This window comes from Theropithecus gelada, chromosome 18 (genome assembly GCF_003255815.1).
Source record: "Theropithecus gelada isolate Dixy chromosome 18, Tgel_1.0, whole genome shotgun sequence".
Taxonomy (NCBI): Eukaryota; Metazoa; Chordata; class Mammalia; order Primates; family Cercopithecidae; genus Theropithecus; species Theropithecus gelada.
The window spans coordinates 33,193,777-33,337,955 of record NC_037686.1 but is presented as its reverse complement, the minus strand read 5'-3'; the positions used below and the strand labels follow the sequence as shown (position 1 = coordinate 33,337,955).

The 144,179-nt window shown below is 35.2% G+C and overlaps 1 non-coding gene across 1 annotated transcript; it reads right to left on the bottom strand.

Moving 5' to 3' along the window:
• Positions 1 to 5,968: 5,968 nt before the first annotated feature.
• LOC112611802 lies at positions 5,969 to 6,072 on the bottom strand. Its single transcript, XR_003116763.1, has one exon. It is a non-coding gene; the product is annotated as a U6 spliceosomal RNA (small nuclear RNA).
• Between the last annotated feature and the right edge of the window lie 138,107 nt (positions 6,073 to 144,179).

Genomic DNA, 144,179 nt, shown 5'->3' with positions numbered 1-144,179 from the left:
ATAGGTTACCAACAACTATTTTTGACAGAATTCCTAGTTCTCATATACTAAAATATGAAGAAATAAGGCTGTAGAAAATCCAACAGTTTTGGGGGAAGATAAATATTCATAAAAATTAAGCTCCAACAATATGATAGGAGATGTAGAATCTATTGATACGAATAGAAAGTCTGGGAGTTGGGGAAGAAAACTTTAACAATATCGGACTTATTTGGTGGATGGTAACCAAGCTCTCAAGAATGCAATTGACTTGCCTAGTGCTAGTGCTATTAGAGCCTTTGCTGTCTAGTTTTATTCCATTGTCTCATAAAAATTTCTTTATGTAAGATTTTTGCATCACCCACTTTTACTCAGTCCTCAGTATTTGGGCTAGCGATAGTAATAACTATTGCAATAAATCAAGAAGTGTTGCTGATTTGGCAGATGTGAGAAGGAAAAAAAGTGGAATTTTACTCCTTGGCTTAATTGAATAAATGCAAGATCAGGTCACAGTCCATATCATGTGAGCAATGTGAGTGCTGATGTCTTCAAATTGACATAAGAATCATTTACTGCCTATCCCCCATCTCACAGTAATTAAGCACATTGCCTCCATTGCTCAACACTATTTCAATTTTCCACCACAGGTATTTTTAATTGTCTTGAGTCTTAAACCAAAGGAGAAAAATGAAAATAAAAGAGCTAAGAGCTTGTTCCAGTGAATGACTGTTGAGAGAGAAAAAGAGAGAGGAAAAATGACACCTATATGCCATACTTTTCAATTCAAATTAGACTTAGAGAATTTTAGGTATGTATGTATGTATTTTTCTATTTTCTCTCATTCTTTTTTGGACAGGATCTCGTTCTGTTTTCCAGGCTGGAGTGTATTGGCACAATTGGCTCACAGCAGCTTCAACAGCCTGGGCTGAAGTGATCCTCACACCTCAGCCTCCCGAGCAGCTGGGACTACAGGGTCATGCCACGACAGCCCGCTAAATTATATATTTTTTGTAGAAATGGGGCTTTGCCATGTTGCTCAGGCTGGTCTTGAACTCCTGGGCTGCAGCAATCTGTCTGCCTCACCCTCCCAAACTGCTGGGACAACAAACGTGAGCCACTGTGACAGGCAGATTTAAATAATTTTAAAACTCTTGTGAGAGTTTCCCAGTCCCATCTAGTACAAAAACCTTCCTATGACCTTTCTCCAAATGGTATTTTAGACTTGGTTTGGATATATCTAATGTATGAATCTCATTCTTTCATTAGGAAGGTATTTTCCCCCTCATTTTTAGCAACTCCTACAGATAAAAATTGTCTGATTACAACTCACTTTCATGTTTCAAGTGTAGCTTCCTAGTTCTACCTTCTAGAGAGGCTGAGTTGGAGCCTGGGCCTTGGGGAACCCTCTGAACACTTTAAAATTAAAGTAATTTTTCTTTTATCATTTCACATGGAAGGACATGGAGAAAGGTAATTTCTATTTCTATATCCAAAACACATACGACAGTCCAGATTACCTAGGCTGGGACCTTGTAGCACTGTATGTATGCTCCCATGGAAACCTTGCTATAAATGCTGGCTTCACCTTTTGATGCTATTATGTTCTTATAATTAAGGTACATCATTGGCTAAATTGGCTTTTGTTGGTTGATCTAGGGACTGAATCATTACTAACAATGAAAGGTATTACATTATTTCCTGTACAAATGCATTCTGAGCTCTATATACGTGGTTAATCTGGGGGCTATCACAAATCCCTAAGAAGGAAACTGACTTGATTCCAGATTGGCCTGATCCCTGCACAAAGCAGAATTGTTATTTTTCAGGATTTAGTCATTGTATGCACATTTATTAATGCTACCTTAGGGTTTATCTGTGTTACACTTTAACCTATATTAAAGTAATGGTCTACTATGTATTCAGGATTTTTTTTTTTTTACATTTCTTGCCTCTAGCCTACTGGAGGCTTCCTTCAAATACAGAGTAACGGACTGGGCGTGGTGAGGTAGGAGGATTGCTTAAGGCCAGGAGCTGCAGACAAGCCTGGGCAACATGGCAAAACCTCATCTCTACCAGAAAACAACAACAACAACAAAAACAAAAACACAAAAATTATCCAAGTGTGGTGGTATGCACCTGTAGTCCCAGTTACTGAGGAGGCTGAGGTGGGAGGATCAATTGAGCGTGGAAGGTCAAGGCTGAAGTGAGCAGTGATCAAGCCACTGTACTCCAGCCTGGTGACACAGCAAGACCCTCTCTCAAAAAAAAAAAAAAAAAAAAAAAGTTAAAGAAAGAGCATTGACTAATCTGTTGGTCACAACTAACATACATAAAAATACTGATCAAATAAATTTTTCAACATTAAATAATAATAGGTAAAACTCGCTTTTCTACATTTGCTCTAAAGAACAGAAAAATCTTTTCCAGTGAATATCTCTTTCTTCTAAGTACATGATTCCACAAAATAATCTGATAATCTCATAAGGTTATAAATCGCTGAACAAACGAGGAAACAAATTTAAAAAGCTTTTTACCTCTGATTTTCAACATTTAAAAAAATGTTTCAAAGCTGAAAAGTATTTTCTCTTAAGCAGCATAGTATTTTCAAAGACACAGAAGAAATCTCACATCTGTTCATTTATTAATAAACATTCATCAAATGTTTATTGAGTGCCTACTATGTACCAATGCCTTGGGTTTGGCTATACAGCAGATAACTAAGCAGAATTCTTCCCTGTCTTCATGGACCTGCCTGACAAAAGAAATTCCATAAACAAGAACATTTGGATAGAACGACAGTGTGTATTGAATTGCAGAGTATTCTAAGAAAGGACTTCATGTAGCAGGAATCAGAAGTGTAAAAGTTTAAGCCATACACAGGCTTTATAAGAAAGGACGATTAAAGTGTTACCTCGGGTAAGTGCAGCAGAAACAGGCTGGAGATTAAATTCCAACCAATGACTAGGCAGCATATAGATAAGAGTTCCAATTAATGAGTTTTTAAATGTTCTTTTTTCAAAATCAGTTTTCCATGGTTTATATAAAGAATGTAGACATAAACTGTGCAGTAAATAGTCAGTCTTTACAGGCTTGTCTTGCTCTTTAAAAAGACCTACTTAGTGGCTAGCACCTGTCTGGGATCTGATAACTTAACTTTTAGAATATTTTTGTCATTGCTAACTGATGTCTGTCTTGTATGCATGAGGTAACAAGTCCTACCACATCACCTCGTCTAAACTCTTTTTGCAAACAATGTGATTTATGGTGAACACCTGCTTTCCTTCTGGGAGTGTAAATTTTGGTAATCATGACTGGTGACACAGGCAAAGAGGACCAATGGGATCAACTCCTAATAAAACCTCTGTACGCTAAAGAACACTGGGAAAAAGCACTGCACATGTGCTGCTGTATTTCATTGCTAGAGGGAGAGTACACTGTGTAACCACCCTTATCCCTTCTCCCCAACTCTGTGAGAGAGAACTTTGGAAGCCTGTGCCTGAATTCTGCCTGATGCATCTTTTCCTCTGCTGATCCTTCTGTGTACCCTATTGTTGTAATAAAACACAGTGATGACTGCAATTTCCTTGGGGTCTTGTGAGTCACCAAACATGTGGGTGGTCCTGGGGCTCCTTGAAACTACACTGAACAAAAACAGGCAAATAAACTCGAAATATATACAAAAGTATGACTAAGGAAAAAAGACCATAGAGTCAACCTGTCCACCGCTCAAGTTAATGTTATTATCAGGCTTCACTTGGGTATGCAGTCTGACTCAGATTTTTGGCAGCAAAAGCAATAACAAACATTTGATTATCTTGCTCACATTTTCAGAAAGGACAAAGCAACAAATTACTTGGGGTGTGACATGGTTTGTATGTGCGTCCCCTCAAATCCTGAGTTGAAATGTGATCCTCCATGTTGGAGGTGGGCCTGGTGGGAGGTGTTCGGGTCATGGGGCCAGATTCCTCATGAGTGGCTTGGTACCCTCCTAGCGACAACGCATTACTGCAAGATCTGGTTGTTGAAAAGAGTCTGGGACCTCCCACTTCCCTCTCCAACTCCCTCTCTCACCATGTGACACGTTGGCTCCCCTTCGCCTTCTGCCATTATTGTAAGCTTCCCAGGCCCCCCACCAAAAGCAAGTGCCAGAAATATGCTTCACGTACAGCCTGCAGAACCATAAGCTAAAATAAGTCTCTTTTCTTTATAAATTACCCAGCCTTAACTGATATATTATAGCAATGCAAAACAGACTAACACCAGGTGATAACTTCTTAGCAAGAGAACCCTAAAATAATTTTTTTCATGCAGAAATTGTTATAGGAAGTGTGTCCTATAACGCTTGTTTCTATCAGCTTCTGTAACAGTGATCTCTTAACTTGTCTCCTAACTCACTGGCAATGATGTTTCTCAGTTGTCTTCTCTGTGTTCTTTCTCTCTCCAAACACATTCCTAGAACACAGTTGTCCTGAAAATGGTACTAACTATAAACTTACCAAAAGATCAATAGAAAGAAACAGTTTATCATAGACAGCTAAGTTTATTAGACTTACTGCAGTCTAAGAGAAAACACTATCTTAGTAGTATCTCAAAATGGAAAAACTTAGGAAGTGGTCATAATAGGACCTTGACTGAGTGATTTGGGGAGTGATCTTGCAAGATGAACTGGCTAGAACTGGGCAGAGATGATGACATAATAGTTTTAGATTGGTGGGCCTAGTGAGGTGAGGATCTTCCAGTGAGCCCGCACAAGAAGCTGTTTCAGTTGGTTCATGACTTTATTTTCCAGGAGTAAGTACAGTCAATCCTCATTATTCACAGATTGATTATGGGTGGATTTGCCTAGTCACTAAAATTTATTTGTAAGTCCCAAATCAATGTCTATGGCACTTTCATGGACATTAGGGATCACATTCTAGACGTATCAGAGTGGGAAAAAATTGATTTGCTTAATGCACATGTTCCCAAATAAGATTGAACAAAGCAACACTCTGCCTCTTGTTTCAGTTCTTATACCGTAAGTACCTGTCCTCTGTGGTCTATTTAATGCCATGTTATTTTGTATTTTTGTGGTTTTTTTTTTTGTTAGTGATTTCTCTGTTTCAAATGGGCTCGAGGCATAGTGCTAAAATGCTTTCTAGTGTTCCCAAGCCCCAAAAGGCTGCGATGTGCCTTAGGGGGAAAAATATGTGTTACATAAACTTCCTTTAAGCATGAGTTATAGTGCTGTTGGCTATGAACTCACTGTTTTTATTATTATTATTATTATTATACTTTAAGTTCTAGGGTACATGTGCACAATGTGCAGGTTTGTTACATATGTATACATGTGCCATGTTGGTGTGCTGCGCCCATCAACTCGTCATTTACATCAGATGTAACTCCCAATGCCATCCCTCCTCTTCCCTCCTCCCCACAACAGGCCCCAGTGTGTGATGTTCCCCTTCCCGTGTCCAAGTGATCTCATTGTTCAATTCCCACCTATGAGTGAGAACATGTGGTGTTTGGTTTTCTGTTCTTGCGATAGTTTGCTGAGAATGATGGTTTCCAGCTGCATCCATGTCCCTACAAAGGACACAAACTCATCCTTTTTTATGGCTGCATAGTATTCCATGGTGTATATGTGCCACATTTTCTTAATCCAGTCTGTTACTGATGGACATTTGGGTTGATTCCAAGTCTTTGCTATTGTGAAAAGTGCTGCAATAAACATACGTGTGCATGTGTCTTTAAAGCAGCATGACTTATAATCCTTTGGGTATATACCCAGTAATGGGATGGTTGGGTCATATGATATTTCTAGTTCTAGATCCTTGAGGAATCGCCATACTGTTTTCCACAATGGTTGAACTAGTTTACAGTCCCACCAACAGTGTAAAAGTGTTCCTATTTCTCCACATCCTCTCCAGCACCTGTTGTTTCGTGACTTTTTAATGATTGCCATTCTAACTGGTGTGAGATGGTATCTCATTGTGATTTTGATTTGCATAAAAATATGGAATGCTTCATGAATTTGCATGTCACCCTTGTGCAGGGGCCATGCCAATCTCTGTATCGTTCCAATTTTAGTATATGGGCTGCCGAAGCGAGCACTGAACTCACTGTTAACGAATCACCAATGTGTGCGTGTGTGTTTGTGTATAGGCTTACAGGAACTAACCCTGCCTTTCTTCTAGGAGCAATGTGTTCAGTATTCACCTACTCAGTGTTTACAGTGACTTTATGTAACATAACCACTACAAATAATAATTAATTTATTTTTTGCCAAGTTTTCTTAGTGCCTTATCCCAGTATTTAACACAGGGACAATAAAAGCCGCTGCTTCCAGTTTTCAGTTACTTTTAAACCATGCCATTAATTCCCTTTGCCTATAAGTGCTATGCAGTGTATGGCTTGGCATGGTCTTTTGCTTGGTCATTTCTTGCAATGAATAACTCTTTTTTTTGGCTCCTAGGAAGGTGATTTCAATGGAGTAGAGCTCAGAATGTGTGTCCAGCCATCTCTCAGGCACTGGTTTTTGTGATTCACAGTGCATTGAGTACCACTAAAGATGTATTCTATCTCATGAGCCCTGCTTCAGTAGCAGCTACAGATTTCACTCCTGCTCTTTCAGAGGTGACCAAACCAGGTGCCAGGTGACTACTAATTCTGCAGATTGGAGCTTCACCCTTCTTTTGAAATTCTTTTTATGGCACAAGTCCAATTGTATTTAAAATTCATTCATATTTTGATGAAAAACATCAACACTACAATTTGCCAATGAGAAAAATAGTTCACAATGTTTAAATATAATTTCAAATCTTAAAATTGTTTCTATAGCTGTAAAAAATGATTTGACATTTTTATCTCCAATTGAATGAAGTTCCTCATCAAAGGTGACTATAAATAATTTGAAGACATCATCACTGAAAAGCAATCCCATGGAACAATTACAACCTCATATAAAAAGTTACATTCACAGAAGCTCAAACTTTTCAGTAAAAAGGTAAAAACATTTTACATGCAAGTTTTACACAAATTACATATTTAATATCTTTCTTGATACTTTGTATTTACTGTTTTAAATTTTAGTGGCTGTGCTCTTTCTCTTCTTAGAGACCCCCCACCTGCCCACCCTCCCGCCCACTGCCCTACTGCTGAGGCCGCTAGTCCCTTCCTATCTGACATGTTGCCTGCTGATGGCTCACAGCTGAGTCTGTCCTTAAAAACTGTCTTCTTCCGAAGGGAGCTGCCTTGGCCAAGCTTATATCCACTTCCCGGAGAGCACTTTATAGGCAATGACAAGTTGATGTGGGAGTTACAAAGGCTTGGCCCTCATGCCACAATTTAGAAAAACTCTGAACAGTCATCCCAGTTGCCAAGGCCTCTGTCACACCACATCCCAGTTCACCTCTGCCTCATTCTACATTTCTAACTTTCTAACAGGTAGTAATCCTGAGAGCACACCCCAGTAAATCTCCCACATACAAATCTTTGCCTCAAAATCTGTTTTCCAGGGAACTTGACTCTAACTACAAGAGTGAACTTAGTGTGGGTGTCCTTCCTGTTTGTTAGTTTTCAATTTTTGCAATCTACTCATCTGACAAAGGGCTAATATCCAGAACCTATAAAGAACTCAATCAAAATTACAAGAAAAAAACAAACAAGCCCATCAAAAAGTGGGCAAAGGATATGAACAGACATTTCTCAAAAGAAGACATTCATACAGCCAACAGACACATGAAAAAATGCTCGTCATCAATCGCCATCAGAGAAATGCAAATCAAAACCACAATGAGATACCATCTCACACCAGTTAGAATGGTGATCATTAAAAAGTCACGAAACAACAGGTGCTGGAGAGGATGTGGAGAAATAGGAACACTTTTACACTGTTGGTGGGACTGTAAACTAGTTCAAACTTTGTGGAAAACAGTGTGGCAATTCCTCAAGGATCTAGAACTAGAAATACCATTTGACCCCGCCATCCCATTACTGGGTATATACCCAAAGGATTATAAGTCATGCTGCTATAAAGACACATGTACACATATGTTTATTGCAGCACTTTTCACAATAGCAAAGACTTGGAATCAACCCAAATGTCCATCAGTGACAGACTGGATTAAGAAAATGTGGCACATATACACCATGGAATACTATGCAGCCATAAAAAAGGATGAGTTCGTGTCCTTTGTAGGGACATGGATGCAGCTGGAAACCATCATTCTCAGCAAACTATCGCAAGAACAGAAAACCAAATACCGCATGTTCTCACTCATGGGTGGGAACTGAACAATGAGATCACTTGGACACAGGAAGGGGAACATCACACACCAGGTCCTATTGTGGCGGGGGAGGGATAGCATTAGGAGATATACCTAATGTAAATAACCAGTTAATGGGTGCAGCACACCAACATGGCATATGTATACATATGTAACAAATCTGCACGTTGTGCACATGTACCCTAGAATTTAAAGTATAATAAATTAAAAAAAAAAATAAAAAAAAAAGAGTGAACTTAGTTTTCCCAAGCCCCATGCAGCCCAAATTCACCCAAACTTACCATAGTGTCCCCTTCAGATTTTATCTTTTTTCTATAGGTTGTCATTTTATACAAAAATTCAGGAAATTTTTTTTTAAAGGTTGACATAATACTTTAATATTTTTTAAAAGGGAGGCTCAATATCTGTGAAATCCCATTTCTGTAAACCAAAAGAGCTCTTTTTGCCCCCAAGAGGAAAGTGCTATATGCTGTCACGGTGTCTATATTATGAGGAGTCATATGCTTACACTAGTTCCCACACACAAGCTTTCATACTTGTGACATGCCAGAAAATCTTTGTAAGTGTCTAAGGAGTCAGCTTCTGGGTCTTCACCTCCAGAAGACTGGGGTACTTCTTCTTTCTAGTCGTACAGGTTGGGCAGAGCTTTTCACATAGCTGGCACCAAGAATTTCCACTGAGGTTCTTTTTGCCACCTGTCAGGTGGCATCTCTATATCCCAAGTAGGATTTGAGAGGATACACTAAGGAACTATGCTTTTAAAATGTATTTGAAATAATTTAATGTATCATGCTAATAAATATTTAACCCTGGAACTATTTTTTATACCAACAAATATCCTTATGGGCACATATTTCAGAAAAGTAGACACAAGCCAAGCCCACACCAGGTGTTAAGAATGGGCTCCAGTGGAGATATGCTTGGAGTGATGGACTCTGGCTCAGGATGTAGAGTAGCCCCTGGAGGTTCCCAGTTAGCTTAGGTGCAGTGTCAGTGGATGGTGGGGTTCTGAGAGCTCTCCACATCTGTGGTAGGGGCACTTGTTAAGGCTTGGTGATGAGGACAAAAACACTAAGGTGCAGGGTCTAGGCAGCATCTGTTAGTGCTCAGGTCGGCAGCTGTCTCTATAACAAAGCACTTTCAAAAGCAGTTACCATGTGTTTCACACATCAGCTATTAGATAACACCAATCCTCTGGTGACTTTATGGCAAGAAGACACTCAAGAAATGTTTTTCTAAACAAAGGAGAGCCAAATAAATCTTATTCATTCCTATGATATTTTAGTACTATCTACATGCTGCTGACTTCTAAATGACTAGATGTAGCTCAATTTTTCCTATGATTTCCAGTCTAGAGTTACTTATGTTTTTTGACATCTCCCTGTATATTTCTCATATGCTTTCTGGATGTGATATGTTCAAACTGGAACTTTTGATTCTCTTCCCAGGACTGGACACCCCACCAACTGCCTAGCCTACTAGTCTTTTTCACAAGAGCGAAAATCACCACCAGCAGCCATTTGCTAAAGCCAGAAATATGGAACCTAGGTCTCATTCCTCCCTTTCTTTTATGCCTTCCCTCACTAACCTATCAGTAGGCTTTGTCCATATAAAACAATAAATTTCCATCCTTCTATTTTCATTTGGTCACCACAGCTGTTACTAGGACTCTTAGAGCAACTTCCTCAATGGGCTCCCTTCTTCTGCTCATACTCTTCTGACGTTCCTCCATAAAGCAGCAAAGCTGATTTTAAATGGTCAATTCAGTTTGGCATGTTCCATGCTAAATATCTTAAATTAACTACTTTTGGCCTTGAGATAAAAATAGAAACCCTCCCAATGACCTATGAGTCACCCTTATCTGGCACCTGCCTACCTTTCCCACACTTCTCCTGCCACTCTACACTAGTCTTCTCCCATGAATACACTGAGCTCCTTTCCTTCTCCTAAGGTCTTTGCACATGCTTTTCTTTCTGTTTGATGGGCTTCTACCCTATGCCCAGCACATTCACGCTTAGTGAGTGAGTATCATCCTTGAGGCTCCATTCAGAATAAATGCCATTCCTTCTTCAGATGGCCTTCGTCCATCATCATCATCTCTAAAAGTATTCCTTATTCTTATTCATGTTGTCTCTCTTTTAGCCCATTTTCATTTTCCTTCATAGACTTCATCACAATTTGAAATGACTTCTTTTGTTTATTTGTGTATTGTCTCTCTGCTCTATTACAACGTAAGCTCCATAGGGAGGGGGTTTGTCTGATCATTTACAGCCATATTCCTAGTGCCCAATAAAAATCTTGGCACAGAACTGGCATTCAATAAATATAATTTGGATTAATGAAGTGAGGAATGCAGCTCATGCCTATGTGACATACTTAATCTGTAGATCCTGGTTTAACTGTCCTAACTTGTAAACTAATCAGGACAAGACAACTCATACCTTGAAAATGATGTTTCTTATATATAATCACACTAATTTGAAACTTTCTTTCAGCAAGAGGCACAAAAACCTTTACAGAAAAATATATTTCAAAATATAGAATTTAATAGCACTTCTGAGAAATCAACTGAACATGATGTTTTCTCATCGTTTAAACCTTGGTTGGGATTTGAATTTCAGAGAAGAGATTTAGTAAATAGCAGACATCAGCCAAGCAAGGAAAATATATCAGAATATTAAAGAAAAAATGGACTGATGAAGTACAGCTATAATTTCCAAGTCAACTGTGTCTTTTGACTACGATCAGCAAATAGCTATTTAAGTACGGTCAGTCGATCAACATTCTCTATGAATCACTACTATCTGCAAGTCATTGGGTAAATTACTGAAGATACCAACATGTAAGACAAAGGGTCTCACCTCCAGGAGCTCAAAGTTAAGTAGATGAAATACTCATAATCACTTTTAAGCCTCATCAGAGCTATTTAGAAAATTCTTCATCTGATCCGTAAAATCTGTTCAATCTAATAATAAGCCAGGATTAAGCCTTTCTACATGCAAGGAACTACATCCTCCTGACCTGGACCTGATTTAAATCACAAAATTATGAAATTTAAGCAGATGCTGTCATGAGATAAGACTCTTGGGGACTCTGTGAGGGTGTCAATGCATTTTGAATATGGGGAGACATGGAACACTAAGGGCCAGAAAGTAGCAGACACACTCTTAAGTGATTCCTGCCTCCTGGGGTTCAAGAGCTTGTGTAATCCCCTTGAGAGTGGACAGGATCTGTGATTTGCTTCTGGCAGAGCGATAGAATGGATGTGATTACATGTATGTGATTACCAGATTATGTTACATAAAATTATAGTGCCCATCTTGCTAGAGTATCTCTCCCTCTCTCCCTTGCTGGCTTGAGAAAGCAACTATGTTGGTGGCCCATTGACAAGGTATGAAAGGTACTGTCTAGGGTTAGAGAACATTGCCAACCATTGTCTGTTGGCAACGAGCAAGAAAGTGAAGCCCTCTGTCCTACAATAAGAAACCAAATTCTCCCAACAATCTCATGAGTGAGGATGTACATCCTTCCACAGTCAAGCCCAAGATGAAACTACAGAACTAGACAACACCTAGTGTGCAGCATGTGAAATCCTGAAGCAGAGAAACTAGGTAAACTGTCAAGACTCCTGAACCACACAAATTATATGTTTGGTTAAGTATGTGTGTATTAAGCTGCTTAGTTTGTGGAAATACAGTTCTGTAGTAATAGATGCCAACAGAGAATTGACCTACATTGTTTCTGGATTTTCCTTTATTTTCTCTGACTCCTGGGCCAGGTATATTTGTGTTCAGCTATATAACTAAAAGTTACCTACGTAACTAAAAGTTTCAGCAGGATACCCTCATCACCAAGGTCGTAGGAAGCAAGAGTAGTCACAATTTTCAGGAGTTTTGGTGGGTTCTAGCTATCTTCATAGGGTTCCAGGGCTGCTCATAATCTTCAGAATCCAGCATTAGACATTAGAACAGCTTTGTGAAGCCTGGTTACCCACAGGCTTCCTCTGACACTTTGAGAAGGCTGGTTACTTTTAGGCTTCCTCTGATACTTTGTATGGCGGAACCCCAACTAATAGAGTATGTGCTAGCATGGAGTTGGCATGGAGTTATGGGCTGGGGAATACAACATTGATGAAACATGGTTTCTCCCCTTGACAAATAGGCCGGAGGGAAATACAATTATACAAATTGAAAAAAAAAAAAAATCAACACAAGATGGTAAGTTGAAATGAATTGCAATATAAGTTGTTTTGTAGCTGTGATGGAGAAATGATCACAATGACATGGAAACTCAGAAAATGATGCTCTTAATTCCTATGGAAACACAATGAAAGACTGACAGAAGAGACATCGTTTGTGATCCATAAGTTTCATGAAGCTGATTTCTAGGGTTCTGGGGTTGTAGAAAAGTCACTTTGTGATGGATTATATAAGATCTTGTATGCTAAAACAAGGAGCATGGTATTTTCCTGCTAATCACAACAAACTATTGAAAGTGCTTCAGGAAGTTAACTCTATAAGAAATTTAGAAAAACAATTGGAGAGAATCGAAGTCTGATGGTAGAGAAAATTACAAGTATGTTACAATAGTCAAGGGAGAAAAAGATTACAGTTTCAAGTAAGAAAGAAGAATGAAGTTAGAAAGAAAGAGATGGAGACATTTCTCAGGTAGACTTTTAGAATTCAATTTCTAAAGTAGTGGCTATGGCAAAGATGAAGATTTTGATAATTATTTGGAAATTTATATATTATAAGATAACATGGATGTGATTCCATTAACTAAATCGTATAAGCACTTCTTTATCCTTCAGGCCAGAGAGTTTGGGAAAAGGGTCAGAATTTCCTCTGTTTTCTTCTCTTTTTACCTCCTTAGCACATTTATAGGGTAACAGGAAGGAAGGGTAAATGCCGGAGAGACTGGAATTAAGCAAGAGTTGGTATATTGGTATATTGGAAAGCAGGGTGATGAAAGATGAAATATCAGGTACAGATTGAGAAATATATTTTTTGGAAAACGATGGCAAATTTTTTGAAACTCGGATGTAAAGAGTTTAATAAGCTATAGAGAAATAAAAACATTCATACACTATTAATGGGGAAGAAAAATTGTGTAGCTACTCGGAAAAACATTTTGGCAGTTTCTCAAAAAATTAAACATAAAGTTTCCATATGACCCAGCAGTTCCACTCCTAGGAATATATCCAAGAAAATAAAAATATATGCTAGGCAATAACGTGTATGAATATTTTCATACCCATATTATTCATAATAGCCAAGAATAAAAACAACTCAAATGTCAAAAACATAATGTCACTCAAGTGACAAAAACATAATGAAAAAAAAGATAATGAAAAACGTGTCATTCCCTTGCAATAAATTACCATACAGCCATAAAAATAATTAAGTACTGATTCATGCCACGACATGGACAAATCTGAAAATCTTATTTTAAATGAAAGAAACTAGACACAAAAGACCATATGTTACATATATATATATATATATATATATGTATTTCAATGTATATAAAATGTCCAGATAGCAAATTCACAGAGACAGAAGGTAGACTAATGGTTGCCAGAGGCTGGGGGGAAAAGAGAATGAGGAATGACTGATAATGTGTACAAGCTTTCTTTTCTGAGATAGTGAAAAAATTCTGAAAATTATATAGTGCTGATGGTAGTATAACTCTGTGAATATATTAAAATAACTGCATGATATATTTTAAAATGGTAAATATTATAGTATTGTGAATTATTTCTTAATATAATATATATGTATATTTAAAAGAGAATATATGTTGAGAGGCCACCTACTTGATATCCTTCAGTTTCTCTGAAGAACTTGTAATGATAAAAATTCTAAGAATTTGTAGGAATTCTTGTCACTATATGTGCATTAAAGAAAAAAATAATACTTTCTCTCCATGATAAGTCTCAGTAAGTCAGAATTAAGTCATTGGAGGCTGCCTTTTCTAGTATTCACACTCTTTAGAATGTTGTATCACAAAGAATAATATAAGTATGTAGACAATCTTCTTGAGATCTGGAGGACCTGATTCAGTTGGGCTTCACGGTAAGCCCTGAATAATTCTTTGTTCATGTTTCTAATGTCAATAGGCTAGAATTATCTGTGTTTCAAATCCTGCTCATGTCTTTAGCATAGTCTACAGTATAAATTTTATACTAATGTATGCATAAGATAAATTTGACCCAAGAAACAGTGTTTTAAAACAATAAACAAAGGATCATTGGTCTCCAGGAGTGAATTTTGTTCTATTTTATATATGTTAGTTTTATTTACTTAATCTGTAAACTGGAATTCAGAAGAAGTCTCAAATTCAGTAATGAGTCTCTGACTCTTCCAATTTTGACACTTGTACGATACAAACAAAGCAACCAACAAAGAAAGGATTCAGAAATATGAAGAATGCAAATCCAGATTTCTTACCAGGGCCCTCAGATTTGACTTAAAATATCTTAGCAGAATCACTTTAGTTCATACTGATATGTAGATTCATTGCCAGATTTAAGACTTAGGAAGAAATAATAGCTAGGCCATGGGGAAGGATAAAAACTCACTGCCTTAATCAAGAGAGAGGGAAAGAAAAAAAAAATAAACTGATATTTTCTAAACACCAAGTAAAAATTTAAACAAACAACTTACCTTCTAAGGATACTCTGTTCAATATTCTTCCCTTGTGCTATTTTAATATTGCCGTTAAAATAACTGTGTACCTTGTTTTGTCACCCAGAGAACAACCTTCACGTGGCATTCTCTGGGTACAGAACAGTGTCATAATGAATCACTTCCTCCTCATTAATGTCTTTTACTAAATGTATAAAACATGATCCTTCTCATTAATGTCTTTCATTAAATTAAAAAACCCCGAATGTATATATTTCTATTAAAACCAACAGGATCCTAAATTCACAGAAACTTTTGCTAAGATGCATGCCACACATTTCTATCAGCACACCCTAATCATAGCAAGGCAGAAATAGTTTCCTTTTAGAACATCAAGACAAATCGTGCAAAGGGGGGAAAGCAGTTTGGGGAATGGGCTATGAGGACCCCCAAATCCTCTCCTGTATATCTTCTAGTAAGCAAAGGCCTGTTTCAAAAACACTACTGATGATAGGGAGTTTTTAAATTACTCCTTCACCAAGTTAAGTACTCCAGTCTGCTTTATTCCTTGTATTTCCAGACAGGAGGTACACTGACCCATCTTGCATTTGTCAGAGTTCACACCGTGTTCATCTCTTTTTGGCCCAGTTCACCTGGTACTTGCCTGCTCACCCTTTTCAAAAGCTGGCAGATAGGGATCTTAACAGCAACCTTAATTGTTCAGGATTTCAGCTAGCCTTAGATTGTGGCACCCTCTGCTTCTCTTGGACTGGAATGATTGCAATTATAATTATGTGTATGATATGTACATTATAGAGTAACATCCCAGAAGACAGGGCCAAATCTGGCTTGTTCAGCATTGTATCTGGTACATGGAGGCACTCAATATCTGTTGATAGACTGGCATGGACTAGAAGAGCAAACTGGGTAGCTTGTTGTCTTTGTGCATCATATCACCAAATTTCTGGCACTCGCCTCACTCCAGGATGGCCTAATTTCATGTTGCCAAGGAGTGGGAATGTTGTCAGATAATAAGATCAGAATTCCTAACCCTAAAGATGGATAGTGGCAACCACCTTCTACAGGGTAGAATACCAGTCACTACTAGATAAGAGATGTATGCTGTGTCCTTCTCACTCTTCCCTTTTCATTTTTGATAGTTGTTTTTATGATTTTGTTCCTCATCTAATTCAAGATTTGTCCTATATGGTTCCATGACAGCAAGACCTAACCAGAAGTTAATGAAGAAGCAAAGATGAATTTGATATCTGAGGTGGTGCATCCATGGTTTCTGACTATGATCATCCCTCAAATGCAATTTTGCATAAATAAACCAGGTTCTGGTAAATAATTGATCTCTGGGAGCTTGACTTCATTTTTCTCTTTCCTATAGACAGGACTTACCAATCCCAGGTTGATAAGCACCTAAAATAGGACAATGGCCCAATTTTTATAGACATGCTTTCTATCTTTAATGGGTGTTAGGATTTAACAGCACTATAACTTTCAGAACAGTTTTCTTCCTCACTTTTTACAAATTTTATCCTTAGAATTGAAAATCCTGCTGCATTTCAGTCCTTCTTATAGCTGCATTGATTAGTCTTCTAGGAAGCGCAGCTGTGGCAATAATCCTGTCTCTGCATCTTTGCAAGCAGGAGGGAAGGCAGGAGATAAGAGTTGCCACAGGGAGTCTATATTTAATCTACAACTGGCTTATCCAAGTGTCTTATTGCTCCCCGAGGGTCTCACCACATGCACTATTGTGAGAAAAAAATGACACAGATGGAAGGAAAGAAAAGTTCACCTAAGATTGGTCTTCAACTAATTAATTCAGTTCAGAATTGGCACAGAAGTTTTTGCTTTACTAGTAATGCAGACGGAAGGAACTAGATCTTCCTTACACCAGCACAGCTTACCTTTCTGGCTTGCCTGTGGCTGATGTGGGGGAATGGCTGGCCATTTTTTTGGCAACAATCACTAAAGCTACCGGGAGGCATCTATAAATGTTACCTCCAGTAGTTCCATCAGGGAAACCCCACTGATCCATACTGCAGATTTTGATGGACATTAACACAGCGGAACAAAGTAGGTATCTGAAACAATTAGAAAATCAATTATGAAAAAAGAGATACATAAATAATTAAAACATAAATAAATCTTCAGCCTCTAAGGGAGGCATAGAGAACAGCTACTCTTGTTTAAACACAACTTTTATTTTCATTCCATTGCTTACAAGAATACAGTGATTTTCTACCTTATCTACCTGAGATCAAACCAAAAATATGCCGCCTTTGCAACCTCTATCATCTGGTCTCACTTTAAATCTTCAGATACTCTAAACTGAATCCTCAGTCTTATGTCACTATCATGAAATAACACCACATTGTACCTACTTGAAAATCATTGTTCTATTACCTTCGCATTGAATGGCCTCCTTCCGCCTGTGTGGCCCTCTGAATTTCTTTTTTTTTTTTTTTTTTTTTGAGACTGAGTCTGGCTCTGTCGCCCAGGCTGGAGTGCAGTGGCCAGATCTCAGCTCACTGCAAGCTCTGCCTCCCGGGTTTACGCCATTCTCCTGCCTCAGCCTCCGGAGTAGCTGGGACCACAGGCGCCCGCCACCTCGCCCGGCTAGTTTTTTGTATTTTCTAGTAGAGATGGGGTTTCACCGTGTTAGCCAGGATGGTCTCGATCTCCTGACCTTGTGATCCGCCCGTCTCAGCCTCCCAAAGTGCTGGGATTACAGGCTTGAGCCACCGCGCCCGGCTGGCCCTCTGAATTTCTTAAGAATGAGCTAAAATATATCTTTTTCTAAAACTTGCATTTTTTTTTTATTACCACTTCCTTCTCTGAACACCTTTAGCATACCTTATTATTATTGTCATTCTATCACAGAATTGGAACGCAATGAACGGGGAGGTTGGGGACCAGGTAGAAATAGGCTAATATCAGCTAAGACTGTATAATTAATGTGTTCAGCCTAACCACTAGATGCTATCTACATTGTTTTTGAACAATGAAGGATTAAATGAGTAGTTCTCAGTTCTTTCATTTTACTAGGCAGTCACCACCATTTATGCACGACCAATTTTTCATGTTATATTTATATTTTATTCTCCTAGAGAAAAGGTAACACGTATTCAAAATCACTGAGTAAAACTTCCTTTAGAAACTAACATTCACCACCACCATTCCCACTCAGTCCTAGGAATGATCACAAACTAACGGAACAGATATAATAGAATTTTCTTTGGGGCCAGCAGAAGCTAAACAAAATGAACAGTTGACACCTGAATGTGTAAAATTTACAAAACACAGGAAGGGACTAAGATGATAGGCCTTGCCATTTTAGTCATATGAACTTCTATACTGATTATTTTGTAGGGAAGGCTGACGCATACCTGAAAAAGAGAGGGACAGATACCCTGCATGAAGCAAATCTTATAACACTGCTAGAAGAAAAGATTGCTAGAAGAGAAGGGTGAGAGAATGGTGCCTTTCTTCTTGGTGAAGTGTGAAAGGTTCACAAAGTCAGGCAAGAGATCAATACATTACACTTCTCCCCTTCCCCTCAGTTCAGATTTGGGGCAATTGTTTAAATTGTTAACTATTCAGGGCAGTGAGTTGGGAAATTTATCTGCAGAAGACCATCTAGTAGAACACAGCGGAAGCTGAATCCCTGACTTTCTTGTCTTTTTGTATCACAGAGATCCTATCTTTGGGTGCACAAGAAGAGATTATCTCCAGCTGTGTGAATACTAAACTGAAAATACAAATAAGTTATTTGTTCAATGCTATTTAAGCTGTAATTCCATAGAAATTCTCTTGCTGTAAAAACTAAAGCCAGATGTTCTCCCACCAAATTCAATATTAGCAGGTTTTATTAGTTTTCAAAAATGAGTCAGTTAATAGCAATTTTTCAAGATTCAATTTTTCTCCTATAAATCTTAGTTAAATATTTAATGTCTGTCATATTCATCTTAGTACCAAAAAGCAAGTAAATAAGTAAAATAAAATAATAAGACGCCAACATTGAAAACTGCTGATCCTACCAGTAGCTGATTTCTAATGTAATCTAATGAAAAAAATGTTATTTAAAATATATGCTTAAGTGTAATATACTCAGTTTCTGATTGGTAGTTCATAAGATTCAATGGTATTACCAAAAGAAATACCATGGACTTTGCCAGATAATCAAAGTTAAAAATTAATGCCCAGGATTTTATTAAGTATATATAATTTAGATGTTGCTATTATCTATGGATTATTTAGAAGTAGAAACCAAAATAGTTTGCATGTGTGTTTCTGTGTAGACAAAACCTGAGTTCATATCAGTCTCTCCTTTCTAACCACTATACTGTCAAAAACATTCTTTAACATCATAATTACCATCATTAACTAAAACATAAATTTGTTTGACCAAATACTATGTTTATGAAACAAAACAGCTAGTCTTTCTCTTTGATTGAGGTTCTCAAACTTCTATTTCACTTTTCTTTCAGTATAACTCACTTGAATGATGTTTTCTCCTCTCTTTCAGATGCCTCACCTGTAAATTGTTTCATTTGTTTCTTTAATAAATAGTGATGTATAAAGACAATACCTATTAAAATGTCTCTTCCAATTTTACCTAATCCTGTGATTTTGTGTAAAGAAAATATAGAACCAAACTGAAAAAAGAGGAAAGAGGCATGTGTGGGTGAGCATTATATGATGTTTTCTCTACATACACAATTGCACTTGTACTGATGTACCCTCCCTTACTGACTACTCTTCCCTTTGATTTCCATGAACTTAAACTTATTTGTTAACATATCTCTGCCTATTCTTAATTTTTGCTGGTATTTTTTTCTCTTCCGCCCAAATATGAGATACTGGAATTCCTTGATGCTTTCTCTAAGCCTTCTTCCTTCTCATTACACATTTTATTCTTAGAATATTAAATGCATTCTCATGAGTTGTATTATTACTTATTATATTAAAATACATTCACACATCTAGCCTCAGATCTTAAACTCACTGGTTTGTTCAACATTTAAATTTTTCTTCTCCCTTCATCAAGCATACCTTATTACAGTAAGTATTTTTTGATCGTGAGACTAGTGTAGGAGCTACCCATTATTCATTTACAAATATTCTCTAGTTTTTCTTTGTAATGATAAACACATTCATGATTATTTAATATTTAAAACAGAGTAAAATAATTAATAAGATTATTAACAGCCTTCTGCTTTCTCTTCTCAAAGTAAATTTCATTTTTGCTTGCCTACGTTTCTAAACTTGTTATCTGCTGTTTTTAAAAATGGATCAAGTGGAGAATTGGGGAAGTGGGTGAAGCAAGCTTGATTTATATTGTTGAGGGCAGACTTACTATTGAAAAGAAAAGAAAATTTGTTGTTATTGAGAGTGAGGGAGACATATTTCAAGGCAGACTGCTTGGTTGAAGATAGTTTGGGGAAAAGTTTGGAATGGGATGAAAGAGACATTGGTACATCTACTATAGATGGGAGCTACTGAGAAAATAAATAGGCTCAGCTTTCTTTAATTCTGAATTTACTTACTTGTTTAATGCCTTTCTTTTCTATTCAACAATAAGTCCCACAAATGGAGAAACAATGCCTATCCTCCTCAATACTATATTACTACTACCTATCAATAGTCCTAAATTATTGGATGTACTTAATCAACATTTTTTATTGATGGTTGAATTAGTTAAGGTTCTTCAGAGAGAGAGAGAAACGATGGGAGATAGATAAGTACATAGATAGATAGAAAGATGGATAGAGAGATAGATGACACAGTTATAGATAACAGGGGATTTACCAGGGGAATTGTCTTACAGAATTATGGAAGCTGAAAAGTCCCACAACAGGCTATCTGCAAGCTAGGGACCCTGGGATGCTTTGAGTGTGGCTCAGACCAAGTCTGGAAGCCTCAGACCCAGGGGAGTTGATGATGCAACTCTCAGTCCCAGGCCAGAGGCCCAAGAATCCAGAAGCTACTGGTGCGAGTCCTGGACTCCAAAGGCCAGAGGGCCTGGAGTTCTCATATCCACAATCAAGACAAGAAAGGTTTCACAACTTCAGAAGACAGAGAAACAGGAAGAATTCACCTTTCCTCTGTCTTTTTGTTCTATCTGGATCCAAAGCAGATTGGTTGGTGCCTGCTTTCATTTAGAGTAATCTTTTCCACTCCATCCATGTACTGACATACCAATCTCATTTGGAAACATTCTCACAGGCACACACAGAAATAATGCTTTACCAGCTCTCCAGGTATTCCTTAATCCAGTCAAGTTGACACCTAACATTAAGTAACACAATGGTTAACAATCTGTATGCATGTTTCTCAGCTACTTAATATGCTATAACCATGAGGTTCCGCATATACTATGAGACACAGATGAATGAGAGAAAGAGTTTTGACTTCTTGAGGTGAGGTTATACACATATAACCTTACTAGGTTTCAAATAAGATTTAGATTGAATGACACGATTTTTAAAACTTTAAGAAAAGTTCATTTGTGCGTGAGTAGTCAGAGAAGGCTTCTCAGAAAGAATAAGAGATGAATCTAGAAAGAACAAAAGTAGAATGAAAGAAACTCTTTTAAAACCCTTTTCTAGGGAGGAGATAAAATTTTATCTATTATTTCAGGAGTCTGCACTTAGAGTTCAACATTTCCACATTTGTTGTACATTGCACCAAAGTCCAAAGAGAATTATTTTGTCTTAAGTCATGGAGTACAGGAATTAATGAGAGAACTTTTAGTACATAGCAAAGTTGTAATTTTCTTCTAATGAAATAATCTTTCTAGGTTTCATTCATATTTTGTGGGAAGATTTTTCTGTAAAGGACCAGATACTAAATAAGCTATTTAGTAGAACAGTTTTCTAGGTTACATACTCTCTCTTGCAACTACTTAGCTACATACTCTCTCTTGCAACTACTTAGCTCTACAATTGTGATATGAAAGAAGTCACACACAATATGTAAACAATCGGTGTGGCTGTGATTCAGTAGAACTTTAAATACAAAAGCAGATGATGAATCAAATTTGGTTTATGGGCTGTCATTTGCAGATCTCTGGTGTATAACAATAAACATTTTATGTGATAGTTGTATGAAATAAATAATAAATAAAAACTGCTTAGCACAATGCCTGGCACATAGTATAAGGTGAATAAATTATAGCTATTATAGTCATTAGGCCAAATGTGTTTTATAAGATATTCATTTACTCATTAATTTAATTGTTCATCAATATTTACTTAGTCCTTATTGCATGTCATGTGCTCTATAAGTAGATATAGGCATGAAAGATAATTATAAAAAGGAAAGTCATCCATTTTAAATAAATCAGGAGGATAAAAATAGCACAAAGAAAATTCTGCTCTGACCATGAAAGAAGAACTGGGACTATAGTTGTCTTTCCACCTTAAGTAACTAGATAAGTAGATACAAAATATAAAATAACCATTTTCAGACACTAGACAACAGGCAGCATAGAACCATAAATTATTTTTTAAGAACTGGAACAAATAAGTTGAGTCATATCATTACCCTTTCTTTCTTCGTAGAGGCCCTTTTAAAACCTTGGTGCAAGAAGGGGAACCTCAAGAAAATAATAGCAGTCTTACTGAGTTGAATATACAAATGTCAGAGGGCTTGGAAGGTGGATTGGCTTGAATTTATAGGACAGAATATTATAAATGAAGGAGGTATGCAGAAAAAAGCTTCAGAAATCTGAAAAACGTTCCCTTGAGCTACTGAAATGAAGGTGTGTGTGTGTGTCTTTGTGTCTGTGTGTGTATGTACATCTCAACTTATGAGGTCACTACATGCCTAATACCAAATGCTTTGGATCATACTCATTTTTCTTTATTTCTTTTATTAATGATCAGAGTTGGAAAAGAAAATTACTATATCTCACCCTAGACTGCAACTATTAGTTTGCTGCAAAAGTAAATGTGGGTTTGTCATTAAAAGTAATGGTGAAAATGGCTATTACTTTTGCACCAATCTAATAGCATCTAGAGGCAGCCATGCTGCTATATCTTGATAACAAAGAATGTGCCTCTAACTGTAATAAGAGCTTATAGAGCACAAGAAAACTGTTGAGGAGTTCTAAGTGTGCTGATTAGTCATAAGAACATTGGGCTAACTTTACCATTGTTGAAATTATTATCTTAATAATAGCAAGTTAACATATTCTAATGCTACATCATAATGTTTGTTCAGGTAATCAGTTCAATTCATCCTCATAGTCTTAACAGATCCAAGATGAACACATTTGTTTTTTGACTCCTTTCTGTCCATAACACTGTGCTGCCTGAGCACTTTCAAGGAGAAAGTTTATTCTGCTTCGATTATTTTCCAGGTTATCCTAAAACATATGACATTTATATGTAACATATACAGTCTAATGTTATCAATATCCATACTCTTCCTCATAGAATTTTGATAGCTACTCCTAACATCATATTTTAATTGTAACTTTTTATCCTGCAACAATATTACTTTTATTATAGTTTTTCTGTATATTTTTCCCACACATTTTTCCTTTGTCCTTTATTTTTACTTACGTCTTAATTCAAGAAGAAAGTCTGAAGTACATCCTTCATTATTTCCTTTAATGAAGGCCTGTCAGTGGCCAGCTTCCTCTGTTTTTGTTTGTGTGTTTGTGTGAAAATGACATATGTTTCATTCTGATTTTTGGATGTTAATCTTAATGTATATACAATTTTAGAATATACGTATTTTTCAGTATATTGAAGATGTAACATTCTACTGTCTTCTTGCTTCCATAATTAGACAGAATGCAACTACCAGCACAACTGTAACTCCTTTAAGATAATCTGTCCTTTCTTTTAACTTGACAGCTTTAAATATCTTATTATATTTATTGTCCTATAGTTTCAGTAGGATTTGTACAGGCATAACTGTTTTTATTTATCCTGCTTGGAATTTATAGGACGTTTTAAACAGGATTTTTTAAAATCCTTAGATTCAATCTTCACAAATTCTGAAAAATTCATAGCTACTGTCTTCTCAAATGTCCCATTTCATTCATGATCTCTCTCTTCTTCTTGAGTATTAGATAAATGTTAGGCTTTCTCAATCTGTCTTCCATATCTGTTAAACCTTATTTCATATTTTATATCTGTTGGTCCTTCTGTGCTATATTATAAATGTTTTTCTTACAAATTAACTTCTATTTTGCTAATTCTCCTTTCATTTTTGTCTAATCTGCAGTTAAATCTTTCATAAAGTTTTTCATTTTAATTGTATTTTTATTTTCTAAGTTTTATTTTCCAATTTTTTTCATCTTCAGTATTCTTTATCTTTTTAAATGTTTAATGCCATATTTTATTTATATAAATATACATTTTAAAAAAATCTCTGGTAATTCTAATCTATATACTTCATGACCGTTGTTTCTCCTGGTCCTCACTTATGGTGTCTTATTTCCTTGAGCACAATAGCTCATTTCCTTTGGAAAATTTTGTGATCATTTAAGGTCTGACATGAAGATATGTGCCTCTAGAAAGCATTTTCATCTGTTTTTGCAAGCACATGTTGCAGCCATCCGCCTAAAATCACCTTAAACTAAATTTATGGCTTGAGCTTATTAGGATCACCCAGAATTCAGGAATTTATGCCCCAATTTTACCACTCCAAGTCGTGGTTATGAACTCTTAGAAATATAGTTTATATTTGATCTCAGATACAACGTATTGTCTTTTTCAAGGTATTCTCTCCTGTGCATATGTGCTGTGTGGAACTTGAGAATCATTTATTTCTGGTTTACCCCTAAATGGAAGGTAAAGTACTTTGGAGTCTAAGATATTTTTGAAGAAGTATGGTGCAATTAGATGCCCTGCTTTCAATAGGAATTAAGCTTTGGTTTCCGCTTTTTATAAAAATAAATTCACTTTTACAAAGACGCCTAGCTGTGAAGTCAGACTTACTGGCTTCAGATCCCAGTTCTGCTACTTACTAACCATGTGTCCTTGGGAAAATTACTGAACTTTTCTGTGTTTCAGTTACCTCAACTGTAAGACTGGTGAAATAGTAATATATCTTCTATAATTCTTGTATTAAATGAAATCACATGCGTGAAATATGTTTTAAAAATTTGAACGTATAATTATTCAATTAATTTTAGATGGATATAGTTTTTTACCCAAAGTGATTTCTATGCGACTCTAGTTGAAGTGTTGCATTTATTAAAATAATTTTAATAAATTTTTTTTATGTTCTGTAGGCAATAAGATAAAATTGTTATAACCAACACAGCATGGTACTAGCATAAAAACAGAAATATAGACCAACAGAACAGAATAGAAAATCCATAAATAAACCCACACACTTATAGTCAACTCATTTTTTACATAGAAACCAAGAATATATAATGGGGAAAAGACAGTCTCTTTCATAAATGATCTTGGTTGGATATCCATATGTAGAAGAATGAAATCAGATCCTATCTTTCACCATTAAAAATATCAACTCAAAATGGATTAAAGCCTTAAATGCAAGACATAAAACTTTGAAACTACTAGAAGAAAACACTGGGGAAATGCTATAAGACATTGATCTTGACAGAGATGTCAAAAGCACAGGCAACAGAAACAAAAATAGACACACAGAATTACATCAAGTGAAAAAGCTTCTGCACATCAAAGGAAACAATTAACAAAGTGAAAAAGACAACCTAGAAAATGGAAGTAATGTTCTTAAAGATGAATTGTCCATCCAAGTAGAAGTAAATAATCACAATATATAAACAATTCAAACAACTCAGTAGCAAACTATAAAAATAAAAAATAAAATAAAAAACCCTCAAGTAATTTGATTAAAAACTAGGCAAAAGTCCTGAATAGACATTTCTCAAGAGAAGACATGCAAATGGCCAAGAGGTATATGAAAAAATGTTCAACATCACTAATCATCAGGGAAATGCAATTCAAAACCCTATCACATTGAGGTATCATCTCGACTCAGAATGGCTATTATCAAAAAGAAAAATAATAACAAATGCTGGAGACAATCTGGAGAAAGGGGTCACATGTACACTGTTGGTGGGAATGTAAAGTTGTACAGCCATTATAAAAAGCAGTATGGAGGTTTCTCAAAAAAATGAAGAATAGAACTATCATGTGATCCAGCAATCCCACTGATGGGTATAGGAACCAAAGAAAAGAAATTACTATACTGGAGAGAGATCTGCTCCCCATATTTATTTCAGGACTTTTTGCAATAACCAAGATATACAATCAAGCTAAATTTCCATCAATAGATGAGTGAATATAAAAGATTTTGCATATAGAGATATATATGTGTACCATTAGATTATGCAAAATAAAATAGTCACAGAAAGGCAATTACGGCGTGTTCTCACTCATACATGGGAGCTAAAAAAAGTGGATCACATGGAGATAAAGAATAGAATGTTGGTTACCAGAGACTGGGAAAGGAAGGAGGTGAGGAAATGAAAATAATTTGGTTAATAGGTAGGTAAAATAAATGAGTTCAACTATTTGATAGTACAGTAGGGAAATTACAGTTTTCAATACCTTTTTGTATATTTCAATATAGCTAAAAGAGAAGAATGGTAATGTTCCAAGACAAAGAAAAGGCAAGTGTTTGGAACATTAGAGTGAAAGGAGGGCAGGAGAGAAAGAAAGAAAGAAAGAAAGAAAGAAAGAAAGAAAGAAAGAAAGAAAGAAAGAAAGAAAGAAAGAAAGAAAGAAAGAAAGAAAGAGAGAGAGAGAGAGAGGGAGGGAGGGAGGGAGGGAGGGAGGGAGGGAGGGAGGAAGGAAGGAAGGAAGGAGAAAGAAAGAAAGGAAGAAAAGGAAAGAAAGAAAGAAAGAAAGAAAGAGAGAAAGAAAGAAAACACAAGTGTTTGAAGCGATGGATGTCCTAACTGTCTTCATTTGATTATCACACATTGGATACATATATTAAGCTATCCTATGTATGCAAAAATGTGTACAATTATTATATACCAATTTTAAAATGTTTAAAAGAAGGGAAAATATTTTAACAAAAATACCTATAAACACTTACAGGAAAACAGTCCATCCATGCAGAAAATACATTTCTGGATATATTTTTCTGGATTAAAGTATTATAGAAACAAAACAGGTTAATGACCTGTCTTTTCCCTAACCCTATGTAACAAACCACATAAGCAAACAGGAGCAGCATAGATTCACAAACAGACCTTCACTCATATATATGCTTTAAATGATTATGTGGACATCTTGTTGTGGACTGGAGTTTGCTTATTCTTTTCTCTTTGCATCTGTGAAAGAATATATACATACACACACATATGTGTGTGTGTCTTTATATATAAACATATATATATATATACACACATTGATACATATGTATAAAGAATGATTTTGATGTCTTTCCCCAAACATGGAGAACATTTGAACCTTAAGCTATCAGAAATTATAGACATCTACCCTTCAATATGGGGATTAAGGAAGATTTTGTTTTATTTTATTGTGATTATTATTATTACTTTTGGTCCCAGCCTTGAAATCGCCAAGGGATAGTTCTAACACAGCTCTGGCCACAATGCCCTGGATGCCCTCCTCTAGCATCTGCCTTTAATCACAGACAATATGGTTTGTGTTTAGAATCGAATGACTGTCATCATCTAGCACTAATGTTCTCTGTCACAGGGACTTAACAACCCATTTGGGGAACGCTCTCAGAGACTTTCAAATTCAATATTCTCTCCAAACTCCTGGCTTTTCATTAACTGTGCCATGTGGGTTTCCAAGGCGTGATGCCCAATGGTATTATTTTTCCAAAGAGGTCATAGGAGAGAAGTGTTTTTTTTTTTTTTCAAGTGCATATTTTAGCACATCTAAACATGCAAACCCACTGTAGGCCCTCTGTAGAAGTCTGCATTCACAGAGAGCCAACATTCAGGACTCAACCTGATTTTACAATAGAAAGTGCACATGCTTTTGGATTGCATAATATGCAATTACCCAGCCCATGATTGAACTGAATTACAAACGGTTGTTGATTTTCTTCATGGAGCTTACTTAGCTCTTTGGTATGTATTTTCTCATTAGTTTTCCCCTGATTTATTCATGATATTTTTATTATATAAAGGGCAGATTGTTGAAGTTCACATTGCAATGCCAAATTAGCAGTTGAAAAATTCACAGTTATGATGTGCAAATGATTCTCTAATGTTCTGAAAGTATGCTCTAGTCCTTACTACAGTTGTGAAGCTGTCAATTCTATCTTTACAATATTTCTCGCATCTACCCTCTCTTTACCTTTCCCATGACCACCATTTCAGAACCTCATCATCACTTGCCTAAAAACTGTAATATTTTCTAATAATTTCCCCACATGTAGGTTGATCCCTTTGAAGCTTGCACTTCTTAGAGCTGCAAGACCGATCATCTCAAATCACTCTCCTGGTTATGTTACTACTATGTCCAAGAGGAAAGAGAGAAAGAAAACAAGATAAAGGAGAAAAGGAGGCTCAATGAGAAGGAAAGTAATACAGAGAAAGGTGACAAGAGGGCAAGAAACTTTCTATGGTGGGGGGAAAATAGGGAGTGCAAACAGAAAGGGAAAAGGTTACGGAAAGAAAGAAAAAGTAGGGAGAGGGAGATAACTGTACATGTGACCATGGGAAATTGGCAATGTTCTGTTCTGTTGGTTTCTGTCTCGTATTACCTTTTGTTAATAAGATCCAATTTTATGCAATTGGAATATAGGCAGATGATGGTTTCTGCAGTTACACAGTTCAGTGGCACATTTTTATTTAATCTTCCTAACTAGGTACTTCTTCCACCTGTGTATCGCTCTGCTCATCTAAATGAAAGGCTATTGTCCCTGCACCCAAGCACAAGACAATATAATTAGGCCAATTTCAAATATTTATGGGAAAAAGAAAGGCATTCTTCTTCCACCCCCTCTCTGCAGGAGCCATTATTGATTGGATGGTGATGAATTAGTGAGATGTGCCGTAAGGATTGGTAGGGGTACAGAGGACATACATTGTTAGTACCCGTTATGCCACATTCATTTTAAATCTAAGGTATTCAATGACAGAAGAATGCTGTTTAGCAGCTTTAATTTTCCCACAGTATAAGAAATTGTCTGGGTTAGGATATGGAAAAAAATAAAGAGATCACTCTACACATTGAAAGTGGATATGATGCGTCTTCTTTTATGATTCTAGAGGCCAAGTCACAAAGAAAAACCATATAGCAGCTTTAAAATTCTGAGTTATATGATAAAGATTTAGTGTCTCACAAAATCAAATTGGAATAGTAGAAACCTTAATAACTACTTTTAAGAAGTTAAGGAAAGAAAGAACTGAAAATGTTATAGGAATACAGTAATATTTATAGCAATAAAACATACAAAACAATAAAATGTTTGAAACAGGGTCAGCAAACAGTTTATTTTTTAAAAGCTATGAGCAGAGAAGTTTAGTGATGTGGCTTTACAAATCATTTCATCAAATTGTATTTCAAAGTAACATAAGCTGAAACTAAGGGTTAGAATATAGAGGGGAAAAGAGCATACTTCTTTAATTATAATAAATGTTGCTATTTTTGTCATCTCCTTTCTAATGACACAAATTTCTGAACATGGGATTGAAAATATGTTTATTCTTTTTTCAATATGTATTTATGATTATCTTATAGAAAAGAGTATAGCAGTTACTCAATTATTATTGTTTGCATTAATAAATGACAACTACATTTGTGAGTTGCATAGTGTCCTCACCATTCTTAGGGACCGATAAAATATGGGATGAAAAGTTTCTGTTATTTATAACAGTGATTAGCTTAAAATATCTGTTTAGGCCGGGCGCGGTGGCTCAAGCCTGTAATCCCAGCACTTTGGGAGGCCGAGACGGGCGGATCATGAGGTCAGGAGATCGACACCATCCTGGCTAATACGGTGAAACCCCGTCTCTACTAAAAAATACAAAAAACTAGCCGGGCGAAGTGGCGGGTGCCTGTAGCCCCAGCTACTCGGGAGGCTGAGGCAGGAGAATGGCGTGAACCGGAGAGGAGGAGCTTGCAGTGAGCTGAGATCCGGCCACTGCACTCCAGCCTGGGTGACAGAGCAAGACTCTGCAAAAAAAACAAAAAAACAAAAAAACAAAAAAACAAAAAAAACATCTGTTGAATTGTGTTTTTGTATCTAAAATACATGTGAAAATTAAAGAATGGGAAAGGTATTGCTCTTAAAGAGATTTTTTTTGTTAAGGAAGCACATCTTGGCATTAGTGTTGGAAAAGAGTACTTCTTAAAATATAAATGATCTGTTGGTTGTAACTTACAGTTAAAAGTGAGTCTACAGCAACCAAGATGTTTTTCAATAAGTGAATCGATAAACTTTGGTGTATCCATGCACTGGAATATTATTTAGCAATAATAAAAAATTAGTTATCAAGCCATGAAAAGACACAGAGGAACTTTAAATGTATATTGCAAAGTGAAAGAAGCCAATATTAAAAGGCTACATACTGTATTATTCCACCTACATGACATTCTGGAAAGTAAAAAACTATAGATAAAGTAAAAAGATCCATGGTTACCAGAGGTTGAGAAGGAGAGGGAAGAATAAATAGGTGGAGCACTAGGGATGTTTAGGGTAATGGAACCATTCTGTATGATACTGTAATGGTGGATACATGTTTTATGCATTTGTCTAAACCCTAGGACTGCACAACACCAAAGTAAATCCTAAGGTAAACTATAGACTTCAGCTAATAACAATGAATCAATGTTGGTTCATCAGCTGTAGCAAATGTACCATACTTATCCAAGACATGTGACAGAGGAAAGTGTGAGGGTGAGAGAGAGTTTATATGGGAGCTCCTCATACTTTCTACTCATTTTTTTTCTATAAATCCAAACCTCTTTTAAGTAAAAAGGCCTATTATTTTATTTTAAAGTAAAGTTACAAAGTAGATACGGCAGAATAACAGCCAAGGCTCTTCCTTAGTGAGCCTGCTCCACGAATGAGACCCAGGAACAAAAAACCATATAAAAAAATCAATAAAATTAAAAGTTAACTTTTCAGAAAGATAAACAAAATAAACAAACCTATAGCTGTAGTACTTAAGAGAGAAAAGAGTCAAGTAAATAAAATCAGAAATGAATAATGAAACATCACAACTGATACCACAGAAATACAAAGGATCATGCGACTGGTATAAACAACTCCACGTAACAACAGTAATAATAATATGACCTGGAAAATGGAGAAATTTCTAGAAACATATAACCTACCAAGACTTACTCACAAGAACATAGAAAATGTGAACAGAACAATGATGAGTAAAAAGATTAAATCGGTAGTAAAAAATCTCCCATTAAAGAAAGGCACAGGACCAGCAGGGCGCGGTGGCTCACACCTTTAATCCCAGTACTTTGGGAGGCCGCGGTGGGCGGATCACAAGGTCAGGAAATTGAGACCATCCCAGCTAACACGGTGAAACCCTGTCTCTACTAAAAAAAATACAAAACAATTAGCCGGGCATGGTGGCAGGTGCCTGTAGTCCCAGCTACTTGGGAGGCTGTGGCAGGAGAATGGCGTGAACCTGGGAGGTGGAGTTTGCAGTGAGCTGAGATCGTGCCACTGCACTCCTGCCTGGGTGACAGAGCGAGACTCCATCTCTAAATAAATAAATAAATAAAGTGGAAAAAAAAAAAAAAAAAAAAAAAGGCGGCACAGGACCCTGTGGCAGCAAACTGTTGTATTCTTCCAAACATTTAAAGAATAATTCATATAAATATTTCTCAAACTCGTTCTTTCCATTTTTGTATTATTTTTATATTTATTTATTTTTCTGAGCCGGAGTCTCACTCTGTCGTCCAAGCTGGAGTACAGTGGTGGGATCTCGGCTCACTGCAATCTCTAACTCCTGGGTTACCTCAGCCTCCCAAGTAGCTGGGATTGCAGGGGTGCACCATCACACCCAGTTAGTTTTTGTATTTTTAGTAGGGATGGGGTTTCGCCATGTTGGCCAGGCTGGTCTCAAACTCCTGACAAAAAGTGATCCTCCCACCTTTGCCTCCCAAAATGCTGGTATTAAAGGCATGAGCCACCACACCTGGCCTCACACTCTTTCAAAGAATTAAAGAGAAAGGAGTACTTCTAAGCTCATTTATGAGGCCATCATTAATCTAATACCAGAACTACAAAAGGACAATGAAAGGGAAAAAAAATGCAGACCAATAGGCTTGATGAATGTAGTTGAAAAAATCTAGAAGAAAATATTAGAAAACCAATTTCAATAGCACAGTAAAAGAATCATTCACCTAGATAAAGTGGGATTAATCCAAGAAATGAAAAGTTAGGGCAACAAATTCAAATCAATATATGTGATATACCACATTAACAGAATGAAAAACAAAAGCCAATTGATCATCCCAATAGATTATCCCAATAGATGAAGAAGAAGCATTTAACAAAATTTAACATATTTTCATGAAAAAAATTCTTTTAACCAATTATGTATAGAAGAAATGTACTTCAACACAATAAAGGCTGTGCATGACAAACCCACAGCTAACATCATACTCAACAGAGAAAAGTTGAAAGTTATCCTCCACAGTTAGGAGCAAGACAAGGATAACCACTCTCACCACTTGAATTCATCACAGCACTGAAAGTCCTGGCCAGAATAATTATGCAAGAGACAGAAATAAAAGACATTCAAATTGGACAGGAAGAAGTCAAGTGTCTATTTTTGTAGATAATATGGTCTTACATATAGAAAATCCTAAAGACTCCACCATACACCTTTTTTTTTTTTTTTTTTTTTGAGACGGAATCTTGCTCTGTCTCCCAGGCTGGAGTGCAGTGCCGCCATCTTGGTTCGTGGCAAGCTCCGCCTCCCAGGTTCACACCATTCTCCTGCCTCAGCCTCCCGAGTAGCTGGGGCTACAGGCGCCCGCCACCACACCCGGCTAATTTTTTGAATTTTTAGTAGAGATGGGGTTTCACCATGTTAGCCAGGATGGTGTCAATATCCTGACCTCGTGATCCACCCGCCTTGGCCCCCCCAAAGTGCTAGGATTACAGGCGTGAACCACCGCGCCCGGCCCCATATAACTCTTAGAACTGATAAATTTAGTAAAGTTACTGGACCAAGAGTCAACATACAAAAGCCAGGAGGATTTTTTTTTTTTTTTTTTTTTTTGTGATACGGAGTCTCGCTCTGTCGCCCAGGCTGGAGTGCAGTGGCCGGATCTCAGCTCACTGCAAGCTCCGCCTCCCAGGTTCACGCCATTCTCCGGCCTCAGCCTCCCGAGTAGCTGGGACTACAGGCGCCCGCCACCTCGCCCGGCTAGTTTTTTGTATTTCTTAATAGAGACGAGGTTTCACCGTGTTAGCCAGGATGGTCTCGATCTCCTGACCTCGTGATCCGCCCGTCTCGGCCTCCCAAAGTGCTGGGATTACAGGCTTGAGCCACCGCGCCCAGCCGCCAGGAGGATTTTTAATCACTAATAGCAAACCATCCAAAAAAGAAACCAAGAAAAAAAATCTAATTTATAATGATACAACTATAAAATACTTAGGGATAAATTTAACCAACAAGACAAAATACCTGAACACTGAAAACTAAAAAACACTGATGAAAGAAGTAGAAGATACAAATAAATGGAAAGATATCCCATGTTCATGAATTGGAATGACTAACATTGTTAAAATGTCCATACTTCTCAAAGCAATCTACAAATTCATAGCAGTCTCTAAAAATTCCAACGAGATTTTTCACAGAAATAGGAAAAAAAATCCTAAATTTTATGTGGAACCAAAAAGGACCCTAAATAGCAAAAGCAATCTTAAACAAAAAGAATAAAACTAAAGATATCACTCTGCGTTACTTCAAAATATGCTACACAGTTATATTAATTAAAACAGCATGTTTTGGGCATAAAAAGAAACTCATAGACCAATGGAACAGAATAGAGAGTCCCGAAATAAATCTACACATTTATGGCCAATTGATTTTTGACAAAGGCACTAGGAACACACAGTGAGGAATGAACATCTCTTTAATAAATGGTGCTGGAACAACTGAATATCTACACCCAAATGAATAATATTAGACCTATATCTCTCCCTATATAAAACATTAATGCAAAATGCACTAAAGGCATAAATGTTATACATGAAACTATATAATTACTATAAAAAAGCATAGGAAAAATGCTCCAGGACAATTGTCCGGACAAAGACTTTTTGGATATGATCTCAAAAGAAGCACAGAAAGCAAAAGAGAAACAGACGAGTGAGATTACATCAAACTAAAAAGCTTCTGCACAACAAATAAAAATATCAAAAGAGTGAAGAAGCAACCTATGAAATGGAAGAAAATATTTTCATATCAATTATATGATAATTCCTATTGAAAATATATAAGAAACTCAAACCCTTCAATAACCAAAAAAAAAAAAAAAAAAAAAGAAAGAAAAAAAAATTCAGAAATGGGCAAATAACCTGAATAGACTTTTATCAAAAACAGATGTACAAATGACAAACAGGTATATAAAAGATGGTCAACATCACTAATTATCATATAAAAATTAAAACAACAATGAGATATTACTGTACAGTTATTCAAATAGCTATTAAAGACAAAAGATAAGTATCAGTAAGGATGTAAAGAAAAGGCAATTCTTGTGCACAATTGGTAGGACTATAAATTAATGCAATCATTATTGAAAACAGTGTAGAGGTGCCTCAAAAAATTGAAAGTTCACTACCATATTATCATCACTCCCACTTTTGAGAATATATCCAAAGGAAATAAAATCTGTATGTCTAAGAGATATCTGGCCTCCCTTGTTTATTGCAGCACTATTCACAATAGCCAAGATATGGTATCAACTTAAGTATTTACTGACAAAGGAATAGACAAAGAAAATGTGGCATAAATACACAATGGAATACTGCCTTAAGAAAGAAGAAAATTCTGTCATTTTTGACAACGTGGATGCATCTACAAGACATTGTGTTAAGTGAAATAAACCAACTGCAGAAAAGCAAATACTATGTGATTGCCCGTATATGTGGAATCTAAATAAGTTGAACACATAGAAACAGAGAGTAGAATGGTGGTTAATAGAGGTTGGAGAGTGGGGAGAGGTCAGGGGGAGATGTTAGTTAAAAAATACCAAATTTCATTAGATAGGAGGAATGAGTTCAAGAAATTTATCTCTTTTTTTTTTAAATTGTACTTCAACATCCAGGATACATGTGCAGAACGTTCAGGTTTGTTACATAGGTATACGTGTGCCATGGTAGTTTGCTGCACCTATTGACCTGTCCACTAAGTTCCCTCCCTTCACCCCCTACTCCACAACAGGCCACAGTGTGTGTATTTCACCCCCCCCGTGTCCATGTGTTTTCATTGTTTAATTCTCATTTATGAGTGAGAACATGCTGTTCCTATGTTAGTTTGCTGAGGATGATGGCTTCCAGTTTCATCCATGTCTCTGCAAAGGACATAATCTCATTCCTTTTTATGGCTGTGTAGTATTCCATGGTATATATGTACTACATTTTCAGTATCCAGTCTATCATTGATGGGCATTTGGGTTGGTTCCATGACTTTGCTATTGTAAATAGTGCTGCAGTAAACATATGTGTGCATGTGTCTTTATAGTAGAATGATTTATATTCCTTTGGGTATATACCCAGTAATAGGATTGCTAGGTCAAATGAACATCTATTTCATAACATGGTGAATATAGTTAATAGCAATGTATTACTGAAAATTGCTAAGATAGTAGATTTTGAGTGTTCTCACCTTAAAAAATGAAAAGTTTGTGAAGTAATGCATATATTAATTAGCTCAATTTATTCTGCAATGTATATATATTTCAAAACATCGTGTTGTACATAATATATGCATTTCTACTTGTCAATTAAAAAATAAATTCAAAAATAAGACTGTTCATATGCTCTGAACCACTACTGCCACAAATTGGCAAATAAATATAAACATATGTGTTTGAAGTTAAAATGTGCAAGGAATACCAGTATCTTTTCCATGATTCCCAGCTTATATCAGCTTTTTCTATTATTTGACCAAGTACAGCTCTCAAATACATTGCATGGAAGAACAGCTACAATATTTTAGTATTTTATTTTTTATTTTCTAGGATTAAACCAAACAGAATTCCTTCAATATGTCTAGGAGAGAGGGTGAAGCATATGTTGAAGCATTTTTCAATATTCCGCCTTTTACTTCTGAAGAAAATAAAATACACAGATTATGTTCCATAACCAAAGGGATTACTGCTTTCTCAGTGATAGATACTAAAAGGGAAGGTAAATGACCTTCAATTTCCTTCTAGTAGGAAATGGCATCTATAATAGTTGCTTTCAAGAGTTGGTCAACAAAACTCCAGGAAATCTTTCAAGTTTTCTTGGGAATAGTAATGGTGACAAAAGAAGAAGACAGCGTATACAGGATGCTGAGCCTCTTACACCCACTTTAACAAAACATCTCACATTTGGTTGTTCTACATAGAGTTAAGCGCATGATTTTGTTCCAAAAATGCTTTCTTGCATAATAAAATACTAATTAGAAAACTACTGGTCTAGAGTTTACGCTTTGAAAATTCAATCTAATATGAAATGTCATATGTCACAAAATCAAATCTAGGAACAACCATTTAGAACAAAATTTAAACAAGTGAGATAATGCTAATACAAAAGGGATAAAGGTGAAAAATACTAAATTGATTTTGTAAATGTATGCTGAAGAAAAAATATTGCCGAAAAATAAGTCCCCTAACAAATGAGAACACTCATTGAAAAGCAATCATTTAAAATTTTGAGATATTAGGCTCACTTAAATCAATTTAATAATATAAAAGAAAATTAAATTTGGTTCACTGAAAGGAATGCAAAACACCTTTTAAAATGTATTTATTTACCTGTGGAAATTTATACCTGCAAAATTTGATATAACATCACTTTTAGTTAAACAATGAAATTTATTTGCATTTTTTAATGAATCATCTAAACTTCAATTAGATATTTGGGAACATAGAAGAAATCAAAGGATGCATTCCTCAAAAAATAGGTGTTGAAAGTCGCATTATTGTAGTAGGCAATTATTCTAACAGGCAATTAAATTATTCAAAGACAATCAAGGTTAGAGTGTAAGGGTAGTATATATATTCCCTCATTGTCTCTGGGATCCAGTTCACATTCCTTAGTCTAACATCTGATGCTTTTCATTAACTAACATAACATCCATTCTTTGCTCTTACTGGGAAATAGTTATTAAATATTCACTGTGTACATGGTCATACATGATATAATATATATTCCTTTTAAGCTTTTATTTATATTATTATCTTTCTTTACAAAAGACATCCCATTTTCTTTTGTCAATTAAAATTCTATTAATTCTCTAAAGCCTATGTCAGGTCTTGTTGCAGTTCTAGAGAACTGAGACCCAAAGATATTCCCTTTTCTTTCGAGTTCTTAAAACGTATTATGAATCTTAAAATATAAACATGTTTAAAATATGTATATAAATACATATATGCTTCATGTTATTTATGTCCTCTAGAACTTCATTTATTCTCTTATCTCCAACCCAGTTTTAAGTATTTGCTAAATGTTTAATGAACACATATTTGTTGAGTACTAAATGAATTATAATCCCTTGAGGTTAAGATCATTTTCTACTTTCTGCTGTTTCTTTCAAAACTACCATATAACCTGGCAGTAATATAGCATCAAGTAAATGTATGTTGATTTTCATTAAATAATTAATAGAGTGAAAGAGCTTTTTCAAGTTAAAAAAAAAATCTCTTGACATTATTTTTCCAAATAGTATTCCATCTTTAACTTCTAATGATTTAACCACTAGTAAAAGATGTTTGCTCCAGTAAAATATGATTTGTAATACTGATCTTTTTGTATACTGTTTATATTCTAGGACTATATGATCTTTCCTTTTTCATAAAGAGTATTGCACATAGTGAATTGTTGGTAAAGCTCTGGATGTTGAGTAATTATTATAAGGAAGACAGTGTGCAAACCCACTGTTACACTATACATTTTTTGAGAAGTATCACTTGAAGATGCCAACATAAATTGTTTTCATGATTATTTTATGATCATCACCATGTTTCACTCTATTTATTTAAAACTTTATACTTTTAAAATGACTTTCACAACTGTTATTTTAATGGCGTTATCACAAGAACCTTCATGGAACATATGTTAAGGGGTATTGCTTTTATTTGTTGTGTGGGGAGAATGAGTCTAAAATCACTCAATTCATGACTGTGAAGTAGTACCAGGTTCTCATGCCTAGTCCCATGATTTTAAGACTATGGAAAATAATTAAGGTTTAAACTCTGGAAAGCATATACATGTTCTTAAAAACATACCAAATAGTTTATTTTAAATTTTCTTTTAGAATCTTTCTAGAAAATTTCCTCTTGTTCTCAGCCACAGGTTAATACTCACTGTCAGTAAAATTAGTCCAAGAATACACATTAGTTAGTATAGAAGCCGAGATGTAACACAATTTTCTGACTTACCACTTTGAATCATCACTTATTCTGAAACATCGTGCTTCTTTAATGCCCTACTTGTCTTTAGATTTGAATTTAGTACTTTCTGTACATCTTCATTTTCTCTTTTGGGGTTCTAGCCTTCTTTATGACAGGGACTAATATACATTCCAATGTCCCTCACTGCCTCTAGACCCGTGACTTCAATGGGGCAAAATTTTAATACATGTCTGCTAAAAACAAAAAGTGTGTGTGTGTGTATAGAGGAACAGAGGAATAGTCAATGTCATAATCCAGCAAACTTTCAGGAGATTTGAGATGGGATTCGACGAATGTGCACAATTTGCATATTTCCAGAATGAGAAAAAGAGATGGAAGAAACAATATGAGCAAAAGTATGGAGACATGATTGAGAAGAACATTTTGGGGACAGACAGAAGAATTTGGCTGAATCATACCATTCGAATTAGGAAACTAAGTCATTCTTATTTGATGAACCATACTGTGGAAGAGCCCCTTTTCCTTTCTGGCTTATCATATTCAGCTATACCTCCTTCTGTTACATGTATGAATTATTCATTTTAATCACATCCTCCACCACACCTGAGCATTATTACCACCTACCTGTTGTTGTTGTGCTTTGGAAATCATAAATTCCAGTAAATGACTCTATAATTAAAACTTTCAACCTTTCTCATGGCCTCAAGTTATTTGCTGTCTTAGACTTTATAGAAACTTTTCTTCCCTTTATACCTGTATTCTCTAGTCTTCAAGCCTTCTTCTAGTATTCACACCTTAGATACCCTGTCTCCACTTTATAAGTAATCAGATGAATTACTTTCAACTGCTCTCTTGCTTCTCCATTGCATTGCAAAACTCAATTTAATGCCAATCCTGTATCTACATTTTGTTTCCACATACACTTCTGAACACTAATGGAGAATATATATAAACCATGTAAATTCATGTTTTTCTGAATTTATGATCATCCAGACTTCTCTTTAATACCACTTGAGAAGCTCTCTTTTCCAAATCTTAAAATGTGTATCCTTCTCAGTTTCTCACCATAACTTTCTGTCACGGAGATTTATGCATTTATCTACAGGCAAATCTATATCTTCTTCCTTCCTCTCCTCCTTCTTTCCTTCCTTTCTTTTTCTTTCTTTCTCTTTCTTTCTTATCTTCTTTCTCTTTTCCTTCCTTCCTTCCTTCCTTCCTTCCTTCCTTCCTTCCTTCCTTCCTTCCTTCCTTCCTTCCTTCGCTTTTCTTTCTTTCTTCCAGTTTAAGGCTTCCATAGGCTTAAAAGTCAACTTTCAACCTATGCTCTTTATCCCATCCATTTTCTTTCCTTTTAAAAATTATTCCAAAAATGACTCCCTCCTATATCGCCAACGTCTCCCTATTGACCTGTTTTTGGTCACTAGCTTAAGCCCTTCTACAGGATAGATTAAAACTAGAAAAACAAAATGTCATATTGGTCATCATCTTCCTCCACTTTCAGTTCCTTTTAATTCCTCAAGTTTAGTCCAAGTGTCTGGACAGCATAATCTAGGCTCTTTCTTTCTAACTCATCCCATTCCTACCTCAAAGAACAACAAATCCATTGTCATCCAGTTTACGTAAACTCCATGCCACTGAAGGTCTTGAGCAAATGTCAGTAGTGACTTCGTGTAACAAAGTCCAGCAGAAATTTCTCAAATATTTTCATATTTTCTTCTGGCTTTTACAATAACTATAATAATATTGACAATTATGTCTTTATCCTTGAAACTCTTTACATCTTTTGCTTCAGTGATCCATTTCATTTTTGTAGCTCAGCTGTTTTGGTTATAGCTACAACCAACACCTGAGCACCATTGTAGATGATGAGTATACTAAGATATAAAAAGAAAGACAAGGTTGTTTCCCACAAAGAACTCCTAGTCAAGTGGATGAAAAAAGACACAATCTAAATAAACAGACAAATTGGTAGATAACTCATAGTTATGGCAAATTCTAGGAAAGAGAAAGAAGAGGAATTAAAAGATAGATTTACAGGGGTGGACAAACTTAGATCCAGCAGTTATAGAAGTTCTCCGTGAGAAGTGTACGATGATTAAAAGAACACACTCTATTATGATTATGATGACCCCGCCCTGTGAAGTAAATGGAACTGAGCTTGTTTGTCAGGATATGACGTAGGTCAGGCCACTGAGGATGCACAAAAGAAGAATCCAGTCACTGGATGTGAGGAAGTAGACAAGATTTGGCATAAGATAAGGCTGGAAAGATAAAGAGGCCAGATTATGTAGGGCCTTGTGCATGTGAGAAGGTGAGTAGGTTTTACTGTAAAAGCAATGGGAAGTCTTGAAAATTGATAGGCAGAGGAATAAATTGATTGAGTGTCTGTTGTTTGGGGGTTACTCTGGCTGCTGAGGGAAGTACTGATAGGAAGGAGAAAACAGTGACTCTCCCCTGGCATCCCTCTATATTCTCTGGTAACATTTCCAGCTGTTTATTGATTTCTTCTACCTAACTCTTACATATGTGTTGCCTTATGCTTTATTTTCAAACCAATGTTGTTTTTCTCTCTTCATGCATTATCCCTTGAAAATCCCACCTGGTATCATGGTTTTAACACATACTGATAGCATAAAGATTTCTAAATCTAAATCTCTTAGACATCCTCTTGGCTTCTGTCATATACATCTGCTTTCTAACTGAACATATTCATTTGAATATCCATAGCAGCTAAACTTCAAATGCCCAGAATAGAATTAGTTTTTTCATCTTTCATAGACTGACTCTTTCTATTTATTTTTATCACAATTTCAGCAAACTGAAATAGGAATTGTCAGTCCAAACGCAAAACATGACATTCATTTGGAGTTTACTCCCCCACTATATCTAACAAATCATGAATTCTCACGTTTCTCATAAATTATCCTTGAGCCCTTCTGTTTTTCTTCAACTCTACTCTAACAGCTCAAATTCAGGCTCTCATTCTCCCTCTTTGGTCTTAACAGCATTGAGTTTCCATTCTTGTCCTTTGTATCTAGACTTGCCTTTCTCAATCATATTCTTCTCAAGCTTTCTGAGCTTTCAGCACTCAACTTTGAAGGCACAGATTAGGCTCAACAAAGCAACTGAAGATGCTGTAACAGGAGAGGAGGGGTATCCAGAGACAGCAGATTACCAGAGGCTCTCCTGAACATCGCTGATGAACCACCTTCTGTTTCTCCCTGGTGTTGCTGCCTTTGTGCAGACTTGGTTCTTCTCCCTCTGAGACTCTTGCTAGAGTCACCCAGTATACATCGTGGATCTGTTTCTCACATTTCCAATTCATTCTCTATGGCAGTCTTTATAACATACAAGTTTGATTAAATTAACCCTCAGTTTATCTTATTATTTGATGGCTTCTCATGTCATATGAGTTCAGGCTTACACACCTTAGCTTTTCTCGAATAAGCTTTATCTAATAGTCCTAATCTTGCATTCTGACTCTACTGTCTTCCATTTTTCTCTTCACTGAAACCACATCAGGACCTGGTATTATCTCAAGTCTTGTGCTGTTTTTTTCTTCTCTGAATTGAAATAAGTGCTATCATTCTATAATTGGAAGATTCACTACCATACCTCAACATCAACTAAAATGCAGTGTCCACTGTGGAATGTTTCCTTTCATCAGACAGGGTAGGCACAGACTGCCATCAAGTTATAAAGAAAGGAGCACCCAGCACTGCCCAGCAGCATGCACCCTGCTTTGCATTATAGAATTGTAATTATACTTTGGACTCCTTAAGGTCAAGAACCATGTTGTATCTTATTTGTACTTTTATTGCACATAGTGGTGTATATTTTATAATTTTAAAAGTGTATAACACACGTTTATAGAATGAATGAATAAATAAAGAAAAGAGTGGATGAATAAAGATGACTGTAATAATAGGATTATGAATAAATTTAAATAGTACTTGGGTAAGATGAATAGACAAAATAATGAGACTAGTAAAAATGAGATTCATTACTTGAGAAAATGCATATCAGTGGTAAAAATTGAGATGAAAATAAAAGCAAATAGGCCAGAAAGAACTTAATAGTTTTACCAGGTGAGATAAAACAAAGTGATAGGATAGAAATATCTAGTGGATCATATTTTAAAAAGTTATAACATGTGGTGTGTAGGCAGAAAGTAAAAAGATATCAGAGTCAAAAAATAAGATTAAAAAAAGAATGTGAAGAAAAATGCTGTTAGAGCCATGATGAAATTGCAAAGAAATACACAGGAAGAAATAGAAAAACACACACATACGAACCCACCATAAGCCTGTATTTTAAACTTTGTGAACACTTGAATCTGGGGTAAAAGAGGATACATACTACTGTTAGGAGAGGATACCAGAGTTAGACAAGTTTAAGTTGAGGCACGTTAAAAGGCAATAGAAACCAGTTTCTACTAGGATTTTTCAAAGAGTAATTTGTCCTCTGTCTTTACTGAGATGCAAACCCATTTCTAGCCTTGGTTGGCAGTCTCATTTCCAAGAAAGACTTCTGCAGAGTGAAAACTGCTTGACTTTAAAAAATTATTAATTTTTTTTTCCAAAAAAATAACAATTCATAGAAAAGCTTGAGTTGTGGTACCCAAAAAAAAAAAAAAAAAAAAAAAAAAAACAGTTTTCATTTTCCTAAACCTTTTGAGAGGAAGTTGCCAGCTGGATGGCTAATTTCTGCATAAGATTCTGGTGTATATTGCCTGTAGGTAAGCACCTCCTCCTGTATAGCCGAAACACAACATCTAAAATCATGAATTAGTGTTGATACATTTCTGCCATCTACTCCTTAGACACATTCAAATTTTTCCAATTGCCCCCATAATGTCTTGCCTGCCAAAATAATCCCTTCAGAATCACGAACTCTCTAGTTGTCATACCTCTTCAGGCTGCTTCAGTCCGGGAGAGTTCTTCAGTCTTTTCTTTTTGTTTTCTGTTTTAATTTTTAGAATGTTATTGTCTGTTAGAAGTATTTTAACTATTTTGTAAATTGGCCCTCAATTTAAGTTTGCATGAAGTTTCTTTATAATGGATTCAGGTTATGCTTCTTTAGCAGGAAAAATCTCATAAGTGTTGCCACCTCCTCACTTCGCCCTATCAAATGGTGCATAACATTTATTTTTTCCCATAACTGACAATGTTCATTTTTATCACTTGATTAAGGTGGTGTCAGCCAATCTTCTCCAAGTAATGTACTCTATTACCCTTTGTAAGTAAATATTTTGTGAGACTCTAATTTGTAACAATGTAAAGGTCTTATTTCTCATCAAATATTTGTATTTATTTTTATTTATATCTGTATGTGCTCATAGTTTAGTATTTTATTTAACGGGGTTATCAGCAGCAGCATAACCTAAGAACTTGTTAGACATTCAAATTACCAGGTCCTACATCTATATTTATCTATTCAGAAATTCTCTGGGTGAGACCCAAGTATGTGTGTTTTAACAATTGCTTCAGGTTGTTGTGATGTGTGCTAAAATACTCCAGAACCACTGGAGTACTGAATCTGTATGTTGGCTGTATATTAAAAGTCACCTGTAGGCAACCTTTAAAAACTACAGATTGTTGCATCTCATTGTCAGAGATTAACCACAAATTGCTCTAAAATGGGGTTCAGGTATCAATACTTCTTGTCTCTTAAAATGATTCTACTGTGTAACCAGCGATTAAAACCACCAGCAGATTTTATCTGAAGCAGTGGTTCCTGAAACTGGCTCCACGTCATCAACACCTAGCGAGTGTTGAAAACTACTGATGCCTGGGGCTTACCAATAGAGATTCTGATTTAATTAATGTGGAATGTAGCATGAACATTATAATTTAAAAATATTAGAAACACCTGGAGAATGTTTAAACCTATTGATGTTCAGTTCAAGCCATTCTTTCACACTAGTTATATCAGAAACTCTAGTTGTGAGATCTAGCATTTTAAAAACTCCCCAGGTGATTACAACATGCAGAAATTTGAGAGCCAGTGGTATGAGTCCTTTGATATCTCACAATGCACTTTTCCATAACAAGGATACTTGCTTACTGAGTGATAAAAATACTATCTTGTACTGAAGTCACAATGTGTGTTAGCATGGTACTAAGAACTTGGCATTTAAATGCAATTGTCACAATATCTCCCTGTATTTCAGGTATTTTCTCACCAAACCGATGAGGAAATTGAGACAGGACAAGGAATTACCTTGATCCATGTGACAAAACCAGGAAATGGAAAAGCAAACATTCTAACCTAGCCTCTGAGACTTCAGAAAATTTGTCCTTTGCAATTACACTCCATCTCTTCTCACTCCTTATGGGGGATGTTTATCTTATATGAGATCATTTATTTAATTTTAACAAACATGCCTGGATTATAATAGAAAGGATTCCATGTTTCAGATGTGCAGGAATCAAAAGAACAAAATAATGTGGACACAAATTTCAGATCTCCAAGGTGCATCTCTAAAGATGTAGTCCTGGGTTTGGTAGTATATAAAAAATTCTAACACTTCATGATGACTCAGCAAAGAATAATGGAGTAGGGTAAATAGCTCAGGTTTTGGAGTCATATAGAGGTTTGCTGAATCCTACTGAATGAAACGTACATTGGTTACATTTTGATGAGACATATGAAAGTTGGTGGTTAGGGTATAGGTGAGTTAGGGATGGTGAGATTGTGGAGAAAGTTTGGGAAGCTTTCAAATTATGAAATTTAAGTCTCAATTATGCACAATTCTCCTTCAAGTTAACCCTTAGCTAACATCTTTTTCACAGAATCTGGTTATGGATTTTAAATTCTTTTTGTTTTTATTATCAAGTTAATAAAGTTCCTACCAATTCTTTTTCTGATTATCCAATATTTTATGTTGACTGGTTGCTGAGGATTTTCCTTTAAAACTTTTGAAATAAAGTGGTATTTATTTTCTGGCTGAAATTGTGTTATTTCCTTCCAATAAGGAAATGAAGGGTTTGAGAAGAAAATGAACTAGTTAGGTGTTTGTATCTTCCTAAGGAGGAGATAGTTCAGTGGCAACAGAGTGTATACTGAAGTGAGGGTTGTATACCGTTGTTCGTCCATGTCATGTCCTTGTGATAGAATAGAAAACATCACCTGGTCCCAGGATAACTTAATAAACAAGGGAAATGGAATGGCAGGGATAATAAACTGACATTTTCTTTTTTGGTTAAGGTTGCTGTATGTCTATCAGCTACCTTGTACACTTCCAGGACAAAATCTACAGCATTCATAATTATGAAAGACCTAGCTTTATGCTTGAAGCTACTCAAAATTTTCATTGCTCTTATTCCATTTATATCCATTACATGGTGTGTTATTTTCTGTTTCTCTGAATGGCATTGAAGGTTGCTCTTTGTAAAATATTTGTGAGGGTGGGGATGGGAAGAAGGTTGTGGAAAAAAGAAAATGTCATCAAATAAGAACTGCAAAATAACACCATGAAAAGAATGGCATATTGTGAGAGGCACAGATATGGTAGATGGTCCTTATTCAATGAAGAGTGATTCTCGGCCTAACGACCAGATGGCAGAGCTGAACACAGAAATTCCATATGTGTGATGGCAGCGAGGGACGGCCATTGACATACTTGCTTTTCCAGCCAAATGCCTCGGCAGATGCAGAGTTTTACACTTTAACATTGCAATATGGCACTAAAACCCAGGAGAAGAGTTAGATGCAAGATTCAAAGCTGATTTAAAGTGGCAGAGTTTAAATCCAATCCTATCCTATTAGGGTGAAAGCTACGAACAGAAAGTGAGGGGAGATTGGTGCTCTCTAAGATTACATCTTGAATCTGCTGATTTTTTCATGTGTATAAAGAAAAACCAAACCTGGTCATATTAGTTATAAGTCCCTTCCTGTCCTGAAGTCTTTATAAAAATAAATAAATGAAAATCAAGTTTCAGAAATGAGCTATTAAAGGAAAGCAACATTAATATGTTCTTTCTCAATTATCTAAAAGCTCACAGTATGAGTTATTTTCCACTTTGAATAAACTGCGAGACATACTTGAAAATTGTATTTCTATTTAACTGCATTTTCTGTGCTAGGAGCTCTAGGCAGCCATTTTTGTGCAAGGGGGATCGTGGCTGTGCTGCACTGCCTACAAAGCCCTAAGAAGAATTTAGTAAATAAGTTAACATCACCCACAGACTCTTACTGTTTGAAATATGTGTATTTATGGGAATATTGGCAAGCAACAGAGTTTTCTGAAATTATTAAGCTGTGGACTGGAATGTCATTTGCAGCCTCTTTTCTTGGGTCTCAGTATTCTTCCACAAGGGATGACTGCCAAAGGCTGAGCTACAGCAAACGCATTTCCCCAAACACTTCCTCAGTTGAGCAGAGAAAGACATTCTTTCACACTTTTGCATTAAATTGGCCAGGTTCTTGGTGTTGATAAGTTGTTCAACGTTCACCGAAGGCAATGGTGTGAGTCCACTTTGGTCCTATCTTGGCATGCTCTTGCAATGAGTTCTAATGTTCTGTTGAGAAGAGAAAATGTCCTCTATGACAACTGCCTTCCCTTTTACTAATATTCCTCTATTTTTCTACATAAATTTAAAGATTCAGATATAAAAACTGTGATAAAAACAGCATATTCACTAAGCACGCCTGGTATATTTGGCATTTTCTTCATAGTGTTCCAATAATTGTTACCTCATTGTATGAGTTCGTTTTTATGCTGCTGATAAAGACACACCTGAGATTGGGAAGAAAGAGGTTTAATTGGATTTATAGTTCCACATGGCTGGGGAGGCCTCAGAATCATGGTGGGAGATGAAAGGCACTTCTTACATGGCAGTGGCAAAAGAAAATGAGGAAGAAGCAAAAGCAGAAACCCCTGATAATCCCATCAGATCTCGTGAGACTTATTCACTATCATGAGAATAGAATGGGAAAGATCAGCCCCCGTGATTAAATTACCTCCCCTGAGTCGCTTCCAAGACACATGGGAATCCTGGGAGATAAATTATAAGTTGAGATTTGGGTGGGATCACAACCAAACCATATAATTCCAGCCCTGACACCTCTAAATCCCATATCCTCACATTTCAGAACGAATCATGGCTTCCTAACAGTCCCCCAAAGTCTTATCTCATTTCAGCATTAACCTAAAAGTCCACAGTCCAAAGTCTCATCTGAGACAAGACAAGTCTCTTTCACCTGTGAGCCTGTAAAATCAAAAGCAAGTTAGTTACTTCCTAGTTACAGTGAAGGTACAGACCTTGGGTAAATACAACCATTCCAAATTGGAGAAATTGGCCAAAACAAAGGGCTACAGGGCCCATGCAAGTCTGAAATCCAGAGGGGCAGTCAAATTTTAAAGCTCCAAAATTATCTCCTTTGATTCCAGGTCTCACATACAGGTCATGCTGATACAAGAGGTGGGTTTCCAGGGTCTTGGGAAGCTCCATCCTTATGGTTTTCCAGGGTATAGCCTCCCTCCCAGCTGCTTTCATGGACTGGCATTGAGTGTGGCTTTTCCAGGCATACAGGGCAAGCTGTTGGTGGATCTACCATTCTGGGGTCTGGAGAAGAGTGGCCCTCTTCTTACAGCTCCATGAGGCAGTGCCCCAGTAGAGACTCTCTGTGGGGGCTCCCACTCCACATTTTCCTTCTGCACTGCTGCAGTAGAGGTTCTCCATGAGGGCCCCACCCCTGCAGCAAACTTTTGCCTGGGCATCCAGGCATTTCCATACATCCTCTGAAATCTAGGTGGAGGTTCCCAAACCTCAATTCTTGATTTCTGTGCACCTGCAGGCTCAACATCACATGGAAGCTGCCAAGGTTTGGGGCTTCCACCATCTGAAGCTACAGCCTGAGCTGTATGTTGGCCTCTTTCAGTCATGGCTGGAGTGGCTGGGACATAGGGCACCAAGTCCGTAGGCTGCTCACAGCATGGGGACCTGGGCTCAACCCATGAAACCACTTTTTTCTCCTGGACTTCTGGACCTGCGATGGGAGTGGCTGCTGTGAAGTTCGCTGACATGGCTTGGAGACATTTTCCCCATGGTCTTGGGGATTAACGTTAGGCACCTTGCTACTTATGCAAATTTCTGCAGCCAGCTTGAGTTTCTCCCCAGAAAATGAGTTTTTCTTTTCTATTACATAATCAGGCTACAAATGTTCCAACCTTTTATAAAACTGAATGCCTTTAGCAGTACCCAAGTCACCTGTTGATGCTTCCGCCAGATACCCTAAATCATCTCTCTCAAGTTCAAAGTTCCACAAATCTCTAGGGCAGGAGCAAAATGTCACCAGTATCTTTGCTAAAACATAGCAAGAGTCACCTTTACTACGGTTTCCCCAAAATTTGTCATCTCCATCTGAGACTACCTCAGCCTGGATTTTATTGTCCATATCACTATCAGCATTTTGGGCAAAGCCATTCAACAAATCTCTAGGAAGTTACAAATATTCCATTTTCCTGTCTTCTTGTGAGCCTTCCAAACAGTTCCAACCTCTGCCTGTCACCCAGTTCCAAAGTCTCTACCACATTTTTGGGTATCTTTTCAGCAATGCCTCACTCTACTGGTACCAATTTACTGTATTAGCCCATTTTCAAACTGGTGACAAAGACATACCCAAGACTAGGTGATTTACAAAAGAAAGAGGTTTAATTGTACTTACAGTTTCATGTGGCTGGTGAAGGTCACAATCATGGTGAAGGCAAGAAGGAGCAAGTCCCATCTTACATGGATGGAAGCAGGCAAACAGAGAATGAGGAAGAAACAAAAGTGGAAACCCCTAATAAACCTATCCGATCTTATCATACTTGTTCAACACCATGAGAACAATATGAGGGAATCCACTGCCATGATTTGATTATCTCCCACCAGGTCCCTCCCACAACACATGGGAGTTATAGGAGTACAGTTCAAGAAGAGATTTGGGTGCAAACACAGAGCCAAACCATATCAGGTGGTGAAGTAGAATTTGAAAGTACAGATCATTTCTGTCTCCCTGAAATAGACTTGATACCTGCTCTGTAGAAATGCTCCCATCATGTTCATCACATTTTGCCCCATTCTAACCCCCACCTCCTGCAAAAGCAGTCTCTGATCACACTAATTACCTACATTCTCTCTCCCTTTTATAAACTCCCAAAGTAAATGGTTTAAGATAATAAGCAATAGCAGTGAGTGTGCTCCTAGTAAAAATAGTAATAATTAATAATTATGAGCATCTACTACATTTCAGATACTGCATTAAGTATGCGTTATCTCATCTAATCTTCCCAACCATTCTATGGAGTAGTCATTATTATTTTCTTTACTTTTTAAAACAAAAAAAAGCTTAAAGAATATATTTTAAGGAGATTTTGTAACCTCTCCAAGATCACAGATCTACAAAATGGTAACACTAGGAATTTAAGGCTGTTATATTTAATTCTAGAACACAAACTTTCTTGCTATGTAATTGTATAAAAATGTTATCATTGTATTCTTAATTTGTGTTGAAATGTCTTTAAGCTAATATTCGCAATCTGTCTTAGTCTATTTTATCTAACATTTGAAGCTTTTCAAGTCACAAGAACACAATCAAACCCTCTATTTATTAACTCCAGAACATGGCCTTACTGCATATTTCAATGTGCATTTGTTTAGATCCTGTTTTCCCTACTTGAGATTTTCTTGCACACCTCACCCATTTAACTCACGTTTACCTGCTCCTCAAGATTTAACTCAGTTTTCATCTCCACATCAAAACTTCCTCTGAATTCTTAAGCCCAGAATGAACAGTTTATCAGAAGTAGCTTTAAATCTGTCCACCTGTGTTGATCTCCACAGCAACAGCCCAAGTCCATGTTGCCAACATTTCTTACGTAGACCACTATAAAACTCCTGAATTGGATACACTGCTCACACACTGTCTCCTCTCATTCCGGTATATCTATTTTTTTTTTTCCTGAAGTGATTTTTTCAAACTGTGTCACCAACCCTGCATCCATATTCTAATGGCCTTTCGGATAGAGATCTATGTCATTAACATAGGCTATATCCCTTGGCTCCTAATGGACTTACTGGGTTCAGTGGCCTAGGCTTAACCCCTCACATTTTGTGCTCTGACACACTGGCCTTCCTTCTTTGACTCTTCCCTGTCCTTCTCGCTCTTGTTTATCCCAAGACACTCAGCAGACCATTCCTTCTCCCTGTGGCTACTCCACCGCTGCCAGGTTTACTCTTGTGCGTCCTTCAAATTCAGAACTCATTGAATATAAAAATAAAGTCAACAACCTCCAAGTCATATACTAACTTTTGGCCAAATACTAAAGCCTGTGGTAGCACTGATTTTTTTTTCTAATGTGGGTTAATCATTACTTTGAGTAAACTTCTCAGTATTTAAGACAGAGAACTGAGTATTGGCAGCTGTCTTCCTCCCTGGATGGATTTAGAGACCACAGCTCTTAACATTTAAAGTACATTGCCCAATTCCCTATTGTCCATGCCTACACACCTAGGCCGTGTTGCCTACCACCATAAGACCATCGAATATGCTCTCTTACCTTGGGACCTTGACACTCCTCCCATTTGGTAGATCCATTTCATTGATCACAGGCAGAGTTAAGTGACTGCTTTGACCAGTTGAGTATGGTGGAAGTGAAAGTGATGTTCTGTGACATTAAATCAATCAAACATCTCTATTTATTAGCTTCAAAACACGGCCTTAGCACACAAGTAAATGACACACACTTTCATCTTGCTTTTAGGATGTTCACACTTGGAATCCAGTTGTCATTGCTATGAACAGGCCAATAAAAATGTTACATGGAGAGGCCACAATAGGAGTTCCAGCTTTCTGTCCAGCTTAGGTCCCTGCTAATAGTCAACATCAGCTGCCACATTTATAAGTAAGACTACTACCAAGTGATTCCAGTCTTGAGCCATTGAGTAACCTACCAACATAACGGGGCAGAGATAAGCAAATGAGCTCCGCCTGAATTTACGAGCATAATTAGATGGTGGCTTTACATCAGTCATTTTTGGACAGGTTTTTTATGTAACAATAGTAATGGGAGCAACACCTTAATTTTAATGGTGATCCTTGAGTACACTGCCCTCTTTCAAACAGACAAAATCCACAAGACTTCTAAGGAGCATATTATTGACCCAAAGAAATGTCCGCTTCCAGTAATGTACTCTCCTTTAAAATACACACACACACACATATATATACACATGTATATATATACATACACACACACACACACATATATATATAACATATATTCCTTTTTCTCATCTGTAGAGTATTTGCTATGTAGCTGCTATTAGTAGAGACCTAAGGCCAAGGTCCATTTTGAAAGCCCTGGCAGGCTCATGTTGGGGTCCAGGAAAGGGCAGCATGGATTTGGTATCTTAAGGAAGCTTAGATTTAGAGAGGAAAGCTAATTCTTTTGGGACATTTTCTTTCCTTGTCTTCCATTTACCATAAAATGATTTCTTTAAATTCAGCTTTTTGTTAGTTAAGTAACTACAGTCAGCCTGCTTAGAAGTTTCAGAGAGAATTATTAGCCAATATTCAGGCTAGGATTAGAATGTTTAGTTGTCTGGAATAGTGTTTCTTACATAAACTCCTCTGAAACCTGCAACCGAGATAGGCAGACGGACTTCACCTGATTAAGGATCCAGAGAATCTGTTTTCTGACTTTCTTCTTAAAGACATGTTTAAGATTATCCTGTTCCTTTTCTTTGCTTTTGCACACAGCTACCACCCTGGTTTAAGTCTTACTTATGCTTTCTCTCCAGGATACCAGAAACAAACAAACAAAAAACCAAACGGGTTCCAGGCTCTACCCACCTCATTCCATTCTGCCATATGATATAATTCAAAGCCATTAATAAAATAATTAAAAGATTAGGAGTAAGAATACCTGAGACAAAGTCCTGATTTTGCCCCTTATAAGGTAGATAACTTAGATTAATTCCTTAACTACACTGAGCCTAAGCTTTATTATTGTAATAAGAGGTTAAAATAGTACCAACCTATAGAGTTGTTGAGAGGATTGTATAAACCAATGCATGTAAATCACTTAGAAAATACCTGACATGCAGTAAGAAGGGACTAGTTATGTAATAAAACTAAGATGTGTGGAGGTCAAGCAAGGAGAATATAAGTGGGGCATTTGTAAAAGAGTAAGAATTAGGTCAATATACATAAAGCACCTGCTCTAATCCAGAAACTATGCTAGAAATATTTTTTAAAAAATGCATATTGCCCTATTCATTAAGGCTTGAAAGTTTCAACCCTAAGAGACAGAGTCAATGGTGGACATGCAGGAAAAGTTGCAGGGAAAGATGACTTTAGGTTTGAACATTTTGAGTTGAGGTCTGATTGATTCATCTACATAGAATTGTGAAGAATTGAACATTTCCTATTACTGATTGCTGGAATTTCGTGGCTTCTTGTCCCTGGAAAATTAACAATTTATTTAGCTACTAAATATACATTGCATTAATTAAAAAATTATATTGTTCTGTGCTAGATTCTTGTTTTGCTTTACAAACTAGATCGAGAATGCCTTGAGGACTATGCTTTCTTTGTTGCATCTGCTATATAAGCTTTTCTAAAACAATTATTTTATAAATATTTGTGTCAAGAAAAGTTTTCCAAAGTTTAGAATTAAAGCAAAAAGAAAAGAATCTGTTGTTTCAACATCATACTGAGGCATCATTTAAAAGGCTCACACAGGACTATTTAATTCTCTTGGAGAATGCAGCTGTATTTAGCTTTGCTTTAATTAAAGCCCAAACATTTTGAAGTAATATATTTACTTATAACTTCCATATAAATAGAAAAGGCAATTTCAAAGATTATTACCTTTGAGGATATTAACCAATTTTGTACTTAATCTAGCAATTTTACTCCTAACACTCATTTTGTAAAATGCCTATAATGCTCAGTTTATCAAACGCTTTTGGAGCCAGCTATATGGGATTATTGGTTTCCTCATTAATAAGGTAGGAAATCTTTGGCATTTATTCATCCTATATTTTCATTGAAGTGACTTTTTAATTTTTGATAACTATATTCTGACTCTTGTTAGCCATGTGTGAACCAAGAGTTAGAAATTTATTGTGGGTCATTGAATATAGGCAAATACTTATGACTATAATTGTCCCTATTAGAATATTTTTAGATGTATCCCATGATATTTGAATTACAGAATTTTCATTATCATTCATATGCAAATATATTCTATTTTTCATTTTGGTTTATTCAATAAACCTGTGAGCTTAAGAGCACATTTTAAGGTTTCTGAACATATGATAATTTTCTGGTTACTTTTTACTATTACTATTTAACTAAACTGCATTGTGGTCAGAGAGTCAACTCTGCATGATGTCAATTATTTTAATTTTGTTGAGACTGGCTTTATGGCCCAGGATATGTTTTAATTTTAGAATTATTTCACGTATACATAAAATGTAAAGTATATAGTTTCAGATTATAAATTTAAATTGCATCTATATTTTAAACTTGAAAGTAATTATTATTCTTTTTTATTATTATTATACTTTAAGTTCTAGGGTACATGTGCATAATGTGCAGGTTTGGTACATATGTATACTTGTGCCATGTTGGTGTGCTGCACCCATCAACTCGTCAGCACCCATCAACTCGTCATTTACATCAGGTATAACTCCCAATGCCATCCATCCCCCCTCCCCGCTCCCCGTGATAGGCCCTGGCGTGCGATGTTCCCCTTCCCGAGTCCAAGTGATCTCATTGTTCAGTTCCCACCTATGAGTGAGAACATGCGGTGTTTGGTTTTCTGTTCTTGCGAAAGTTTGCTGAGAATGATGGTTTCCAGCTGCATCCATGTCCCTACAAAGGACACAAACTCAAGAAAGTAATTATTATTATTATTGTTTTCTGCAGTAAATATTCAGTATAAGTTACTGGTTTCCTTGCTCTTGCATTTCCAACACTCTGCTTGGGATGATTTTTCTTCTGTCTAAAGAATACTCTTTAGTATTTCTTCTAGTTCAGTTCTGATGATCATGTTTTATTTTTGCTTTTTAGTTTTTTTCCCTCTTGTTTTAATTTTCTTTATTCTGGAAAATTAAGTTTTGCTTGTTAAGAACTCTCAGTTGGAAACTGTTTCAGTCTTTTAATGGCATTTCATTATTTTTTTCCTTCTGTGTTTTCTGTGTTGAGTTCAATTGACAGTTTAATTGACACTGTTTGGAAAGTGTTTTTCTTGTTTCCTAATGGTTCTAATATTTTTATTTGTTTTTAGTTTTTGACAAGTAAAATTCAACGAGCTTGGGTATGAATTTATATCTTTGTTAGGATTTTTAGAGCTTTTTTTGTATGTGGCTTATTGACTTCCGTTAGTTTTAGAAATTATAGCTACTCTATCCTTAATTATTACTTTTGCTCCTTTTCTTGTAGACTTCCAAGCACAAATAAGTAAGACATTCTTGCTGTATTCTCTATTTATTTTGTACTACAATTTTGATCTCTTTTCTCTCTATTCTTTATTTTAGGTATTATCTTGTAGTTCACTAATGATTCCCTTCAACTACTTTTAACGTGTTGTTAAACTCATTCACTAGGTTTCTGTTTTAAGTCCTTGCATTTGTAAGTTCCAGGATTTCAATTTTTTGGTTGCATTTTCATTTCTCTGAAAAAAATTCTCTACCTTCTTCATGATAGACACAGACATTTTAAAGGACATGACTAACTATTCTAATATGTGGAGGCCTGGAAGATATTTTATGTAGTGTTTATTTTAGGATTTTTTAAATGAATATAAAAAGTTTTCATCCTATTTTTAAACATCCAAGTGAGTGTTGTTATTCTTTATTATATGTTGAAGATGGCAAGAGGAAAACCAAATATCTCAAAAATATCTGAGACTTAGAATAATATGTTTTGTTCCAAAGATGATTTACCTTTGTTTCTGCTAGGCACTTGGAGGCACTAGAAATTTAGAGTCTTTTTCCATTTGGGGAGGTGATGTGTGTGAAGCTGGGTTTCAGGCTTCACCAACCTTTCTATTTTCTGGGTTTACCCTTATTGCTCTGATGCTGCTATTCTGGGGGTTCCTAATTCAAAAGAAGGTTTATCACAATCCTTGAAGTGCTTGGATATCAATATTTATATCCCTAGCATTTCTGGGATATTAAAAGTGCTCACCTACCTCCCAGGTCCCACCTTCTGGATTCGACACACTCTCCCATTGGAAAATCAGCCACAAATGCTAAAATAAAATTCCCAAGCCCCCTCCATTCTCCCCTGGTACCAGGTTAGGAATTTCTCATGATTTTGTTAGCTCTCAGCTGCTACACACACACACACACACACAGTATTTCTAGCTTCTAGTTGTAGGTAGTTGGAACATTGGCCTGAATTATTTAGTCTATTCTCACCAGAAAACAAAATCTCCCCTCCTTTCTTTCCCACATATCTCTTATCTGATCAACTGAACTTTTTAAAAATCAGAAACTGAATACTAATGTCTTTAAAGATCCGAAGTAAATATCACAAAATGTACATACTTGTTTCTTTGATTCATAGTAGATTAACCGAGGACTGTGATTCAAAGATTATTTACTGTAATATTACACACATCTGTAACAAATTTTCAGTCTGATTTTCTAGTCCATGAAACACTACAACAATAAATTCTGTCGGGGTAGGAATAAGAAGTAGAGTGACTTTGCTGGAGGTAAGCATACTAACTGCAGCCCAAGTAATAGTTGTCAAGGCAGAGTTAGTCAAAATGTGAAATAGCAGATAAATTCAAAAGAATATAGCAATGAAAGGAAAAACAGTCCTGCCTACCTCAATACCATCTAAGAGCATTAATATGTAGTAATGAATATTTTTAATGATGGCTCCATGCCCTGCATAAAAATACCAAATGTTGCCCAGTGAACTCTGCCTTTAAAAGGTATTGAGGTTTGTGATATATTTTAGTGTGAATTTCTTTATTAATTTTAAGCTTAGATTGGCAAATTTCAATTGTATTTTTTATGAGCAGCACCTTTTATGATTGCCACGGCAAGAGTTTTCTTTTTCCTGCCAAATTACCTTCTTACATGGCCAATAGTAACTAATCTTTTAAATCCATGTTTCTGTATTGATTGTAAAAAATTATTTTCTATTTTCTGTATGAATATATCTTAAATCTTTAACTATTCTTGAACTTGGAATACACTCTTCAAGGCCATTTTTTACTTTATACCAAATAGCACTGAACTGTTTTCAGTACAGAAAGAAGAAACAAAATATCGCTGGTACAGCAAATTTCTTTTTTTGCTGAGTCTTATCCATTTTGGCCAGTGGTACATATTGGAGTCTTTAAATTATGACTCTTCTGTTTATATAACCATGATGTATAATAAATTGAACATCAAGCTGAGTGGACAGACTTCATTTATCTATTTACTTTGATCACTAAACTAAACCAATCGAGTACCTTATCTGACCTCAGCTAAATTCCCAGAGAACTGGATGTATTTCCAAAGAGATGGGAATTTGGCCAAGAAACACTCTTTGATCTGTTCTACCAAGCAAGTTATATACATTTATAGATGAAAATGTAAAAGAGAAAAAGAAGCAAGAATAATATTTGCAAGCCCAGCATATTTTGCTAACACAGACCACTAGTCATCCATGCCTCAAGGAGTTGGCCTTAGCAGTGGTATGTCACCTTTTCTTCCTAAAAAGGTCATTTTTTTACTGTGATTGTCTAGAAACTGTTGCTGGAAATAATAGTGTGTAATATAACTGTAGATACTTTGAAAAGACCCTTGAGATTTATATCTTTCTCTTATTTTTTTTTTTGAGTATAGAAACACTAGTATTTGAGAAGCTTAAGTGAGCCTACTCTTCTACTTAAAAATCTAAGTGTTTAAAAAAGGCTATTAAATATATCTAACCCTCATTCCCAATACTTAAATACTACATATTATCTTAAGACACATGTGCATTTGAAGTCGGAAAGGTAGACAATTTCAAAATATCTACTATGAGAAATGACTGAGAATTCCTCTTGGTCTTTAATGCCCAGGTATCAAAGATGCTAGTCATTCTACAATGTGCATGACAGTCACTCTTAGAAAAAAAAAAAAAAAACAAACATTGAATAAACCCAGAAACACTAGGTGACGGAACACAGTTTTTGAAAAAAAAATTTAGAAGGAAGAAAATTCTAGAAATTTACAGCAAGGAATCTATAGGGGAAAAGTGTGAACATCAAAATATCTTGAACACTCAAGAGAGACAGCAAGGGCACTGAGTTTCTGGAGGTTTAAAGATTGAGAAAAAGTTAGAGAGATATGAACCTTGAGGGTGAAGACATTGAAGATAATGTATCCCAGGCTGGTTTTGCTTCCTGGAAATTGAAAAGAGACTAACAAGTTTGGATTCAAAAGATTTTTCTGCCAAACAACAAAGTTAAAATGAGAGATTTTGTGAAACCTAAATTGGATTAATACTTACTGACCAAGGCTCTAAAAGTGCAGTAAACTCTAGTTTTGGATAAACTCTTGGGGAAATTAGTGCCTACAGATAATTAGGTGTTTTCTCCTAGTGTCACCAATTTATTCTATGGTCCCTTGAACAGGATATCCTTATGCTGAGGCATTGAATCTAGTTCCTGGAACTCCTAGCATCAGAATTCTATATGAAATTCAGGGTCTTATAAATGTAATCTAGGGAATGTTTCTTCCAGCAATAGCAGACCAGATTATTTTGAACTATGATTGTTATTGAGGACAATTAGAGATACTGAACAAAATATTAAAAGTAGAAGTATAAGAAGACATTAAAGAACATCCAAGATTTCTTTTGGGAGTCAATATCTTGGAGAAAGTAACACCCAGAAAGATGAACTCAGTTGTTAGCATTGTTTTCTCCTCTAGCCATTTCCTTATTCTTAAAGCTACAGTGAGTGGATAAGGAAGCGGAACGGTATTTTCTGCAGGCTTGCATGAACAAAAATTGTAACTCAGCCACTTCCAAGGTGTCATTTTTGAAAATAATCTGTCATGTTATTTTCTGATTATTTGATTGTTTTCAGTTGAATTGAAACCATATAAAATTGTGCAGTTTCATAAAGTTCCTTCTTGTTTAATCCTGTATTAAGAAATAGCAGAGAGAGCCAAACTGTTTCCATATAAACTCCCACACTACAACCTCTTTCTGAGACTGATCAAGCCTATTTCTCCTAATGTTTTCACTCTTCTGTTGTTAACTAGTTTTTTTTTTTCTCCACTTAATTCACACTGTAATTAATAGGAACTAACGTCTGACCTAACACTCTCACAATATTCCTAATTTCTTAATTAAATTTCATTAAATGTTAAGCTAATGGAGGCCTGTGATTTTTGTAGTAGTATTTTTTTTTAAGGGGCCTGGTGACTTGTACAAGACTGAGTACCACGTAAGTCATCAATAAATGTTTCTTTAAGTTTTAATTAGTTGACCCTATACAACTTATTGTCTATGTGATTTATTCCAGCATAAGATCACACAGTTCCTTAAATTTTCGTATCCAACCCACATTTCTTGAACTCCTACAGAATTCCAGGCACTGTGACATGATCTAGATGTACAAAATATAAAAGAGAAACAGTCTTCAAAAAGCTCATAGCCTAGAGAAGAAAGAAAACATACAGATATCACCTAGGCATACTTAAATTGCTTAAATTACCCTGAAGCAAATGAATATAAAAATGCCCATAATACATAGCAAGGTAGTTCTTTTAGAAACAGATAATTCAAATTAGAAAATGGAAAACATTAGTGGTAGACACATAGTATCTATAATAGATGCAAATAGCATAAATTATCAAATCATCAAAATCATGTTATTTTGAATATGCTGTTCTTTAAATTGTTAAAAAAAGATTGAACATTGTGGAACCGAGAAATAATCTGTTTACTCCTACTGCCACCCTCAAAATACTGACGGTAAACATTTAAAGTAAATGTGTTGTGGGTAGCGAAGTGTAAGGTTTGGAACACAGAGCTGAGAAATATTTGACACAATTTACATGGGCTTACAGTTTTTTTAGGAGAAAAACAGATAATTATTTGGAAATGGCATACCACATCCCCAGCTCTTCCACTGTCTTACTTCTAAATTTCCCCACCCTTCACATGCACTTTAGAATAGTCGTCACTATTGAGTCTCTAGAAGTTTTTTGAACAGGACATTCTCTCATGTCACATAATTTTGCATCTCCTTTTTTATAGAATCTTTTATCTTCATCTTCATTCCACTCTCAATCTCCTCTCTCAGCTCACTCCACATTATCAGTCAAAACTAAGTATCTCCAGGAATTTTTTCTTTATTCACCCATACTGGACACATATCTAACAGTTTCCTTTCTTTGGATGATAGAGAGTGGGTGAAAGTGTGCTAAGAGATAAATCTGGAAGGACAGGAAGCACCTGGATGATGGATAGCTTTTTAAGTCATTTTAACAATTTGAACTTTACCTTTGAACAATGGGAAGACATTGGTTTTAAGCAAGGAGTAAACACTCTAGTTCATTTATTTCCACCCTCCTGTTACATTATCCTGATCAAATTCCCATTTGCCTAAAATGCTAGTGAGACTATTTTGAGGGCTGGAATTCAAAGCCTATTTAAATGATGTTCAATTACATAATCTTATTGCAAATCTCTCTTATGAGTTTTAATCTCTCATTTATATTTGTTTGTGGGCAATTTCTAGTTAAATATTTTTCACATAAAAATAGGCCCATGTAATGTAAGCTTATTAGCAATGTCTTTGTGTGACCTCATTTCAGTTAAAAGTGATTTTCTATTTCTACTATTCTAAAATCATTTTTTTGTTGCTGTTGAAGTGTAGAAAAATTGTGAGCTAAGATGTAGTAAACCTACCTAGAAGTATTGTCTTGCTATCCAGGCAAATTGTTTAGACTTTCTGAACTTCACTATTATTATCTACGTAATGAAATTTGAAATGAAAGACATACCATGGCTACTTTCAGTGCAATTTTTTTTTATTTTTTAATTACCATTTCTTCAACATCCTCATTCAATCCTCTCAGCTGTTTTGTATCAGTCCAAGGAATATCTAATACACTCTTGTGTTTTCATTCTCATTGCTACTGGTCCCTGTCTAACCCTGACCTACCATGATTCTATCCTCTGTTAAAATTAACACTATTATTGTCACATCTTTGAGCAATTACACAAGGTTCTACACTGAATTCTCTTAGCCGCTGTCTTCTTAGTCTTTATTTCAAACCAGGTGTATACCTTACGTTACTGCTTTTGTCAAGAGGTTTCCCTTGCTTATCGGATAAAATTAAGACCTATAAATTAAGATCCAACTCCTTCTAAAGGTGCATTGTTCTCCATAATTTCCTATTGTTTCTATATCAACCTCTGGTCCAAAGAAACTCAGATGCTCTTACTTTTTATAAAAATATTACTTCCCTCTCAATGCAAAATTGTTCTTTCCATTGCTTAAAGGGTAATTCCTAAATCTCTGGGGAAGTCCTCACTGATGAAGAAGTCCATCTAGGAAAGCTACTTGTAATGCTTGAACACTTAGGGTAGTGTTTCTATTTTCCCCTAGCCCCACATTGTTTTGTTAACCTACAGGAAAAAAAATCATATCTAGTATGATCTCCAAATACATAACACTGACAATGCGGGTTTTGAGAGTTGACACAAGGCAAAATAAGGAGTCAACAATTAATGTCGCAACAGCTCCCAACTACACTCTGCACTATAGATTATAATACTGTAGATTTTGTTTACAGAATACACTTTAATGTATTACCCTATTGTTATGATGGGGAAGATGCTGTTAACCCTATTATTTAAAAACAAACCAAAACTGTGCTTCAGAGACTTTATGTGGCTTGCCTAAGGATTTACAGCTGGAAAAGTAGAGCCAATGCTTGGACAGATCTCCTGACATGTAAGTTCGGGACTTTCATGGTAATCAGTCAATATGTGCATCAAATAACTTGCCATTTTGTATGAAGTAATTTTTGAGGTCAGAGAATATACCTTAATCATTATATGCCAGATGATATCAACAATGTTTATTGTAATGTCAACAAATATTTCCACTAGCTCTCTGTTACAAGTCTTTGTCTTATATTAGTGCCACTTCCCTGAGTCCCAGTGCTTTTTTAAATGACCAGAATTATAAAGCTGAACCCAAGATATCACTTGTCTCAAACATCTCATTACCTTCTTCCTTCCAGCCACACTTTACCTGTGGAATTTCTTTCTGAGGAAGCTGATATTAGCTAGTTATGTTGGAAAGGAACTGAACTTCAATCACATAAGGTATTAATTGCTGATTAGGCTTATAGTGTTTCAGTTTTCAGGGAAATTTCCCATTTAACTAGACACAGTCCTGTAACCTGAAGGGACCAATTTCTAATGGAGTGATACCAGATAATTTGTTAAAGAGAGGGGGGAGATGTTTATGAGTGAGAATTCCTTTAAACCACATTCATAGTGATTGCCTAGTTGGCCTCAATCTAAAGTTAGACATGGTTTCAATGTTAATTTTTTCTTCCCTGTTTGCTAACAATTGTCTCTACATTGTGCACAAAGATAAAGTGGTTGGAATTTCAAAAGCTTTCAGAAAGAGACAGGCTGGTTATATTCTTAGATGGTTTAAGACATTCTTGCATAATTTCATTTCAGCAGAAGCAGTCAGTAAATATCCACTAATTCAACATTTGCAGAGGGAGAGGGAATATTTTCCCCTTGTTCAACTTTGCCTGCTACCAAAGCATCATTCTTTTTCTTTCTTTATTGCTCTCTCTTAAAATATATAGCTATTTGGGAATGGTTGCATGTATATTTGTAAACAGATGTAGGTAGTGTCCACATGTTAGGTGGAGCTTATGAATTATTTATACATAAATACAAATGAGTTTATCAGATCTCTTTATTACAGCAAATTTTGAGGGAGCAGTTACAAAGCACCAGAACAGGCAGAAGGGAGTGGTTTCATGAAATAGAATAAAGAATTTAGGAAGGGAGATAAAATGGGAAACGCTAGAACAGGATCTTTGCTTTAGCCTTGAGCTGGCAAAATTTCGCCACTGACAAAACAAAATGGTACCATGAAACCATGAAATCAAGAGGGTGACCCAGACAAATCTTCTTGTCAAATGGTATGTTTTTCCTGTTCAATACATCATCTCTGGTTCTTTATTTTTTCTGAAATAAATTCTCTCGGAGAAAACACACATTCTAGAAAATAAAATGTTCAAGCTACAAAATGACATCTCAATTACTTGCACATTCAATCATTCTTACAAGTAAAACAAAATTGATCAATAATGTTTGCTGTAGTGTGCCCCATTAAGCAGCTTTTCTTCCTACTATATCTCCATAAAGCTTTCTATTCTCAGAAGGACAAGGATTGAAAGAATAACAACAAATATATCATGAAGAAGAAAAGTATATGGTGTGTTAGATCTGTTTATGTTAATCCTAATTTATCCCCTCCAAAGTGAGTAAGATGGAATTCTGAAAGCATCCACTTCTCATTCGTGGACTTGCTTCCTACTATAGAAGTTGTCTTTCTTGAGATGCATTTGTAAAAAACCATAGTTATTGACCTAATATCTCAGATGTTTAGTTTGCTCTTGATTTCTATGGCCTTACTATATTAATTTTGACTTGTCATCTTGACTGATTCTTACTCTATATAATTTAAAGTTTCCTCTTCCCTCACCCCTCCCTCCATAATATATTTTGCTGCAGTTTTAGCTATGGTTTTGCATATGTATCAGGAAATAAATTTAAACTACCTAAGCAAACCAAAACTAATATTATTATACTTTCCCTTTTTCCTTCCCTTTGCCATTCAGATTCAAATATATTCTTTAATACAATTGCAAATAGACAACAATAATAACAATGGATAATCTTTTAATTGATTTTTGTAACTCTAGTGAATGAGAAGAGAAAATAATATTATCTATCATACATTTATTCTCATTTCACCATTACCTTTTGGTTCTTTCTCTTTCTCATCCCCTTTGTGACTACAGACTTCTAAAGTCACTGTGCTAGTGCCAGACATGTACTGTGTACTCAAGAAATGACTGTTGAATCAAGGAATAAACTATATTCTATAACACCCCATCTTCTCCATCAGCATTGGTTTACAACCATTATTAGCCTTTTTCTACATCTTATAAATTTGTTAAGTTCTGTGACAACGTTATATTCAATATGATTTATATTTATTGAGCATAATTATGTGCCAGGTACTAAGCATAATTATTAAAACAATTAATAATCTTAGTTATTTTGGTGCTTTCATTCCAGTGAGAAAAGAGAGCAAATAATTAAAATTAACAAGTACAATACACTGTATGTACATTGAATATAAATGTAGAGGAGAAAAGCAAGGGAAAATCAATTTAGAAGTAGTCAGTGAAATCCTCACTAACAAGGTACTATTTGCAAAATGCCTTGAAATAGATGAAGAAATGAACTATGTCTGTAACGAGGGATACACCAAACTCAAAGGCGCCTGGAACATTCAAGGAAAACCAAAAGCACTGATGTGGCTGGGGTAAAGAAAGCAAGAGAATGTAGTTGATGACTGGATCATGCCATTATGGTTCTCTCAGTGACAAAGCCTGTCTTGGTCTGCTTGGGCTGCCATAACAAAATAGCCTAATCTGTCTTAAACAGTTCTGGAGGCTAGGAAGTTTAAGATCAAGGTGCTGGCAGATTCACTTCCCGGTGTGGGCTCTCTTCCTGGTTTACAGATGGCCTCCTTCTCACTATATCCTCACATGATGGAGAGATTGAGAGGGAACTCATTGGTGTTTATTTTTACCAGATTAACAGTTCTTTTGTACCAGGACCTTACTGTTTGAACTCATTTAATAACCTCCTTATAGACTTCGTCTCTAAATGTAATCAAATTGGCTGTTAGAGCTTCAACATATAAATTTATGGAGCAGCGGGGGGTGCACAATTTAGTCCACAGAAAAGCCCAAAGGAGGAATGAAAGGCCACTCAGAGACTCTGGAGTACTATCCCGTTGGAGTTTTCTGTCCACTGGGCAAATAGCTGTTGAATTGCTCCTGTTGCTCCAAAGACCAAGAGGCTGGAGGGTACTTGGTGTCTGCCCTCAGTAATTTGTAAGGAGTTATTTGTATACCTGCATATTCACACACAAATCTTCTACCCTCTGTTACTTATTTCAATATCTCTATTGCCCTATTTAGGATGTACTTGTGTATATCTTGATCCTCCCTGTGAAAGAGCATATAAAGGAGAGAAATACCCTTTTCTCACCCATTTCAAGGGTCATATAATAAGACAGATTAACAGGAGAAAAGCATACCAAATTAATTTAAGCAAATTTTTACATGACATGGGAGACTTAGAAATAAAGACCAAAAAACCCAGGAAAAACTTTGTATTTTTATGTTTAAATTCTATGAAGAGCGGGCGGTTGTGTAGAAGTATGACAGGACAAAAAGGGCATGATTTAATGCTAATTACCTGGGAGTGATGGGGTGTGTCAGAAAGGTTTGTCTGTTCAGATATTTCTTGTCCTCCAGATGGAGGTCAAGATCCATCTGACCTGTGATCTACTTTAAACGAGGTTAGTCAGGTAACTCTTTTATGGCTAGCTCTCACCCAGAAAGCCAGAAGAAGGTCAGATTGACATTCTTGTTTCTACAGTTTTCTCAATTGTCAATTTGCCCATATTTGAGAGTATTATATTCTGAGCCTCAACATGTACAATCTTTAAGAATCATCTTTTATACTTTTCCTAACCACAGTGCCCGGATCAGGGCTGAGGTCACTGTGGAAAATCAATAAATATCTTTGCTACAGAGATATTTAATTTTTTTAGTTTTTCATTAGGAAAACTTTCATAGCCATGGTATAGTAAAATATTCATAAAATACAATTAGATCTCTAAATGTGTTTTTAATCTTATATATGCATATTCATGTGTGTATTTGTGTGCACTTATAATGCAACAACAGCTATGACAGAAGCAAACATTTATAGATAAGATCATTTTGCTGTCCAAGATATTATGGTGATCATTCCAAAATTGTGTTTTCCCAAGGATAAGTTTGGATAAATAAAAACGCTCCATGAATATTCAGCTGTGCTTTTGGATTGAGATTTCTACTGTTCTGAATAAATTCCAAGAGCATTTCTACATTTAAGGTTCTATTACTTCTTGAAAGGCTAACTCACTGTGGAAAAGAGAGTTTGATTTGCTGATGCTTTTAAGGCAGGTCTGTGAGCTCAGTCAAAGATATCAGCTAGAGAAATAGTTGTGTTGTATGTTTTATGCCTTTGAGCATTTCTACACAGTAAAAACTTTTTACTTTTAAAATATAAGATAATCATTCTTACCGATTTTGCAGTCAATTAAATATAGCATGGATACAAAAATATATTTTATCGTTTATAAATTACACCTCATTTGCTAGATTTCAAATATGAGATATTTTTGGAAAACCCAAAAATGAAATTATCAAACTGGCTCTCAAAACAAAATTATAATAAATGACTGCTTATTAACATAAGCAAAGATGTTAGAAATCATTTGTTTTGAATACAGGAAATATATTTGTATTCTATTCCTATCACAGTCCCGTTTAGTGACTTTGGGAAAATCATTTTTCTGTTTCCTTGAAATGTTTATTTGGAAAGAAAATGAAAACTGATATTAACATGATGATGTTTTGGGGAAGATTCAATATTATAATGTAATATAATAATAATGTATATGATTATTCAATAATGTAACGTAATGCCTTCCTTAAAAGCACTGGCAAATCAAACTCTTTTCTACAGTGAGCTAGCCTTTCAAGAAGTAATGTTAGTAAGCTGAACAACATTATTCAAATCTAAGGTAGCTTTTAAACCATCTAAAGTAGAAATCTTACCTTCAATAACTTTGAAAAAGTTTCTCCTCTTACTGTGAGAAAGATAGATAATTCAAATCTGTGATTTAAATATAGATCGTGAAAATGAAAGGCTGCACATATTAGAATTGCTCTTTCTCTCTTTCAAAATTGGCTACTGGTAGAGGAAGTCATCATGCATCAAAAAATTTTACCTAAACTTTCCTTTTTTAGTTTGGGAATGTCCGTTGGGCCTGACGATTGGGACCAGACAGACATCTGGAATCGCCCATTATCCTGGCTATGATTTGGCATCTCCCAGGATGGTCCATATTAACATATCCCTGGATAGCAGAAGTTATCATATGCCTTCATAGCATAACTTGTGCATTTTGGAAAGCATTTCTGAGAACAGATTTTTTCGACAATGAACACGCCAAAGGCTTGACATGAAAAGTACTTATGCCTAATGTCTGTCATTCTCTCTCTGCCAGTTCATCTTTCCTGGGCTGGCTCTCTGCCACACTGGCACCTGAAATGCAGCAAACAATGTGGCTGGATGCTGAAGGTGTGACCGTAAGTTGCTGTTATCTTCCAAGCAATTACCATATGGTGCGCAATTCAGCTCTTCATCTCCCTGTTCGTTGAGAGAATAATAACAATGACAATAATTCTATTTAATAATGTATTTTATCTTTATGGCCTATTTCATTCCCATATTTCTGTGCCTTTGAATTAATTGATGCAGGGAACCTTAGGTAACACTAAAGTTTAGTCACCTCTGCAGAGTAGGAGGCTATTGTATATAAAACAATTCTAAAGCAGGCTTGATGAAGGAATGAAAGGGATTAGCATATTGAAACAGGATTAGGGTGAAATTTTTTTTTAGAAATTGCCAAGTGAAGCATGCCTTTATACAAAGCAGGCCCCATGTTCATGTTTCTGCTTTTCAATATCATTCCTAAAAAATATTCTGTGACGTGTCCGTATAAACTTCTTTATTTATTTTAGAGGTAACTTCTGCAAAAAGTACAATGCTCTCCTGACTATTCCTTGGGTTTTCTACTAGGCTTTTATGAGAGCTTCTATAATACTATCATAAATATTTCTTGGGTTTTCTGCTAGGCCTCAGATTCAAGGTATGTGACTGTTGATTTTACCAAACTGAACCACACTGTTCACAAAATTACAAACTAGAAGAATACTGTTTTAAACTTTATAAGGAATCAGCTAAAAACTGAGATATGTTTTAAAGTTTATTCAGCCGATCAATATTTGCTGAATAATAATGTGTAAAAGATTCAATGTTTGTCTAAGTTTTAGTCCTGGAAGGCAAGGTCTTTGCATCATCATAATGGAGACTGAAAATTAAATCAAAGATTGTGATCCAGGATGAGAGGGGCTATGGTAGAGCATATAGTAAATTTGGGTATCTGTGAAGTCTTTCTGGAGAAGATGCTCACTGTGCTTTACTTTATAGGGGGAAGTAGAACTAATTTTATAAGATAGAAGGATGTTTATTATGTTAGAAAACATGCACATAGTTATGGAAGCCTAACCTCTACCACATATTCAGGAAACTGATTAATGTATTATTTGTTGTTAAATATATCATCCCTTTTTATTTTCAAAATAATCCTATCAAATGGAAAGCACAGGCAGTATTTTTCCCATTTTATGGAAGAGGGCATGACTCTTCCACAGTTGAACTTAGACCACTAAGTTACTTGCCCAAATTCAACTATAATGACAAAAACATATAGCCTTGAGATTTTTATTTTTGGTACTCTGTATCATGCACTACCTTGCGCTAATTCATATTCCATGAGAAAGATGGGCTATAATAAAGAGACATAGGAAGATGAATTCATAAAATGGGAAGGGACTTTTGAGAAATCTCCAGAGGAGAATATGCAGCCACTCTCCTTATGCAATCTACTGAGAATTTCTTCCTGGCCCCACAACAACTGTTTATTTTTATTTTTCTGTTTGCTGCATAAAAATTAATCACTGAAACCTTTCACATATTTAAGTACTGAGAAGCCTTTTCTTCCGAGTGATACAAATGTAACATTGAATATAATTTCAAAAATTATTATTGGATAACTTCCATGTACCAAATATATTGGCATTCTTAAGAAAGTATACGGAAGGTTACAAATACGAGTGTGGGACTTTCCATTCCTGTAGTAGACAGCAATTTAGTAAGGAATACTGACTGGAGGAGCTCTAAGTGAAGATAGAATAGGTACAAACAGCATAAATGTACACTGGGAATTTGAAAAAAAGAACGATTCTAAATTCATTGTGAGGTCACGTGGAAGATTTATTGGAGGAAGGAGAGTTGTACTGAAATCTAGAGAAGGCCATAATTTCAATAGATGTTATAGGATCAAAGTGGTTGCAGAGAAAGGGTACAACATGAGGGGAGACAGGGATCAAAAAAACCTAGGACACATTTTCTAAATAGAGTAATGAAGTGAGAATGTTAATATGGTGAAAGATACAAGTGGAAAGCTTAGAATAGATAGATATATTTATATTGTAGGTAACTATTAGGAATTAAAAATTGTAGTTCTATCAATATTATTTTCCTCTGAATATATAGATTATTTATATGTATTTGTAGGTAGGTCTATGATATAATGATATAGATATATAATTATATATAGTCACAAATATGAAACATTGAAAGCATTTTAATCTCGATTTCATCATTTATAGATGAAAAAACTGATGTCTGAAAAATTATACAAAGTTATGAAGATAATTAGCAACAAAAACAGGCTATAAACCAAGTGTGAATTATCAAGCCTCTAGGATGGCATTGTGCACACACACATAAAAAGTCCTTAAAATGGCATAGAAGAGCTTCCTAATCTATTCAGAATTTACATTTCTGGTTACATTTCCATAAGCATACTCCATTCTATTCTTTCTTATATTCTCACTGTTCCTGAGCTCCCAGCCTATTTTTCAAACCTTAAAGCCGTTGCAAATGCTGGTCTTTCTTCCAGAAATTTCTTCTTTGGTATGGATACTCGCATCTATATCTGCCCAATTCTTTGAAGAAAAAGAACGGTGATATGAAGACAACCCTGACCCTAACTTCACACATTGACATGGGGTTGTGATAGGTAAACCTTGAACTGGGTGATATCTGGATAGTACCATGAGATTTATTTATGTATGTAGTTATAATTTATAACCTGCTTACTTCCAGAAAGGATTTGAGTTAGCTAGCTAAAAGTTAAAATACTTGGAAAAAATCCTATTTTGAAGTTCTTTGATGTGAAAATTATCCTGCACGAGCTGGTATGCCGAGAGTTTCTCCTGATTTCTGCCTCCATGTCTGATCCATTTCAGCAGCGCAATTGCTTGATGAATTTTTTTTTTTTACGGAAATTTAACTGAACAACTCACACTCTCAGAAATGCTTTGATTTTACTTTGGTTTGTGCTCAGGGCAAAGATTTTGGCTCTGCCTTTCTCATCCACAATTGTGAATTCACTTTAAATAAAACGCAAAAGGAAATCAATATCCAGTGTCGTGGCTGAAAAATAAATGAAAGCAAACATACAGGGTGAAGTAAACATCCAGGCTTCTGTAACTAAACTCAATAAAAACAAAACAAAACAAATGTGATAAACCGAGAGGACTCTATTTCTCTCTATTTGCAAACGACCAAGGGCTAATAATTAGCAGCCTAAGATACTCTTCCTCTTCATTGCTGGTTGTAACATTTTGTGCATGAGGTAGGAGTTCTTAAATATTTATATAAGCATTTACCTGCCTATTTGTTGTTTTGTGATACCTTAAAGCTCTCTCTTCATACTCCTCCCTCCCTTCCTTTCTCCTTCCTTGCTCTTGAATTTGGGTTAAGGTTATTGAAAGGCCCTCTTGATGTAATATACTGTCATAGTGATGGGACTTACAATGCATTATAATGAAGCAAATTAAAACATAGATTGATTTTCATACTAAATTCTGTAACAATGTAGCTATTTAACTTAAAATGTATTTTTTTTGTGTGTGAAGACTTAAGCAAAAAGCACAGTTCTCAGGTGCATCCAGAAGCTGCAATAATAAGTAAGTAATCTGTGGCTATTGTATTAAAAAAGAAAAAACATCAGATGAAAGGAAGAGCTTAAGAATGATTCCCTTCTAACATGCTCGCAAGGGCAATATAACTAACCAACCTCAGTTGAAAAATTAAAGATCAATTTGGAATTTTAAAGCTTGTCAAAGGAAGAGGTGAGAACTCCATAAAATATCTGAGAGAGAGATATAAGAGCAAGAGAAGAAAGCCCAGGAGACTGAAAGGAGCCATGAAAGAATCACTTGAATCTGAACCTGATTTGAAATAAGGAATCCTGCTAATCATTCTTTGGTTCTTGATTCCTGGGTTTTTGTTTGTTTGTTTGTTTTGTTTCTTGAGACGGAGTCTCGCTCTGTCCCCAGGCTGGAGTGCAGTGGCACAATCTCAGCTCACTGCAACCCCTGCCTTACGGGTTCAAGCAATTCTCCTGCCTCAGCCTCCCGAGTAGCTGGGACTACAGGCACGCGTCACCACGCCCGGCTAATTTTTGTATTTTTAGTAGAGACGGTGTTTCACCATGTTGGCCAGGATGGTCTCAATCTCTTGACCTAGTGATCTGCCCGCCTTGGCCTCCCGAAGTGCTGTGACTACAGGCGTGAGTCTCCACGCACCGCTGTTTTCTATTTTGTTTTGTTTTGTTTTAATATAAAAATATTCTTCTTAGTTCCTGACTAATTTAATCACACACTCTGTCCTTCCCTTGGACAAGCATTGGGTTCTAATTCACTTCCAAATGTCCAGGCCAGACTAGCAAAACTATGCCATTACTGAATAAAACTAACGCCTTTAAGTTTTCATTTATTCGACAATTTGTTTCATATAGGTCTGTGTATTCATAGCGTTTCTTCTTCCAACTTCTAAGAAATCTGAAAGAACAAAGGGGAAATGCTTAGAAAAGCTATGTTGGTTTAGATGAGAAAGAATCAGGAGGATAAAAAGGCCTTGGACTGGAATAAAAAATAAATAAGAGACTTAGACGAAGTAGATTGTGACAAGGTGTTAGGAGAAAGATGAAAAGGGTTTTGGAGCATTTATAAACTCAAAGAATTTAACTCCCTTTGATGTGCCTTTAAGAGACGTCCACAAAAATTTACATTGTATTTTGGTATTTTTTGGAAGTCATATTTTGTGTTTTATTACTGTATCATCATACAGGTCTAACAACACTGAGGAGGTGATACACAATTCCTGTCTTTGTGAAATTCGAGGCGCAAATGGTAAGGACCACCCCCACCACAATAATGACAAAGTGTCATTAAATTTACATTTATTATCTCATTTAATATTTTCTGTGACTTCTCTTATTATCATCTAGACTTGTACAGAGGGTCCTTGACTTACAACAGTTTGGTTTATGATTTGGGGGGTTTACAATGGCCATACAATCATTTTCTTATTTTTCCTTTTCAGTACAGTATTCAATAAATTACACGAGATATGTAACACTACTATAAAATAGGCTTTGTGTTAGATGATTTTGCTCAACTGTTGGCTGATGTAAGTGGTTCTAAGCACTTTTAAAGGCAGGTTAGGCTAAGCTATGATGTTCTGGAGGTTAGGTGTATTAAATCCATTTTCAACTTACGTTGGGTTTTATCGGGTTATAACCCCATTATAAATAGAAAAATATCTGTGTTGTCTTTAAGGCTTTTGCCAACCTGAGGGAACTGTTCGTGGACAGGGTTAGAGAGGGTGAGTCCTCTCTATCCTCATCACACTTTGCCCTGTATCATGTCTATGTTTCATGAGGATAGAAAGATTTGAAAATTTGAAGACAGATCATCTTGATTTCAACTTTTAAATTTTTATCCTTACTTCCAGGCTTAAAACACCCACTTTAGTGCATGATATTAATTATTATTTAGATTTGTCCATAGCTATTAAGTAAATTATCTATAGTATTAGAAAACCAGTTAATACATAAAAATATAAAGAATTACTCTTCCTGGTTACATAGTGTGGATTTTACAAACTATATTTGACTGTTACATTAGCCATGAGTTGATGCTCAACAACCATGGTTTCAATCAAATGTCATGTGCTTCCTAACATTTGCTAATTGATAGTGATAACTAACTAAACTAGAGCACTTAGTATTTGCCAAACCTCAGTATGAGTATTTTCAATATATTAACACATTGCATCCTCCCAGAAATCCCTAAGGCAGGTGCTATTATGACCACCATTTACAGATGAGAAAACTAAGGCAAAGAAAGCCTAATGAATGTGCATGTAGCCTTACTGCAAATGGAAGAACCAGGATTCAAACCCAGTTTTGGTGGCTTGTAATTGGTTTTTATGATTAAATCCACTTCCATATTAATGCATCTGTTGAGCTTAGGATCATCATCACTTCTATTCTAAGGGGCCAAGCAGTGACTTGGATTGATACATGCTAATGTGTTTAAGGAGAAACTTGGTGATGTCTAGTTCCTTTGTCCCAGACACTTCTCTGCTCTTTATATTTCAACAATGGCCTTTTAGAGGTCATTTATATTAGATTCAGAATTGGTAAGAGTACCTTCAGGTAATTTCCTCATTTGAATCCTCCTAACAATCAGCTAGTGAGATGAGTACCATTACCCCTTTGTACCAGCAATCTGGCCTAAATATCAGAAAGCTTACATTATCTGTTGGGCCACAGAGCTGGTCTGTGCTATAGTCCAGAATCAGACCACATTAAAAAAAAATACATATTTTTATATATATATATAACATATTATATATAATATATATTTTATATATTCTAGGGATTTTTCCACACTCTCATATTGGCTCTCCTAACTCCATAGCCTTCAAGAACGTGCAGACCAGAAAATATCCTAATTAAAACCTACTACAAGACAAGAATAATAATCAAATGTGAAGCAAATGTTATAGGGGAAATTTAAGTGCTTTCACCTTGCAGAGCCCCAAATATTCATCCTGAAAATTAGGAACAGTCTCAAGTTTGACCATGGGTTTTGTTACTGTTTTTTTTTCATGAAGGAATTTTGATGCAATAATGAAGCATAAATTATTTCAATGATTGACTGAATCAAATTATAAAGTAATATAGTGAAAATGAGTTGCTAGGACTGAGAAAAAAATGTTTACCAGGAACATCAAAAGCAAAATGTGCAGGCCTGGCTACTAAAATACAAGCAACCTTCCTCAGCTGAAAAGACAAGCGAACATTGAATTATAGAACCTTCTTCTATGACACACCTCTAACAGAACAAAGATTTTCAACTAAGAACATAATCTTGATCCTTAAGAAAGTGAGATAAGACTTTTTCAATTCTTCATTACTTGAGTAACTTATCAAATATGTATTTTTATCTGTTTAGCAATTTTGAGAAATAGAGGTCATAATAAATTCTACTACCTTTATCAACCACCCTACCACACATCACTGTATTTTGGTTCTGGAAATCAAGAAATTAAACTTATCCCTATAATATCAAAATTGGTAAACTTAAAAAAACTTGAGATATGAAAGATATGTTACATTTCATGCTCAGATTGAACTAAAGCAAATATGATATTAAATTAATTCTCCATTTGCTTTTGAGGGTATACGTGTACGTCTGTATGGCTACAAAAATAACAATGTAATTCAATTTGTGGTTTAGTATTTTCAAGTGATCTTATTTGATTGATAGAAACACACACACATATGTATATGAAAGATATTTTGTATAAATAAGGGCAAAGGAAAATCATATTAACTAAGGCAGGCAAATGCATTTAAGCACTTATGATACAAGTTAAAATTAAATAAACGATTTCTTGTAAGAAACAGGTCTACACACTAACAGACATCGTAACTCTCTCATTAATTATTGACTGATTTATCCCACAGTCAGACTGATGTTGTGATGTTGTGATTTAATGTTCTAAGTAAGTGAGAAGAAACATAGATTCAAGTGATTATTTTAGAATGTATAGTAGCTTGAATCAGAGATTTACTTTTGGGATTGAAAGATAGAATGGGTTAGAGATAGGGTGAGAGTAATACACCTTAAAATAAATAAAGAGAGTCACAGAAGACAGAAAAATGTAGTAAGTTAAATCTGCATAGTAGAAGTTGCTCGGCAATTTTACTTAAAGAATCAGATGTTGTATCAACAATACCCAAAGACACTGAGTAACTGATACATCTCCACTTTAACTCATACTGGATGCTTGGCTTCAAAAGCAATTTTACATTGGCTAAATGCAACTTGATATAAGAATATAAAAATGACGAAAGCTGCTATTTGGAATTTCAACAATAAAGAAGCAGAAAGATAATTCCATAGCTTGATTTTCTCTAATCTATCTTAATGCTAAACAAAAGCTACATTCACCTGCTCTTCTATGTGACTATGTCGTGGCTATGTGGACTTTGCTGTCTCTCTCTGTCTCTATCCCTCTCTTGTCCCCTCTCTCTATTATTAATTACACTTAAATTTTATTCCAAGATCTTACTTTTCAACCACTTAAATATATCATTCTGACTAGACTGAAAAATTCAGTGCAAGATTTGTGTGTGTGTATGTGTCCATGTGGGCAGAGGTATATTTGTGTGCATGTGTACCCTGAAAGGGGGTACCGTGGGTAAAACTGATGACAAAGATAGATGGAGAAGTGCAAAAAAAAAAAAAAAAAAAAAAAAGAAAGAAAGAAAGAAAAGAAAAAGAAAAAGAAAAAGAGAATAGGATAAACAGCCTCTGTTGCCAGGACATAGACAGAAACAGTCTCTTAGGTCTTCTGTAACATTTCAAGCAGTCCCACGGGGGAAGAAAAGGTGGAACTCAAACTGGTGGAAAAGGAATTTGGAGGAAATAGTGTCATCACCAAAGGCATCTTTACCAGGCTCCCTCCTTTTCCCTGAGCTGTAACTAATGACCTCACCAACTTTGGCATCACAAAGGATTGTTAACCATTTTGACATCATTGATAAGCAAATTCACTATGATAGTGGCTTAATCTGATTTTTAACACCCACCTTATTTTATCAATCAGTGTTTTAGCTGTAATGACTGTTAACTCCCATTAAAATTGCTAAACCAGCATAAATGGTCAAATTTCTCCAAATGATTTGAAAGAGGTGGTAGATAATGCAATGTGACAAATTTGTGCTATAGCTGAGCCTTGTTAAAGAGGCGAGAGCATTTTTACCCTACTCAATTTATAAGACTCTATTAAAATTAATTTTTTAGTGAGTGAAACTTCTTTATGAAGCTAACTGCAGGGTTCAGGAGAAATACCCAGGTTTGGGGTCAACCACTTTAGATCAGGCTACTTCCAGAAATGCAGTCTAACTGGCTGGAGAAGTGGAGTGTTATTAGCCCATTTTCACACTGCTATAAAGAAATACCTGAAAGAAAAAGAAAAAAGAAAATAAATATCTGAAACTGAGTAATTTATAAAGAAAGGGGTTTTATTGGCTCATAGTTCCACAGGCTCTACAGGAAGCACGGCTGGGGAGGCCTCAGGAAACTTACAATCATGGTGGACAGTGAAGGGAAATCAGTCACATCTTACATGGCTGGAGCAGGAGGAAGAGAGAGAATGGGGAGTTGCTATACACTTTTAAACAATCAGATCTCCTGAGAACTCACTCAGTCATGGGAAAAGCAAGGGGGAAATCCACCCCCATGATCCATTCACCTCTCACCAGGCCCGTCATCCAAATTGGGGATTACAGTTCAACATGAGATTTGGGTGGAGATACAAAAATTCAAGCCATATCATGGAGTTATAAACTATAAAAATTGAAAGGAAAATTTACTTGGGCTATACCCTAGATACAAATAACAAAGTCATTTTTCAGGAACTGATGATATGGATTTCAATAGGAAATTTCTTTTATTCAAACCTAGCAAGGATGGTTTGTGGGCTCACATAGGAACTTATTTCAGAAGGGCCTTACATACGGTTTAAAGTTTTGCTGTTGCCATATTAAAATTGTTAATTTTTGAACAAGGGACTATATAATTTTATTTTGTACTGGGCCCTTCAAGTTTTATAACCACATTTGCAGGACTGGGTGGGGTAGGAGCAGAAGGTGCTACTGGAAGTGTAGAAAAAGGGGATCTAGATATTAAAGCTATGTTTCCAATTATAATTTCCAATTATAATTTCATAAATAATAGAATCAGCTCAAAATCTATACCATTCCCTCCCAGGACTAACAACTTATGTATGCATATAAATGTAAGGAATCTCTGGGCTCACTTTGCTATGGTCTTCTGATCCTTGTGAAGGGGGAAAAACAAAAAAAAAATGAGTGTATAATTTTATTAAAATCTTCATCCTAAACTTTATACAGTAGCAGTTTATATACTAGCAGATTGTTTGGCAGAATATCAGAGATAAAGTTATACAACCTGGACAGTTCACATTCACTTTCCTTGTACCTAGCAGGGAAACTGGTTATTGCATTTTCCAGAAGATTGAATTGTTATAATTACATTATGTGTTATAATAATATTCAAATAGCTCCCAGTGTCTGGCGGACACTTATCTGTATGTTCTCAAGGGTTTCTTTTTTTTTTTTTTTTTCTGTCTCAGAACACTTTAGGTAGCCAGATGTGGGAATATTAGAGAGTCCTTGGAAAGGGCAGTTTCTTGATCTATTAGACACATGAGGATATCATTAAATTAAGATAACAAATGGAAAGACTATCCTCATATTTATGACCCTAAGAAAAACCACTTTCATTGTCAACTGAGGTTACATTTTTATCAAATTAGGAGAGGTTAATTATTAACATTTTTTCTCAGTGGTTAAGGGCAAAGCTAGAATATGACTTTTTAAGTATAAGAGTTGGAATTTACGTTTTTTGTTATCTCAAGACAAACAGAACTTTTTTCTCATCCCCACATTTAGAAATAAAATCAAAACAAATAAACAAAAACTTAGTTTTAGTCTATTGATTTTATTTCTGAAGCATCTCTTGATCTTTTCACTTCTTTTTATTACAACTGTCATCATCTTAGTATAAGCCAGAGTCATATCTAACCTAAGCTACTGGCTAAAATTGATGTCTTTTCCCTTTGGTGTCACTTCACTCCAAGTTATTTTTTACATTATAGCCAATAGGATCCTCCTAAGCCACAAATCTGATGAAATTACTTTTCTACTAAAGACAGAGTTCCAATGGCTTCCTGCTTTTCTTGTAATAAAGTTCAAAATCCCTAGTTCTGTTTCTATCACTGTCTAACACAGATCTCATTTTTTATTAGTATTTCCAAATTCTATTTTCCTGACTTAAGGGAAAATTTTTTTCTAAAACCTTTAGAGACACTGGTTTTACAGCGTGGAACCTAACAGCAAATTCCTTGTTTTATGGGGTTTGTACTTTAGTGATTATCATATTAATATCATAAGAGAATTAATACGATCCTGTTGGGTAGTGCTTAGTGCTATGACAAAAACTACAGCAATCAATATAGAAGATGCTGATGTCAGTAAAATGATGGACTAGGACATTCTCAGCAAGACTGGAAGAGAGACCATTACTTCCAATGCACAGACACCAACCCAAGGATATCAGGATTACAAAAGATCAGGCAAACATGACATCACCAAAGTAAACTAATAAAACTCTGGTAATCGATTTTAGAGAAATAGAAATCCATAGACTGTCTTACAAGTAATTCAAAATTATAAACTCAAAGTAACTCAATGAGTAACAAGAGAACAGAGAAAGACAACTAAACTAAATCAAGAAAACAATATATGAACAAAATTTGATGTTCAATAAAGAAATAGAAACTGAAATAAAGAACCAAATGAATGTCATGGAGATAAAGAATATAATAAATGAACTGCGAAACTAAATAGAGAAACTTCAACAGTAGTAGTATTTTTAAGGAGGAAAAATAATCAATGAACTTAAAGACAGTTGAATTGAAATTATTCATTTAAAGGAATAAAAACAGAAAAGAACGAAAAAGATGAAGAAAGACTCTATTACTTATGAGACACTAAAAAATAAACCTATATATGCATTGTAGGAGTTCAAGTGGGAGAAGAAAAGAAGGAAGACAAAGAAAATATGTTGTATAAACCATGTTTGAAAACTTTAAAATCTAGGGAGGGAAATAAACACTCAGATTTCTGAGATCTAAAGGTTGCCAAATACCTTCCATGCAAAAATGTCTATGTTAGAATACATTATAATTAAATTTTCAGAAGCCCAAGAAAATAAAAGATATTGATAGCACCAAGAGAAAAGTGACATGTTACATACAAGATAATCTTCTTAAGACTATCAATGAATTTCTCAGCAAATACTTTACAGGCCTAAAAATATTTGGATAATATATTCAAAGTACTGAAAGAAAACAAAACAAAATAAAACTCTCAACAAATAATACCATCCTAGTTTGTTTGTTTGCTATAAAGGAAGACTTGAGGCTGGGTAATTTATACAGAAAAGCGTAATTTGGCTTTTAGTTGGCTCTTATTTGGCTCATGGTTCTGTAGGCTATACAAGAGCATGGCATCAGCATTCATCTTATTAGCTTCTGGGGAGGGCTTCATGCTGCTTCCACTCATGGTGGCAGGTGAAGAAGGGTCAGCATTTCACCGCAAGAGAGAAAGAGAAGGAAGTGCCAGGCTCTTTTCAATGACCAATTCTTGAGGGATCTAAGAGTAAGAACTCTCTCTCATAAGAACACATCCTCCTACCAGGCCCAGCTTCCAACATTAGAGATCAAATTTTAACATGAGACTCAGCAGGACCATCCAAACAATATCCAAATTATAGCAAATATTTTACAAAACAAAATTGTCCTTTAAGAAGAAAGGAGAGAAAAAGAGGCTAAAACAAACAAAAACTGGGATTATTTTAGCACTACATCTGCCTTATAAGAACTAAAAGGAACTTTTCAAGATAAAGCAAAAAGATTGTACACAAAAACATGAAAGAATATGAAAATATAAATCTCATTTATGAAGGTAAATATAAAGACAAAAATATTGTTATACTGTAATGATGGCATGCAAATGATGTTATACATTAATTAATAAATTAAATGAAAAAAGTAGTAAGAATAATTGTAATCAATATAGAAAGAAGTAAAATCTGATCTTAATTATATAAAATGTGTGTTTTTTGCATGTGTGCATGCTTAGAGGTAAATAAAGTGTATAATTTCTTTAAACAATTGAAGTTATCAGCTTAAAATAGGCTGCTGTAACTATAAAATTGTCCTATGCGTACAATGACACACACACACACATGAATATATGACGTACAGTAGTTACACAAAAGATTAAAGAGAAAACAATTAAATCATACTACTACAAAAAATTGCCACAGATAAGAGAATAAGAGAAACACGGGAATTATAAAACAAACATAAAACAATTAGTAAAAACTTGCAATATTAAGGTCAATCCTATCAATAATTACCTTGGATATAGATCAAGTAAACTCCTCAATCAAAAAACGTAAAGCAGACAAAATATATACTTTAAAAAAGAGTCAAACAGAAATTTTGCTGTTAAAAACACAAATACTGGACTAGAATATTCCATAGAAAGCTTTAACAACAGACTCAATAAAACTGAAGAAAAAATCAGTGAGCTCAAAGATTAATCATTTGAAATTCTCCAGTCTGAGGCACAGCAATAACAACAAAGGAGTGAAGAAAGTCAGTGGATCTATGTGAAACCATCAAACAAACCAATTTACACATTATGCTAGTTCCAGAAGTAGTAGACAAAGAAAAAGGGGAAGAAAGCTTACTGAAAGAAAAAAAAAAATGACAGAAAATTCCCAAATCTGAAGAAGGAAATTACTGGATCCATGAAGCTCAAATAACTGTAAATAAAGTCTATATATACAGATCTTTTCTGAGACACAATATAAGCAAATTCTCAAAAGTTAAAACAAAGATAATTTTGAAAGAAGCAAGAGATAAGCAAGTGAACACATACAAGGAAAACTCCACAGGACTAACAGCAGATTTCTCAGCAGAAGCCTTGTAGGTGAGGAGAGACTGGGATAATATATTCAAAGTTCTGAAAGAAAAGGAAGAAAACACTACCAACCAAGAAAACTAGAGCTCTCAAAAATATCTTTCAGAAATGAAGGCAAGATAAGCACTTTCACTTTCCCAGGTAAGCAAAAGCTGTTAAAGTTCAAGGCCACTAGACTTGCCTTACGAGAAATACTAATGGAAGTTCTTCTAGTTGGTAAACAAGGGCACTTACAATATGTAACATGATAAAGTGTAGAATTCACTGTAAAGGTAAGAATATAGTGTAATTCAGAATACTATAATTCTGTAATGGTGGTGGTTAAATACTTTTTAGCTTTGGCATAAAAGTTAAAAGACAAAAGTATTGAAAATAAGTATGTTACAAAAATGTGGTAATGGACACATATATGTAAAGGATGTATATTGGGGTATATACAACATAAAATGTGGACGAGGAGAAATTAAATGTAGGATTTTTGTATATGGTTGAAGTTAACTTGTTATCACCTTAAAATAGACTGTTATAAGATATTTTATATAAGCCTCATGTAACCAAAAAGGACAAGCCTATAGTAGATACACAAAAGACAAAGATAAACAAATCAAACATAGCACTGTAAACATATCAAGGTGCCTCAGTGGAGTAGGCAGCACATCAGTCTCATAGTCAAAGCACAGCACTGCAAAAATATAAAATCCTAAATTAGGATAGCAAGCAAGCAAGAAATAATGGAACAAATGTACTACAAAACCATCAGAAAAAAATTAACAAAATGGCAGTAATGAGTTCTAACCTATCAATAATTACTTTAAATCTAAGTGGATTTAATTTTCGATTAAAAGACAGAGTGAATGGATTAAAGAAACAAGATCTAACTATATCTACAAGAGATTCACTTTAGCTTTAAGAAAATACATAATTTGAAAGTGAAGGTATAAATAAAGATATTCCATGCAGATGGTAATGAAAAGAGAGTAACTGGACATTATTTCAAAAATTGTCACAAAAGATAATTAAGGTTATCATGTAATGATAAAGGAGCCAATTCATGAAGATGACATGCTAATTGTAAATATATATGCACTGAACTTTGGAACACCTAAGTGTAATTCAAATGTTAATAGAACAAAAGGGAAAAGTAGACAGCAATGCAAAGTCCCCTTAGTAAGGGACTATGATACCGTGCTTTCGACAATGGATACATTATTTAGACAGAAAATTCCTGGAGTAGAAAACACGAAAAGAAACCCAGAGAAAAACTTAAAGGAAATTTTGTGTGACTGGAGCAGTGTGAACACAGGCAAGATGGGTTAAGAAATGTTGCTGGAAATCAGATCATGCAGACAATTGTGAGGCATGGGAAGAACTTTACATTTTAGTGTATGATGGGTAGCTACTGAAGTCCAAATGGAATCATCACATTACCTTATTCGGTTTTGGAAAGTGCATCTGGGTTACCTCAGAAGAATCTACTGTAGGGGAAATAATGGCATCAGAAAGTCCTGCTGGGAATTAGTAGTTTCATTTGCATAGTCCAGGAAAGAGATTCATACAGTTTGAGCAAGCTGAGGGTAGTTTGATTTGTGACAGAATTCAATGATAGATTTTAAGTGTAATAAAGCTAGGCATCATGGGTACCCACAAGGGTTTTCCCCAGTAAGTAAATGACTGTAGTATTTACTGAGGAAAACATCGAGGAAGGAGAAGATATGTGTGAGCTATGGAAGGAGGTACTATACAGTTTACTTTTAACATAGAAAGTCTCGCATATTTTTGGTAGAGATTTTTAGATGCTCCCCAAGCCCATTCCTGCTTCAGAAACACAGGAACATCACATTATTCTGCCTTATTTATATCTTGTTTGAAACTCTAAAATGTGGCAAGAAGTGATATAAGGCACTTCTGAGCTGTCTATCTCTGCATCCCTCTGTCCCTTTGTCTCTTTCCGGAATATCTATCAGTAAAATGGTTGACATAGTATTGACACACAATGGAAGGGGTCCTCTTGGAGGAGAGTTACTTGGAAAGCCCACCTTTATTAATGTTAAATTGTATTACTTAGAGTCAATAACCAGACAGAAACCACAAAGTAATACGAAGAAGAAAAATATAAGAATTATTAAGTAAAACAGAGTAACAAGAGCTTGGCTAGAAAGACTTATGAGAATGTTAAGGAATAGAGAAATAGCAAAATACAAGGGGTAGCCTCTATCTTTAGGACTGAAAGAACACTTAAGAAGAAACCCTCACCCCAAGACTGAGATTCTTAACTTATAGAGTTGTTCCTGGCCTTGACTCATTGAATGTAAAATTTGCTGTAGTGACACCCTAGTACAGCTTGATGGAATGCCACTATCTGGATCTCGCTAGAAATTTAGCCTCTAAGGTGTCAAGAGGGGCAAAATACCTCATTTAAGACACTTTGCTATTAAACTACTTAAGGAGATTGATGGCCCCAAGTGGGTGGGTGCTGATAGCTACTATTCACATCGTAGCCATCCCGAATAAGCCTTCCACATGCAGGAGATAACACTGAAGAAGGTGTAGGTACTGCAGGAGACTGACAAGAAAGTGCATTGAAGCCCTCAAATTACTGCCTTCTATAATGTCTCCCTCATGCCTTCTGCTGACAAAGCTTAGCACCATATGAACTAGCAAAATAAAGATATTTAAATAACTCAGTTTTATGTTTTACAGATCTGGAAATTAAGGGCCAAGTTGGAACTGAAAGAAGATAAATTGATCACTGTAAAATTACTCTGTTTTCTTCTGTCTTGCTTGATGTTTGATTTCAAAAATGTTAACTATAAATTTTGTTTTGTTTCTCTAAATAGATGGTTTTTTTTTTTCCTCTCTGAGATTGTCTTCAATATATTCCTCAGTTTTTATTTATCTGAGTAAGATATGCTTTGGTGTTTTTTATTTTGTTTTGTTTTTTGAGTCTGGGATAATATTCAATCTGTTTGGTGTTCTCTGATCTACCAAGACCTATGATTTGGTGTCAGTGCATGATTTTTACAATTTATCAGTTATTATGTCTTCAAATATGTTTTCTAACCTATTCTGTTTTCTTCTTGAACTCTAGTAATGTGAATTGAAGTTTTGGTAATGTCCTGTAACTCTTACATGCTCTTTTTACTTTTTATTATTTTTTCTTTTTTTCTTTATGTTTCCATTTGAATAATTTCTATAGACCTATCTTCAAGTTAATTGATTATTTCCTCAGATATATTATATCCAGTGATGATCCCATAGAAGACATTTTTTTATGGTAGAGTTTTCCCAGTCCAGCACTTCCATTTTTTTCCTCATACATCTTATCTCTTCTATTGAAATTATCTCTCTGATTTGCATGTTTTACATCATTTCCACTAAATCCCTTAACACATTAGTAATAATTACTTTAAATGTCCATCAGCCAGGCGTGATAGTTCATGGCTATAATCCCAAGAACTTGGGAGACTGAGGCAGAATGATCTCTTGAGGTCAGTAGTAAGATACTAGCTTGGGCAGCATAGTGTGACCTCACCTGTAAAATAATAATAATTTAAAAAAAAACCACACAGCCGAGGATGGGGGCACATGCCTGTACTTGCAGCTTTTTGGGAGGCTGAGGCAGGAGGATTGCTTGAGCTGAAGAGTTCAAGGCTACAGTGAACCATATTTTGTCACAATGGCTCTTGCCTATAATCCTAGCTCTTTGGAGGCTGAGGTGGGAAGACTGCTTAAGACAAGTTGGAGACCAGCTTGGACAATGTAGTGATATGTTGTCTCTACAAAAAAATGTTAAAATTAGCCAGGTGTGGTGGTGCACACCTGTAATTCCCAGCTACTTGAGAGGCTGAAGCTGAGGAGGGAGGATTGCTTGAACTCAGGAGATCAAGGCTGCACTAAGCCATGGTCATGCCACGCACTCCAGCCAGTCAACAGAGCAATAACTTGTCTCTTTAATTTAAAATCAAACATTTTTAAAATTAAAATAAACAACTTTTTAGTCAGGTAGTTTCAACATCTTAGTGTAAGAAACGGATATACATGCCGCTACCTTTAGGATGTTGTTAAAAACAATCATTGTATCTGGGAGATACTAATCCAAGTTTAGTTCTAACGATTGCTTTATCTTTTCTGAATATCTTTTTCTTTTTCGCCATTTCTATGCCGTGTGTGTGTGTATTTTGGAAAGTTGAACATGTTACATAAAGCATTGGAGACTGTCGTAAAATGATTTTTATGCTTGAAAATGGGCGGAACCCATTTGTGTTCAAGGGAAGCACACCTTCCCCTTGATTTTGTTGGTGTGGCTTTCTCAGTTTTCCTGCCCTTCCTTCAACTGTAGTTTTTGGTCCCACTTACTGCTGTCCCCCTCCCTTTCTTACAATTGTCCCCACTTACAATTGTTTCCTCCCCCACCCCATGTTTTCTTTTAATCTCCCAGATACAATGATTTTCTTAACAACATCCTAAAGGTAGCAGCATGTATAAACTGTTTTCTTACAGTTTAAGGCTGTTGGTCCATAGTAGAGGTAGGGGAGAAGAACCCAGGCAGAATTTCTTGCCCCTCTTTCATGGCTGATAGTCCCTTATTTCAGTTCTACACCACAACGATTTTTTTTTTTTTAAAGAATTTTTATAAACTTTCTCTCTGGTGAAATCTGTGACAAGAGGATATGAACCCTCCAATTTCTTTGACTCTTAGGGGTTTCACACTGTCATGGAGACTCACAGTTGGCCTTCTCCAAACTGTCAGCTCTTCCAGCTGAACTCTTGACTGGTGTCTATTGCATCTGCCCAGCTTGAGAACATGCTTACATCACTGTTGTCCCTGAAGACATAAATTCTTTTTAGATGTTGAGACCATTGTTTGCTTCCTGACTTTCTTTTTCCAAAGGAATAAGAAAAATGGTTGATCTTTGAAGCTAGTCTGGTGTTTTTTCTTAGAAAGAATTAGAGCAACACTTCTTGCATTTCTAATACATGGTTCAGAAGCTCTTAATTCCATATGGCAGATTTTAAAATAAATACTAAATACATACTTATGAACATGGATAGGATTGATCTCCAAATATTAAGTAAAACATAAATTTGCTAAGTGGTGCATATACTATACTGAAAATTATATTATTTAGAAAACACAGAGCAATATGAGGTAGTGCTTATATATATATTCATATTTTAAACGTATAAAAACAGACTGGAAAGGTACACAGCAATGCTATTATAGTGATTACCCCTGGGGATAGGGCAATAAAAAGAAATTTCAACTTTATCTGCAATGGTCTATTTCTTTTATAAAAAATTACTTTAATGTCTGACTAGCACATCAACTGAAGTATCCTCAAAGCCAAAAGCATCATATATATTCCTTATGATGTGCCAGTATGAGCTTAATTAGTGACTCAGTTATGGCAGCCATTCTGAAGGCAGACAATAGACAGTTATCTTTAACACTCCTTAGTGTTGCAGTTATTTCAAATTTAGATTACATGTGGATTGCATATATTTTATTTCCTCTACCACTACATCAGTGTCATGTGCTTTTTGGGGGTGCATTTTTCCCACTTTGAAGCAGACCTGACATACACTTGCAGAGACCCTATTCCTCTAGCAAGTGTTCTACATGAATGCTTTCATAAGAAATTACCAACCCTATTCTTAATTTTGGCTGCACATAAACATCTTACACTTGTTAAATTAATGATTAAATACATTTATCCACATCCTAACATGAGGGGTCACCGCATAAACCTCTTCAATTGATGTGATAAGGAAGAGCGACATGCCCAATATTTACACACTGCCAACAGTCTATATTATTATAATATTTAGAAAACAGAGCAATATGAGATAGTGCTTATGTATATTAGTGCTATATTCTTGCTGGGAAGATAAAGGCTGCACAATTGTAGTAGACAAAATCACTATGTTGAGAGAAAGTATGTTGGAAGAACTATATGCCCATATATACATATACATAATATTAATCAGTAAGTAGTAAAAGTATCACCATTTTAGTCTATGACAAGTTCCAGAAATCATAAGTGGGAAGCATGTCATCAGGCAAAGCTATTAGAAGGTCTTCAAAAGATTAAAGACAGCTCCAGTGAACATTCCCAGGATATCTTAAAGGAAAGCTATGAAATCTTCCTTCATTATTATCTTCTATTATTCTCTTTCAGCAGCATATAAAGATATTTAGGGAATGGTTAGTAATTAAGAAAGTAAGCAATTATTGGTAGGAAACTTTAAAAACTAACTTAGATATCATTTCATTTGTGTCTAAAGTGTATTAAAATGAAATTTCTGTAGTATCAAAATGTAAATTATTAAAATTTAATAAAATAATCATTAGTTTTTTTCATATAAGTTAGACACATTTAGGTAATTGATTTATACTGAACACTCTCCCCTTGAAGTGGTAGAAAAGGCAGTGAATAACTGTGGCTATAATAAATTAAACAAATTAGTGTAAACTATTTTGAATATTTTTAAAACAACTCAAGTAATTGTGAAAATAACTCTGCTTTTCTCTGTGGTATGAAGCAGATACCAAATGCTTAGAAACTGAGAGAATGAACAAAGTCAATGAGGGAAAGTCAAAAGAACCTGGGTTTCTTAACTTTCAGTAAAAAAGAAAACACAAAGAGGGGCACGTTTATATCACTGAAGACTTTGCTATCTTTTTTCCTGCTGCCCTTTCGTATCCAGGACTATATGGGTCCCAAGAGGATTTAGAGATCCACTTTTATACTCTTTAAATATCTTGTTCTAGAACTTAATCTTTATTATCACCATCATGCCCCAAAATAATAGCAGTAAGTACAAAGAAAAAACAAAGAAAACTCTGCAAAAATCCATTTGCCTCTCTTTGCTGAGCTCCTAGTAGGGCATTTGTATTCAGCCCATCCATGTTCCTTCTTAACTCTCTTCCATGCAGGAGTGCCTGCTATGCCCCTGTGCCCAAGGGACAGCAAATTAAGTGCTGAAATGGAAGATATCTCACATCTCAGATGAGTCTGATGTCATTATTACTAGAAAACATAAGCAATAAAAATCAAATATGAATAATCTCATCTTTTTTTCCACAAGCCTGTCTCGCCCTCTGCCTACAGAGATTTAGTCCAGCATGCTTCCTCTAGTTCCTGCCTCAAATACGCCAGTGCTGAGAGTCACAAGTCCTTATGCTAGGTCCTACTGTAAGGGGTCAACTAATATCTGCAGTCAAGACCATTAATATATCACAAGGGTTTTAATTCCCTGAAGAGCAAAGAATAAAATGTAATTAGAGAATCATTTTACAGTTATCCTGAAACCCATGCTACATTCCATGGAGGAAATACACAATTAGGTGGAAGTGAAAGAAAAAGAGAATAAGACAAACTTATTGTTCCTTAAATATGATAAACTGACAAAAAAATAAACGTGTTTAGACAATTCAATTGATTATCTATGATATGAGAAGATTTCTAACTGACATAGTAGAATAAATCTCCTTTCTCAAGTGACCAAGTAAGTCAAAAGGAAGGATATTTCATGATCAGCATAAAGTTATTATTATTGAACAGTATAGATAAAAGATAATTTAGGGCCAATTAAGTATTACGTCTTCATCCTTGTCTCAGTCAGGTAAGAGTGATGAGATATCATCTTGATTTACATTGTAATTATGTTTGTAGGAGACATGACATAGATAACAGCTTTGATGACTCCCAATAAAATTATTACTTGAATTTGTCACATTAGTAATTAAAATGTTTTTCTATCAAAATCAGAACCTTCACTTCCTATCAAGATGGAGTAATAGAGACCAAATTTATACTCCCACCTGAAATAACAAAACCAAACAAACAAAAAAAAGAAATCACAGTTCTCAAGATATTAGATATTAGGTGATGAAAGGCTGTGCTCTTTAAGGGATGAGGGAAAAAGTTGACTTCTGTAATTACTTCAGTTTACTGCCTAAGGAAAAGAATGTCTAGGCTGCAGTGCAAGCAGGAACACAGGCAGTGACTAACTCTCCCCCCGAATTGAGAAAGCAGATCGGAGAATCCAAAGATGCCAACATGGCTAGAGTTTGAAGCGCAGAGAGGAGAAAGCTTAAGAGAGAGAGAAATCAGAACATCTGAAGAGAATTCTTTCTGATTACTCAAGAGAGTCCTGGTCACAGCATACGTGTAAGGAAATTACAGGAGGTCAAAGAACCGCAGAAAAGACAAAATGGAAAAGTCATCCAGGCACACACAGATCTGGCCATAGAGTCTGCAAGAGTATCAAATGTCACAAATTTGTGAGACCTCTAGTAGTAAGAGCGTCTTGTCACAAAAGTGGGGAATAATAAGCCCATAGGAAATCCTGCTCTGGTCTTGCCCAACACAGTTTTAAAAAGTATGACCAAAAAGAATCACACTGTTCAAATAATTACATCACCCATAAAAATTTATATTTACAAAGGTATAAAAATATCCACACCCAACAGGGTAATATCATGATGCCTAACATTTAATCAGAAAAAATTACTGGGTTTGCAAATAAGCAGTAAAATACAATCCATAGGAAAAAATAGATTCATCAAAACTGAGCCAAAAATTAAACAGGTAACATAACTGGTGGACAATAACATTAAAAAATTATAATTCTATTCCATATGTTCAAAAAACTAGAGAAAAAATTGAGCATACAAAGTAGAGACATGGAAAGTACAAAAAGACATAAATTGAGCCTAAAAAAATACAATGATTGTTATAAAATATACAATGGATGGGATTACTCAGATTAAATGAGGTAGAAAAAATGGTAAATTTGAAGACATAGCAACAGAAATTATGCAAAGTAAAAGGAAATGAGTTTAAAAAGTAACTGAAAAAAATAAAGTAAGTCCAGCAGCAGTGAGCAGTGAAAGAACTTCAAGATGCCATTTAGTAAGGATATAGGAAATTTGAACAACATTGTCAATCGACTTGACATAATTGAGGTTTATAGAATATTTTACCCAAACAGCAGACTTGTTTTCAAGAGCACATGCAACATTTACTAAAAGAGTCTGTTTTTTTTTTTCATAAAATAATGATCAATTTTAAAAAATTCAAATTATACAAAGTATATCCTCAGGTCACAATACAATAAAATTAGATAAAAATAACAGAAAGATAATAGAAATATATTAAGCAATTGAAAACTAAACTACACATTTATAAACAACTTAAGAATCAAAAGTAAAATCAAAAGGAATAATAGAATGCATTTTGAAATTATAAGAAGCAAAATCTCAACATGTCAAGTTTGAAGAATGTAAAGGGACTTATAGGGAAATTTAAAGCACTAAGTAGCTATGTTAGGAAAGAAAAATATCTCAAAGGAATAACTTCAATTGCTACCTTAAAAACTGAAAAAAGCAAATAAAGCCTCAAACAGATAAAAACAAAATTATAAATATCACAATGGAAATCAATAAGCCAGAAAAAAAGAACAGTTGAATAAATCAATAGAACAATAGATTGTTCTTTGAGATGATAAATGAAACTGATAAACCTTAGCTAGATTAAGAAAAAGGAGTAGATACAAATTGCCACTATTAGATATGGAAGGATAAAGATTATAAAAGATTGTATAGACATTAAAATTATAACAATAGAATTTTGTGACCAGTTTTCTGCTAATATATTCAAGAACTTGAAAAAATGTACAAATTTCTTGATAGGCACAAACTAGCTACACTTAGCTGAAGAAAATATATCTATTAAATAAACAAATTTGTAGTTGAAAATTTTCCCACCAAGCAAATTCCAGGCATAAATGATTTTTAAGGAAATTCTATCAAACATTTAAGGAAGAAATATTTTACATTTTCCAAAATGCCTCCAAATAATTGAAAAGGAGAGAATATTTCCAAACTCATTTTATAGAGCCAGACTAACCTGACACAAAAACTAGGCAAAAACAGTGTAAGACAACTAATATTACGGCTGACTGCCACTACCTACTACTATTTGACACCGTCATTACAGGACTGAAGGAAGGGACGAACGTAGAAATGAAAACTTAAGACAAAAGTAACTATTTCAAGGAAAGGCAACACGAGAAGAAAAAGAGAGTTTCCTGCTTCTAGTGAGCAAAGGCCGCCCCTTAGCTTCTACGGGTATTTATTGGGTAACAAGAGCAAGAAGCAGGAGGTAACAACTGGCCAGCTGCTTAACTGATCACAGGTTCATATTGTTACTGACAGGCTTCAATTATGCCTGATCATGAGAAACACTTGCGCCTGGGTCGTGACTGCCCTCAGCCTTCCTTCTGGGTGACATATGCAGTTTGTCAGTTTGCCAATATTCTGCATTTATGAGAAACAGTTTGCTGCTTACTCATATAGCCTCCAGTGGTATACTGAGTTGGTCACGACCCTCATTCTTTCAGCCTCCAACATAATATCTCTTATGAAAACACATAATTATTTTAAACAAAATATTTGCAATTCTAATCTAACAATAAATTAGAAGGATAATACATCACAAGCAATTGGTATTTATAACAAGATTTTGAGACTGTTTTATGATTCCAAAATAAATCAATGTGATTTACTGTATTAACAGACTAAAAGGAAAAAATAGGTGATAATATCAACAGACACATAAGGAGCTTTTGATAAATTCTACCATGCATTTGTAGTAAATGTTCTCATCAAACTAGTACCAGAAGGAAACTTCCTCAGTTTGATAAAGTGTATTAGAGAGAAGACATATATCATCATTTTTTATGGTGAAAGATCAAACACTTTATTCTCTAAGATCAAGAACAAGACAAACATGCCTGCTGTTATTATTTCTATTTAGCATTGTAATGGAGGTTCTTGTTAGTAGAAAAAGATACAAGAAATATACGTATACCAGTCATCTAAATTACAAAACAATAATTAAAGTTGCCTTATTTTCAGATTACATAATCATCTACATAAAAATTCCTGTTGAATCTACTTAAAGAAAACCCTACCAGAGTTAATAAGTGAGTTTAACAAGATTGCAAGATTCAAGAGCAACATACAAAGACGAATGATTATCTGTATACTAGCAAGAAACATTCAGAAATAAAATTTAAAATAATATTCACAATAGCATGAAATGTGAAATATTTAGTAATATATCTTATAAAACATACTATACACTGAAAAATATAAAATATTGCTAAGAAAAACTAAGAAGACCTAAAATAGGACAGATATATCACATTCATTTTTGAAAGATTTAATATTATCAAACTGTCAATTATCCTGTACTGTTTTTATAGATTTAATACAATCTACATTATATTTCCAGCAACTATTGGTGGACATTTCCAACCTGATTCTAAAATTCATATGAAAATATAAATGTCTTAACCAAAAAAAAAAAAAAACTGAAAAAGAAGAAAAAAGCTGACTAGACTTAACTATCTGCTTACAAGATCTATTACAAAAGTTCAGCAACCAAGAGAGGGTATTAGCATTAAGACTGACAAATATAATATGTGAGAGAAGATGCAAGGGAAAAAAGATTGACAAGTAGATAAAACAGATTTAGATCCACACCTATGTGATCAATTGATTTTCAACAAACAACAATCAATTTAATAAAGAATATTCCTTTTCACAAAATTGTGCTGAGACAATTGGATGTTTACATGTAAAAAATAAAAAAGAATTTTTTTAAAAAGTTAAAATATATCATAATGTAGATTTAAATATAAAAGTTTCAACTATAAAACTTCTGGAAGAAAACTCAGAAAAAAACCCAAGAAAACTTTGTGATATAGGCAAAAATATTTTAGAAGGTAAAAGCAATTAAAAAGATGGTATCTGAACTTCATCAAAATTTAGAATTATAGCTTTTTGAAATACATTGCTAAGAGAATGAAAAAAAAAAAACAAAAACAAAAAATAGATTGAAAGTCCGAAATAGATTGTGATTTACAAATCACATGTCTGATAGAGGAGTTGTATCCAAAATATATTTAAAAACACTCAAAATTCAATAATAAGAAATAAACAACCTGATTAACCCAGAATTATTTCTCTAGTTAAAGATCTTTAACTTAATTGTAGCTGAAAAGCTCCTTTTGCCATATAAGGCAACATATTGATAGGTACCAGGGACTAGAACATGAAGATCTTGTGGTGCCATTGTTCAGCTGACCACAAGCAATAACTTATAAGGAATTTGTAAAGTCGAACATCTCATAGGTAATATAATGTGCAAAAAGTTAATCAAGTAGTGCTATCAACGTTCTAAATGAACCATTTCGTGAACCAAGTATTTTATACTTAACCAAAATATCAACAAAATATATGGTTTTAAAAATATTTTGTCAGACATGTAAGAAGTGGGTATATTTATTTTTTATATACTTGCTTAAAAATGATGTGTTTGAAGAAAAATGTAAAAGATATACAAGAAAGCAGGTAACATAGAAATTCCAAAATATGGACTATACCAAGGGTGTAATAAGGGAACATCCTGTAAAACTAAAAATATTCCTAAAATGTAATTGGTACACAGTATAACAGAAAGTCAGAGCTAGAGAGGATGGCTTTAGGAAAGAGGTGTGTTTCATGCATAGTAAGTATGCTTGGAGTATGGACGATCTGAGGAATCTATAGAGAATGTTGACCCTAATATTTTAGAATGAGAACATCAAAACTAATGCTCTACGTATCAACACAACTAATCAACTTGAGCTATAACTATATAGACATATATATATACACACACACACTAGTAAGAGAATCCATATTCCTTTCAAACGTTTATGCCATCAGTCACTAAAATGGCAGGCCATCAGCCTATAAAGGAAGCCTCAATAAGTTCAAAGTGTCAATATCACACATAATATGTGTGAATAAACTTCAAAAAAGTTCATGAAAAATAGAATTAAAAAATAAAAATATAAAATAAATAAACTGTATTTCTCAACGTAAGTTTCATCAAGTTCTAGACACTTTTATAAGCAACGATATCAGCCATTTAGTTCATTCTTAAAGAACTGAGGGTCCTAGAAATGTAACAATGTCAATACATATTTTTTACATGTTTATTTATTACATATTTATACAATACATATTTATTTATTAACTAAAGAAAAGTGGGTGTCTTTAAAAATTCTTTAAGATTAGAAAACAAAAAGAAGTTAGAAGATAAAAATCAGCACCATATTGTGGCTGTCTGATGATTTCCCATTGAAACTGTCATAAAATTGCCCCGCTGGTGAAAAGAATGAGCAGAAACATTGTCGTGGTGGTGAAAGACCCTCTGATAAATCTTTCCTGGGAATTTTTCTGCTACAGCTTTGGCTAACATTCTCAAACCACTCTTGTAATAGCAGATGTGATTGTTCTTTGGCCCTCCAGAAAGTCAAGAAGCAAAATGCCCCGAATGTCCCCCAAAGACTATTTCCATTACCTTTGCTCTGGTAAGTTCAATTTTCTTTGACTGGGCTACTTCCACCTGTTGATAACCATTGATTTGGTTGTGGTTTGTCTTCAGGATTGTACAGATAAAACCATGTTTCATCTTCTGTTACAACTCTTTGAAGAAATCCTTCAGGATCTTGATTCCTCTTTTTGAAAATTTCCATAGAAAGCTCTGCTCTTGTCTGCAGCTGATCTATGTGTAACAGTTTTGGAACCAATCAAACGGAAACTTTGCTCAACTTCACTTGTTCAGTCAGAATTGTATAAGCTGAACCAATTTAAATCTCTACGGTGTTGGCTGCTGTTTCTGCTGTTACTCACTGGTCCTCTTTAATTAGGGAACAAAGAAGATTAACTTTTTTCTCTTCAATTCATGTGAATGGTCTGCCACTGAAGACTTGTCTTTTCTTCAAACAAGTTATCCATTGTAAATTGCTGATTTCTTTGGGGGCATTATGTTTATAAACTTTTAGTAAGGCATTAGTGATTTCATCATTCTTCCACCCAAGGTATACAATAAATTTTATAGTCTTGCTTCAATTTTAGCAGAATTCATGTTGCTCCTTTAGGGGCTTTTTTCAAAGTAATGGCATAGGCTTCTCGGATCCTATTCAGGAATGTCATAACAAGTTAGTATGAGTTTACTTTGGTGCAAAAAATTTTGAAATCTATGCACATCTTTTTTAATAATATGAATTTTCTATAAACTTTTGGAAGACCCCCTCATATTTTAAACACAATCTTATGGAGTGAAAAGCTAGTAGCTAAAAATAGCTAAACAAATTTCATATGCTGAAGAAATTAAGTAGCATGCAATTAAATATTGCATGGTCAAAAATAAAATAATCAAAAAATTCAGAAACACATAGAAATACATGTTAATGTAATACAACCTGTCAAAATTTGTAAAATATAGCCGAATATTTATTTATTTATTTATTTTTATTTCTGAGATGGAGTCTCGTCCTGTTGCCCAGGCTTCTATGCAATGGCGTGATCTCATCTCACTGCAACCTCTGCCTCCTGGATTCAAATGATTCTCCTGCCTCAGTATCCAGAGTAGTTGGGATTACAGGTGCCCACCACCATGCTCAGGTTTTTGTTGTATTTTTAGTAGAGACAGGGTTTCACCATGTTGGCCAGGCTGAGCTCAAACTGCTGACCTCATGATCTGCCCGCCTCGGCTTCCCAAAGTGCTTGGATTACAAGTGTAAGCCACCGTGCCTGGCCAGAACCTTTATTTAGATAAAAAAGCAAATGAGATATGAGTCAAAACAGATAGACATTCAACTCCAATACTGGAAAAATAATAATTATATTAACTCATAAAATGAAAATAATAAAAATAGTAAAAAATATAAAGGCATAAATCAACAAAATAAAAAAAAAGTGTAGAAAAACTTATAAAATAAAATGCTACTTTTATGAAAATGTTAACAAGATAGAAAGAACTTGGAAGTTTTGAAAGACTGCAAGAATGAAAAAGTAGGCCAAAGATACAAATAAAGAAAATATAAAAATAGTGAAATAGCTACACACATGTCAGAGACAAAAATAAGAGGTCCGTGATTAAAATGTGTGTGCCTTTACATTTGAAAACTTAAAAGAAATGCGTAAATTCCTAGAATAATACAAAATGTCCAGTTTGATAAAATAATTAGTGAAAACACTATCAAATACATAAAAATCTTAGTCAAAGCCCTCTCTTCATTCTAAAATTCAGGCACATCTGACTGCTGTCAAATTTTAAGTAACAAATCATTTCTATCTTATATATATTGTTCTAGGATGTAATCAGAGTAAATTGCCCAGCTCATTTGTGAAGTCAGTATAATTCCTGTTTATCATATGTAGATATACTCAGCACAACAAAACATAAAATAAAAACACAGGCTAATTCTATGTATAAAGAAAACAAAAATTATACTAAATAAAAGAACCCTAAAGCACATTAAACTTATATTCCATAATCAGACTTGGTTTATACAAAGATAAAAGGATAATCCAATAAATAAAACATAACATAATTTGTCTTTATAATAGAATAAAATATTTAAAAGTTATGTGGTTATCTCAATAAGCATAAAAAAAGCTTTTGATACAGTTTAGTATCTCCAGTAGTAACAAACATTGTCAGGATTCAGATCTTAGCTTTGAAATACCATTCTACAATTAACGGAATCAGGAATTCTTGAAGAAAAGGCAGATTCTAAAACTGAAACAGAGAAAATAGAAGATGGGCTAGCAATAGCTTGTTAGCTGGAAAGTTATTTTATTTATGAAAATAAATACATAAATACATATATACATACATACATACATACTAGGGTCTGACATGTCAAAATAACCCAGGAACCAACCTGAAAGAGCTCCCAATGGCTAAATTTCAGTTTGAAGGAATAACAAACCACAGGAAATGACTTTGCATTGCATTATAACCCAAAGTATAAATTAATTCCACATGAAACCATGCTGATATAATTAAATGATTAAATTAATGAATGATGAAGAGATGAGTCTTCCTAACAAATGAACTTCAAATGATCTATATCGATATTCTCCTTTCCAGGAGGTGGAGCTTCATCCTCCCTATCCCCTGTGAGTGTGGAAAAGGTTTGATGTCTTCTTTCCATAGAACAAAGTATTAAAAGCAGCAGAAGAGAAAGAAGAGGCTTACTTTTCAGTGGAGAAACCTGGCAACAAAATCTTAAGCAAATGACGGAGGTTAACATTAGTAGTGATGGCATGTGGTTATTATATACTCCCTGATGTGATGTGATGGGAAGGGCACTTCACCTCTGTCAGATTCTTTCTAGAAACCCATAACTTCAGTCTAATCATGAGAAAATAAATCAGACAGATCCAAATGGAGGAAAATTCTATAAATTATCTGGCGAGTACCCCTCAAAATCATCAAAGGCATGAAAAACAAAGAATAACATTAAAACTATCACCAATCAGAGGAGACGAAGAAGACACAGCAACTAAATGTAATGTAGCACCTGCACTGGGTGGTGGAACAGAAAAAGGACATTAGCAGAAAATTGGTGATACTTGAATAAAACTTGGAATTTAGAAACCGTAATACATAGGGATTCTCAGTTTTGACAAGATGTGCCATAATAATTCAGATCATAAATTTAAATAATATTTGGGAACTCTCTGTACTATCTTTGCAACTTTTGTGTAAACCCAAAGTTTTCCAAATAAAAAGTTTATTTAAAAATAAAGCAAAGCAGCAATACAATTCATGAGCTGTACTTCTGTGACCTGTGAATTTTTCTAAATGTATGTTATTTTTTCAATTAAGCATCTATTTATAACTCATAAAGCAACATTATCAGAAACAAATAGATATGAATGTCTTGATTTGGCAAGGGTTCTATACCGCAAATGAATAGCAAAATATTGAAAGAATATTAGATTTACTCTGTTAAGATCAGGAACAATATAGAAATAATATAATAATATAGAGATAATGCTATTACGAATGTTGTTAAACAATATAATATGTTTCTGCTATAATGATGGACTAACCAGAAGTCAGCATACAAAATGTATTTTTTATAATAGCAACATGATTTATCAAGTACTGAACAACTTATCCTAATAAAAAATATATAATAATTTCGACAGAAATAAATTTAACATTGCAGTATAACGCAGATAATAAAAATTGATTCCATATGCTTGGGTTAGAGGTTTTAATTTTTTTTTTTTTTTCCTTGAGACAGAGTCTCGCTCTCACCCAGGCTGGAGAGCAGTGGCGTGATCTTGCCTTACTGCAACCTCCACCTCCTGGGTTCAAGCAATTCTCCTGCCTCAGCCTCCAAAGTAGCTGGGACTACAGGCACATGCCACCACACCTGGCTCATTTTTTTGTATTTAGTGTTTCCCAGGCTGGTCGTCAACTCCTGAGCTGAGGCAATCTGCCGGCCTCGGCCTCCAAGATGATTTCATCTTTTAAAGATGATAGTTCTAACATATTATGCATATATTAAAAGCAATTCTAGTCAAAAGTTAAATTGAATTTTTAGAAGGGGCTTGATAAATTTATTCTGAAATGTATATGGAAGTATAAAGTCAACCTTGAAAAAGTGTGAATTGGGATGGGAGACCGCCTGTCAGAAATGATGACGTTGTCCAATAGGCTGCTATATCAAAAATTTACAAATGATGACACACTATGGTGATGTAGTGATATAAACTAATGTATTAGCACAAAAACAGACAAATAGACTAATGGGGACACAGAACAGAGTTTAGAGACAGATAACTTAAATATGGTGAGTTTGAGAGCTTAATGCATAATAAAACTGATACTTAAATCAGTGAGGAAAATAAAAGATGTTTCTATGTTTTGCAATACGGAGATAAATAAATTTAGATATCCAAAAAGGCCATTTACAAATGGACACCCAAATGATTAAAAGTTAAAACTGTTAAATTAATGGGAGCAGATATAAGAAAACATCTTTATAATCTTGTGGTTAAATATTTACTTAGAAATTCCCAAATCATAAGCTGTAAAATTAAAAATTTGGATTTTTACCAAACAGAAAATACCATTGACAAAATTTAGAAATGCATAACAAATTGGGAGAAGATATTTTTGATTTCTAAAAGTGACAAAGATCTAATATCTTGAATATAAAAGATTTCCTGAAAATAAGTAAGAAAAAGACAATAACTACAATCAAGAAATGGGCAGAGGATGTAGGCTTTCTGGAAAAAAGAAGACCCAAATGCCAGCAGCATAGGAAGAAATGCTCAAATTCATTAATAGCTAGAGAAATGCAAGTGAAATATCACTTTGCATATATGTACAGATACTAGATTAGACAATGTCAAGTGTGGCCAGAAATGAGGTGATATAAGGGTGGAAGTGTACACAGGCCTAATTGTTCTAGATAGCATTCTGACAGATGTTCATTGATTGACCAGTCTACGAGCTAGCAGTTTACCATTTAGATATATATTCCAAAAGAATTTTCACATGTTTCAAAAGGGAGCATGTAAGCATATGCTTACCACATTATTGTTGTGTGTAGTAGTGGAAGTTTGGAATGCATCCATGACCTGCAGAGTGACCAGGTCAAACATGGTGGATACTCTGCAGTTTGATGCAAGGAACTAGAAATTCACAAAGCAGCATGAATGCTGGTGACATAAGTAACAGATTGACATCTATAGAAAAGTCTAATAGACACAAATCTAAAACTTAAATTCATATATCAACAATGAACTTTTTGCAAGAAAATTTACCAAAAAAAAAAATTTAAAAAAAGGTGTACATCATATATTTAAGTGAATGCCCTTAGGGAAAAGAATGGGAGGAGAGAATGCTAATAACAGAAAAAGTAAACTTACAAATCTGTGTCCGAGGGAGGAAAAGGTCAGTAAAAACAGCAGCTTCCTTTAAGAGTTCAGTTATATAGTTACTAGTCCATCCTTCCCGCATTTTACTGCAATACATAACAATGCTTGTGCTACTTTGACTCCCATGGAACAGTGTGATGGTTAATGAGATATCATGCTAGGTATTTACTTCCTTCATCCTTAAATCCTTGAAAACCCATGACTCACTTCAGGAGTCATGATGCAGCTCTTCATTAAGCAGTTTAAGAAAGAAATAACTTTTAATTAGGTGGTTTGATAAAAATTCTAACTAATAATGGATTATGTAAGCTTTCTGCTCCGCAATAATTTGTACTACTAAGTGAATCCTTTGAGATTAGCTCTCTCTGATACCCTAATAAATAAATAAACTATCGGAGAGGCTGTGTGGGGGAGCATTCTTCCTTTTATCTACTCCTCTAATTCATTTACCCAAATGTGACAACGAGATGAACAGTTTTGCAAAAGCTTGACAAGTGCTGATTTATCTCCCTTTTATATTATTTTATGAACATAACAGGTATTTTCCCATCTTTCTGTTTGTGAAAGTTAAAAATTACTGATTAGATTTGCTATTCTGGTTGGATCCACTGGAATCATCTTCCATATAATATTTATTAATTTTTATGAAGGAGATATGTGCTTATTATAGAGGACTTGCTGTATATGTGTAAGAGATATAACTTGGACAGTCATAAATAAGAGTTGGAAAATGTTTCCTTAATTTTTTCTAATGTATCTAATCTTGTTCTTTAGTAGGCAACACATTCTAATCTATTTCAGGGTATTCATTCTGCTCTAGAAATACTTTTGTCAGCAGAACCTAAATATCCCAATCATAGACAAGTCCAAAGTTTAGTCACTTCGGTTTAAGTACCATGCTCTGTCTTCAGAATGTATCTACCCTACTCCCACCCCCATCTCAAATCTTGAATATTCTCTTTGCTGCAATTTCTCTTGTGTGTTGTTAGGTTGGCTTCCCCACCATAGACTGTCATTTTCTTTCACGGTAAGTGTCATAATCCATATTCTTCTTGTCCCACCACCTGTATGCCACGTCTTTGCTTTTTCCACATTACACATAAATGTGCAAAACCCTGTAGTTGTGTAGTATCACTTAATAAGTAGTAAAGTTTCTTTTTCATTACATTATTCTTTCCAAGACATCCTTATGTATTTATTCTTACACACATATTTTATAACCACCTTGTTAATTTTCAAAATAATCCTGCTTGAATTATTATTGAAATTGCATTGTACTTTTAAACTAATTAGAGAGAATTGGTATTTTTACAACATTGTGTTTAAAAGTTATCTAGGATACATTTATATCCATCAGAAAAGTTAGTAATTTTTAGATAACTTCCAATTGACTACTTGTTAACCTTTTTCTTAGCTATGGTTTTTTTTATGCACTTGCAAATATAATTTTATTATATTTTAGAATTGGTTATTGTAATTTATATAAGCTTAATAATTTTTATATATTTTCTGTATTTGTCTACCTAATTATGCTATTTCAGTTGTTCTGTTTTCAACTTATATTCTAGCTTTATTGAAAAATAATTGTATCATCTAAAATTTATTTTTTTCCTCTTCAATTATTACCCTCTAGTATTTTTCTTGTCATATCTGTCAGAATTTTCAAAAAAAAAAATGAGAGAAATAGCTTGATCCTAAACATTAATGTAACTGGCCCTAGAAATTTATAATTACATACACTATTGGCTGTTAGGTTTAAGTGGTGGTCCTGAAGTCTATTATATTATAGAATTATTAGTGGTATCTGATTTTAATTTCTCCGAAGGCTGAGGAATCTGTGGGGATTTGAGGGGAGCTGTGGGTATATGAAAAGCAAATTCAGGGAATGGAGAATACATATATAATCCTTTTTTTCATTAGAATGAAGCTCTGGTCAAATCTGTGCTTTAGAAATTTTAGTAAACTGCCAAGAGGAAATGTTTCGATTGGTGACTAAGTATCGTTTGACAGATAAACAATGAAGCTGCCTAGACCAACACAAAGCATGCATTGGCTATGGAAAGATAAAAGGTAAATATATATTAAAGATTGACTAGGCATCATATATTATAGTAAACAACATAACTATCATCAAATATTTAAAAGGTAAGTGTTGGTGTTTATTTCTTATCAATTTCTCTTCTGTTTGTCTGCCCTCTGCCTTTTTCACTCTCTGTCTCTCTAACACACACACACACCCCCCCCCCACACTCCTGACAGATAGATCCTATTCTTTTTTTAGGAAACCGAGACAAGAACACATAAGGTTGTACAAGTTACGTAGTATTAACACTGGCACTGGGATTAGAAACTTTTTTGTTTTTAGTGTAAGATAAGATTCCTGACACTGCACCACATTTGATTTATATGATAACTGAAATACAAATACAGTACTATGGGGCTGTGTAGGAGAAAGAGAAGAATTTCAGCTGAAGAAATTCAAGAACACTTCCTGTGTACAGTTTAGGATGATTTTAACAGTAGATAATAGTGGAAACAAAGGATTTTTCTTTTTTAATCATTTTATTTTTTGTATCCCATTAACATACATTAGATCAAGGAAACAAGATTGTATCTGAGAAGTCCACATGGCATATGTAAAATCTGAGAAATCTGGCCTGATGAGTACCATAGATCTCCTTAATCTCACTGCCCTTCCCTCATGCATTTCTAAAACACTTACGCAGATTTGTTTCAAATGCTGTTATACTCAGCAGTAAATCTGATGTAATTGTTTAGCAAATTCAAGACATTTACTGCTGTGAATGTGAGTCTATGGGGGTAAATATATGTATGTGTATGTTTATATACATATATGTAGGTATAAATGTATTTTCTACTCATAACCTCAGATTGCATACTTAGATTATTTCGTTTTATATGTATAAATTTGTGCATGTATTCATTCACACATTACGTTTGTAGATATAATGTAATATATATTGTCTGGATTTACTGTCAGTTTTAATTACTGAATACCCATTTTAGGTCTAAATAAAATCTTAGAAACAGTCTCTAAGGCCACATGCTGTGCATATTGTTCCTGTCCCTTTTCTGATGTGTGTGTGTGTGTGTGTGTGTATTTAGTGTGTGTGTGTCAAATGAGTGGAGTGATAATAGAGATTTGTGGAGGAATATAAGCTGCATGAATAGAAGGAAAATATACAGGAATGGGGTTGCATTTCTTCAATTATTTTAGCTGGTGGCACAACATATAGATTATTTAATTTTAAATGACAATGTTTGAAAGCAACATGAACTAATATTAGTGCACAGAAAGGGTTTCTTTGGTTATTGGATGGGTATAAAATTTCCCATATAAGTAGTTTAAGGAATGTGGCATTTTACACTTAGAGAATATGAGAAGCAGGGAGATGGCATAGCTGTCCTCAAACATTTAAAATGTTGTCATGTAGCAGAGAAAACAAACGTGGATTCTGTTTGATCAAGCAAGTAAAAGCCAAATGATAGGAGTTATAGTGGAAAAGAGTTTAAGGCTCTAACCACTTTGTTTTTCTAGAGAAAAAAATTCATCTTAGCAGGCACTGAGTTTCTTGTTTTCACAGGTATTCAAGCTGAGTTATGACAATAACGTGGATCAATTACAGAAGGGATTCAATCTCTCACTGGAAGATGGGATTAGGTAATCCACGTTTTAGTTCATTTTGTGTTGTTGTAACAGAATACCTGAGACTAGATAATTTATAAAGCAAAGAGGTTTATTTAGCTCACAGCTCTGTTGTCCAGAAAGTTAAAAATTGGGCAGCTGCATCTGGCAGCTTTCGGTGAGGTTCTCATGCTACCTCAAAATGGAAAGGGAGCCACATGTGCAAATAGAACAAAACACTAGAACCAACCTCGATATAACAACTTACTCTTATGGGAATTAACTCATTCCTGTAAGAACTAACCAGTGATGCAAAATAATAATAATAATAAATAAATAATAAATAAAAGACATTAACCCAGCTTAATAACTGAATCACTTTTTAAAGACTCCTCCTCCAAGTGCCACCGCATTGGAGACCAGGCCTCAACACGAGTTTCTGTGGGGACAAACCATATTCAAACTGTAATAATTTGTGATATTTTCTGATGCTGTGTCTATCATTATATTAAAAATCCACACACAAATCAGTTTTCTATTTTCTTTGATGATAATTTCACTCATGTTCAGTACCAATTCAAACCTCAAGGCTTTTGCAATCAGAACCAATGCCCTTTTCAACATTCAAGGGTTTTCTCCCTTTTTTTTTTTTTTTTAAATCCCTTTGGCTAACATAACTTCCTGTTTTGAAGAAGGGGGAAAAAAGCCCAAAGGTACCATACACATCAAAAAGCTCTTGAAATACAACATTTTGATGAGTTAAGAAGTAAAGCAGTAAGAAATAAGTATGGATTAAATGTCATTTAAAAAAATGGGCGTTAAAAATTGATGGAACAGCACCTGGCAAACCTCACTGAGGATTTTGCCAAGCCCCCAGTATTTGAAATATTCTTTGTTACACTTGACAAAGTCAACCCCGCTGAGTGTCTCCAAAGATATTACCACTATAGGTTGGCAAAGCAACCCATAAATACACAGTCCAAGTTTTCAAACAGTTTCTTTAGTTCAGAAAAAAAATACAGCCAAATTCCTTCTAAGTGAATGAGGGCTTCTGGGCATCTTCCAGCTGGGGAAAATAAATTTGGAAAAACACAGCTATTGAAAGTAACATCCCTGATATAATTATTGTCCTTCTAATCAATGAAAAACTCATACTTCAATTTTATATAGTTTATTATTGTGTACCTGTTAAGTTTTGATTTTATTGTTGTTTTGTCCCAAGGGAATATATTTCTTTATATGTATTACTCTTTCTACAATCACAACCTTACTGTCATGACATTAACTTGCTCCCTTCTTGGCTGATTATCTTCTTTGATCTCTCTTTTCTGGAAACTTCTATGCCCTCCTCTCCCCATGAACTGACCCCTCTCCTTTAATCCACATTATCTCAGCCCAGAAGTGAACTCATTTTCACTTTAATCTTTTCCCTTTTCTGTTGCCTGGACCACCAGCATGAGGGTCGGATCCTCCGCAACCACACTATATTAAGAAGTGAGTTCTTTTTATTCTGACAAACATTAATATTTCTATGTTCAAGCTACTGTTAATTTGAGTATTTTGTTATACACAGCCAAATTTCCTTCTAATTGACATATCAATGGGAACAGAAGTTAAGCTTCAAACGAGCCCAATTTATCCATCAAACTCATCCCAAGTAACTTCTGCTCCAGAAAACATTAATTGGCCCCTCAAACAAGTAACGTTTTCTTTTTTCTGTTCTCTCATATCATTTCACTCATGTCGTTTCATTCAAATAACATTTACAGTAGTGCTGTGATTATTGGATTATTAATAGTTGTCTCTTTCCCTTACTTACTCTATGGGAATGGTGTATCCAGAGAAAAAAGAAAGTGCCAGAGGGCCTGGAATGCAGGAGGCAATCAATATATGCTGAATTAATTTATGAATAGAAAGTTTCAGGAAGGTAGGCAAGCAAATGATCCATAACAAAAATGTGGCAGTAAGTAATGTGGCTCAGAATGCTGGCAAGACAGTGTCAGAAATAAGGACAAGGATCTGTGAGGGAGGACCAGGCAAGGGGATACCAAGGCAGCACCTCACCAACGTATTAATGGAAAGAGTTGGACCAGGCATTGAGGCTGACACATGGATGGGCACGTGGTCAGAGAACCAAGTTATCAGTACATTATGGCAATTGGTGCCAAAGGTTATAGAGGATTGATGCAGCCTAAATTAGGGATTCTTTAATTCCATCTAGGGTTAGATATGTATTGTCAAATACAGTAGTCCCTACCCTAGTCACATGGGGCTATTGAGCACTTGAAATATGACTAGTCTATATTGAAACATGCTGTGAGTAAATTACACAAAAGACTTTTTGAAGATATAATACAAAAATATAGCTTATTAATAGTTTAATATTGATTACATGTTGAGATACATGTGGATAAGATAATATCAAACTTAATTTTACCTTTTAAAATCTTTTTAATAACATGGCTACTAGAAAATATAAATGTGTACATATGGCTTGTATTTGTAGCTAGAGTTATATTTTTATTGGACAGTACTTGCCTTAGATTAAAAATATGATGGTCTCAGATGAGAGAATGTTGGAATGTTGTTGACACAAAAGAAAAGCATTAAAGATAAGAAGCACCAAAACATTTTCTTAAGATTTTGGTCTCTGCCTGCCCTAACCTCATTCAGTTTGCAGCAATGATAAAATGATAACAAAAAACTACTTCTTTGCCCATTCCCTAAATAATTAGAAAGTAGCATTTGTCTTTATGTTTCTAAGATATTGGGGAACTTCAGAATGCTTACCTAACTGCTTTTCAGTCTTATTCTACACACGTTTCATTTGATGTCATGTATCCTATGACATCAAGTAAAATCCAGATCAGGCTAGATTAATGCTACAAATATGCTTCCATTCCCACTTATACGTGAAGACCAAACTCTACTAATCAACTAACACCTTTTTTACCCACTATGAAAGAATATGTTTCAAAGTCCTTTTTCGACTCAGCACTCCAAGAAGGTTACAATATTTTAGAGTAGAAATACAAGATTAAACCTTTTGTCATTCCTGAGACATATATTGAATGTCCCCAAATCTGCATCTCTACCTTAGATCTCTTTCCTGAGCTCCATACACGGAATCCAAAATTAATGTTGAAATTGAATTCAGTCTTCCTCCTCTCCCTCCAACTCCCTCCTTTTATATTTCCTCTCTTGCCACCATTATTGGGACCACCTGATGTATGTTTCTCAGGGGAAGGGCCTTGGACTGACCCAGTTCTCCCCCATTTCTCACTTATAGTTCTCAAGAATAACTAGAATGTGCTGGGAATGCAACATCCTGAGATTGAAAGAGTCTCTCTAGAAAAGGCTGCACTCTGTTCCAGGGCTCCTCTAGAAACAATGTGTTCTTCTACCCTTGAGCCCAGTGGTCACATTATCCTGGGGCATAAAACCTGGAGAGAAGCTGCTTTTTGGGGTCCCTCAGGTAGTTAAGTGAGTTATGTGCAAATGAGATATCATCCACCATGGGCAGCTTTCCTGAGCCTTAGAGGATCCGCTCACAATGAATGCTACACTTCTGTTGTCCCCTGCTATCTATCTGCAAGTAATCAATCTGCTGCATGTAACTTGTGTGTGGTTGTCTTGTTTCACCAGACTCAGGTAAATTGGGAACTGGTGCACAGTGAACTGCTTCCCACCATATCCTTTCAGTTGTTAATGCACATCTGAACATTGAACATTAACCTTGACTTGTCTTTTTCCCTCACCCCAGCCTGTAATCAATTATAAATTCTCGCCAGATCCACTATCTAAGTATATACTTAGTTGTTCAAATACTATTGATTGCTACTCAAATTCAGGGTTCTCTGATTGCTTGCCTAGGTTACTGAAGTGAACTCAACTTTTGGTCATTTTCAATTCATCTCCAATTTTGAAGCCAGAGTGATCGTTCTAAAAGTCATTGTTCTAATTTTTGTTCTGGAAAATATTTTCACTGACCTTAGAATAAAGTCCAACTCCATTATAATGCTTAAAAGTGTCTCAAGATACACCTCTCCAGGTTTTTAATGTGCCTTCCCATCCTCTTCCAACTCTATGCTTCAGTCTAGGACTTTCAATATTTTGTGCACACCTTAGCTTCCACCTACTAATTCCTCCTCATATTTTTGATGTACAGTTTATATTTTATAAAACTCTTTGGGGATCTATGTGCTCTTCATTTCTTCATTCAACAAATACATTTTGAGCATATATCATCTGCCTGCATATTATGCCGGTTAACAATAATACTACTATTCCTCCATGCACACAACTATTAATCTATTGGAAAGACAGTCATCAATAATTACACAAATAGCTATCTAGATATTAGAATAACTACAAGACAAAATGTAATTATTAAACATTCTTTACATCTACTCACCTTGAAGCAGATGTTTTTTTCTAGGAGGGAAAAAAAATCAACACACATACACACATGTGTGTGTGCACATGTGTGTTGCTAAAATGACCACTGATTTTGGTACACAAAGCTCAAGGGAAGAGGTGAAAAATTTTTCTAAGATACCAAGACACTTATGGGAAAAATATAACTAGAATTCATCATATCCTCTTTAGGAATTAAAATTCAAGAAACTTATCAGAGTTGACTGAATGAATCTGGCTAATGTTCACTAGCAAAGAAAGATCTTTTAAAGTAAGTAAGTCACTGTGAGGAAACAGACTACCAGCTGTTGACCTGGCCACTAAGTAAGGACTCAGAACTCAAGAGGCAGAACTAATATGAAAAATATATAACTGAAACTTGAAGCTTCCGGGTGGTCAGTCTTATGTTCATAAAAACGGGGTTTTGGAGGACATGAGTGTAATCTTTTAGCACAAGTATGGGCTAAAAGTCATCTGGATTAAAGAGGCATAACCATAGTCTCTTGTGTAGAAGCTACATTTAACAGAGATACCCTCGGGCAAAAAAAAAAAGTTATTACTTGGGGATCTCAGGTGTCTCTCCTTATATGCCCAGCATTTGGAATTACTCTTTTAAACTGAGTAATCCTTGGGGGTCTTGGAGAATTCAGGACCAAGAGGTGTCAGGGGACAGATAAGGAACTTGCTATTAAGAAGAATGTGTGAGAAAAATAATTGTGTTATGTTGGTCTTTGTATTTTCAGTTAGTGAAGTATATTACACCAGTTGCATTAGGAGTTGTGGAAATTTCTGTAAAAGAAAGGTAGAAAGAGTCAAGGTGAGTATAGAGTTTCCTCTAGGAAATGGGAGCCAGAGATGTGCTTGAGCAGGGGATTGTCAAGATTAGACTTGCATGTGAGGTGCAATTCTGCACATAGGAGGATGGATTTTAAAAGAATGAAACATTGAGGGATACCTAGTGTTGAAATGAACTAGGGGAGGGTTATTTATGTAGTCACAATGTAGGATGATTTGTAATAGTCTACTCTCCTACCAAGAAAATTACCTTCTGTTCTCTCTGTAACATCTAATAGATAAGGCAGTCATAGAAAACAAAACACAATAAAGCAAACAAGCAAGAAAACAAAAACAACAGAATCAAAACAAATCTTGTACAACATATATATGAGACTTATCCTACGATTTTTTTCTGTAATTCTTCCCTCTGCTCGTATTTACTCCCAAAAAGAAGAGTTATGAAGAAGCTTGCCAACACTTCTCAGATGTAATTGGAGAATGCACATTTAAAAGTCAATGGAGTTTAAGAAACACCCCAAGATCAATTGTTTCAAGTCTCTTATTTACAAATTAAAAGACTGCAACTTACAGAGAAAAAGTGGCAAATTGGGAACCACAGCCCAAGTCTTCTCTCTGATTCTCAATAAAACAATCTTGTAAATTTTTTTTTTTTTTTTTTTTTTTTTTTTTTTTTTTGAGGAGATAAGCTATCTGGGACAGAGTGAACCTTTGCAGACCGTGAAAGGAGAAAGCGCTGATCATTTGCTTTCTCCAGGCCAGGCTCCATAAACTGTAATTGGGCAGATCTGGAACTGCTCTCAATTTCTCTGTTGCTACCAAAGGCGTGCAAGGCTACTCTGTTGACACTGATGATCAGAATACTAGCAGAGGGCAGCAAGAGGCGCTTCTCTACGCATCTCCTGAGACAAAACTTAGCATGCCTTTCTGGGTACAGGAAAGAAAATTCAGCTCATTTAAAAAAAGAAAGTTTCTCTGACATTTCGCTCCCCTCTTTGCACATTTCTTCTCTTGTCTTCATTTCTCAGCCTGACCCTTTCATCTACCTTTGCCCAGAGGGTCAACATAACTTCATTGGTGACACTGATTTTTCTAACAGCAGCATTTCTAACCCAGTAAAAAGTATCCCCAAAGCACAAAAGGTATCAAATTAAAGTGTCTCTCCAACAACTTGATGTTGTGGCTAATTCACAAAGGCATAAAGTGAGGAAATGTGTTGTTTTGTTTTTGGCTTTTGCAAACAAGTGAATGCTCATCTGCCCTTGTCTCACCTCTTGGCTTTTATGAATAATCACTTTTTAAATGAGATGCTTCTGAATTAAAAATCTGCATCCATGCATTTGTTTTGTAGTCTAATATCTGTCGTCACATTTTTGCCACTGTAATTATATTTTCGATAACTCTGCATAAGTTCAAGAGCACTCAAGGAGCCAGATCTATGCTTTAATTTATTTACCATTCCGTAAATTTATCAGGGAGAATTTCAAACCTATCAAAGTAAAGAATATTATAATTAACCACCATGAACACTTCATCTATGGTCAACTTTTCTTAACTCTTCCCCAATCCTGTTTTATCTATATTACTCTCCTTCCTTCCCCTCATCCTGTATTATTTTAAAGCAAATCCAAGACATCATTTATTTTTTACCTGTAAATATTTCAATATAAATATCTAAAAGGTAAGGAAACAAAAAACATAAAAGCATCATCCCACTGTGCTACCTGGAAGAAAAAATCCTTCCTATCATTCTACATGTCAATTATCTTAAAAATGTTTAAAATTTGAATTATTTAATCAACATTCAGGAATGATCTATTCACTGTGATCATTGAAATTTCTGCATTATCTGTTAATCTATACATTGTTCCCTCACTTTTTCCCTTTATGGAAAATTACTTGTTTCTTAAAAATTCAAATCCTTGGCATGTAGAGTTGCTTAAAGTCTGACTTTTCCTGATCACATTTCTCATAACCTGGCTTCATATTTTCTCTGCCTTCTTCATTTTATAAAATTGACCAACTTTTTTGTTTGTTTGATTTTTGAGACGAGTCTTGCTCTGTCTCCAGGCTGGAGTGCAGTGGCTCCGTCTTGGCTCACGGCAACCTCCGACTCCCGGGTTCAAGCGATTCTCCTGCCTCAACCTCCTGAGTAGCTGAGATTACAGGTGCCCACCAACACACCCTGCTAATTTTTTTGTATTTTTAGTAGAGACAGGGTTTCACCATGTTGGCCAAGATGGTCTCTATCTCTGACCTCGTGATCCTCCCACCTCGGCCTCCCAAAGGCCGAGGATTACAGGCGTGAGCCACTGCGCCCAGCCAAACTGACCAATTTTTGATCAGGAGAGTTAATCAGATTCAGGTTTGATCGTTTTGAAAATGGGACTTGTAGGTGGTGTCATGTACCTCCATCATGAAGCACATAATACTTGGCTGTCTTTCTTTCTACTACTGAACTTTCTTCTCCAAAATTGATTTTGTCCATGACCTAGATAATTTAAAATTATATTAACATTAAATGTTCTTGTGGAAAAATCTTAACTGTTCCTTGTACATAATACCTTATATTCATATTACTAAAAACGCTGTCTTCTTCTTTTTTTTTTTTTCCGAGACAGTCTTGCTCTGTCTCCCAGGCTGGAGTGCAATGGTGTGATCTTGGCTCATTGCAATCTCCGCCTCCCTAGTTCAAGCGATTCTCCTCCCTAGTTCAAGTGATTCTCCTGCCTCAGTCTCTTGAGTAGCTAGGATTACTGGCGCCCCCATCATGCCAGGCTAATTTTTGTTTTTTTAGTAGAGACGGGTTTTCACCATGTTTGCCAGGCTGTCCTTGAACTCCCAACCTCAGGTGATCCACCCGCCTCGGCCTCTCAAAGTGCTGGGATTACCTGCGTGAGCCACTGCACCGGGCCAAAAACTCTCCTTTATAACAATCAAAGAGATATAAATGAAGGAGAATAGATAAGCAAAACAGATAAGAAGGCAGTGAATTGAGTGTTTTCAAGAAATGATTTAAAAAAATAAATATGCAACTGTAAAAGGTATTAATAACTCTGGGGTTGGCATTGGAAGTATCTTTATGGACAATGCTCACTGACCTAATCATAACTCAGCTCACATTTGAATCACACCCAAAGAAAAATAGCTATGTTGATGTTGCAGATGCAAATTTCCAATCATGGATAATTTTGGGTTTCTGGAAAAAACTATTAATGTACATATTTTTGAAGTACACACATGGACAAAGTATACAAATTATATCCAACTTGAGGAATTTTCTCAATTTGAATATGCTATGTAACCAGTATCCAAACCAAAAACCAGAATGTAATCATTAATCAAAGTGATTCCTTATGCCTGTTCCAGTCACGATTTTTGTTTCAAGGGTAATCATTATTCTGACTGTTAACACATTAGTTTTGTTTGTTTCTAACCTTTATATGAATGGAATCATAGAATTTTTTTGTGTGTATGGCTTCTTTTGTTCAACATTTTGTCCATTTAAAATATTTATGAGGTTATATAGAGTTCTCTAATATAGCTATATACATACATAGCTAGCTAGTATAGCTATATATATATATACACACAGTTCTCTAGCATAGCTCTCTATATATACTATATAATATGATATAGTACATATATACTATATATAGTATATATAATATACAGTACTATATTATATATAGTATACAATGTATATATAGTATTTTGTTGTATAATTATACCACAATTTATTTATCCATTCTACTATTGATGTGTAATTGAGTTGTTTCTAGTTTTTCACTGTTATAAATAAGACTTATAACCAATCTTTTATTTGTCATTTGGAGAACATACTCGTAGATTTTTTAAAATATCTGTCCTGGAGTAAAATGTATGGCCTGTATGCATAAGTCAGTTTTACTAGATATTGCCTGAGTTTTTCAAAGCAGCTGTACCAGTTTACACTTTCACTAGCAGTGCATGAAAGTGCCAGTTGATTGACACCTTTGCCTATATTTGATAGTTCAATTTTATACTCTAGGCAATCTGACACGTTTTTAGGGGTATCACAGTATAGTTTTATTTTTTCTTTTATCTAATTTCCAATAAAATTAAGCCCTTATTTTTATTGGCAATTGAAATATCCCCTTTTGTGAATAGCTTGTTCAAGTCTAATGCCCATTTTTCTATTGGGTTGTCTTCTGTTCTTATTGCTTTCTTAAGGCCTTGTTTGTATGTTTGGAATTACTTACTGTAAAATCCGAGGGTAAAGAAATATAAGGTTTTACAAGAAAAAATAAAGAGGTAACTTCTATAAATTTCATCAGTTTTTACACAGCCAATTATAGCTATGCACATTAGCTACTATTCTAAAATTTTCCTAAAACATTGTTCCTCAGTGACAAAAAGGGTTTTACTTAATTCTTCATGCATAACTAAACTTTTCTGTGTGTAATTTTCTTACTAGCAGTTTAACAATTCTGCTTTTCTTCCAGTCACTCTTGGACAGAAAGTGACCATCAGAGAATGGAAATACTTCTTAACCCTCAGTATCACTTTTTATATTGTTGTTGTTCATTTGCATCTTCAGTTAAACACTAGGGATCCTAGTTAGGTCTGGTATATAAAATTAGTTGATTACTAATTTAGAACTACGAATTACGTAAAAATCATTGGTTTACTATATTAAGTAAATTTATGGAACTTTATACTTTGGTATATAAAAGTAATCAGACAAAAATCAGAGAGAGAAAAAGAGAATTATGTAGGCTGCAATCACAAGGTAGTTGTGTGCTTGAACCATTCATTTCACTTTCCTGGACCAATGCCTTTGTATTAAAAATAATGATTCTCTTTATTTATAGTTTGAGAATGAGTTAATATATCATATAGAAAAATATTTTAATGAAAATGACATTAAATTTTTAGGTGACATTGTTAATCCATCAAATAATTTGTAGGTTTACTGAATGTTGCAACTAGAATATATGTTAGCAGTAGACTATTTTAACAATGAGCAAATTACAGTTTAAATTAAGTCTGTCATCCAAAGTCTTATTGCTAGTTTCTGAATTGAAAATCTTGTCTTTTTTTACCTGTAATTTACAAATGTTGAATTGCAACTACGTCCTCACAACCTAAAGCACCACATGAAACTATTTGTTACTCCCTACTATAATTTGCACATGGAAAACTGAAGGGAAAAAACATAGTTAAAAATATTTAAGTTGCTAAAGCTTCCATTTTGTGGAAATATGAACCATTTAAATATCAACCAACAAAATTATAAATAAATACAATTATTGTATTCATTACTCCAGGTCCAAGAAAGAGAAAAATGTTATTAAGAGGAAAAATAAGAAAAGACCAAGAGAGAAAGAGTTTTGTCTTTATTTGCTTGACTTTCCAGAAGTTATTTACATAACATAAGAAGTTTGAGTTGGATAATACGTTGGAGGTTCTCCAATCTATTACTTCTATTTTATGGATGAGGCAAGCAAGGCACTGATAAATAAAGATTGGTTTCTGAGTCATACCTTTAAGGGAGAAGTCCCGAAACCTTCCTAAATCATAGCCAGTGTTCTTCTTTGTGAGGAAGAGACATTGAGTTAGAGAGTTGGAAGCGGAGAGCCCTGCTTTGGAATACACTGGAGACAGACCTATTACCTGTGAGGCAGCACTACAGTCATCATGGAGACCTTTGGAGATATCATGAAGTACCTGATTATATGACTCAACAGTTAGATTCTTAGGAAACATGATATTAAAGACACCAAAATATTTTAGTAATTAATTGAGGCATAGAAGTCAAAAAATAAAAGAATAAAGTTTTGTCCTGCTTTTAGAGGTAGGACACACAAAAGCAAACGACATCAATGACCAATGAAAAGATTAGCACAAGTGGGAATAACCCAGTGATTTGGTTAGCATGGAAAAATTAGATCAAGTGATAATTAACTCAGTGAATCAATACAAGTAAAAAGATAAAAGAAGAATCATAATTTTTCTAAAAACTCAGAATGAATCTTCTCAATAATATGATACATAATACCAATGTGCAACTGTAAAGAGTTTGATAAAAAATAATTAATAGCTACAGAGTAATAACAGCAGTGGCAAGAATAGTTAAGACAGAGAGAGTTTTATGTAATAGAAAAATAATACATATAAATATTGTGAATCTGGAGAACTCTTACCAGCACAATACATACTGAGGCTTCCATCTCTCAAAATGACCCCCAAGACCATCAGCAAGGCTGAAAATGGACAAGGTAAATAGGGACAACAATGAAAATGTCTATGTTCATCCACGGTAATCCCTAAGTGAGAAAGAGGAATTACGTGGGAGCTGATCCTGTCATACATATGTTCCCATCAATTGCATTCAGAACTATTTTGTTATCATTTATATATGTGTTTATTTGACTTTTAAGTGGCTAGAATATTGCTTTAGTTTTTTGTATGTTTGTTTTTGACTTTGCTTTTTGGTCCAGCCCCTTCGGTTTATGTTTCTGAGTTAAAATGTTCCATTCAAAATTTGATGAAGTTATCATATATTGGCTATCTATGTGCCTGCCAAGACACAAATTATGTGAATGCTGGCTCTAAAATTAATATCCAAAATGGTCAGCTGTTTTGAATATTACAAAGCAGTTACCCCCCAGCCTTTCTCCCTAAAACACAGCTCTCAACGGGTGAGTCAAGTCTTATATTAGTACATTACAATCATCTCTTAATGGGATATAAATCTTTTGGTTTTGAAATACCATTTTAAAGTTGTCATTAAAGCATGATAGATTACCAGTTCTTAAGACATTTAATGACTCAGTGTGAAATTGACCCAGTTGCTGGGTTGATAAGGGAGCAACCTATTTATATCTCCTTAATGAACATTAAATGTCTTTCTGGAGTGATGAAGTATGGTTTAGTAATACAAGAGGTCTGAACATGGCAAAGGAAACTGGACATTCCTGTAAGGTTCACCCTCTCTTCTGGGCCCCCACAGCCCACTGTATGTGCCACAAGAGGGGCCAAGTGCCTTGGCTGTCTCTGCAGGGAAGCTTAGCATGTTCCAGAGAACCAGTTAAGTACCTCTAATTTTAATTAAGTTACACCAGCCTTCCATCACCAGAATTTGAAACTTAGGCAATATTTTAAAGTATTTTATTTTCCTTACCACTGTATCCAATAAGCCATTAAGGGCCCTTCATGCTACTGCCATAATGTTATTCCTTTTTTTCCTTTTCTTTTAATTGCCACCACCCCTGTCACAATGCAGGCATTTAGCTCTTTCTTATACCATTACTCTAATCTTCTTTCTAACTGATCTATGTCATTCATGCCTCTCCCATGTCCTGTTAGTTTTAAATAAAGCAGAATGGTAAATGTAATGTGTGATATTGATCAATTAATCCTCTTTTAAAAGCTTAACATTAACTCTTCATTGTCTGAACAGTAAAATTTAATATCTTGAGGTGACTGACTCTATACTTATCTAGCCTTATTTTTCTTCATTCCTCACTTACTCCAAGATCCAGGCCAATTTTTCTAACTTTTTGTTGTTGTTGCTTAAACATGCATGAGAAATAGGCAACTCTCATTTATAATGGTGGCCACCAAGGTAACGATACACTAACAGAGAGGGAAAGGACAAATAAGATCAGATCACAAATTCCAGAGAGGTGTACCCTCTCTATCCATCTTGCAGGTGCCTTTTTTCTTTTCCTCCTACCCTTCTCACTTTCTTCAAGTTTTCTCTATTCCTTCAACCTACAATGACCTTCTTTCTACTTTCATTCATCCAAATTGAGACTCACCTTAAATTTCTTATTAAATGACAAAATAGAAAATCTCAAATTAAAATAACAAAAAATGTAACTTTACAAATTGTGTTACAGATAATATTATTTGAAATTTTAGTAGAGACTACTTTGATAAAGACAAGCTAGATTTTGTTCATCAAAATCTGTTCTCTATTTTGGGACCCATCTAGGTGCCATCTCCCAGCTTTTCTAGCAATTAGGCTTAGCCAGGTCTCTCATAAAGAATGTAAACAGACAATGCTATATGCTACTTCCAGATCTACAAAACCTTTCAATGAGTTCCTCTCTGTGTGCTTTTTCTGTGCTCTTTCTTCTCTGCCAGTTAAAAGAGGAAGATGACAATGACAGAATTAGCAGATGGGAAGAGCTTGGAGTGGTGGTGGGGGTTCTTTTAATAGGGTTTTCAGAGAAACAAGTAAGATTTGAGAATATATGCACACACAAACATACACACACACACGTAATATGTATACATAAACACAAAAATTTAAAAAAAGAAATTTATTTCAAGGAATTAACCAACGCGATCATAGAAGCTAGTGTGTCTGAAATTTTTAGGGAAGGCCAGCAGGCTAAAACCTGAGGCCAGAGCAGATGCTGTGGTCTTGAGGCAGAATTTCTTCTTCCTCAGAGAAGTCTCAATTCTGCCCTGATTGTCTTTAACTGATTGGGTGAAGCCTGCCCACATAGTGGATGATAAATTTCTTTATTTAGTCAATTGATTGCAAATGTTAATCATATGTACAAAGTATCTTCATAGCAGCACCTTGATTAATGCTTGGTTGTATAACCGGGCACCACAGTCCAGCCAAACTGAGGCGTAAAACTAACCGTCACAGGGTCTGTACATGGCAGTGGAAGTGAGCTCCGTTAGCAATCTGGCACCCACATAGAAATGTTACGTAAGCATGAACTAAGAGTTTATTGTTTTAAGCTATTGGAATTTTGAGAGTTCTTACCTTAACCAAACCTATCCCAAATAATATGCAAAATATTGCTAGATAGAGATCTTTTCCAGGCCTGCTTCAAAGAATAGATAAAAGTAGCTTGTAATTAAGCATTAAATGTTGATATGCTAGTAAATTTTACTCTGAAGTTCAAGTTGGTTTATTATCTTTAGCAAGTTAATCATTTGCTAAAATGTGGATGATGCTTTAATTTGCCCAAGATGAACACATTTTTCATGGTACTATTTAAAGGTGAACATTCACCCAGCTTCATTTTGGATTATCACCTCTTTGAAATTAGTGGAGTGAATTTTACTGAGGTTTTAAAAATGTTGTGATTTTGGATTAAATGTTTCCAGAAGGGAGATAGCTATTAGCTTGGCTAAACTTGATGTAGTTCTCAAGCAGTTATAGGGGCAAAGATGCAGCAGTCACATGGTTTTAGGATGTAAACCTCAAAATTGCAAAGGCAATTGCTTGCTTGATTTGGTTGATATTCAGCCAAAATCTATGAGCTCATATTCACCGGTATTAACTGTATTTACTACTACCAGAATGAAATTCAAATCATTCAGTGTGTAGCCCTAATAATAATCCTATATGACTAGGGGCTGCTTCTTCAACATTATTTCCACCTAATTTATAATCAAGATGTTCAATTAATAATTTCAGCACTTTACGCAGTGTTAAGTCAGCTGAAAAATATGTGATTTTTCCACTTTTCATTTTTCACAATGCTGAGGAATGCATAATAACCTGACAAAATGGAGAGCCAGGAAAGCAACGATTACTAACAGACTAAATGAGAAAAGGAAAGGATTTTAAGAGAAAAGCTGAAAAGTTGATGGAGTTCTGTAAAAATGTGAAGGCAAAAAACTTTGCAAAAATAAGGCAGCCATGTCTACAACACTGTTTTGGATATTAAAGATTCCTTTGGAAAGGAAAACTGATTTAGAAAGAGGATAAATTATCACCTCTTCGGATGCCTTTTACATGGAATCTGCTAGGGATCTGCTGAATTTGCTTGGATTTGCTAATTTTTATTTTGAATATTATTATTTCTTTCTCCATTCCCCATCTCTAGTGTTATTTTCTATACTTTTAAGTTAATCAGTTGAAACATATTAACTAGGCTAATTCAATTCTTTACTAATTTGACTAATAGTTATGTAAAACTTTTCTTTCAATGCTAAAATGATGAAAAAAGATGTAGTAAGTCATGCAAGAATAATTACAATTTACTGAGTCACCATGATAGGTGTTTTACATGCATTATTTTATTAAATTCTCACAATCTTATGAGGTCGCTACACACAAATTCTATAAAAGAAGAGATTCAGAAAAGTTAAATTCAAGCTGCATTTTAAATCTAAGTAGATTGGAGAACTTACTTTGTAAATGGAGATAACAGCTGTTACTGGGAGCTGTGACTAGTTTAGTTTGACTCAAGGTACAAGCAGTGTAGATTTGTAAAAGGGAAACCTAGAAAAGAACTTGAGAGCTGTATTCCACATATGCTTCTACAATTAACCCATACACATAAGCATTTGGCTCAAAAAAAAAAAAAAAAAAGTACAATGACCACGTTGTAGGTGTTTTAACTACTGAAACATTTGAGCCAAAGTGATATACAGCTGACACTTCAGCATTTAAGGGAGAGTGAATAAAATAGGACTTATTTAAATATTCACCTTTTATATCACGTTGGGAATATTTCCCCACTTAGCTAGTATAACCGCTCGGGGTCCTTGCGTGAATGGAACCTAGTACAGGGAGGCAACTCCCTTGAGCGAATCATTCACATCATGGCGGGCCTTGATGAAGCAGTATTTGTGGGTGGGCACCTGGAGCCGGAGTAGGGGTTGGAGGGGCCCGGAGTGTGCTACCTCGAGGGTGTTAGGCACATGGGAGAGGAGTGGTTATTACAGGATAAAGGTCACTGGAAAAAAGAAGCATGGCATAACAAATTTACCCAGTCACAATTTACCCATCCAGGCTTTGTTCTGTTTTCTTGTATACATCAAGGTCTGTATGAGAAGGAGGCCCCACTTTAAAAAGAGGACTAAATTAGGACCAATATGTTTGATACTTCACAGCTCAGCTCTAGCCTTACCTGGGAGACTCAGAAATGATTTTATTCTTCCCGATCTAGGCTTAGAGCCGTGTTACATTAAATAAACTGCTTCCGGGGAACAGCTTCTACTTGAACAACAACAAACTTAACAAGAAAATAAGAGAATTAGACATGATCATCAGAGTGCAGGATTTCTTTTTCTTCTTTCTTCTTCTTCTTTTTTTTCTTTTCTTTTCTTTCTTTTCTTTTTTTTTTTCTAGAGGGAGAATTGTTAGAACTCTATTGTTCAGAGAAGTGACGTATCCAGATAGAGAGAGGAATATTTTGGAGAGCATTTAGCCAAACTCTCCATTTATTTTCACAATGAAAATAAAACCTTTATATTTATAAATGAGGGAACTGAAGCTCAGGGATGCTTAGTTATGTGTCTAAGGTGACAGCAAATTAGTAACAGTTATTTTCAAACAAATACCCCACAATGCCACACTGCCTCTAAAATAAGTCTAGGGAGATTTTTTTTTTTCTAAAGATAGGAGAGCAGTAAGATGATTCTACATTAAAGATATGAAATTTTCTGTTGATGCAGCATCAACCTTGTACATGATTGGCTCTTAATGATGAAGCAGGAAATTCATAATGGAAATTAATTCCCTTGATATCTAAGAAGTCAGAAACTCCCTGAAAGGTAAAACAAGAGATAACGCTGACTCTGTTGAATATATTCCAATGCCTACTGTACTGAAATAAATTTAAACCTTTGACTGAACAAGGGATTTTATGGTTTTTCTTTATTAAAAAGAAAAAATATATTTTTTAATAGACATCCTCAGAGGTTGAAATTACTGTTTATGTAAATTTAGTTGAACTATTTAGAATTCGTTACTGAAGGGTAGTCTTAACCATTTCTCAGGTGAGGCAAAAACAAAATATTGTTCCTCAAGTATTAATAATTTCTAGTTTGCAACAGACTGTCCAGAAAGACTTAGGTACACATAAGATACAATCTGAGGAGAGCCAGATGTTTGCAGTGATCCCGTATCTCTTCCACACCAATGTCACCAATGCTTGGGATTAAATTTCTATACATTTCCACTTTGGACCTCAGTGTTTAGTCTTCCTGAGTTCATTTTTGAAATGCAAATACCTCCTATGAGCTAATACTTTGAGTTCTTATCAGTGAAAAAATCCCCCTGGAATTACTTATGAGTGAGCTGGGAGCACATAGCCGCCTAAGAGTGGAAAAAAAAAAAAAAAAAAAGGAAAGAACAGCAAAGGGGCGGGGCAGAGTGGCTCAAGTCTGTAATCCCAGCACTTTGGGAGGCCGGGGCAGGCGAATCACCTGAGGTCAGGAGTTCAAGACCAGCCTGGCCAACATGGTGAAACCCCGTCTCTACTAAAAATACAAAGATTAACCGGGCATGGTGATAGGCGCCTGTAATCCCAGCTACTCAGGAGGCTAAGGCAGAAGAATCGCTTGAATCCAGGAGGCGGTGGTTGTGGTGAGCCAAGATCGTGCCATTGCATTCCAGCCTGGGAGACCAGACTGAAAGACTCCGTCTCAAAAAAAAAAAAAAAAGAAGAAGAAGAACAGCAAAGGTAGGAAGGAATACAGTGAAAGATGGGAGCTGGAGCTATCAAAAGTAAACCTTCAGGGCAGCATAATTTTGCCTGAAGCTCATTCTGACCTCAGAAAGGACAATAGAGGTTGATAGGTGTATCAGAGGGTTATAATGTGTTCACAATTGTCCTAAGTAACACTGAACATCAAAAATGCTTTAAATTAACTTTTCCCTTACAAAATATTTGATAATTGCTTATGTGATAAATGCCTTAATAGTAAAGAATTTTATTCGAACTCTTTTTGTATTTAGAATAATGACTTTCAAAATACTTCCCATCTTGTGTCAGTCAAATATACTTTGTTCATCACTGTAGGGGTATTAAGTATTGAATATGTAAAAATCAAAGGAAAGTGGTGACACAAAATGAGGAAAAGCATACTATTTGAAATTTAAGACACCCAGTCTTAGTATCTAATGACTAAGGCAGAAGGATAGATGTCCTGAACTTTAAGTGAGATTCTATATCTTTCTCAGTGTGTATATATATGCACACACATATATGTATGTATATATATATCCATGATGACTTTTGAGAGTTCCAGAAAAGTAGAAGCATGTCAAGGCAAGCAGAATGATTAATGAGGTTCTCACGTTTTGCTGTATGCTCCATTGCGCTCTGAGGTCTGGCTTTTGCCCTATCCCTCTAATGATGATGCTATTACAAAGATCACTGATGATTTCCTAGTCACCAGATACCTGTCTCCTGATACTGCTTTGTCTTGGGCATTTATACTCCCAATCACCTTACAATTCTGTAAACTCTCTTCTTGGCTCTAATGGCAGAGATGTATTCTGAGATACTTTCATTTCTGATGCTTCCTTTTTCATCTCCTCTTCCCATTTCTGACTTTTACCTATGACTGTGTTAACAACATTTTGGTCCTGGGTCTTCCATTCTTATGAAAAATCATAAGGTCTTAATCTTAAATTTTAGCTTAGGAAGCTATTATTTTATAAATGCCACCGAGATCAGAAAGAAGTGAGTTTCTGAAAGTGATAGAAGGATAATTTTCAATTGGCCAGGTTCCATTCAGATTCATCATTTCGACCACTGCACTTATAATGCTAATTCCAAAACCCTCTCTTCTCCCAGGACCTCCTTTCCGACAACATCCATAGAGTTTCCACCTCAGACGTCCTAAAACAATCTTAAAATTAAGATATTCTGAAATTTGTTTTCTTGCTCCAATCTTCTTTCAAAATTCGTAATTTCAGTTAATATAATAAGTCTTTTCACAATTCTCTATCACACTCAGCCACTGGAATTTCTTTTGTTTGTTTTCTACATGTATAATAGTTACTGAATTCATTCAGTACTTGATTCATAAGGTCTTTTGCAGCAGTATTTTCCACTTTGGCAGAATAGTAGTTCCAGCCCTTCTGTTATTGTGTCTAGATCAATTTTAAGACAAATATTTCTTGGGAATCTAAAACTTATGATCATAGTTCTAGCTGTTATGGGAAATTAACTGCTCTATAGACACAGATCCCACCCTCTAGGGAGCTTATAGTCTAAACAACTGTGATGGGTATTTGACTGCCCTTTCTGCCTACTCTGCTCTCTAATATATGTTACCCAGTAATTATTGTCTATTTGATCAATACATCACTTGAATTATGTGGTAAACATCTTCAATATTTATCTATTTTAGAAAGATTAATGACTATTTATTTGGGTTTTTAAGACTTCTACAGTTTCTTCCCAACATACTTCTCTAACCTTATCACTTCTTTTACTTTCTATAAAATCTGCATTGTCATTAGACTTTGCTATTCCTTGTCCCTCAGATGTGCTGCATGGAATTTTTTCTCCCAAATTATGGCTACTAGCTCACCTTTGCTGTCCTGTAACTAAAACTCATGCCTTTTCCATGGAACCCCACCTCACTACTTTGTACCAACTTGAACTTTTTCCCAGTGAGTCCTCCTTGCCCAGTCCCCATGCCTGACCACCAACACTGAGCCTTCTTTTTGTTTTTTCTTTAACCATTTAAAACAAGCTTGTTCAACCCATAGTCCATGGGCCACTGGCCTAGAATTGCTTTGAATGTGGCCCAACACAAATTCATAAACTTTCTTTAAAATTATAAGTTTTTTTGTGATTTTTTTTAAAGCTCATCAGCTATTCTTCATGTTAGTGTATTGTATGTGTGGCCCAAGACAATTCTTTCATTGTGACCTAGGAAAGCCAAAAGATTGGACACCCTGATTTTATAAATCTATATGTTTTAATTATTTGCCTCATTTATGTTACATCTCCCTATTAGGATGTGAGCTCTAGAAGGGTAGGGCAAGGATTTTTGTCCATTTTGCTCACTGCTAATCATTTATGCCTGGAATGGCTTTTATCACATACCAGACATTCAATAAATTATTTTAGAATAAATAAATGGATTAATTCAATCTTTCAGATCTTTGATTTTCTAATCTGAAAAATGAAGACAATAATTAAAAACAAAATTATTTTTTCAAAGAACATAAAATCTAAAGAGATTTATCCATAAAAGATATTATCTCATTTATTAATTTTACTTGTTATATATGTAATGCAGGGATACCTTCACTGTGGAATTAATCACCTATCATTAAATTAAAATGGACTCTAATTGGCCAAAATTTATTACCTAGTAACTTGTCTATAGAATCTGAAAGAGAAAAGACTAGGAATAAAATATCTCTTAAATTAGAGGATCAAGTTCTTAGATTAAGAACTTTCAATTTGTTTGTGTGTATGTGTGTGTATTTCTTTTTTTTCCCAGAATTGACTCCCTACAGAGATTCTCTAGAGTTTTTTTTCTGTTGGCCTTCCTCATGAAATTTTAATATCACAGATATACTATATGTCTGTTTTTGTTTTGCAGCCCTTTGAAGGCCACTAACTATTGTAATGTCTAAGAATTTTTTCTGGCTCGCTTTCCCCCATGAAATAATTTTTGCCTCTTGGGAAAGATATTACTTATACTGAGAATTACGTCTTATTTAGTACGACAAATAGATTAACGAAGTCTCTGTTTGGCCTATGTATTTAGCCCAGATTAGAATGCATGGGCTTTTACTGGCATGAACACCTTTTAAAAGCAAGACAATGGCTAATTTTAAAAATAGAGCTTCAATGCCTAAATAACAAAGCAAACAGAAAGGCCCTTTAATTTGGCTACTTTCCTATTTTAATATTTTTTAAAGAAAACAAGTAAATGAGCATAAGTCAGCTCCTGTGTTTATCAATGACTCCATGCTGTTGCCCAATGGATCTCATACTTGACTGAGACTCATAATCACATAGACATTTTGTGAACACACAGATTTCTGGGCTGCACTCCCTGAGTTCTTGATTTGCTAGGTCTTAATTGGGGCCCAAGAACTTGAATTTTTCACAGGTTTCCAACTGATGCTTATGCTACTTAAATCGCACCTTGGGAACCAGTGCTGTACTTAATGGTGACCAGAAAAAAAAAGTTACCAAATATTATGTTTAGAATGTTCTCCTGTTTCAATAACTAAGGTATTTTTCAGGATTCAAACAGATTACTGAAAGACATGACCAGAGCTCTTCCTTGAAGACTTTCAACCATTATGCTAATGATTACACAGTGCATATAGCAGATCAGAGGTCTGAATGGAGTCTGGTGCCTCCCAGCCCAGTGACTTCATAAATAAAAGACTGCCTTCTGGTGGAATCTCAGGCCAAGAAGTTATTTCTGGAGATCTTCCATTTTTATTTCAAGGATAGCAACTTCTTTTGTACATATAATTGCTATTCTGTTTCCCTTTACCTCCTAACGTGAACTAATTATTATCTCTCAAAGAAGATTTAGAGGAGTCTGTGTAAAGAAGTGTAAAGTTTCATAATTTCTTCTAAACCAGGATTCTAACTGCTTTGTTGTTTGAATCCTAGAAATGCAAACAAATGATTATAGATCAAAGTTGTTTGATTAACCTTGATATAGCCACAAAGAAACTAGAAAAGGATATGAATTTTAAGGTGAGAAATGTAGAGAAACACATAAAGTGAGTCACACACTTTTTTTTTTTTTTTTTTTTTTTCCTGTTGGATTCTGTCTGTGCTGAATGGAACAAAATCCACACTGAATTTGCTTACTCTAGATGAATTCAGTCATTTGGAGCGTGAGTGCATGATATCATGATATAAATACAATTCTTTTCAGGGTGGAACCCAAAAGAGAGGTAGATTAGTCTTGAAGTTAAAATAGAAATATTTTCAAAGTCCAAACACATTTCCAAAGAATACAAAAAAAAAAAAATCGGTTCCTATTTGATAGTTAACAAGTGCTGTACAACTCAGTGTATCTCAAACTGTGCCTTTGTGTCTAAAACAGCCAGGCTACAAATTAGCACTGACTTCCCTTTATTAGGCCCAGGGGAACTTAGCTCAGACTAGAATGCATGGTCTTTTACCTGCATGAACACCTTTAAGAAGCAAGACAAAGTGAAATTTTTAAAATAGAGCTTCAAAGCCTAAATAACAAAGCAAACAGAAAGCCCATTTGATTTGGCCACTTCTCTATCTTAAGGATCGTGCTATTGATCCATTGCACATAGATTAAGTCTGATGCACTACTACTCATTGTCTGAGATAATCTTGTATTTGCTTGCACTCCACTCCACCTGGCTTCTTGGATAAGAATGGCCAGGAAATGAGGGAGGCTGTGGCAAAGCCCTGGATAAAGACAGACACTGCTTTTTGTTTCTCATACCTCACTGTCTTCTCAGCTTTTCCTCCCTCTGCCTTTCATTTCTATGTTTGCCAAAGAAAAGAATTAATAGAGTAGAAGTTTAGATCTGAAGCTGGTTTCATTGGCATTGATATTTTTTTCCAACCTATTCTCAGCTAAGTGGCAGGTCACTGGGAGACTGTCTATATGCTAAGTTGCTCTTTTGCTAAAGGCTTTTCTTGGTGGGGAGGGGGACGATTATTATTTTTCCACTGCTGAAAAGCAGACATTTTATGTGTCCTTATTTTAGAAACCCGTTAAAGCTGTCTATTCCCATTTGAGATTGAACAACAATTTAAAACCACCAGAAAAAATAAGTCACATTCTGAATGTATACAGCAAGTGTGCTTCATTGTATGCACCAATCTTTAGGTTATTTCCAATCTGGCCCTTCTTGTGCCTATAGAATGGGCATCACTTCACAGCATGTTTAGAAGGAAGATTTATTATTACTTTTAATGCATTTTATTAATCTGTAGCATGTTAATACCATATCATTCTATCTGATGTGTAGTTAGGCAATCTCCTCAGTAAATCCTGCATCTCCTTAGTACTTCAGTTTTTGCACGTCTTAAGTAAGTAGTTAGCTATGTGAGCAAATATACACAATTATGTTCATATTTGACAGCAATTTCAACATTTACAGAAGCTAAAAATCAGAATTTTTTTATGCCCAGTTACTCATTGTTCAGGACGCAACCATGACAAGACCTGCTGACCCTCTTGGGGATTGCCTGGAACGTTCCTCTATATGGAAGCTTGGTGCCGAGCTATCATGTAGTTCCAGATTCCTTTTCCTTATTTGGAGACAACTTTCTCCTGCTCTGGGAAGGTCTTGAACTTCCGTGTTGTTCTTAAGCATGTAAGTCACATGGCATCTGGCCAGCCTCACTGGTATATCTGTCGCCTTAAGAAGAGATGGGGTCCTTTTCCTACAGCACAGGAAGCATGCAAGAAGTCCATCACTTTGTGCTGGTTATCAGCAGGGACCTGTTAGCCGTGGGAAACTGGTGCAACTACAGATTCTGATCTCGTTGAAATCTTTTTGCATGTGAATAAAGCATTTTTCAGACCAGTGCGTTGTGGATTGTCTTCCTTGGCGACTGTGAACCTGCAGCATATGCAGTAGGCTGAGGTCTCTGGGGTCTTCCTTCTAGTGATTGATTGGTCTTTGCCATCCTTCATGCAGTAGGAGTGCTAACTTGGGACTGGTAGCTGGATCTTCGTGTTCAATGCTTGTAAGGCAGAATTTCACATTTTTCAATACAGTTGTCCCGTCTTAACCACAGAGTATACTTTCCAAAACCCCCATTGGATGCCTGGAACCACGGATAGTACTGAACCTGACTGCCTTCAGTTGGGACACATTTTTATTCCTATCTTCCACCCACAAATTTAATCCCTCTTCCATCTTCACTAAGCATTTATCATGCGCTGTGGCTGAAATTTTTGTAGTTTGAGGTGTAACTGGCACTAATTTCTTTTTCCTTTTTCACAATTTCACAAGTATAAGATTTGTTGTAATTGTAGATCTTAGCAACCTCAGTATACTGCTTTCTTTTCTTTCTTTATTAAGTAGAGATTTTCATCTTTTCATTTCAAGGAAGCACTTTACAGCCTCTCTTTGGTTTATCTGAATTGCTACCATTCCTAGTCTTGTGCTTTGGGGCCATTATTAAATAAAATAGGGGTTACTTGAACACAAGCACTGTGATACCACAACAGTGTATCTGATCACAGAGAAGGCTACTAAGGAACTAATAGGCATGTAGCACAGACTGCATGGATACACTGGACAAAGGGATGATTCATGTCCCGTGTGGGACAGGCAGGACTGTACAGATTTCATCATGCTACTCAGAGTAGCGTACAATTAAAAGCTTACAAATTGTTTATTTCTGGAATTGTCCATTTAATATTTTTGGACTGCAGTTTCTCATGGATAACTAAAGCCATGAAAAGCAAAACTGCAGATAATAATGGTCAACTACTATAATCTAAGGAAAGCTTTTAGTATTTGTCATTTACAACACTCAACAGCACCAGACTTCTGTCCCCTACATTTTCCAAATGTCATACCCTAATTCTTCTATCAGACTAGTCCATTTAACAGTTAAACTGTGTCTTTTTACCCACCTATTTGAAAAAAGCACATTTTTCACCTCATTCAAGATCATATTTTTAAAAATTTTGGATAAAAAAATGTTTTGTTCAGTATGTCTTTCATTTGGTCTGCCTATATATGTTTTTCTGTCATATAAATCTGCTATATCTATGAATAAATATTATATATGCATGGATTAATACATTTATATCAACAAATAGATACATATAGGTGATATGCATTCTTAGGTATCCTATATACACACATATAAACAAATGTGTATGTAGAATACATTGTATGCACCTATATTTGCACTTTTTCTATTTTTTTCTAATTTTTAAATATTGATATATTGTGCTGAATTACTTTCAGTTCTTAGAGGGATATTTCAAACTAAAGTTTAGTCAAGTCAGTAGTGGCCCAAACTCATAGTTTCAGCTTGAGATTTGTAAATATCTTCAACACTGTGAACTTACCTAATATCTATCCCATTCACAGAATTATAAATCAAGAATCATTATTATCTGGGCATAATAAAACATTAAACTCAAATAGGAATATTTTGCACCTCAAACAAAGACCCTGAGTTAAAGGCAGATCCCCCATCCTCTTAATCCCTGCCTCCCCCAGATCTCTTTCACTCCATTCTGGACCACAGGCAAAGTCTTGTAACTGGTCTCCAGGATCTTCAAAGTGTAGTATTTGCTTTGACTACTCTTCTAGTTATCCTTATTATGATTATGTTTTGTCATATTGCCACTCTAGGTAAAAGTTGTGCTTGCTTTTCAGTATTTGAGGAAAAGTGAAAATACCTCAGTATGTCACACAGTAACTTTACAAACTGGGTTCACATTTTCCCAGACCAATCTATTCCACTCTATTTTCTGCATTCCCTCTTTAGACCACATAGTAACTCTTACTTTTCCACAGAGAATGCTAGACTTTCACGTCTCCCTGCCTAGTCAGGTCTATTTAAGAGTAACATTCTGCCACATTTTCTCTTTCCCAAGACTCGATGTCCCCTTCTTTGAGAGCATCCCCTGGTTTTGTAATTGTATACATTTTCCATTCATTTTCTCAGTTCATATACATTAGGCTCTTTTCTTAACTTAGAGGTGGAGTAGTAGAAAAGACAAATTTCATGCCAACAAGGAACTTATACTCTTGTTAGAGAAGACAGAAGATAAATTCAAATAGTGATAAGAAATAAGGAGCATGCAGAGCAACTAGGATGGTGTTGGCTATCTGAGATCAGCTAAAAGGGTCTTTACCAAAGGTAATGCCTAATCCAAGGGTGATTCAAATTAGAGTTAGGAGAATGAGGCAAATATGCAAAGAGACAGTGGAAGAACAATTTTATGTGGGGAAGGAGACAGTAAATGAAAAGATCCTAACATATTTGTTTTAGGAACAAAAGGAAAGTCTGATGGAGAATAGAAAACAAGGAAAGTAGATAATCAAGTGACATAGGAGGACATTTTCCAGATATGTGGGAAATTATGTGCTGTATGGTATATAAAATAAATATGTTTATTTTATTCTAATTAAAATAGTAAGTTAATGGAGTATTTTAAGTGTGCGTATACGTTGGTGAGGCTAGGTGGGTAGCAGAGGAGCTGATATATTCAGTTACATAATTTCAAGCAATTATTCTGGCTTGCATAAAATCAGTGGAGAATTGAGTATGAAAAAAACAAAAGTAACTGGATGGGAAACCCTTTTAGTAGTCCAGATAGCAGGTGGCAGTAGCTTGGATTAGAGTTATAATAATTTAGACGGTAAGAAGTGAACAGATTCTGAATGTATTCTAGGAGGAATGATAAGACGTTGATGGATTGGTGAGAGAAAGACTCCAATAATGATTCTTAGCAGCAGGCTGGATGGCAGGGTCACATCCTGAGTTAAGGAACACTGACAGGTTAAAAAATTAGTTTAGGAGTAAAATTTAAGAACTGGGAATGAGATACATTGATGTTGATATGTTCCTATATATCCAAAATGAGATATCATATAGTTTATAAGTTTGAAGCTCAAAGAAACAATTGAGCTGGAAATACATTCTTGAGGATCCAACACTATGGAAACAATATTTACATTTATGAGGTTAGATTACTTCACTAAGGGATAAACTATGGATGAGAAGAAAGACAAAACCTAAGCCAGTATGTTCTAAGATTTAGGTATTGAGCAAAGAAAGAAGGTAGAAATTTGGACAGGTAAAATATAACTTCTGACATAGGAGAAAAAAGTCATATAGCATCTAATAAGCTTTGAAAAAATGGTTTTAAGAAGGACAGCGTGCTCATGAATGTCAAATGCAAACACAAGTTTATTTTGATATGGACAGATTATCATGTGAACATGTCTCAAGGAGGGAGTCATTTGTGATCTTGCAAAGGGCTATTTGTAGATTGGTGGAGAGTTAGTCAAATGACAGCAAGTTGAGGAAGAAATGGGAGGTGATAAAATGGAAACCATAAGTACTGAAAACACTTTAATATTTTTCCTTTTAAAGGAAACAGAGATATAGAGTAGAGAGGAAGAAAATTATATCAAAGGAGGATTTTACAACACCTATCATATTAAACTGTGGCTTTATAATTAATGAAAAGGTCTTCTATTAACATAGTAACATAATTTGGGAAAGATGAGCGAGGAAATAATATTTAGTCGATGTTTGGCCTCGAGTAGTAGGACAGCGATAAAGCTTCATGGCCCATCTGGAAGGGTTGGCTTTAGATAGAGGCAGGAACATTTGCTTCATTATAACAAAGGAGAAAGGAAAACAATTTGGGCGGAGATGCACATAAGGTGATTGGCCACTTGATGGATAGATGAGGCCATTTTTTCTTTGTCTATTTTCTTAATGAAAAACAAGATGTCATGAGCTGTGAGTGATAAAGAGTAAAATCTGAATGAGAAGAAAGCAGAATGTATAAGATAGTTTTCCATAGCAAAAAACAATTAACTGAAAAGTTGTAGTAAGATTATCTTCATATGTTCATAAATTTAAAGTATATCAATCAGTAGAGTTATGTGATCTTCTTTAATCATATTCAAATTCTCAGGCATACACACAGAGTAAGCAATTAGACTTAACAAGGATTGGACTTCTTAAAGGTGGGCACCTCCTTCTTTGAAGTTGCCTTGAAAGGCCAAATGAAATGTTTATTTTATGTGTAAAGCAAAAGCAAAATAAATCAAAACATGCAAACACGTAAACCTCAGCAATTACTAATAACTAAGAATGAATACATGAGTGAATGAATGAATATCCTTAGATTTTAGAAATTAAAGGAGAGGAGCATACATTTTAATGCACTTATTTTATGGCTAAAATAACTGAAACCTTGAAGACAAATTACTCAAAATTATATGGCTTATTAGTGCATGAAATGAGACTAGATTCAGAAACTAAGACCAATATATTTTTTAGGAGAAATTTCTTGAATGCATGGTCAGTGCTTAAATTTCAACATCATCAAAAATAGATAAAGGGGCAAGAATAGAGTTTGAGTCAAAATTTTAATACTGTTCGTAAGACAGATCTCATCTTGCAAACTTGGAGCAAAACACAAGCTTTTTCCCAATCTTTTGAAACATCACAATCCTACTGTATTCCTGCCTAACCCCTTGTTTATTTGCAAAGCAAAAATTGTGTTGAAATATCATATAACTCTGATTGCTCTAAGTAAACTGTAGGCTAGGGAATCTAAAAAATGGAATCAAAGTGTTATTTTCACAATGGGATATGAAAAACCCTGGCCATATGTAGTTGCTGGTGGAAGTGGGGAAGAAATGAAGCACATCAATAAAACATGACTACAGTTTGAGGACCATAGTAAAAATAGTTTATGGTGTCAAGACCTAAGGGATTTTACCAGCAGAAGGACAAAGCTAGTAGAGAGTGGGTGTGGGGGCTGCAAATTCTTCTTAAAATTCTTAATTTTCCCCCATTCCATGATGTTTGCCCTTGTTATTTTACTTGTCAATATCAGAGTATCTACTTGCATCTTAACAAGCTGTAAACTCCTAGTTCAGAATTCTATTTCCAATGGTTACACTCAAGTCTTGGTCTTAGTTCATTTTTCAATTTGAAAGATGTGTAAATTAACTTTACTCCTTCCCCATTGCTCCTCAGCTAAAGAGTTCTAAAGTGTCTTCTACAACCTGGAATTTAAAGGGTTGCTCATTTATCATCAATAAATATTGTATAGTTTAGTCTCCTTTTTACATGTTATATTTTCTTGTTCAGTAATAATTCAGGTGGTTCCTGAATCAGGAAAAAAGTGGTAAAAAATAAATCAAATGAAGAGAAACTAAGAGGCAGAGCAATTGAAATGAACTTCATTTCCCATTTTCTTTTGCTTTTTCTGTGGTATGAATTCTACCTTAGGGTTTCTAGTGAGTGCATGAATGTGCGGGATGTCCAGTTGTGTGTATATATGTGTATGAGTATGTTGAAAAGGAAAAGAACAGCGGCATATTAGTTTTATAGTTAATCATGGCAATGCAGTAACACTGGCAAAACAAAGAAATTCAGGCACAATAATGTCAATAAAGGTTATTTTTGAATACCTTTAATAGAAAATATGTGTGTCTGTTGGATTCAGACATTTGGGGGCCTGGAAGGTGGTAAACTCTGGATCTAGCACTCCTTCTGCTTTCTTAAGCTTTCTTTTCTGGAAAAGGTTAATATATTATCTATTTCCAAGTATGTCCACCATAGTCGAGGATAAATAAATGTTGATTCCTTTTTTTTATTCCCTGCACCCTGGAGATGCTATGTTATACATCTATAATATAATATATACATTATATATATTCTATTAAGTTGAATAATATGAATGTATTCGTAAATCATAGCACTGGAAAAAATATAAAAGATGTGTGATATTAAACCTATCCCTAAAATACTTAAAATTTAACTGAACAAGTAAGATATTCATAGAAATAATAATTGCAATTGTTTCAAATAATAGATGTTCCAAATACCTAATTAGCATTTCAAGCACTTCATCTAAAATGGTAAGATTTTTATGCAAGATTGATGAAAATAAGGATTGAATTATACTTACAAATTCTTAGAGTAGGAGGGAGTTGTAGTGACTATTTAGTTTAACCTCCTATTTTAAAGTGAGGAGGTCAAGACTCAGAAAATGATGCTATTTGTCCAAGATGTCATTAGTGTCAGAGCAATTAAACAAAGCAAGCGCAGAAGTAGGATCTATAGAAGTAATGTCGCCACATGATACTCAGTGGAAGAGTATGTTTCATGTCTGTTTAACTCAAATATGTCCCGTTGGCCCAAGGAAAACTACCTTTCAGACTTAGTCCATTTGATTGTAACATGAACAATAAAACAATTTAAACGATACAAGGTAATATGGATTTGGTGCTGTATGAGAGAAAATAATTCATCTTCAAAGCTACCTAATAAGATATATTAGCAGCCATCACCCCTTTAGCTGGGATAGTCCATAGACACAAAGGTTCAAAGACAACTATAAGGAGCTTCAAAAGCAACTTCCAAATTGATGATTGCTTTAAACCAGAAGGGGCACAGTGTTTAACATCAAAGTTTGGCATTGTGTGGCTGCTGTTAATCAAAACCTCTTTGGAAAAAAGGATGAAAAGTAGAAACATTAGAAGATCTATGAAATGGGTGTCCTAGTTATCAAGATGAATCAGGAACCAACTTCTATATTTTTAGGGATAGCAAAAGCTAATCTTATGTGCTACTAAGGAAGAAGCAAGATAAGAATAGGCATTTTTCCGTAAGCATCATTTGTGTTTCTTTGAAACACAAAGAAATCTGAGAAGAAACATTTCATGGAAGTCATATTTTTCCCCAGTGATTCCTACATTGGTGAGTTATTTCTCTTCCTGGCTTCTACCCCCCATCCCCACACCCTGATAAAATAGAGACTCCCATTTGTAGTCCAATAAAACATATATAGGTAAAATATGAGGCATTCTTACTCAAAATCATACGTAATAAACATATATACCTCATAATATGTGAAATGAAATTGGCAAAAAATATTAACACATTCCAAATGGACTAGAAAAGTTAAAACGAATTAATTGTTGACAATGAAATCTAAGAAAGTCACAATATTTCCTGTCTTTAATAGTTACATGAGGCAGCTCCTCATACACACACACACACACACACACACACACACACGTAGACATATATCCGCTTCTATTTATAATCAAATACGATGCCAAATCCAATATTCAGGTATTATCCAAGCACGTGTTTTAGGGCTATTTTCAAACACAGAATGCTTAGTTGAATACGCTCTGACTCTCATCTGGGGTAACACCGTCTTCCTTCTGAAGCTCTCACATGGTGCTTAAGTACAATTTAGTACTTAAATATATAGTATCTTATAATCACTTGTTATTGAACCCCTGGGGTTAATCCTGTCACTTTAACTGGATTTTAAGCTTCTTAATGACGGAGCTTATGTTCTATTTTCCTTCTTATTTTGTGTCCTTCACAGTGACTAGTTTGGGCCTTGGAGATATGGCAGAGGCCTGAGGAGCACCCTATGCTCTCAATTAAATAAATACTCTTGCTTATACCTCTTTAATCCAAAGAGAGAGAGTCAACTGATGTTTTAAAGAATAGAAGACCCTTAAAACATAGTATAATAGCAACTGAAATGTATTTTATAAAGACACAAAACAAAATAACATACCCTCTTACTTTATCAATGGCCTGCAATATGCCAGAGGGTGGGGTGGAATTTGGCAATACTCTCCTTACCTTGCCCACAGCCACATCTGGTGACTCCTCTGAGTTTATGCCCTCATCTTTGCATAATTCTTAATATCTAAATGAATTGCATGTTTCCACATTGAAGTTGCATTATTGTTATAGTCCATAATCTGCCCATATAGTCATAAATATAATGGTCACTTACTATTTACTTCCTTCTGGAATAACTCCCAAGTTACACGAGAAAAGAGGTAGTTTTACATTAGAATTATTACATCTCCACAAGTCAGCACATAACAAAATCCCCACTAAGTCTTCTGATTGCACCCAGAAAACATGAAGAGTGCCTCCATGAAAGAGAGCCTTTAAATTTGTCAGGTCTTAGAGCTGGAAAATATTTTGGGGCACTGGGTGGCCAAGAAATGATATATGACTTGAGCAAGGACACATAGTCAATTCTTCAAAATCTCATGGGTCTGTTAGTAATTGTGTAGTATCAGTTGGGTTACCTTCAGACAGTGGCTCTCAATAGGGGATATTTTCTGTGTGTCAGGGGGTCATTTGAAAATGTCTGGAGATATTATTGTTTCACAACTTGTAGGGAGATTTCTACTGGCAGTTAGTGACTAGAAGCCAGGGGTATTTATAACTGCCCTGCAATACATAGAAAGGGGCCCCACAAGAAATAGTAAGACCCCATACATCAACAATGTTAAGATTAAAAACCCTACCCTGGAGAAAAAACAAAAAAGCAGAAGCAAAAACAAAATTCTATTATTTCTGTCTTGACAAACTTTTGTCCTACTTTATTCTCTGCCTATGGCCAGGTGTGTGTCCATTGCCAAGTCTAGGAAACTCCTATTGCCTTAGAATTCATTCCCACACTTCTTAAGTCTGGGGGAGTGGTGAATAGGGATGGGATTTACTGCCAGGAAGAGCAAGGATGAGTGTCATGAAAGTATCCAAATTCTATTACCTAAAGCACATTCAAAGATGCCCAAGATTCAATTCATCAGTATGTTATTCCTTAGAATCATAAGTACATAGCCAACCCAGTTCAGAAAACTACTCTAGTGATATTAGGGATTTTTGCTAGTTACACATAACACTCATAAAATCTAAACTTGTGTGGAAACTTAATCTACGCTGCTCAGGCTTCCCTCTGACCTATTCAATTTTCAAAGCCTTTGTATATTCAGCCTTTGTATCTTGTCAGTGTTGTTCATTGCTGAGGATACTATTTGAACCTAAGTAAGAATTCTGTACTCTCACCAATACTGACAACTGACTGATCAGGAACCAAATCTGGATCTCTGAATATAGTCACACATGGGGGTCCAATCTAAATGTATATGTTTTATCCCTATATGATACCAGTACAATTAGGTCCTGTAGGTTTACATTTGTAACAGGAGGTGAAGATTCAATATGAAAACCCGGGTGCTGTGTTTTAATCCACATAAGCATTGGAAAGTCGGTCATTCTTCCCCAAAAACTCTGCTCTTTTTATCCTTCTTTCCTGTCTCTTAGGTTCACTGATGTTCTTTATTTTCTCTAAAACTAAGCTTGCCTTTAGTGAAGGATCTCCCATGAGGTATTGATACATTCATATTAATGTAATTTGAGTTGTTGTTTTTCCGAAGGATATATGTGTTTTGAGTGATGAGCGTGAAGCATTAGGAAGCAGACAGAAAGGCAATTTTTGTGTCAGTTGACAGCTCACCTTGACTATAGACTTAGTTAACAAGTCATCTGGGATAGAGGTGAATTTTAGGAAAACGGCAGAAGAGAAGTTTTCATAAATATGATAAGGCCAGATTTTGAAAATGTGTGGATTTTAGACAGAGGAAATTAAACTTTGAAGGGAAGTGGGAGGAGCGTGACTAGGTAAGCATGTCCTGAAGTTGAATGAGTGTTAGATGACAAGTTGAATTGGATGAGAAAGAGATTATAGGCAGACCAATCATGTATTAAGATATTTCTGTCTCTGTTCTTTATTGTATTCTGTATTTTCTCCAAAAGTCCCTTCTGTCTTTCTTCCTTTTCTAACTCCTTCTCTTAAATGCCCTAGATTTCTAGAGCTGTAATGTGAAATATATACTCAGTGAGAATTGTTTGATTGGCTTATCTCTTGTTTCACCTTCATTTCAACATTAAGCTTCCTAACAAAAAAAAAAGAACAGCTACATTTACATAAGGAAACCCTGGACAATTCTGAGACATTTGAATTGAATCATCTCTTGAAATGATTGTTGTCATCAGTAAACATGGAACCGGTAGACCAGAATTTAAATTCACATGTCTGTTCTGGAAGTCAACAGTTACAACTAGTACAAGGAAGAAGAAGGGGACGTGGAAATGAGAAAAAAATATGACTTTGAACTTCAGTTTTACTCACATCATCAGATAAGATCCCACACAACCTTATTTCTTTAATACTTTGATCCTTTTTCACTCAATAGTCATTCACTCTAAATGAAATTTTCCTTTTTCATATGGCATTCAACCTTTAATCCTTTCTTCTCTAACTCTTTAGTAGCAGACTTGATATTTCAGATATTTCTTATCAGTTTATTTATCCTTAATAAAAACGAGGTACTTTAACAGAAAGTAAATGTTTAAAAATAAAGGGAGATAAAAGGGATATGGTAAACAAAATGCAATTTCTGCTAACGGCGTATATTTCTATTAATTAGATGAAAAAGTAAGTGATAAAGTATTGCAAACATGTAAAAAGAAAATTCAAATAATTTTTTTCTTCATGCTTCCAGTTCTTTATAGTACATTACATCAGCTAATGGCAATTTGTATAATTTGTGTAATGACATAAATTGCCACAAACTCTCACTCGGTGAAGTGCTGTCAGAGTCATAAATCAGGACTCAGAGAATTAGCTTTGGGAAGCATAGTCTATCAGCCTTAGGGTGAAAGAGGAATGGGTCAGAGTGGCAATCATTCAGTGAGCAACGTGCAGAGTTGGGGAGGAAAATGAATGGAATGGTGTGAGGAAAGCGTGACTGAGCTAGACCTTGATGAGCTAATCCTCCACATCAAATGGAATAATGCTTCATGGCTACATGTTGTTTTGCTCAACTTCTAAAATTACATTCCTTGACTTATGATTACTTCTCTGCAGGGGTCTAAGGACAATTTTGAGAATAAATCTCAAATCCTTTCAGGGACTTTCCAATACAGGGTATCTAATTTTAAATGAAAAAAAAAATACACACACACAAACACACTTTTTACCTTCCATCAAATGTTGTCTTTTCTGTACTCATGCACCTTGCCAGCAAGGGCCATGTTGGTAGTTATAGTCAATTACAGAATTTGGCCTTCTTCAGGTACACATGGTAATTTGTCTGTGGGCATGTGGTACACCTGCACTTAAAAATACTAGAACAAATATTTTTTTAATTCTGTATGTGTTTCAGAATCTCTTTCTTTCTCTGTCTCTCTCGCTTTATCTCTTTCTTCCTCCCTGTCCCCCAAAAATGTCTAATGTCTGTCTGTTTCTCTCTCTCTCCCTCTCTCTCTCTCTCTCTCACACACACACACACACACACCCCCCATGAAATTTTTATTGAGTGTGGAATTCTAGAAATTTAACATCTGTATAGTGCTTTAATGAATATGTGTTCTTAAAGGTAAGGTAAAAAACATTATTTCTGTAGAAGATTGTTCCATATAAACTGTTACCACCTTCCTCACTCTGTGTGTGCGTGTGTGTGTGTGTGTACCTGTGTTTGTATGTGTAAAGAGTTCTCAAGAGTTTGAGCTTTTACCCTACTGTCATGATAACATTTAGCCTGGCACAGTTTCAGGAATGCTAGGAGAAGATATGAGACTTCTGGGTCAGACACAGAGGACTTTATTACTTAAGGGAGTAACAGTAGCCAGATTGCATCAGTTCCATAAGCCTTAATTTCCACAACATGACATAGAACCAGATAATACAAAGAGGGCCAAGTGAGTTATGTTACAAGAGAAGAATCCTACACGTAAAAATTCCAATGTTTTTAATAGGCAATAAACATGCCTTCCATTTGTTTCAGGAGGAGACACTATTTTCATCTTCCAAGACTACTAGCAAACCTGCTCTTGGCTCTAGAAGGAAGCAAAAATCTTTCTCTTTGGTGGCAATTCAGTACATAAGCACATTTCAAAGGAAAATCCAAAATAAAGTCAGTCAGTGTCTCTGCTCACAAGAAGTAAAGAAGCATGAGACACTCATGGAAAATTATCTCCCAAAACTTTGTAAGCGGAGAAATGCTGTAATAAATTCAATGACTTTGACTCCCCTTGGGATCCGAATCTATGTTCTCTTTCTCCTGGAGAAATCTTTCTAACCTCCCACTGCCCCCACTCTTGGAACTAATGAACTTGAGCTACCTAGACAGTGGAAAATGAAACAATACATTAACTTTGGTCTTTTAGCATTGGCAGAGGGTCTAAAGCAATAATCCTTGACATTTATCTCTTTACCTTTTATTGTCTAAGCACTTTGTGAAATTATCTAGTTAGTTAATCTTCCTAACACCTTTGTGAGTGAGGTTAAATGATGCAGTTTCTAAAATAGATATATACAAATTATAACTTGATAGGCCTAGTGATATGAGTTTGCACTATAATTGTACTTGGTGTTTGATGGGATTATGGCCATTTTATGGGCCACTGGTTGTAGTTTCTTCTACACGTCATGTGTTTTTATGGTCTAGCATCTGAAGGAACAATCCAAAAAGACTCAATGAAATCACTATCCCTTCTAAGCATCTTATAGCACATAATCTTATCTATCTTATAACACAAACTCATTTAAACATTTTTGTTTGTTTCTTACTATAACCAGCTTCAGTTATAATGCTAATTCTAGAAATAGTAATCTGAACAAATATTATAAAAGCTTAAGAGTATATAAGAACCTGAAAGGTCATATGGGTAAGTTTTCTATCTTCAATGAATAAATTCTTCAGAACTGATATTTCTTATTTTTTTCTAATATTTATTCTTTTCAAATAAAAGTACAGATTAATTAACTTTTTTGTAAGAGAGGTAATAATACAATTTATGTTTCACATTGTTAATAAAACCTAATGTTCTCTAGGCTTTACAAGATTGTTAGTAAAAAAGAGTCACAGTATCTCAAAATTCCACAGGCGTATGGGTTTTTCATATGTTTTACTTTTCATTGATGAATCTGTAATAACTAAAACAAGAGGGCACATAGCATGCACTATAAATATTTGTTGAGTGGCTGATAGTGTAAGCTTTTATCTTTCTACCAAGTCTCTCCACTATGCCAGCCAAGTTTACCTAGAAACCCATATATGTAAAAAGAGTCCACCATTATGAGTGACATTTCTTGGTCAAGCATTATCATTGTTTCCTTCTGTTTCCACCTTACACAGTTGCTGCTTTCAGGAATTCACGTAGACATCCCAGATCTCTCATGTTTCCAGGCACATGTTGTGTTCTGTACAGACCAAGGAAGACAAAAGATTTTTTTTCCCTACACAATAATGTATCTTGCTACTTGTGGGCTCCAGAAAAAAATATTTGAATCTTTGTCACATAAATATTTGTGAGTTCAATTTTTCACCTCTAGTCTAAAAGTATACTCTCCAAAGACTTAGTTCTCATTCCTACAGTCAAAATGACAAAGGGACTACTCACTGACCATTTACACTATCTCTTCTCCTCTCTGTCTTGCTGTTTCCACACAAAACTATCTCCATTCAGCTTCTCTGTCGTACCAATATACAAATTAACTTTTGCTTTAGGGGCCCTAGTTTTTCATAGTCAGTCACATCTGAATCTTTGTTTAGCTTCCCTGCAACATCAACTTAGTAATAATTTACATTCCAAATGCTTTATCTTTTGAAGTGAAAAAAAATAGTCACCTATGTTTTGGACAAAGCGTTTATTTCAACCATGCAATGGCCAAAATCTCTCTGAAGACATTTTTCTGAATCTCAAGAAAAGGACGCGCTTTAGTTTTCTGATGTACATCTGAATTTTCATAATTTATCAGTCTTACATGGAATGTTGTTGATTATGGCACATAACACAATCATTTTTCCATTTTCTCTTCTTTTAATAAGACATCTTACAACTTCCGTTTTAGAAAAAATTGTGTTAAAATCCCATGTTTTCCAGTAGAATCTAAATGAATGAATCTACACAGCATTTATTTTATTTCCTTTCAACTCAGTGATCACATTATCTGCTTTATGTAGATTTTCAAAGAATTCATATCCATGTTTTCATATTTGCAGTTTCTTTCCCTCTTCCAAATCCATGCAAATGATGATAAATGTGATCAGCCTCATCCTCTAAACACAGATTACTGTGAAAAAAAAAAAAAAGCATGTTTCCTAAGAAATAAAAGTTCAGCCTGTTTTTGACACAAGTGTCAAGACAAACCAAGAATTGCCCTTGTGACAGATAATTAGGGAAAACTGTCAAGCCTGCAGCTTAATCCTGTGTACATCTGCTCAAAGTCAGCTCTGAAAACTGTGGGATCTAGGAAGACAATCTTTTGTAATTAGCCAAGGCCACTATAATCCATAAAAACATCTGATCAAATTGATTTCCAGTCCATCAAGTGGTATCTGTCAACAGCAACCTTACCGATCATCCCGAGGCTGTGACTACCTCATGTAAACCTCTAAGGTCATTTAAAGGTTCCTTTGCCTTGTAAATATGAAATCATTTTCACTTTTTGACAGGCTGCCTTTTCATGTAGGGTGGTAGGAAAAAGAAGAAGTAAGAAAAAAATGAAATGTCAAAATAATTCACAAACCATTAACATTGGGAAGGCAGAAATCCACAATTCACAAATGTCTTTTGTAAGATCAGTGTTCTGCTAAGGAGTAGCCAACAATATGCAGAGTTTGTGAAGAAAGAAAATTGCACCGTCTCTGCTTCTGAACTTGAGGTCTTGACTTTGTTCTTCTGGTGTGTATGCTGAATATTCCACCCATGTCTGTCTCGCAACTTGTGTGTGCTACTTGCACCTTCCTGTCCCACCCTTGTTATTCTCTCCAGACTCTAATCTCTCATCATTCTCAAATACAGGGGCTAAAACAATTTTCCTCCATCTCAATTTTGAAAAATGGGTTGAGCCGTGTCGCTTGTCTGCCTCTCTGTTGTCTGCCATGTCCATTCTAATGCTTTTCCAAGCCTGGTGTCTTATGCAGTTAATTTGAGCCTTCCTTACCCTTACTTTCTCCACGACCACAGATATTTCCTCTCTTAGGTAAAATTATTCTCACTCATTTCAAAATTCTGATCTCTAAAAACTTAGCACATTCCTCACCTCTGGATATCAATTGGACACACTCTTATCCCTCAGTGTGTGTGTATTTATCAAAATGGTCTAACTGTTGCCTTTACGTAGTTTTCTTTTTCCCAGTCTCTCCATAGCTCCTCTGTGCTGGCTTCTAGTTCTTGCAACTCTCTTCTCTTAGACTCTGTGCAAAGGCATTTTTCTGCTGTCTTCATTTTCTCTTTTCTGAGATGCCACTTTTTAAGACCGTCTCCTAAGTGAAGGATATTCCCACAAAACTCCAGTCCTTAATTTTCTATTTTTCTTTCTGCATCATCTCCATGATACTTTTTGCTTTCTGCTTCCTCTGAGTTGATGATACTCATTTTTGTGTTTCCAGCAGCTCGAACATGTGTCCCCAAAATTCAGATGCCTAAAGACACCTCCACTTAAAAAAAAATTTGTATTTGTGCAAATCTCACCATTTTCAAAACTGAATTAATCTTTTGCCCACAATCGAGTTCTTTTTTCACATTAAATTTTTTCAATCAGAGAATTGTCCCTGGCTGGTTTTCTTCCCTTGTCTAGATTCAATTTGTCACCAAGCCATCTCATTTCTTGCTTCAGATTTTGTCATTGTCATATAATCAAAATTGCACCTCTTTTATTAAATGATCAACCTAGTAAAGGTTACCATCCTCCTCCTCAAATTAAGAACAGTTCTGTTAGATTTCTTTATTGAGATATAATTCATATACTATAAAATTTAATATTTAAAAGAGAAATGTTTTGTGGTTTTTAGTATATCCATAAATTTGTACAACCATCACCACTACCTAGAATCCCTACTGTAGGACATTTTTATCACCCCTTTAAGAAACCTCATGCTGATTGGTAGTCATTCCTCATTCTCTTCCCTCTCTTCCCATTCTTTAGCCTCTCATAACCACTAATTCTGTCTCTAAGGACTTGTCTATTTTTGATATTTTGTGTCAGTGGAATCATACAGTATACAGCCTTTTGTGTCTGGCTTCTTCTAGTTAGCATAATGTTTTCAAGGGTCGTGCATATTGTAACATGTATCGCTACTTCACTTATTTTTATTGCTAATATTCCACAGTATGGATATACCATCTTTTGTCTGTCCATTCATCACTTGATGGATATTTGGGTTGTCACCAGTTTTTGGCTATTCTAAGAAAATATACCACTCACAGTAACCAGCAAAAAGACATGAAGATGTATATTATAAAAGTGTGAAAGTGGAGATGGAGAGAAGTGTGTAGACTTAGCATCCACTTTCAGGAGCAGAATTAACCAATTTGTTGGATTGAGTGAGAGGGATGAGAGAGAGAAAGTAATCAAACATCGATTCATAAACTTATGAGTTCTGTGGCCCTCCTTTCCTAGGTATTTTACTTAATGACAAAGAAAAACTTGTGCCTATGAAGAATGTCTGGAGTAAGTCCAACAGTTTCATATATATATGTGTGTGTGTGTTTGTGTGTGTGTGTGTGTGTGTATGAAGGTCTACTGAATATTTCTTTTTCTTTTTCTTTTTTTTTTTTTGAGATGGAGTCTCACTGTGTCACCCAGGCTGGAGTGCAGTAGCCCAATCTCGGCTCACTGCAACCTCCCCCTCTCGGGTTCACGCCATTCTCCTGGCTCAGCCTCCCGAGTAGCTGGGTCTACAGGTGCCTGCCACAACGCCTGGCTAATTTTTTTTATATTTTTAGTAGAGACAGGGTTTCACTGTGTTAGCCAGGATGGTCTCAATCTCCTGATCTTGTGATCCGCCCGCCTTGGCCTCCCAAAGTGCTGGGATTACAGGCGTGAGCCACCATGCCCAGCCGGTCTACTGAATATTTCTATGTGAATGTCAAATGCTACAGAGCTAATGCTATACTTATAATTATGCCTCTTAAAGATACAGCTTCTGAATGTGTCTTTTGTCTTAGTTGTATATTTCACCATTCATCCCTGTCACACATAGTGACAACTTAAGATGCTTGGCCTTTATCCTAAATCTATTCAGGCCCCTAACCATGCTATTACCACAATTAGTCATCAAGTGCTACCGATTTCACCACTGAACTGCTTTGTATGATCCACTTCACTCATCCCCTTGCCCTCATTCCTATTATTTTTTACATATACTCAAGTCTTTGACATATCTCTCTGCCTCTGGATTTGTACCCTTAAATTTATCATCAGCACAACTTCCAGCATTATCCAGATAAAACGTAATTCTGACCCATCTTGATACTTAGAGATGTTCAGCAATTTCCCATAGTGCAACCTGGATCCTGGATTAGTACTCTCCACTTCCCTAAATAAACTGCATGATACTATAATACAGCATAGTACATATAGCACCTTGTATGTACAATTTGTATTGTAATGATCTCTTCATAGATTGTCTTATTTTTTCTTTTCCTAAGATAAAAATAGAAATTCTTGGCTAGTACTTAGAAGCTGGCTCACTATAGGTCTCAATTAATTCTATAGAAATGAACATATTGTACAGATTAGGCTAAGCTGGTATAAAATAGATTTTCAAAAGCATTGTTCCTACTCCAAACAAAAATTAAAATAATGAAACTGCCTGTGGTCCTGGAGAAAGATACTTCATGTAGAGATTGAACATCTAAACTCCAGTACCTTAAATGTTATCCTAATAATACCTATTGGATCGTTGTACAGCACAAAATTGTAATACAGGCAATTAGAAATATTTAACAATTTAGTACTTAAAGTGAAAATATTTACATTTTTTAAATCTTCATGGTGGTTACAAGAAAGTAAAAACAAGGAAAAATACT